The 144,179-nt window shown below is 28.6% G+C and overlaps 14 protein-coding genes, 1 long non-coding RNA gene and 1 other non-coding gene across 22 annotated transcripts in view; 7 read left to right on the top strand and 9 right to left on the bottom strand.

The window, feature by feature from the left end:
- The first annotated feature begins 13,488 nt into the window (after positions 1-13,488).
- Positions 13,489-14,467, top strand: LOC101220551 (pEARLI1-like lipid transfer protein 3). The gene has a single exon (XM_031881797.1). The coding sequence runs from the start codon at positions 13,505-13,507 to the stop codon at positions 14,246-14,248; it is 744 nt and encodes a 247-aa protein (XP_031737657.1). The 5' UTR covers positions 13,489-13,504; the 3' UTR covers positions 14,249-14,467.
- A 3,729-nt stretch (positions 14,468-18,196) lies between these two features.
- On the top strand, positions 18,197-18,278 carry TRNAS-GCU. Its single transcript has one exon. It is a non-coding gene; the product is annotated as a tRNA-Ser (tRNA).
- A 284-nt stretch (positions 18,279-18,562) lies between these two features.
- On the bottom strand, positions 18,563-19,705 carry LOC101220939 (36.4 kDa proline-rich protein). Its single transcript, XM_004150989.3, has one exon. It carries the CDS (start codon positions 19,635-19,637, stop codon positions 18,849-18,851), a length of 789 nt encoding a protein of 262 aa, XP_004151037.2. The 5' UTR covers positions 19,638-19,705; the 3' UTR covers positions 18,563-18,848.
- A 15,144-nt stretch (positions 19,706-34,849) lies between these two features.
- On the bottom strand, positions 34,850-35,656 carry LOC101217924 (14 kDa proline-rich protein DC2.15). The gene has a single exon (XM_004147151.3). The coding sequence runs from the start codon at positions 35,554-35,556 to the stop codon at positions 35,146-35,148; it is 411 nt and encodes a 136-aa protein (XP_004147199.1). The 5' UTR covers positions 35,557-35,656; the 3' UTR covers positions 34,850-35,145.
- A 6,162-nt stretch (positions 35,657-41,818) lies between these two features.
- LOC101217678 (NADH dehydrogenase [ubiquinone] 1 beta subcomplex subunit 8, mitochondrial) lies at positions 41,819-45,845 on the bottom strand. The gene is made up of 4 exons (XM_004147150.3): positions 45,601-45,845; positions 45,416-45,502; positions 45,246-45,341; positions 41,819-42,160 (listed from the first exon to the last, which is right to left on the bottom strand). The coding sequence occupies exons 1-4, from the start codon at positions 45,736-45,738 to the stop codon at positions 42,098-42,100; spliced, it is 384 nt and encodes a 127-aa protein (XP_004147198.1). The 5' UTR covers positions 45,739-45,845; the 3' UTR covers positions 41,819-42,097.
- A 5,198-nt stretch (positions 45,846-51,043) lies between these two features.
- Positions 51,044-57,432, top strand: LOC101209789 ((-)-germacrene D synthase). Its single transcript, XM_004147202.3, has 7 exons — positions 51,044-51,228; positions 52,983-53,259; positions 54,140-54,515; positions 55,425-55,643; positions 55,818-55,956; positions 56,402-56,650; positions 56,966-57,432. Exons 1-7 carry the CDS (start codon positions 51,127-51,129, stop codon positions 57,263-57,265), a joined length of 1,662 nt encoding a protein of 553 aa, XP_004147250.2. The 5' UTR covers positions 51,044-51,126; the 3' UTR covers positions 57,266-57,432.
- Positions 57,433-58,373: 941 nt separating this feature from the next.
- LOC101218160 lies at positions 58,374-61,595 on the top strand. Its single transcript, XM_004147152.3, has 4 exons — positions 58,374-58,558; positions 58,807-59,613; positions 60,530-60,719; positions 61,068-61,595. Exons 2-4 carry the CDS (start codon positions 58,871-58,873, stop codon positions 61,284-61,286), a joined length of 1,152 nt encoding a protein of 383 aa, XP_004147200.1. The 5' UTR covers positions 58,374-58,558; positions 58,807-58,870; the 3' UTR covers positions 61,287-61,595.
- A 459-nt stretch (positions 61,596-62,054) lies between these two features.
- Positions 62,055-67,175, top strand: LOC101218396. The gene is made up of 5 exons (XM_004147153.3): positions 62,055-62,392; positions 63,554-63,631; positions 63,717-63,801; positions 64,433-64,521; positions 66,744-67,175. Exons 1-5 carry the CDS (start codon positions 62,108-62,110, stop codon positions 66,879-66,881), a joined length of 675 nt encoding a protein of 224 aa, XP_004147201.1. The 5' UTR covers positions 62,055-62,107; the 3' UTR covers positions 66,882-67,175.
- A 3,218-nt stretch (positions 67,176-70,393) lies between these two features.
- LOC105434783 lies at positions 70,394-71,670 on the bottom strand. The gene is made up of 2 exons (XM_011652105.2): positions 71,356-71,670; positions 70,394-70,751 (listed from the first exon to the last, which is right to left on the bottom strand). The coding sequence occupies exons 1-2, from the start codon at positions 71,593-71,595 to the stop codon at positions 70,599-70,601; spliced, it is 393 nt and encodes a 130-aa protein (XP_011650407.1). The 5' UTR covers positions 71,596-71,670; the 3' UTR covers positions 70,394-70,598.
- A 23,652-nt stretch (positions 71,671-95,322) lies between these two features.
- On the top strand, positions 95,323-98,461 carry LOC101218630 (scarecrow-like protein 22). Its single transcript, XM_004147154.3, has one exon. The coding sequence runs from the start codon at positions 95,868-95,870 to the stop codon at positions 98,190-98,192; it is 2,325 nt and encodes a 774-aa protein (XP_004147202.1). The 5' UTR covers positions 95,323-95,867; the 3' UTR covers positions 98,193-98,461.
- Positions 98,462-103,870: 5,409 nt separating this feature from the next.
- Positions 103,871-106,268, top strand: LOC105434782. The gene is made up of 3 exons (XR_968848.2): positions 103,871-104,143; positions 104,258-104,339; positions 106,050-106,268. It is a non-coding gene; the product is annotated as an uncharacterized LOC105434782 (long non-coding RNA).
- Positions 106,269-106,439: 171 nt separating this feature from the next.
- Positions 106,440-108,211, bottom strand: LOC101219346 (small heat shock protein, chloroplastic). Of its 2 annotated transcripts, none has more exons than XM_031881944.1 (2): positions 107,875-108,211; positions 106,440-107,047 (listed from the first exon to the last, which is right to left on the bottom strand). In XM_031881944.1, exons 1-2 carry the CDS (start codon positions 108,095-108,097, stop codon positions 106,629-106,631), a joined length of 642 nt encoding a protein of 213 aa, XP_031737804.1. In that variant the 5' UTR covers positions 108,098-108,211; the 3' UTR covers positions 106,440-106,628. The 2 variants fall into 2 exon arrangements, with proteins under 2 accessions (XP_031737804.1, XP_011650405.2); XM_011652103.2 differs by having other exon boundaries at positions 107,878-108,205.
- Positions 108,212-109,843: 1,632 nt separating this feature from the next.
- On the bottom strand, positions 109,844-111,515 carry LOC101219106 (small heat shock protein, chloroplastic). 2 transcript variants are annotated; one of them, XM_011652104.2, is made up of 2 exons: positions 111,153-111,515; positions 109,844-110,503 (listed from the first exon to the last, which is right to left on the bottom strand). In XM_011652104.2, exons 1-2 carry the CDS (start codon positions 111,373-111,375, stop codon positions 110,085-110,087), a joined length of 642 nt encoding a protein of 213 aa, XP_011650406.2. In that variant the 5' UTR covers positions 111,376-111,515; the 3' UTR covers positions 109,844-110,084. The 2 variants fall into 2 exon arrangements, with proteins under 2 accessions (XP_011650406.2, XP_004147203.3); XM_004147155.3 differs by having other exon boundaries at positions 111,156-111,515.
- A 2,095-nt stretch (positions 111,516-113,610) lies between these two features.
- Positions 113,611-118,162, bottom strand: LOC101210038 (phosphatidylinositol/phosphatidylcholine transfer protein SFH11). 2 transcript variants are annotated; one of them, XM_011652102.2, is made up of 11 exons: positions 117,758-118,162; positions 117,294-117,393; positions 116,888-117,154; positions 116,446-116,523; positions 116,238-116,339; positions 116,076-116,125; positions 115,783-115,891; positions 114,543-114,623; positions 114,366-114,410; positions 114,230-114,271; positions 113,611-113,817 (listed from the first exon to the last, which is right to left on the bottom strand). In XM_011652102.2, exons 1-11 carry the CDS (start codon positions 118,072-118,074, stop codon positions 113,773-113,775), a joined length of 1,236 nt encoding a protein of 411 aa, XP_011650404.1. In that variant the 5' UTR covers positions 118,075-118,162; the 3' UTR covers positions 113,611-113,772. The 2 variants fall into 2 exon arrangements, with proteins under 2 accessions (XP_011650404.1, XP_031737863.1); XM_031882003.1 differs by having other exon boundaries at positions 114,366-114,407.
- Positions 118,163-123,443: 5,281 nt separating this feature from the next.
- LOC101219587 (probable aspartyl protease At4g16563) lies at positions 123,444-125,425 on the bottom strand. The gene has a single exon (XM_004147157.3). The coding sequence runs from the start codon at positions 125,218-125,220 to the stop codon at positions 123,778-123,780; it is 1,443 nt and encodes a 480-aa protein (XP_004147205.1). The 5' UTR covers positions 125,221-125,425; the 3' UTR covers positions 123,444-123,777.
- A 12,086-nt stretch (positions 125,426-137,511) lies between these two features.
- The window catches only part of LOC101219828 (chaperone protein dnaJ 13), a 7,569-nt gene continuing 901 nt past the window's right edge, over positions 137,512-144,179 (bottom strand). Inside the window, exons 2-14 of one of the 4 annotated variants that reach the window (XR_004215624.1) lie at positions 143,764-144,050; positions 143,209-143,406; positions 142,996-143,110; positions 142,766-142,852; positions 142,503-142,591; positions 141,843-141,927; positions 141,513-141,566; positions 140,559-140,639; positions 140,154-140,231; positions 139,452-139,691; positions 138,723-138,830; positions 138,495-138,616; positions 137,512-137,945 (exon numbers count right to left, since the gene is read on the bottom strand). Coding sequence is in view for 1 of the 4 variants with exons in the window: in XM_011652099.2 (XP_011650401.1) it covers positions 138,566-138,616; positions 138,723-138,830; positions 139,452-139,691; positions 140,154-140,231; positions 140,559-140,639; positions 141,513-141,566; positions 141,843-141,927; positions 142,503-142,591; positions 142,766-142,852; positions 142,996-143,110; positions 143,209-143,406; positions 143,764-144,050 (1,473 nt within the window). In the remaining 3 variants the exon portion in view is untranslated. The other 3 variants (XR_004215623.1, XR_004215621.1, XM_011652099.2) reach the window with 3 other exon arrangements.

Genomic DNA, 144,179 nt, shown 5'->3' with positions numbered 1-144,179 from the left:
ACAATACATGAAACAATTTAATAAAGACTTAGTAAAGGGAAACATGGAAGTTTTTTGTTTTCCCAAATAATTAAAAAGTAGGACTAGCCAAGCCAAGTACTTTATTTATAAGCCAAAATAATATTAATGTTTTTAAATATGCAAACCTCCAATAGATCACTTGTTGGAAAACTTCAATTGCTAAGTATAATGGAAAACTTCAATGGCTAGTAGAACAAATCTCTCCCATACTATATATCGAGTAATCCCCAGGTACATAACAAAGCAATCTCTATCATACTACACTTTGAGAACTCTTAAGCTGCATAGAAGATCAAATATCTATCATATACGTGGAAACACATTCACGTAACACACAGAAAATCACCTTTGGTACAAACATCTAAGGGTTCCTTCAAAAGAAAACTCACCAAAAGATTAAACGTTTATGATAAATCATAAAACATCATTAATCAAACCAAACTTTCTCATTAATATCTTAATTTATATTTGGAAATTGTAGTCTCCTAAAACATTTTCTCACAACCGATAAAATCTTTATTAAAATACAAAAGATTTTATTTATTTACCTTTTACACTTATTCAGGCAGAATTTATTATATGATGAACACTGTTGGCGGTCATTTTCTCTCTTCACAAAAACGTAAAGGTAAAGTTCATTTTTCATTTCTTCATTCTTTATTCCTGCCGAATTTGTTTCCCCAATTTCTTTTAAGTTTCTTCCATTTCAAGAGCAGCATCAATCTTCAACAATGCCAATGCAGTGACAGATATTCGAGAGAATAGAAAGAAAGCAAAAGGGAAATTAAACATTTCTGGATGCCATGTATAATGGCATCGGAAAAAAATTAAGATTAAAAAATAAATTACACCTTTTTCGACGTCATGTACAATGGCATTGTAAAAAATTTAAACTATTTTAAAAAAGTTAAACTTTTCCCGACACTATCGCCTTTTGTAGCGTTGGAAAAAGTTTAGGGTTTAGGACGTTAGAAAAAGTTTAAATTTTTTTTTATTACATTATCTTATACCGACGTCATCTTGTGTCACGTCAGGATTGCCAACCTTTGCCAACGGAGCTTCTACGACGTCGAGAGAAGCTTTTTCTTCCGACGTCTTTTATCTCGACGTCCGTAGTGTGGGTTGGAAATAAACATATTTTCTTGTAGTGAAAGAATCACAATATAGGTGCGGTAAAACCTCAACAGACATGACAAAGTTAACAGACACACCAATAACGCCCTTATCATGTGATTAATGTATCATGTGTCATAATATATCAATCATCAATATCATTCATCAACTTCAATGCATTATGCATCTTAGCTACATCAATGCGTAAAAGAAAATGCATGCAAACTCTTAAAATTTAATTCGAATGTCCAGTAGTAGAGATTAGCCAAACAAAATACTCTCTAGCTGACAGTAAAAATTATTCAACTAAATCAATTTTAAAAAATTGAGGTTCAAATCAATTTAACCTTGATGAAAAAATTGATCATTTAAATTTTCAAGAAAATCAATTCTAATAATAACTTAATTTAGAGCCTCAATTAATTAACCTTTTGATGAGTATTAAAATTCCACAATAAAAATATCCAAAAACACTCACCTAAATCATCAATCTTAATTAAAATTGGTGAATCAGTGGTAAAATGTGTCAAAAATAAACCAATTCTTTACGTGTATAAACTGTCAAGTATATATTTACTTGACGCATAAAAATTATCAAACAAAAAACTTTCTTATTCTTGACACTGGATTACTTGACGCGTAAAAAGCTTCAAATAATCTTATATACTTGACATTTTTTACCTGTCAAGTATAATTGTACTTGACGCATAAAAGCTATCAAGTAAATCTCACTTATTCTTGACACTGGATTACTTGACACATTGAAAAGCGTCAAGGAAAGAGATACATGAAAGTTTTTAAGTGTCAACTATTGCCAGTTTTGTAGTAGTGAATTATCTTAATTAATAATTCTATTGCAACTCCAAACCTTAAGATAATGGATAGTTGTAAATTTAGCAATTAGATTCAAAATAGTTAAGTATATAGCAACATTTTAAAAAATTTACAAATATAGCAAAATTTGTCGACTTCTATCAATGATATAAGTCTATCACCGATAGATCATGTTGTAAATATTGGTCTATCACTGATAGACCATAATGAGTCTATCAGCGATACAAGTCTATCAACGATAGTTTTGCTATATTTGCAATTTTTTTAAATGTTGTTATATCCTTAATTATTATTTCTCAAATAGATATCTATTACAATTACCTTTAAGATAATTCCCAAATAACTTAAGATAATTAATAAATAATTAATAAAAACTCAATGATTTGAGATGTTACATTTCTTTTTTTAATAACTATATTCCAATATATAATTATCAATCTTCCTTTTAAATAAATTATATTCCTTCTCTTTTCTTATTTACCCAATCATATCAACTTCTCTTAATCAATATTTATCTTTCCCAAAATAATTAATTATCTTCCACAATAATTAATTTTTCATAGATAAAATTATATTTACTAATTTCCATAATAATTATATATATAACCGAGTATACATATAATTATTAAATATCTAACAAAATTTTCACTCTTCAATTTAATTAAACAAACACTCCAGTTATTTAATTAAATTCAATCTCAACAACACCAAAAATCCAATTCTACTAATTAATTAAATATTCAACCAAAAAATATTTAATTAATTATAATTTCATAAAACTATCGATTCTAGATCAAATATTGCAAATTCAAATCTAATAGTTCCAACATAATTAAATTCAAAATTACCTTAATTTTTGGAGTGTTACAAATCTTTCCTTTAAGAAAATTTCGTTTTTGAAAGTTCTAATCTTCGAACAGCTCGGGATACTAGGCTCTCATATCATAATTGTAGCCACCTAATTTTATCCTACATCTTTTAATATTTTCTTTTTAAAAGGAATATGGATAATGACTAAATATTTTTTTTATAATCATTTTTCTATTCATCTAAACATATCCACTTATTTTAGGAAAAAAAAGAAAGTATTTATTTTTAAATAAAATATTTTTTTAAAACTTATTTCTACTCATTTTAATGGAAAAATTAATTAATTAAATCTTTTAAACTTATTTATCCTCATTTTAGAAAAAAAAATTAATTTGTCTTAAATAAAATATTTTTTAACTTATTTATATTTATTTTAGGAAAAAGAAATCATTTTATTTTTTTACGAAATCTCATAGTATCTCATTTCTATTATTTAAGGAAAAAAATTAATTAATTCACAATATCCAATTTTAATTTTATTTTTTAATATTTTTTTTAATTTATGGTACACCCCGGACCTATAAATAGGATCTTTGTCATCTGAAAAAGAGAGAAAATTTCTTAAAAGAAAAATTCTTTAGAAAAAAGTATGTTAGAGAAAAAAATTCTTTAAAGAAAATTTCGTGAGGAAAGAAAATTTGAGAGAAAAAAATTCTTTAGAGAGAGTTTGTAGAGAAAATAAAATTAATAAAAAATCAAAAAATTCTTTAGAGTAAATTTGTAGAAAGAAATTTTTTTAGAGGAGAGTCTCTACAAAAAAATTATTGGAAGAAAATTTCGGCAAAAGGTAGGTTCTTCATTTTATCAATTACCTTATTGTCCTTATCTCGTTTTTTTCCTTCTCTTTATCTTCAACAACTTAAATAATATGTTGAAATAAATTTAGTTGCAGGTTGCATTTAGTAGGGAATTACTTCCAATGATCACAACTCATACAACAAGTAATTTCTTTGAAATTTAAATCCTTATTTTTCTTTTCTTCCCTTCTTCTAAAAGATAGAGAAAGAAAATAAAATGTATAAGCAATTTTTTATTATTTTCTTGCTATTTTTTTTTTCTTTTATCATTTTTTTAAAAGAAAATATTTAGCCTTTTCTTCTCTAAAAAAAATTAGGAAAAAGGAAAGAGACAGGAAAAATGTTTTTATTTAACGTTCTTATCGTTATTTTTTAAAATTTCAACTCTTTAACCCTTACTTTTTTATTATTTAACTTATTATTATTATTGTACCAACTTTTATATTATTGTTTTCTTTCTTTTTTTTAACTTATTATTACAATTATTATATTTATTATTATTATTAAAAATATTTCATTTCGTTGTTTTCGTTTTTTTCTTATTCATTCATTCATTTTTTTCATTCTCCTTATTACTTCTTTCCTTATTTTCCCCTATGTTATTATATATATATTTTTACTTATTTACTTATTTGCATTAGAATCATAATAGTTATTTCTCATATGTACTTAAATTTATGTATGCATGTTTTTTCTTAGGTTGTACATTAAATTTACTTTAACAATATTACAATATTATTTTGCATGAGTTAAATAATGTTTTTTTCTCTTTACTTCAATATTTTCTAGAAGAAAAAAATCTAAAGATCTTTACATTTCTAGAAGAAACAAATAAATTTACTTTAACTTCTTTACATTTTATTCTTAAAAAGAAAAAAACGATCACAATGGAATTAAAAATACTTGGGAGTATATTATTTCTAAATTCTCAAAATGAGGAAATCAATTTTTTGGGAGTCCAAAATCGATATCCAATATTTTTCTAAAAAATAAAATCTTATCTTATTTGCTTAATTTGTTGTGTGCTATTTGATTCTATACTATTTTCTATTTGACCTAATTTTGAAATCTTTCTTAAATTTTCTTTTTAACCATTTAGAATTTTTTGTATAAAACTATTTTTTAAAATGTCTTTTTTAAGTTTAAAATATAAATATATATATCATAAGGTTTCCTAATCAACCATTTTTTTAATAACTCACATATTTGCTAAAACAAATCCTACGATGGAATCTAAATCTTTCTGGGAGCCCGTTATTTCTAGATTATTTAGGTGAGGGATCAATATCTTAGGGAGTCTGAAATTTGATTCTAAGAAAAAAATGATATTAATCAATGTTCTTTTTTTAAAAAAAAAAATTATTCGAAGACTAGTCTATGATAGATTTTGAGAAATTGTAATAATTTTCTCATTTTCTTAAGATGAGAAATTTTCTTCAATATATAGTATTATTCCACTATTTTCATGACATCGTTGCTTCAAATATTGGTGTAACAAGGGGTAAAATAAAACATTAATTTTAAAATAAATTAAAAAATATTTTCAATTCAAGATATGAAATTTGGTCACGTTTTTCTAAATGGTGTTGTGGATGCTAATACCTTCTCTGGTAATTAGCATCTCACAACACCCATTTAATAAAATCAGACTCACAAATTTTCTAGATTCTGTCGTACGATTTTATTTAAAGAAAACAGTTAAGTTATTAGAACAAATTGATTTAAAAAACTTTATGAAATGATAGATTAAATTTTGAAGATTTTGAAAAGCATAAAAAAAATTTACAAGATTAAAGACAAATTTGCTAGATGGTTAAAAAAAGAATTTTTATTTTAAAACATAAAAAAAATATTTGAAAGGATTAATATTAAATATTCTAAATACAAAGAATTGCATTTAAGTGTATATAAAAATAATTATTATGATAGTAACGTGAATAAGTAAAAAAATTAAACATAATATCAATAAATAAAATAAGGAGAAAAAAAGGAAAAGAAGAAGAAAAGTATAAAGAAAGAAAGAATGAGAAAGGAAAGAAAAAGAAAAGAAAAGAAAATAGGAGAGGGTGGCTGCCGCGGATAAAAAAATAAAAAACATTAATGATAAAAATAATAAGAATGATAATAATTATTATTATTATAATTAATAATAATAATGACAATAATAAGTAAAAAGGCAAAAACAATAATAGTAAAAAATAATTATAAAAAAAAGAAATAGCAATAATAAAAACAAAAATGATAATAGTAATAACAATAATAATGAAAAAAATTCATCTATTTTTCATTGTTTCTCTCTATATTTTAGAGAAAAGAAAATCAAGGTCATGGATTTAAAAAAAAAATAATGAAATAACGATAAATAAAAAAAAACAAATGTTTTTCTTATATCTTTGTTTTTTCCCTAATTTTTTGAGAGAAGAAAAAGGCCAAAGAAATTTTTTTAAAAATTGATAAAAAGAAAAAAGTGACGAGAAAATTAACAAAATTTTCCTTATACATCTTTTCTTTCTCTTTATCTTTTAAAAAAAGAGAAGAAAAGAAAAATAAGAATTTGAATCCCAAAGAAGATTACTTGTTGTATGAGGTTCAGATCATTGGAAGTAAATTCGAATGCAACCTCCAACTAATTTTATTTCAACATGGGACTTGATCGATTTGTTAAAGAGCGAAAAAAAAAAAGTAAAGACACATAATGAAATGAATATAAAATTCACCTTTTGCATAAATTTTCTTCAAATTCGCGGAGATTCTCTAAAGAATTTTTTTCTAAGAAAGTCTAGTTCCCCTATTTTCAAATGACAAAGGTCCCTATTTATAGACGGTGTACCAATAATTAGAAAAAATAATAAGAATAAAATTAAAATTGGATATAACATGAATAAAATAAATTTTCATTTTCTTAAAATAAATAAAGTAAATTAAATGAGACATTTTGAGATTTTGTGAAAAATTAATAAATCAAATGGATATTAAAAGATAATTGTTTAAAATTGATTTTCTTTTTGTCCTAAAATGATATAAATAAGTCGAAAGTGATATTAGAAGATTTTATTTAAAACAAATAAATTTTTTTTTTACTAAAATAGTACAAATAAGATAAATGTGATATCAAAAGATTTTTTATAAATAAATTAATTTATTATTTTTAAATGATAAATATGCTCATTAAACTAAGATATTTTAGATAAAGTATTGGCGTCAAGGACCATTGATAAGACAAGTGTCTAATGACAAAGGATAAATAAGCTGGAGGTCAGGGATAAAATAAACGTCATCTCAATCATACAGTGTTTAGGGCTAGGGATAAAACAAGCACCTCATGACAAAAGAATAAATAAGTTGGAGCCCAAGGATAAAACAAGCGTCATCGTAGCAACATGGTGTCAAGGGCCAGAGATAAAACAAGTGTCTCATGACAGAAGAATAAATAAACTGGAGGCTAGGGATAGAACAAGCATCATCACAAGAACACGGTTTCAAGGGTCAATGATAAAACCAGTGTCTCATGACAAAAGAATAAATAAGCTGGAGGTCAGGGATAAACAAGCGCCATCACAGATAAAATCAAATTGGTAAATGTCATTCATGAAAGCTTGTACGCATGTATATGCTTACTGAAACATGCTTATTTTAATAGTTTTCTTTTTTCAAATATATTCTAGATTCTTTTTAAAAGAAGAAAACAAGTTAGAGTATACAAAATAAGTGGTTTACGTTTCCACAAAAACTGACAATTAGGCATCATGAACTTAAGTTGTAATCTAGCTGCTAATTTGCTTTGAAAATCTTCATAGAGATTATTTACCAAATAAAACACCATCTCTAGTCTTTGAGACCAATGGTAATAAGTAGGTCGATAAAAAACAGTGATCACGCAACTTAGATCTTGATCTTAAAGTCTTTCCTCAAACTTTAAACTCTTCATAAGTGATGAACTTTAAACGCTCTTATAGTCTCTAAAGCGAGGGAATTTTCTTCGAAATTGGCTCTCTCCTACAAATAACGATGACAAACGTCTTGTATTTTGCATAGTCTTACTCAAATGGATGACACTTGGACTTCGATAGATAAAGCCAGTTTCACCTTATGTATTAAAATAAAGGAAGACCGCCCCCAAATGGTGTTTGATAAAAATAGAAAAACTCCTAATAATCCATTTTTCTACTAACATCGTTGAGAATCATATATCTTGCAACATAATCACTTAAAGATTTTGGCTCACTTGCTCAACAATTCCCTTGTTTTCTATTTCAACATCTCGGGACACAACATATTTTAATTCATCTCCTCATAGTTAAGAGATGAAAAAACGAAATCAAACCTTCGTGTTGATTTCATTTCTAAAGTCTTCATTAATATCATTTTTTTTCATGATGACCAAAAAGAACATTTTGGAAAAAAAAAAAATGAAAGCCAACAATCCATTTTTATTGCGGCAAAAAAGAATACATATGGTTATGAAGATATCATCCAATTCAAAAAAAGATTTAAAGGTGCCCCTATTACAAAGGTCTTGTCTTGATCTTGAGGGTAGCCAATGAAAAATAACCTTCCATTTGATCTCTAGCAATCTTAGGCAGTTCTTTATTTCCAACTATGATGCTTCAAATTTTGCAAGCAGGGAGAAACCAACTCATCATAACGACCCGATGATACTTGGAGTAGTTAGGATCATCTACTTTTTCTGCTTGTTCTGATCGTTTGCATTCTGGCAGTTGAATAAGTCGTTTCTCTATCAATTGCACCAGCATGTCTGCAACATCTGAGTCAAGAAATTAATAAACATTTTCCTGTCTTTCTCTAAAATTTGGGCGTTGTTTTTCGTCGCCATCATATTTTATTTCCACTTTTGTTTCCTTTATTTTAGAGAAAGATTACAACAGAATCGCATGAACAACAATAGACTCTTTTGTGACACTATCCACGATCTTTTTAGCATCGTTGATTTCATTCTTGTCATTCCTTATTTTTGGAACTCATAAACCATTTGCTCCTCTATTGCCAATACTTAGTTCCATATCATAGGCATGAGTCATCAACTCTTCAAACATGCGAGGTTTTATTTCCTGCAGAATATAAAGAAGTTCCCAATGCATGTCCTGGGTGACATTTCCACTGCGGACAGTTCAGTGAGTTAATCTTTTCAATCAAGAATTAGAGCTCTCCATCAGTTGATGTAGTTGATGACTGGCTCTCTCTTTCATTGTCTTGTGTTTGTAAGCTCCATCATGCTTAAGATGCGTCTGGTGCTGTAGAAGCGGTTTAGGAACTCCTTTTCCAACTATTCTCAACTGTCAATGACTTTTGGCTCCAGATCAGTATACCACTCGAAAACATTTTTCTTCCAACTTCAAACAAACTGTCTGACTAGTTGGTCTCCTCTTGATCTTGCATTCTCGCATGTTTCAACAAAGGGAGCAATGTGTTGCTTCGAGTTGCCATTTCCAACGAACTGCTGGAATTTTAGAGGTTAGTACCCAAGCGACATTCTCAAGTTATCAATTCTTTTGGTATACAGCTTAGAGTACATGATAGAAGTATGGGATGAGCCTCCATATTGAGCTCTGATGGAGTTCGTGACCATATCTTGTAATTGTTGAGCTGAGAGAGAAGCAACAATAGCTAATTGTTATTGTAGTTGATTTTCTTACACCACATTCTTCCTTTTGTCACCAGCTTTGACAATAGGAGTTTGACTCGATTTGGCAGTTTCACGAGTCTACATCTACTCTCTTAATATTGTAATTTCGTGATCTCGTTCATCAACAACCTCCATCAAGAGATTAATTTTTCTCTCTATTTTTGTCATGGCAGCCTCGACTGTTACATCGACCATCATGACAAACATCACATCAGAGTGTGCTTCTCTCTTTGACTTACTAAAGGCAGAATCAGAGTTATCATACAGAGGATTTTTCTTGATGAAAATCTCATCCTTAGAAGGCTCCATTAATTGCTTAAGGATGTTATGCGCGATGACAGAACCTTGATCCTGCTCTTGGATTATCCCTTAGAGCAACTGCAGGTGACAAGTCTCGTGTAGGCGTCGCTTGCAAAAGAAGATTTAGATGCAACTTTCTTTGGTGCCATTGGTTTGCTTGTAGATTTAGATGAAAAGATAGAGATGAGAGATAGAGATGTCCCACTAAACGTGCCAATTTGTTCGCATGAGATTTTCGAAGAAATTTGATTCGTGGAGTTGAACTTGAGTTGATGTTGTAGTTGTGTTAATTTGATGTGATGTGGTTCGATCTCTAAAATTTGATCATTTGATTCTCTCTTGATTTGATGCTTACGGTTGATTTGAGAAAATGGAGCACGTGATGTTCTTGAAGTTGAGTCTTGAAAGAAAGTTTGTATTTTCAAAGGAGCGCTTCAAGGAGCTTCAATCTTCGAGGGGTGGTCGGCTTTAGGAGTTAGGGAGTCTTTTAGCTCTTAGGAGAATTCTCTCTAAACCTTTTGGAGTAAAAAATTTTCCACTCTTATAAATAAAGAGAACTCCTCTATTTATAAAGTTCTCTAATGAACTTTATAGGTTTGAGCCTGGCTGGTCTATAGACCTTTCTTTTTTGTTCAATTAAACTTAGTCCAAGTAAATAATACTTAATTGGACCAAAATAATTAAGTTGATCCAATGGTGATAATGAAAACATGTGGCATCATTAGAATTGGTCAATTTATGTTTTCGATTTTAATTTTGGACACATGCATGCCAATTTTTTTAATTAGTCCCAAATTTTATTACTTATATTTTTCATCACTAATTTAGTAAATCACATTACAATTTGTGATTGGTCTCAAGATTTCTTATTCAACACATCTTTCAAGTGCTTTTGGTCTTCAAAAGATGATTTGATTTTCAAGGATGCAGAGATAAATTTGTTTTCTAAATCGTCTCTAGAATTTTTGAGTTCAAGAGGAAATCATCAGATATCATAAGAGAAAAAAGAGTTGATCATAAGATTAATTAAATTCTTACTCTTACCTATAATTTCTCTTTTGTTACCTTTCTATTTTCTAGAAAAAGGAATTAATCAAGCAAAAAGAAGAAAATTATCCAATTATATGAATGAAACAATCCGATCAAAGACAAGGATTAGATTGATATCAATAGCTGTTAAAGTTGATGAAATAACCCATTAAAGAGAAATGAAAATAAACAATAATTTTACAAAAACAAACAAAAAATAAATAAAAGAAAATAAAAGAAGTTAAAGTGTTAAGAAAGTCCCGTGACAATGCATAAGGCTTTTTCTTTAGTAGAACACTAATCATTCATTATTGAGCTACACCAAGGCCTAGCACTTGGTAGGGACTCAAAACATGTGAAGCTTACCTACAACTAAATGGGACCCTTTTTCTATTTCTTTCTTCATGTTTAAGCTTCTAAACCCTAATTTAAAGATTCTAATTGGAATCTTCTATCAAATGGGTATTCCTTTTTTTAAGAAAACTTAACTCAAGTATTGATCTTACGAGTACTTAGAAACCCCCATTCATAGATAGATCGATCTTTAGTGACTTAATTATTTGATACATAAAGTTGTAAACCAAAGGACTAGGGTTGTTTGTTTTTTTTTTCCCTAAAATATATTTAATTAACAACAAAAGCAGTGTCCTCAATTGAATGATTGATTATGGTGTTTCTTATTACATATACTTAGTTCGTTCCATGAGACGTTATACATAAGTCTGTTTGGTACCTCATGGCTTCTTGTTTGTTTAGTGATTTTAGAAGCGTTTAATTTAGTAGGTTTTTCTTGTGTTTAATTTTTTTTAGAAATTTTACCAACTTTATATTTTCAAATTTTGGAAACACATAACTCTAGTTGTTTTTGTTTTAGCTTCTAAATGGTTTAAAATATAGATGCTGTCTTTTTTATTTTTGCATTGAGGTTTACACCATTTTATTTTTGTACTGTTGTCCAATTTTTTTCATGTAATTTTGATAAAATCTTATATTTACTCTTTTTAAAAATAATGTTTACTTAAATTAATTAAATGATAATAATAATAATTTTTAGGTACCTTTTCAAATATAGAGCCAAATAAATCAAATTATTTATAAAATATAACAAAAATTTAAACTTATCCTTCATAGAATCTAATAAACAATAGAATTTAAAATTTTGTTATATTTTGTAAATATATTTTTTTAAAATTTATTTAAAAACATTTTCTATTTTTTATAGAAAAAATAATATATAAGTATGTCTTCAAAATTTAGAGGAAAAATGTTAATAAAACAACGTGCATTTAAAAAAACCAACAAAAATACAAGTAGTAGGACTATAAATTTAAGTTTTCTTAAGTACAATCAATTGAATTGCTGACTAAAATTTGAAAAATAAATTATATATATTAGAGGTCTTCTCACAAATAGAACAAACCATCAAAATATTTACACTGTATAGAACAATTTTGAAATGGAAAAAGCTCACAGGCCTACGATAGAAAATTTCAAAAATAGATTAATTGCCATCCAGCACGCATAATATATTTGGGAAACTATAATTTAGAATTTGATCGTTTAGATTTGGGAAAGATCAAATCAAAATGTGATTTTTTTTAATAATCTTTTTATACATGATCGTTTAAATTTAGGTTGTCAAATCTCAACGATTTTTTTCCAGATTTTTATATTTGGTACACGATCGTTTAAATTTTTTTCAACTTTCTTTTGTACGTTTAAATTTAGCTATTTTTTGTTTAGATTTGGTACACGATCGTTTAGATTTGATTATATTTGATTGTTTAATTTGTACAGTCAAATTTAAACGATTTTTAAAGATTCTTTGTACATGATAGTTTAAATTTGGCTATTTTTGTACACGTTCGTTTAGATTTGGTCGTTTAAATTTAGAAATCCAAATCTAAACGATTTTTTTAAAGATTCATTTAAATTTTGATACTATCGTTGATTTGCCTATCCAATATCCCAACTATTTTTTTTGTGATCTTTTATATTTTTCACATGATCTAAACAACTAAATAACATTTTGAAAAAAATATAAAAATATTTTTTATATTTGGTACACGATCTCGAACCAAATAACGGTTCGAAGAAAAAAATAAAAGAAAAATTGCAGAAGAAGAGAAAAAGACGATGGAATGAAGAAAAAAATTGCAGAAAATGAGAAGAAAGACGATGATCAGGAAGAAGAAAAAGAATCATAATTGAAAAATCGTTATAAATCAATAAGGATAAATATGAAATTCTAAAAAAATAATGAGCGTTAATGAATTGACTATAAAAATTTTGCCACTTGGTTCTATGGATGAACATTAACCTAATTGAAATATCTTATAAAAAAATCAATTTACATTTCTCTCATTAAAAATGTGAGATAATAAGAAATTAAATTAAAAAAAAAAAGTACTCAAGAAAAGTCAAACAAAATAGTACTCTACCAAAAAGTCAAACAAGAAACAATAACTAAACAAACTTTTTTTCCTAATTTTTCTACGGAAGAGGAAAAAATACAGTAAAAGATTACAAAATAATGTTACTAAATTAACCATTTAATGAAAATTTTAAAATTAATGATTTGGAAAAGTAAAATAAACTTCACATAGAGAATAATATTGTGTAAATTATACATAAATTTATCACTTGATTGATTGATATGAATTTAACTTTGACATATCTTTTAACCCAATTCAGAATTAGCCTCATTTATAGCAAATGTCCAAAAGAAAGTTTTAGGTTGTAAGCATGATCGATCTGCCAGCCTAAAAGTCCAAATGGCAATCACACATGGGTGCATGGCTTTTATTTTAAGCAATTATTGTCCTATTTACCCAATAGCTCAATACCCATTTCTTAAACCCTATAAAAACCTTCCAATTCCCCACATTTTTTCTCCATGCATTCTCAACTCATAGAAGCCCTCCAGGTAAACAAGGGGATATCACATCTCTACGGTTTCAAATTAAACATGGCTTCTCCCAAAACCACAACCTCAATTGCTTTGTTCTTCTGCCTTAACCTTCTCTTCTTTTCCCTTGTCACTGCTTGTGGCTCGTGTTCTCACCCTGTCACAAGGCCAAAACCAAGCCCGAGTTTTGGGGGTCATCCTGGTCATGGTGGAAGCCCTGGTTCCGGCAGTAGTCCTGGCTCCGGTGGAAGCCCCGGTTCCGGTGGTAGTCCTGGAGCAGGTGGAAGCCCAGGTTCCGGTGGTAGTCCTGGCTCCGGTGGAAGCCCAGGTTCCGGAGGTAGTCCTGGCTCTGGTGGAAGCCCAGGTTCCGGTGGTAGTCCTGGCTCTGGTGGAACTCCTGGTTCCGGTGGTAGTCCTGGCTCTGGTGGAACTCCTAGTCCCGGTTCAGGTGGCAATAATCCAGGCACAGGTGGAGGTACTTGTCCAAGAGATGCTCTCAAGATAGGTATATGTGCTAGAGTGCTTTCCCTAGTAAACGCAACTATTGGTTCACCACCTGTTACTCCATGTTGCACTCTGATTCAAGGGCTAGCTGATCTTGAAGCTGCTATTTGTCTTTGCACTGCAATAAGAGCAAGTATTCTAGGCCTTAATATAAACCTCCCAATTAATCTCAGCTTGCTACTTAACGTTTGTAGCAGAAACAGTCCTCGTGAATTCGAATGTCCCTAAAGTTGCTCTTAATTAGAAATCTCAAAAGGGAAAAATGAAAGCTGTTTTCATTATGCATGTCTTTGGTTTGCTTGTTTTGAAATTATAATTAAAAGTCGTAGTGTATGTGTTTTGCATGCCTTTTCCTTTGTATTAATAATGTATGTCTGATCCCTACATGAGATTTTGAGTCTTCGTATCTTATAATTATTAATCAAATATATTGGGCTCTTGAAAATATTCTCCTGTGCAAGTTTCATGGAAGATCAAATATCATATCTTTTTTTCATTCGTCATTGGTACTTACCAAATAGTTAACTCAAACAAGACACTTAAATTTTTTATTTTGATCATAATTTAACTCGATGCAAAAGCTAGTAAGACAACGTGACATAAAGTTGGTGGATGAATGATAAAATTAAAACAAAATTATTGTACATATCACACATTCCAGAATGAAGGAACTATATGATCTCATTTACTCAAAATTCGTTTGCTAATCATTTTTTTTTTTTTTTTAATTTCTTGAAAAGGAAGCCTTTAATATATCAAATTGTTTGCTACCTACAACTCTACCTATACCGTTGTTTAATTAATTGTTTTTAATTAACAACAAGAAGCCTATAAACACTACTTTGAGGTACAACTTTCTTCTTTTTGTTTTTTTTTTCGCAATATATTTTATGACTTATTCTCTTCTTCTTTACTTTAATTTTAAAAGTTGAATAACAATTCAAATGCGTTGTTTCAAGATAAAGAGGAAAACTATGGTTAAAAAATTGTGAAAAAAAATAAGTCGTACAATAATATTTTTAAAAGTAAAAAATTTCACTGGTTACTGAATAGAGAATCAGATTATTATGTGTGGATTATATTCTAGGGTTTGTTAGACAACTTTTTGGAAGATATATATGTTTTTCTTTTTCTTTTAGTTCAATCAATGGGACCATGGTAATTGTTATAAGAGTAATAGACAATGATTATTAAAAACTGTTCATCCCGTGAGTATGAGTTGGTGATTCAGAAATATTGCAAATTCACATGAAAGTAAAATCAAAAGGATCAGTTGGTTGAAATTCGCATCCATCTTGTCTTTATCCTTTTAAAAATGGTTATTGTAGCAAAATCTAACTATATTAGAAGATGGAGTTAGGTGACGATCTTGCAATGTAGGGGAGAACAAATGGCAAAATCTTTGACAAGCCATAAATAGCTAGCTATCATTTATATTCGTACCTAACAACAAAAAAAACAAAACAAAAGAAAAACATACTGATATTGTTCTCTCATTCAAATCCTTCCTTGATTTTTTTAAGCAACTATAGAAGTGAGGATCAAATCACAAATCTTATAACATGACGAGATTTCATATCTAAAAGTAGTTAACAATTATATATGTGAGAAACAAATAAAGATAAAAAAAAAAGAGAGAGAGAAGGTTAGAGCTTGGCACTTGGTAAAATTACTTGTATACATATGGTATAGCCACATTTACTAAAACTGTAAGAAAAATTAGTGTATATTGTAGTGAAATTCTATTGATAAATCAATTGTAATGAACTTGAATTACAAATGCAATTAAATTTATTTTGATTGTGTTTACTTAAAATTATGAATTTTGTCAAATTCAATGTCAAGCAGTAACGATATTGGAAACGATAACAATAAAGATGTAAAAAAATGATCGTTTTCACCTGTATAGCATAACAATAATGATAGATGTTACAGTTAATGATAATGATACTATGTAATTATCAGTGCAATAAGGTTGAGTACTCTCAATTAATCATCAACAATGTTGTATTATTTCATTACAGGTTAGAAAGTGAGCCCTACCTGTCACAACAAATGCAGAAAGCACAAATAAACAACACAACAAATAATCAAATAAGACTCACTTTTTAAATTTTATCAATTTTACGTTTTCACTAGGTAAATGTGACATTAAAATAGAAAGAATAAAATATATCAATTAAATACTATTTTGTTACGTACTTTGACACTTGTTTAATTTTAGTTTATGTAATTTTGGATTCCTTTCTTGAAAAAACATTAAATCTAATCTTAAAAAAATTTCTTGCAATTTTACTAAATAAATAATAATAAAACTTTTATGCAAGCAAAATACAGTACGTATATTATTTTTTCAATTATTTAAAATCATCCTAAAAACACGTCTAGAAATCACTATTAAAATTAATTTAACAATTTTAGATACAAATTTTATATCGTCAAATTTAGCTTTAAATAAGTAATAATATGATTAAAAATTATTTTTAAACGATAAAAGTGATTTTAACGGTTTTGGTAATACATTATTTGATGGGTAAGAGCTAATGAGGTAGACAGTTTTGGCTAAAAATAAAGGACAAACTCAAACACTTTTGGAAGTAGTAATGTTGAGAGAGGTTGAAGGCCCTAAGTAGAGCATGGACTAATCATGCAGCACATGACGATACAAAGAAAGATAATTGAAAGATAATACAACTTTTGACAGCCCGTGTGTTAGCTTCACTCACTTGCATCTTTTCTAGGATAAAATTCTTAAGATCGATATCATTATTAAACATATAGTTGTTCTAAGTTAAATACATTGATCAACTTTAAAGTTATTGTAGTTAACAACTTTTAATTTTGTAAAGATTTTCTTAATTATATGTTTCATTATCCTCAAAGTCCTTCCTATTCAAATGTAATCGTTGTTCATACTAATGTACCTGTAGTAAAAGGTAATGTCATGGGACTATTCTATGGGCTATTTGGCTTGAATGATTCATTCAAATACCAAGCGAAGGACGGCCAATCTAACCTTTAAGATAACATCATCACTTTAATTCATTGCTAATTGGTGTGCACCAATTTGAAATTATGATGTTTTTCTATATTAATTGTTGGAAAATAAATCATCTACTCCTGCCACAAAATTTAAAATAAAGCAATAAATTTTAAAAATATAAGAATTTATAAAAACGGTTACGACTAACATATTCTTGATAGAGAAAAAATATCATATTATATAGATTCATGATATTTTATAACTGTCGTCAATATAGAAAAGATTACAGTTATTTGTTATCATAAAATATTAAATAATGACATTTACTTTTCGTCATGAAAACATTTATTGTGACCGTTTTTTAAAACTGTCATCAATGGTCTTTCTACGACATGCGATTATATGACTACAAATAACTATCACGGATTTTATTTACTACAAAAATAGATGTCATCGTAGACCATTTTTCTTGTAGAAAAAATATAAAGACTAAATTAGATACGTTTTAAGATTTAACTGGATAAATGTTGTTGTAAGTTCAAAAAGTTGTAAGTTGAAAGTACATAAAAAATATATATTAATTGGAATAGACACAGCTTCAACTAAACTTAGAATTCTAATTTTATTAAATGAAAGAGAAAAACTCTAATTACTATTCCATGATTTGATATCACACTTTAGGGTACAAAACTAGAAAATGGCAGAAGATAAGCCTTTACCAAAGTATAAGTCTGGACTTTGTATTTTATTGCAGAACTTGAAATTTTGGTTTATGTAACATTCTCTTTCTCTTCCTTTTATACTCATATATATATATATATATACCATTTTTTAATATATATTTTTAGGTTTAAGTTTATTTGTCACGAACATATTATGTGTTATTTTAGCCAATAATATTGTTAGAGAAAATAAATGTCCATATATATATATATAGCTAAACCTCTCCAACATACTTATCCAAATGATTTATATGAGAACTTTAATTGTTAAAATAGGAATAGATTTGAATATAAAAGATAAAAAAAAGTGAGTACAAACTCCAATTTTGATTGAACTATTCTTATGATATTATTAATGACTTTAGTTAAAAGGAACTAATTAGTTTTTGGGAAATCAATGCTTCAAACCCCACAATAATTTTGTACATGAGATTGTATATTTTTATTGTGCTTTTTGTACACATATAACACGTCGCTTTGGCCGAGTGGTTAAGGCGTGTGCCTGCTAAGTACATGGGGTTTCCCCGCGAGAGTTCGAATCTCTCAGGCGACGAAATTTTTATGTTAATATACTCCTTTATTAGGATAGAAACACAATAGAAATTCTAAGATAACAATTTTGCTCTCCTTTTTTGTCTTTTATATATCAAATACCTTTTTTTAACAGATATATCAAATACCTTTTTTTAACAGATATATCAAATACTTGCTTATTAGTTATTATATAAAAGAAGATCAAATGAAGTAAAGTTGAAAGTGAAAAAAAAATAAATTTCTCTAGTGTTACATGCTTGTTAGCCAGAAAAACATAGGGGAGAGAGAGAGAAGATTCATGTGTTAAACTAAAAAAAGTTGCAACTTCAAGAGAGTGAGAATCAGAAAATATTCTAAATCATTACATCATTAGTAAATGATAGATAATATTAGAGATATACCTAAAAATAAAAATAACTAAAGTGAGTTTTCTTAGCAAGAAAAAAAAAAAAAAAGCATATCCAAGACAACAAAGATAAAACCAAATGATGAATACTACAAAAAGACCCCAGAGATGTTAACATAAAACCCCATCAAAAAGACAATTAAGACCTAGAAACAAGAAGTAAAAATGATGATGGATATATCCCTAAAGTGGAGGACAAACAAAGCCAGGAGGAGGATTCTTGCCACAGGTAATAAGAGCTTGTAGTGCCAAAGGAATGAATATATTGAGATTCAAAAGCTTAATCCTCAAAGTTGTACACAAACATACTGCTGCTTCAAGTTCCAATAGCCCTCCAAGCACTGGACAACATGCATTCTCAACTGGATTCCCTAGACCAATATGCACCAACCCTCCAAGAACATCCACACATAAACCTAATTTCAATGCATCTATTGGGCACGTCGGTTGAACCGGCGGCGCTGGTGGAGGGTATTGCCCTGAGCCTGGTCCACCACCACCTCCACCGCCACCGCCGCCACCTCCACCTCCACCTCCACCACCCCCACTAGGAGGAGGGCTAGTGTAAGGAGGGTAGGTTGTAGATGGTGGTGAAGGGGTTATCACTGGAGGGGTTATCACTGGTGGGGTTATCACTGGTGGGGAGATAACTGGTGGGGGAATTACAATTGGTGGGTGGGGATGATGTCCACCGCCACCTCCGCCACCTCCACCACCACCTCCACGGCTGCCACCACCTCCGCCACCACCTCCTCCACGACTGCCACCGCCACCACCGCCTCCGCCTCCTCCACCGCCGTGGTGAGGAGGGTGGGGTTTTGGATGGGGAATTTTAGGGTGGGAAGGGCGGTGATAAGGGGGCTGAGGAGGGTGGGGCTGAGTACAAGGAGTGCAAGCATAAATTGGGGGCAAAGATAAGGCCATGAAGATTGAGAGAATGAAAAACATGGCTGAAGCTTTGGAACCCATCATTAGGGTTCTTCAAAAAAAAAATTACTAGAGATGAATTAGAGGTGAGGATGTGTTGGGATTATATATATGTATATATAGCCGAGAGTGTAACAAAGAGAAGCCCGTGAATGGCTTCTAAAGACTATAAGAGTTGTTAAAGTGTTGCTCTGTATATTTTTGTTTGTCGTTTCATCGATGTTTTTTAAAAATGAAAATAAAATTATGTTTCGTAAATAATGTTTCTTACTTCTTGTCTATTTATTTTAATTTTTATTGGGTCAAAATTACGTCAGTGATTAACTCAAAAATTTTAACTTACTAATTAGACAGAAAACAACGTTGCCAAAGTTTGGCTCTAATAAACTTAATATTTTTAAGCTTCTTGAACCATGAAATCTAAATAGGTTCAGGTGAAATGTTTCTTCTTTCTCTCCTATTAAAAATATTACAATATTTATGGTTCGTGGCAAAAAAAAAAACTAAAAAATAAAATTAAACTGAAATATTTTATCCATTTTCGTCATTTTTTACCATATTTTTAACATTAAAAGTTAATCGTCAAATAATATATTTATATATTTTATGTTATAATAATTGTTTTTAGTTATAATGAATTGTAGTTGTACGAGAAAAATGATAAAGTAATGTCTTTGTTTATTAGATGAGAACAAGAAACTAGTTTCTGTTTGTTTTTAATATTTGGAATTGGATATATCTTTTAGAACATTTCCTAAGAACCAAATATGAGAAATATTAGGAAGATAATTACCAAAAATGAATGTTACTCAAACAAACATCGCAATCAAACCAAAAAAATGACATTAGCAAAAATCTCTCAAATTGTTTGTTTCCCAAAGAAAAATTATCACATTCCTATCATAACATTCCATGTGTGTTACAAGTTTCAATACTTTTTTAGATTTGTAGAAAGTTAACAAAATGTGTCTACAAAATATCACTTGATATGTCCTAATAATGATACGAAAAATATCAAGAGATAAATTTTAAAACCATAAAAATAAGTTACTCATATATTTCACTAATGCGAACTCTACTAAGCATGTGTAAGGATGAGAATAGTAGTAAGTTGTGTAACCAATTGAAAATTTGTTCTATTGCACCTTAAAAATTGTAGAAATAAAAGCTCATTAAAAATTTTAATTTGATATATAAACACTCCATACATTATTAAATAAGTTTAGGTTGTTTGCTATAATTTTATTTATTCTATATCTTTTGTTATTGTTAACATTTATCAACTACAATAATTTAAAACATTTCATAGTAGTATTAATAAATGAAAAATTACATCCGACAACAAAAACATTTAGAAAAAAACAGCTCATAACACCTTTTAAATTTGATATTTTTACAATTTAGAAAATGTATCATAAATATTTTTGCAAGCGCTCTTTAATAAAACCACCCAAATAATAGGTTAAAAGTTTATTTTCAAATTTTTAAAAAATAAAACATAATAGTTACAAAATATAGCAAATATTACCGTTAATTAACTTACGATAATAGTGATAAATTAAGACAGATTACTATTTGTATCATATCATAGTCTGTTACAAATATATTATCGTGATATTTGGCTATACTTTTAAATATCTTAAATGATTTTAAGAAGTTTTGTCATTTAAATTATTTTTCTTTATATATAAATTATTGGTTAAGTGTCAACTTAGTTAAAGAGGTTCGTATACCGATCTATCCCTTTAGTTTTTTTTTTTTTTTTAAAAATATCATTATTACTAATTTGAAAGAAACTATGCTCAAATTTACATATAATTTTATAAAGAATTTCTTGATGAATATAATTCATTTAAAATAACGTACACTAATCCGTCGACATTTTTATAAAATCGATAACTTCATATTTTCATCAGTATCCAAACTTTTTGATTTCCAAAGACACGTAAAAGAAGATGAATATCTTTTTGAGCCAAATCTCCACCCAGTTCTCAAAAGCACAATCTAGGTTTTCTTTTTCCTTTTTTGTTTAAATACTATTTAATATTTCATAACTTTTTGCTAAACTCAATCCATGTAATTTTACATTTCCAAATTCCAATCCACATCTTCATACTTTCATCAATGTTTTCTCATTTCCATGCATTCATCTAACACACAACGTGAATTAAAATTTCAAAACTTTCAGAACATATTTAAAGGAAAAAGGCAATTCTTTTCACAAATTAAACGTCCATCGTTATGAACATTTTATCAATATCTTGAATAAATTAAGACCTCAATAGTCTCATCTGGATGAACTCTACTTTGAAAATGTGGAGGAGAATTGAATGAATATTTTAAAACTACTCAAAGCTTTGTTTTTTCTTTTTCTTACTTTTGTAAATGAGGGAAAATTAAAAGAGAAAAAGATGAAGATTTTTGGAACTTTGGTAGTGATTTGAGAATTCCAAAGACATGTCCGTGAGTTGAGGTCAGAAGAATCCGTGAACCATTTTGATTTCAGAAAAATTGTACAGGATTCTCACATCTTTCTATGCATTGTCTTTCCCCTCCACTTGTTCATTCTACACATTCCCTAATTTCACACTATATATTTCTATTCTAAATTCATACATTATATATATATATTGTATATATACACTCTCACATAGTAGTACAATTCAGGACGATTTTATCAATTATTGACTGTTTTACACACAAGCAACCACGTGTTAGGTAACAACACCCAATTTGTCATGTTTCATATGTATTCTTTAGACTAGGGTTACAATTTCTAATCGTTGTCGGTATAGTTTAGGAGTGCACATCGGTCGGTTGGAGTTGGTTTTTCAATCAAATTGTCATTTAACCGACTATGACCAATTTAATAACTGTTTCAAACCGACTCTAATCATGAAATAATACACAAACAAATTGTTGGTGAGTCAATCGATCAGTAGTATAAACTTTTTAAAAAAATTTAATTGTTGTTGGTTTGGATTTTTTTTCAAACCACACCAACCAGGACCCTTGGTATCTTCAATCCACCATTTTTCTTTAATAGAAGTAGAAAATAAAATATATTTTAGATAATATAAATTAGAGGAATAAGTTTTGACATTGTTTGTAGAAAGAAAAAAAAATTGTAGTCACTAATAGTCAATACTCTTAGATGATCTTTTAGATAATAGTTTTCAAAACTTTTGAGATTTAATTACTTTTTCAAATTTTAGTTTTAATAGGTTCTTTTTGGAAACTTGATGACTATATTATAGAAATTAAGCTCAAATGTTAAAAACTAAAAATGTTCGATTGAAAATATAAATAAAAAGTGGGAGCACATGGGTTAAAACAAAAGCAAATGAATTTTATTGGGTTGTATTTTAACATTTAATCAATATAATATATAATTTAATTAGTAATTTTTTACTATCGGAAAAAAAATTATCAAAAATAGCAAATTTGATAAAATATTTACAACATATAACAAAACTTTCAAGATTCGATCAATAATAAATATTAATAGCATTAAGATAAAAGTATATCAATTTCTATCCCGGATAGAATTTAAAATTTTTCTATTATTTGTAAATATTTTAATTTATTTTACTATTTTTAAAAATATTCTAAAAGATTATATAATAAAAGATAATAGTTTAATTTAAAATTAATAAATTAACATGCGAAATATAGGTTGGTAGGTAAGATATGATTATCATTTCAAATTTATAATTTTTTAAAATAAAATTCATAAAATGTACTATATTATGATAATTTAACCTTTTTACCCTTTTTATATTTGTTATAGATAAGTCATGTCACATTAAAAAAAGATTTTGTTGTTTCAAAAAAGAAAATTGGTACTATTATGCATGTTAAAGATAAGTCATGCATTGTGTATACTCTACTTTTTTTATTTTAACATTTTTTATTAAAAATTGTTTTAAATAACATAACTACTTAAATAAATATAAAATTAGTAAAATTTTATTTTCTATCCGTCATCCTATAAAAGTAAAATACTATATTTATATATATTTAGTAAATTTGCTATATTTATAATTTTTTTTATTTATGTAAAATCAAACGAGGAAGATACCCATCAAACATAATTATTACCGTCTTCGTTAGTGATTTAAAAGAAGTGGGAATGGGATTAGGAATCTAAAACCCAAAACAAAATTTAATTTAGTTTAAATTTAAAACATATTTTCTAAAGCAATTCTTTGGTTAATATACATTAAAAAATAGTTATTATAGAATAATGAACTAAAATATTTACAAACGGTCTATTTATAAAATTTTGTTATGTTTTGTCATTTACGATAACTTTTCCATTGATCATTTCTAGTAATAATAGTTGACCAACTCACATCTTAATATATATATATATGTAAGCTTTTCAAAAGTATGTAAAGAAAACCAATTAAATTCAGCATACGATAGAGAGTAAGTCTCAAAATCATTCTTTGTTTAGATTAAAAATATGGTTTTAGTTAATATACTTTGAACTTAATTAGTTCACCTACCTTGTTTATCATTTTATTTTAAATTTGCTGACAATTAACAATTTTACTATAAAATTTTCAATCATATTCACACATTGTATTTCCATCATGTATAAAAGTTATTATTTTTAGATAATCAATTTTCATAGAAATTAACTTTGTTAGAAATTTTTTAAGAATTTTTAAAAGTACAACACGTTAGAATTAAGTGTTTAAACGAAATACAATGATCAAGTTTGAACAATTTTTAAATAATAGAAACAAAGTGATATTTTGATCCTTTTATTCTAAAATTAAATACTTATTTAATTTGTTGGATATATAACTATTTTAGTTTTTTAAAATTTATTTATTTTCAATCGATTTCTTTAACTAATTATTTTCTAACTACTCAACAAATATTTGTTCGAATATCTAAAGAGACTGTTTGGACGGAGGAAATTAGGATAGGAATAAGATTGCGAAAAATTAAAGATGCCTATGTTTAGTTATGCATAAATGTGTGTGGAAATAAATTCTTTTACTATTTTATTTGCAAAGTTAATCGTAAAAATTCTCTAAATTTTTAATATATTAATTGATAAACAATAATTCAATTTTCTAAAAAAATTAATTATTTAAACCATCCAATAATAGTATCAATTAAATTATTAATTACTAGTGTTTGTAAAGTAAGTAATTGGATAGAATAAATTATATTAATGTATATAATTATGATGTATTAATCAATAAAATAATAATAAATTCTAATTAACAATGATAATCTAATTAAAATTATTAATAAATAAATTCATATTATATTAATCATAATCATCATTAACTAGCTACAAATATACTTAATTAACTAATAGTTTTTATTGCATTTTGGTTCTTTACCATTTAATTTTTTTTAAAAAAACTTAGTTTAAAAGTTAAAACAATTTAATTGATTTAGGAAAATTGTTATGGGTAGAAAAAAGAATTAACGAAACTATCCATAAAATATAGCAAAAAAATTTAAATGAGTTATAGAGAATTTGTGAATAGATTTTGTTACATTTTGTAAACCGTTTGAGAAATTTGCTATTTTTTAAAATATTTGTTGATTTAAATAAATATTTTAAGAGTTTTTTTTATTTGTATATACAGGTGACTCATTCTCATCCATATAATGTTTAATGGCTCGCCCTTTAGCACAATCAAATCTAATCTTCTGTTTATACAAAAGCACATTATTGCTTTCTTTACAGTATCGTGTTACGGATTATCATATCTATGATCATACCCATAATGTGATGTCATGTCTATTGCAATTGTCATCTCTCACACTTTGCTACGCTTTCCTCATGAATATTGTAGTTGGAGTACTTAGAAAGAAAAAAATGAAGCTTGAGTTAGACATAGTCACCACATTAGAACTACAATAGACATGATCATTCCATATATGTGACATTGTATAAAAAGCGGTCGCGTACTTTTACACAAACAGATTGTTAGGTTTCATATGTTTTATGAAGGACGAGTCATTAATCATTTATAAGAGTGAGTTATCACTAAAAAAACGTTATGTTTTGTTGCTCAATGGAGACCTATATCTAGATCTACACTTGTTTTATCCCCCATCGTTTAATTTGCAAGGCTTTCCTTTAGTCCAGCTAATCTTTTATATGAACTCCATTTATTGTGGCGATCAATTTTCTTTCATGTAGGTGGGTGCTTGATTGTGTCAACTTAGTTGAGATGATTGAGTGCACCTAATGGTATGCTATTTACGGGTGAGTTGTTCGGAAAAAAATCTTACAAGTCTTGCAATTCTGTTGGCTGAGAAGAGAGGAATGGTGAAGAAAAAGTACAGTTTGTGAGACAGAGAGAGATGAGTTTAGGGTTGGCAATGGCCAGAGAAAGCACATTTTTCAATGTGAACATGTGATGAACTTCCATTTTCTTCTTCTTTCGATCTCAATTTCTCTCTCACTATGTTCCACCAATAACATCAACCATGCATAAGGAATCTTCATTTTACAATAATGTCTGCATCAATGCTTCCAAACTTAAGTACTTCAAACAATTATTCTCATTTTTTTTATGTTTTGTAAATTTAGGCTTATTTCATTATATTTTCTTTATTACTCTTTTTTGCTTAAACAAATATTTAGGATCTTTAATATCTACTTAGTTTTTAGGTTTTTAAAAAATATTTTGTCTTTTAAAAAACCAAAAATCAAAATAAATTTTGATGACTTTTTTTGTTCTATAGATATATGCATGTAAAAGATCAAATCAGACCTACTTTTACAATAACTTTCCATCTATGTACAAATTAAAGTTATAAAATTATAACTTTATTTTTTAAAATTAAAACAAATCGGTATTGGTTAAAATACTATCAGTATTATATGTTATAGGAACAAAAGCTCAAATTAATAAAAATAAGCATATCAATGAAGTAAAAAAAAATAGCTAACTTCATTTGGGAGTAAAACTAACCATTAATCTAAACTCAATGTTGTTTTCTTAAGACTTTTTTTTTCTTTATATGATATTCATTGTATAATGAACAATCATCTTCTAAAATATGGTAACATGTGAATGAACATTCAACCACATGACTTGACAAATACTATAGTTTGTAAATAATGGAACAATAATTGCATATAGAAGAAATGAAAAAATTGGGTGATAATAATTCTTTACTTGTTGGTAAGTTTTTAATCGATAAGAAAATCACATATTTTAGCAAGAACCTGATTCATATAATTAGACTGTTATTTTTAATGTGTCTTCCATTAAGATTGTGTTGGCCAAAAAACACAATCTCGTAAAGAGTGTGTAATTTTCTAAATTAAAATAATAATAACTTTACTCATATTTTCTACCTTTGAATTTTGTAGCTAACCAATAAGTTTTCTATTAATAGATCATGTGCTTTTCTATGTAATTTTTCTACTTCTATAATATGTTATTATAGAAAATTTATCGTTTTTAAATAAATTCTTTCACTTTGTTCATCTTGTGCTATATTATAATTTTTAGAAAAATCATTATACAATAGACCATGTAAATCATTGTACTGTATAGCTTTTAAAGCCTACTATTAAAACTTTAGCAAGAAGCTAAGCCAATTTAAATATAGTTTAACTTGGTAAAGCCTACACAATTAACCAATAAGTCAATATTAGAAATTTGCACACCCTATAGGTTCAACTAAAAGGGTAAAATTAAATTCTTTTTAATTAATCTCATTGTTGAAAACAAAAATGTCAAATCACACTTTAAGTCTTTTTTTAAAAAAAAAAAAAGAGTGAAATTATTTAAGTTGAACCCAATACTTTAATACGTGACATAGAAATATATGTGTTTGTATACTTAAATCTTTACAATTATTGATCTTTTAAAAATAAAATTGAACTAAAGAAAAAGAAGTCAAATGTGAAAACTTCTATAAGTCAAGAAAATCCGTCACATTCCTACAATTCTGCCACCAAAGTTTCAAAAAAAAAAAAATGCATATATTTTTAGAATAAAAGAAAATCATTATAGCGTTGAAGAGACCTTTTTAAATATAGAAAAAAAAAAACTATAATAATTTTTAAAATATATTTGTAATTTTAAGATTGACATTAGCAGTTAATTTTATTGTTGCCTATCAATATAACTTATAGAAGCATATCCGTGATTATTAATACCTATCATTAATAAAATATAAAATTTTGCTATATTTTGTAAAATTTATACTATTTAACCATTTTCCTAATACAGATTGCTATTCCCAAATTTCAACCATTGACTTTTTTTCTTCAATAAATTCTTTTTAGTTCATCCATGAGTTGATCTTAAATTTAAACATCTCACAATTCTCAACTATTGGCAGTAGTTGAACTATGCATATACTCAAATAAATGCAAATAAATCATTCACAAGATCATAAAAATGTAATAAAAATAAAATAATAAATTTTATATGATAAGAAAAAAAATTAAATTACACAAATTATCCCTAAGTGAGATTTTATTTCAAATGTGTTCTTACACTTTGAAATTTTCATTTCTACCAACTTGGAGACTTGTTCAAGAAAAAACACGAACAATTCTATGCCCCTAGAGAAAAGAGCTCAATAGACAAGAAATAGAAAAAAAAAAAAAAAGATGTATAAACTAGAGAAAATTCTTCCAATTAAAAGATAAGAGATGCAACCATAATAGCATCCCTAAGTGATAGTGTGTTATATATCTTCAACATATATACCACTCTTTTGTTGCGCTTGTTCCAAATGGCACCATGATATTGCACCCAATAATATTGCTCCAAAGGAACTATATGAACAAGTAATTCTATATTTAGAAAAGAAGAAAGAAAAAGAAAAACTAGCTATATTGATTTACTAATTAAGTCAAACAAATTATATAATTAATTAAGCAAATTCTAATAAGTCAATCAAGTTAGATAGTAGTATTTTTTTTAAAGGTATTGTAATAAATGGAGTTGAGAGATTTGAATCTAAAACCTCTTGTCCACAGATACATATATGTGTTAATTGAGTTGAGCTCATGTTGGCGTTATATAATAATATCATTCCAAGAGCTTTTGGTCGAAAAGTATGATGATGAGGGTGCTAAAACGGTGATATGTTTTTGTACATCCCTTCTTTCTCTAGTATATCTAGCTTGTTAAAAAATACTAATAAGTCAGGTAAGTTATATAATTAATTAAGAAAAAAATATTTTAAATGATAAAACTGTTAGAAATATTTATAAATATATAGCAAAGTTTTATTTTTTATCAATAATAATAAGATGCAATAGATCCAAATAAACATTCATTATTTATCACTAAAGTGATAGATGTTTATTTGAATCTATCATAATTTATCACATATCAAATAAAAATTTTCAATATTTGTAAATAAGTTAACTCATTTTGCTATATTTAAAAGCATTCCTGATGTCGGTGAAACTAAAACTATTCAACTATTTTTGTAATTCCGCGTTGATTTTTGTTTTCAATATTATATTTTAATATGATAATTTGTTTCAAACCATCCAAAAAATTTGAATTCCTAAGTAAGATTTCAAGTTGTAGCTACATTACAAAACACACGAGTCTTATCATTTCACTTTCATCATTTTTTTCAATTCTTTTCACTTTTGATTTTTGGACTTTCTTTTTACATATCCACTTGCAAGGGAATGAGCCAAATTTAGAAATTAAGTGGGATCTCTTTATGCAATTTCAAATATTATACAATATTGTACTTGACCTAATTGCTAGCCACACATAAAAAAAAAAATTAAAAACAAAAAAAATCAAGCCACATAAAAATTTTATTTTATTATTATTATAAATTACAAACACAAAAAACTATGAAAAAAATTTCAGCCACTAATGCTTCCCAATGATGAAAAGACGACAGAAGAATACATAGTAACGAGGTAGTGTATTGTATTGGCAAATCCAGAAATTTTATATAGGGGAACATTGGACACTATATAATAAACATACTAAAAAATATTAAAATAATATCTCAATGTTTTACTAATGCTCCAAAATCATTCACTACAATTGTAGCAATAAAGAAAGACCGACAAATTTTACATGATTTTTAGTAATATGTGAATTCAAAATTTGAATAAAAAATACATTTTTCATGAAATATTGTTGAGAAAGTGAAAGTTTGTATCACTGACTTTGTTGTTTTTCTTTTTAAAAATTGTTAGATAACGAACCAGGTATAGGAAATAAGTTAAGCTTTTATCTTAAATGAGTTTTTTTCTTCTTTTTAAAAATCCAGTTAGTATGAAATTTGTCATTTTATTTTAGTATAAGTTGTCGTATTTATTTTAGTATATAAAAAGAGTTGAATTTGTATAAATAGCATAATATAAATTTGGTATAAATAAAAAAATTACCTAAAAGGAAAAAGTGGAAATATGAGAATGTTAAGATTTTTGTTTTTTTTGAAAGCTAAGATATTCACGTTTAATGAGTTATGCAAAACAAAATATTTTAAAACAAGAGAGGGTGTAATTAATATAAAATTTCTTAAACTATAACAAATATTTTTGTTTAATTTTTAAATACATAATAAAATAAAGGACTACTACGTTATTTATTATTATTGTGTAGAAAGAAGAATATTATATCAATTAAAAAAATTAACATAAAAAAACATATTTGCAGTTACCTATTTTCAGTACAAAAAAAATCAAGTCAATAATAAAAATATCATAAAAATATTAACAATCCACCAGCCTTCATCTTCTAGCACATGATCTCTAAGCCTCTACATTCTATCTTCAAGCTCAATATACAGTCATTCTTCGCAAACTCACGTAACAAAAAATTTGTTCCTTCATCTTTAAGATGAACAAACTCCAACATCCTCATTTTCAAGCATAAATTTTATCATAAAGTCACTAAAACTTCATTCGTAAACTTACATCTTCAAACTAAAATTACTAAAATTTCATCTTCAAGCTACTAAATCTCCAAAACTAAAAGAAGATGAGTTTTAGAAAATGTAGTGAAAAAAAACTCACATTTTATAGTAACAAAAATGATATTACAAAACTACTAAAATTTCAAAAGTTTTGAAACCAATCTAATTATAATCAAAGGTAAAATCATAAATTTTGGGTGGTTTTGTTTAAAAATAAATAAATAAAGACATTTCATATTCTACATTATTATTACATTTAATGATAATTAATAATTAAAAAAATCATTTTTATTAATTAACAATATTTCATTTGATTTAATAAATGACAAAATATCCATCAAATTAAGTTTAAAAATGATTATAAAGAAAGGGTAAAATAGAAAGAAAGAAAATTATTGATGTTTGAAATAAAAACTATTTTGTAAAAGTAATCGTGGTAGAGAAGATTTGAACTTACAATTGAAGGAAAGTATGGAAAAGTAGAAAAAATAGTAAAATCAGTATTAACCATGTCTATTATATTCTTTTAATAGTAGCAATATTCTTAAACTATTTTTGTTATTTTTAAAAATAATAAAACGAATTAAAATATTTACAAATTATAACAAAATTTTAAATTTTATCACTGATAGACTTGTCTATCAATGTTTATTATTGATAGAATATGAAATTTTGCTATATATTATAAATATTTTGTCAATTTTGCTATTTTTGATATTTTTTTAAAAATGATATGATGGGTGAATTGGGTGCACCCGAACATCTTCACTAAGTAGACACCCCGTTAACACCCTTATCACTTTCCCTTCATTCAAATTAAATAAAAGAAAAGATAACAGGAAGCCAGAAGAGTGCAAGACTAGAAATCTAAGCCCAAAAATTATGCAAAAAGCATCGATGTTTAAAGCAATAGAACTAACACTATAACTAATAAAAAGCTTCAATCTACTAGTCCAAAAACCAGTGAGCGGTTGAATGTCATCCCAAATTTCATAAACAGTATGCTCCACATCTTTGAAAATCATGTTATTCCTTTAAATCCATATTGTCCATAGAGTCACAGCAATGGAGTTGAAGGTAATGACCCCTTTTTTTATCTTTTGTATTGATGTTACACATATCTTTTGCAGAGGTAGGCAATATTGCATTTTATTATGTTGATGATCCTTCTCCATATGTCTTATGATGTGGGATAGGTAATGGAAAGATGATTCAGATCTTCAGTGTGACTTTTGCAAAGAACACCAAGATAGGTTCAAATTCCAGCATGGTAGCCTTTTTTTTGGACTTATCAGCTGTGTTAATACATTCATGTATAAGCGACCAAATGAAAAACTTACATTTTTTGGGATACCAAATTTTCAAAGATTCTTGAATAAACGATGATTTGTGGAGATAGAGGCACTCATATCATCATAAATAAGCAAGCTTTTGATGGAGTATATCAAAGTAGTAATATAGTGGGCTTACATAATGACTCATTCTTACTGTAATCTTTAAAATAACTTTCGTATTCTCAAAGACGTTCACCTTATGTAAAAAAATTCAATGATATTTTGCCACAAAGTGTAAATATAGTTTGTTTTTGTTATTAAAAAAACTACTTAAATGTAATATGTAGTTAGAAATTTATCTAGAGTCGTAGGTGCAAACTAAACAGAAAAAATAACTTGAAACCCTAAAGATAAAAATAATATTTATGAAACTTAATAAGCCATATAAAAAACAATACTCACAATCTAAACAAATTGAAGGATATTTTTCTCTTTGAAAATAAAATAATTTCTCATAAGATTTTTCACCTCGTAGATATTTTTAATTTATATTTTTAATTTATTTTGAATGCTTTGGTGTTGTATTACTTTGTGTTTTGCCAGCTTACGACATAGACTGATGAACATTTGCAATAAATTTGAAAGAAACTTCTTGTCCCCCACACAATCATGTGTAAGTACACTTACCTAAATGCATTAAATTGGTCTTTTCCTATAGATAGATATAAGATAACATTCTCTTCTTTAATCCAATTTCCTTGACTATATATAATTATCGAGTTTTATTACCAATAATATTGCTCTTTCAAGGATATGCGAGGTTAAAGGTTTGAGGTGCATCAAAGGTAGGTTTAGTGTTGACCTTCCTCTTTTTTTTGAAAGAAAAAAACGAGATGGATCACCCGTAGACCTTCCTCTTTAGTGATTGAATATACTGAATTCTTTTAAGTTCGTTCATAACTTTAGCCATTTATTTGAATCGACTATTGTTACTAAAGACAATTTTTCTCCTCACCTATTTGGTGATTGTTTTGAGATTATCCTTTTGTTGTATGACCTACAATAGAGTCGTGCACACATGCCCTAATATTGAAGGACATTTAGATTTTTTGGTCGTGCACACATGGCCCTAATATCGAAGGACATTTAGATTTTTTGGTCTTTTTTTGTGGAGATTAGTTGGTCAAAGAGTTTTCTTTTTGTGCAATGCTAAGTATGTTTATTTTTCGTGCTTAATATATTTATTTTTTAAAAAAACAATTCTAAGTATGCCTTTTTCTACTCTTCTTGTGGCAAATTTTTATAATTAAAATACCAATTTTAAAGTACTCATTTTACTTAAAGCAAATGTAATTAGCTTTCAAAAGGTTACATTTTGCCCCTCTAGAATAAGTGAAATTCAAAGGTAATTAAGTGTGGGCTAATTTAAGTCTTAATAGTTTGAGAAAAACTATTAGGCATGGAGGAGATGTTGTCATTAATTGCATGGAGAGTAAATATCAAGGATTATATTGAGAAATTGACCCACGCGTATTGCTTGCAAAATAGGAACCATATCTCGTTTCCAAACAAAAAAAAAAATCTAGAAGTGATATTGAAAGCTAAGTTACATAATTAACTTGACTTTTGCTAAATTCGTTATTATGATCCTTCGTAACTTCTAAAGTTTGAACATTTTAATCTGAAAGCATTTAAATTTTGTTGTGCTTTAGTAGTGAATATTAATATTATATTATGATGATTCTCCTATTGTTTCTCAAATTTTTGTGAACATCAACATTTTAAATCTAAACTAGGTTAATTTTATATCTGGATATAATTTTCTTTACGATAATTATGTATAGATATGATTTTAGAAGCTAAAATGAATCGGTTGACATTTAATAGGCACCAAGAAAAATTTCTTCACAATATATTTTCATTTTTATGTCTTTTATTTATTTATTATTTTGAGTAAAATCTTCATTGTAGTTTATCAATATTGTTTGTTGCCCGAAAGTGTAATTAATTAGCTGACAAAGACAAATGAGCATATTTGCAATAAATTTGGGAAATTGACCATTTTGTTCCCATGCAGTCGTTTGAATTAGGTTCACTAATAATTCTATATTTTCTATTGTTAAAAGAAAAGAAAAAATAGACTATAGTTATACTTATAACTTTTGACATTTTGGTACGTTCAAATGTTGGATACCGACATGATACGTAAATTATCAATCATTTAAATATAATTTAAATAAAAACATTCTTAATAGGATAGATGTCTAGTTCAAAATTAGTAAAATACATTATGTACTTGTGTTCTCTTTTAACAAATTACAAAGTGTAGGTCAATAAATGCACCTTAATTAAGTTGAGCATCCTTAACACCCTCTTCGTTCATTGATATACAAATAAGTATAGTAAAGATATGTTGGTTTATTAATACATCAATATTTTAGAACATTAGTGTAAATATATATTAATTTTTCACATCCGTGTTTTATTTAGTGTAAGTGTCCAAGTTGATAATGAGGGCATTAACGATGTGTGGACACATATTTATGTGCACTTGTTGATACTTCTGCCTTGTCCATTTTGTTAAAATTTAAAAAATAAAAATTGAGTATTGCATTAGAAGCCTAATCTTGCTTTTATTTACTATATATTTATTATTATTCTTTGTTCATATAATAAATGTAGTCATGATTGTGAAAAACTAAACCTTGCACTTGAGTAGTAAAAGAGCAAGTATGGTTGCACTATTCTTATGTTAACTTTGTTTGTTATTTTTTCTTGCAAAATTGTCATATTTTCTAACTTATGCTGGTGTTCCTGACAAGTTATATATATATTTTTAGGAAAGAACATAATTACTAATTTAAATGATTTTATTATTCGATTTATTAAATATCTATCGTTATCCCATAGAATTGAAACTTTGAAATTGATACCAAAGGTAATGTTTTAATTATTTTGCTCAACACTAAATCTAAACTACCATATGTCTGAAAAGAATTGATGTCATTTCAAACATTTGCTGAATCATCAAACCTTTAATTAAATCAAAAGAAAAGAGGAAACAAAAAAAAAAAAGGATAAGACAATTTTTTTTGTTTTTATTCCAAAAAACTACGTGTATCTATATATTTTTATATTACACAAACACAATAACATTTCTATAGTGAAAAGCCTATAGAAGATGATGGTGGGATAATTCTTAGAAGATTTCCAAACCCATCAGTACAACAGAAACGACATTTCATAGTGACCAAACATAGCCTTCAAACACACAATATAACATAACCCAAATTGGAAAATATCAAGAACAAAACATAGGTGAAAATTATGAAAAGGATAGTTAAGTAAGATTGTTGTGGCAAGAGAGTGACATCTTAAGCAGGGCATTTGAAGCCATTTGGAACCTTCTTTCCACAATAGTTCAAGAGCAAGCTGAGGGAAACTGAGAGGTCAATTTTGAGCCCTAAGGCCTTTGCTTTAACCGCGGTACAAAGACAAAGAGCAGCTTCAAGATCAACTAAGTCCTGGATTAGTGTGCAACATGGGGTTTTCGGTGGTGCGCCGATCACGACGTGCACTAGACCATCGAGCAAGTCAGCGCAAACGCCGAGCTTGAGAGTGTCCTTTGGGCACTTTGGCTGTGGTGTTGGCTGCTTCGAGGGAACGCCCTTGGGGTGCTTCTGTGGCGGCGGCGGGCAAGGGACGTAGGTGGAGGTGACCATAGTGAAGAAGAGGAGGTTGAGAAGAAGGAGAAGGGAAGTGGTTGATGAAATTTTGGAAGCCATTTGGAGAGGAATAATGATATTGAAGGGAGTTTTTTTATGGTTTGTAATGGCTACCAATGGGTGAATAATAATGAGAGAATTTAGGGCTTTTATAGAAGGAGTTTGAGATTTTTTCAATTGGGATTTTATGGTGAAGGAGTAAACTTGAGAGGGATCACATTGGATTAGGAGAAAGACAAGACTCGGCAACTCAATATCGTAGCACAAGATCATGAAGATATGAGACTTTTTTCATTTTTCATTTTCTTTTTTGGCATTTTCCTAATCTATTGGTTGTCAATTTTCCCATTAATTTGTCTCTCTCAAAAAGAATATTTATTTAAATCCGTTCATACTTCCTAATTTCTTGATATGCAAATTGAGTTTAATTTTTTTTTTTAAGGATAATTGATAACCAAATGTTTTGTAGTGTAAGTTTTATGTTAGTTGAGTTATGTTTAGTTTGAACATACTTTTTTAAGGATTTAGTTACAACCTTACAACCTAGAAAAATAAAATACAAAATTTTTAGTAGTTATCATTCATTCAAACTTTAAAGTTATATATATTGTAGATGTATAGGTTAGAAAATTGGTCATATAAAAAAAATATATTAAAAGACATAAACTATAGAGGGAGTCAACACAAAGATTATTTACAAGCAAAGAGTGAACATTTTTTTTTTGTAAAGGATATGTTGGATTAGGGGATTAGGGGTGCACCTGAACATACTCATTAGGTCGAAACACCTTTTTCGCACTCTTATCATTTTTCCACAAAAAATATCATTAAGCACAAAGGTAATACATCAAGAGTGAATAGTTTTATTATTAGAGAGAAATATTGAATTTCATAGTATGTAAGGTGCCTCTACATTTAAAATGTTTATGTATAAACCACTCAACCTCTAAATAGAGGATTAAAATTGTAAACACGAAAATAACTTAAGTTTCAAAGTGGTAGATTATTACATGTAAACTATTACATGTCTAAGACAAGATACCAATGTTGGATGATTTGAATACCATATTACAAATAAATTCAGGACGATTCAACACAATAGCTATTTTAACAATTTTTTCTTTTGTGGAGTTGCACTAAAAAAATTTGTAATAAATTAGCACATTCTTTAGCTTTTAATGCTTTTGTTCAAAAGCTCCCATTTGTGGATGGATATGGCTTTTCTCCTCTTGGGTTTTATTTTTAGTTCAAACATGATCTTTGTTCTTTGGTTACTCAATTTCCTCATTAATGAATTTTCTTTCTTAAGAAAATAGTATAGGAACTAAAATCATATATTTTATTATTATCACTTTTTTTTATTGGAAATTAGTTTTAAAATAAATTTCACAAGGAAGAAACTAAAAGTAAAATCTTTACAATACATGTTTTCCAATTATTTTCACATTTTATGTTTTATCAAACATAATAATCGACACAAATTATCAAATTTAAAGAAAAGTTAATATAAATAAATATATATATGAAACACAATAGTTTTTTTTTTTTTTTAATTATGGTTTTAAAATTAAATATAAAACACAATAGTTTTTTTAAAAATTATAAAATATTTTTATAAAAAAATATAGTCATTGACCTCACAAAAGTTTCTTTATAAAATGGATGGATATGAAACACCCAACTTTTTCATTTACTTCATAAACCTTGAAGAGCTTAGAGTTGAGAGAGATGGGTTTTGAATTATTTTGTCTTTGCATTGAAAAATGAAATGACAATTCAAGAGCTACCAAAAGCTTGTGAAAATTTTCATTTAAAAAGAAGAAGTATGAAATTTCCCATATGAAATTTGATAGCTTTTTCTAATGTCAAATTGCAAAAGAATGAAAGATACACCTATCACATTCAATAATTTTTTCAACGTTGTCTGGAATCAGAGATTCATACCTCTAATCAATAACCCTTTCAAAATATATATAATAATTTAACCTATTTTCAAAGTATTAACAATGAAACCATCTCGTAATGGAAGCAATTAATTTTCATTATTCAATATTATCGCACTAACATTAATGGTATTGAGAGTTCTTTTACAAGTAACATTATTATACTTTAAAATAATAGAGTAATAAAAATTTGGAAGATTTAATTATTAATTTTGAGATGAAATGAAAATTATATGAAATTAAAGCCTTCAAAATCATGGTGGCAAAACTTTAATTTCCAAACCATAAATATTCATAATGCTTTTCATTTTTTTCTCTCTTATGTATTTGATAAGTTAAAAAAAATGCATATATACACAGATTTAGAAACCATTCTTTAGTAAAATTTGCGAAACAATATATGTTATCAGACTAATTAATAACAAGGGAATATTATAAAAGAAATAGAAATATTAACAAGCCACTGGTCATGAAATCAAACCTATCATGCAATATTTTGTATAAACGATGACAGATGAAGTATGGTTGAGATAATAAAGGAAATGTACATATATATAAATGAAATTTGATGGAAGAAAAAAAAAAGAAATATCATCATGCATGACACTTCACTTAATCCAAAATACAAATATTTATTTTAAATGAAAAAAAGTTAAAATTATTTATAAATATAACAAAATATGTAGGACACATAACGATATTTTGTTGTATTTATAGATATTTTGGTTCGTTTTGCTATATTTTAAACCATCCAAAAAATATTATCATTTTTATTTTGTTAAAGTTTAAACTTTTGGTATATATCATATTATTTATAAAATGATAGAACACGAGTCCGAGAACTTTTCAAGTAATCACTCAATAACAAAGCTATTACTTCGACTAGAATTTGGAAATGCAGGAGTGAAAACTTTAGGTTGGAGGGAGGTTGTCCAAATTATTTATAAAATGATTTTAGCAAATGAAAGAAGCTCAACATTTAATTTTGTAAGATAAGATTTCTGTATTAAGGATATATTAATTATTATTATATATATGAAATTTGATAAATGTGATAAATTTGAAAATGAAAATAGGGGAAAGGTGGGGAAGGTCTAGTGAATTGAGAGCTAGAGATGCCTCAATCAGAAGGCATGTCATTACTTTGATATATATCTGTTTCTTGTCATATTGTATACTTGGGAAAGGCAAAGACACCAATATTGTATATATAATTTAATGCTATACTTTACCAAATGATATAAAATTTCATACTTCAATACTTTGATGTTGTATATTTTTTCATCATCACATGGGTTGGGACCTCTTTTTTTCATTTACATGAATAATCTTCCACCTTTAGTTTTCTCTAATGCTTCGTGAATTAGAGGAGAAAAAAATATGGTTGAATAATATATGTCACTTTTGTTCCTCGGTTTAGTCCTTTATATGTTTTGAAATGTATTAATTTAGTTGTACTTTTATCCACAGAGGTCTTTACTGAGAACAACGAATTGAAATATTTGTGTCATTACTTCAAAGGTTGGCCCACTCCATCTTTTGACTATCGTCTTTGACTTGTATAGAGTCCAACAACAATTAAATTAGAACAAAATTTTAATTTTCTTGGTTAGATCAATTAAAATATCATTTATCGATGAAGAGATCTCTCTCCCTCTATTCTGGTTATTCATATCTCAATACTTTCTAACGAAATGTAAATTCTTCATAGAATCTGGATGCACACTAAGTTCGATCTCAACAAGGCTAAAAGATATTCATATTTTATTTTTTCTCAGTAAATCTCATCCTAAAATTGGTACTATCTTTGTAAGGAAAAGAAATTTTGGAGTGCATTTTGGATAGAGTTTCATTGAGATATACAAGGTATGTCTATAGATTAAATTGCCTAAAAGGCATGGCAGATTTGTTAAGCAATTAGACATGCTTTTGAAAACAAATTATTCTAGCTAAAATATTGAATTCAAATTTAAATAATGGTTCAAAATTTGTTTAGTACCTAATAGATTTAGTATAAAAACTATAATTAAAAATAGTTGTGGTTGGTTATTTTTCATTTTTCAAGTAGATGCAAGTTGAGAATAAGGGATTTTAAACCACTAATTAATTTTATGGTTCTTAGCACGTACACATATCAATTGATCTAAGTTGTGTTTCTCAATAATAGTTAATAGTAACTACCTAATTCATCATTCATATTAGTATTAATACAATGTGATATTCATATATATTTTAATCTAACATGAAATACTCAAAATACACTCATTGATCTTAAAAACACCTTTAAAAAAGTGATGATCTTTGATGACAGTTGGTATATATATATATTTAAGAAAACAAATTGATAGACACCCAGAGAAAGAGCTGTGTTACACATCCAAAAGCCAAAACTCCACTAAATTAATAAAATTGAAATTAATAGTATTCAATCTATTAATTTAATGGGTTTTTTCTTTTTCCTTCTTTTTTTGACTCTTAATTTGAACTTTTTTCCCCCACTTGTAAGCATGAAAGTCAAGCTATATAGATTTGATCTCTTGAAATTATTTATATCCTTAAAATTTGCAAGACTATTGCAAGTTTTAATTTGCATGTGAATAACAAAACTTAAATTGCAAGCATATTATAAAGTAGACCAATATAATAATGATAAAAATTGTTAGAAATAAATATAATTTTCATTAGATTTAGTATTTTGCTTTGAAAATTTTCTTGGGAATTAAGGGTATACTTTTTTATGGTTTCATTATGTTAATGCACTAAACCCACTATTTTTCATTCATTTTGTACGTAAGATTACGTATATTTGTATGAATTTTATAATTACATTTAAATTTATTGTTCTTGAATGTTAAAAATGATTGGACAGTGTATTATATACGCTATGTTAAACTTTGTTGAATAGGTATATATGTCATTTTACGTCATCATCGTATCAATTTTATTTCACTCTCAACCAAAAAAAAAGAAAGGGTACATTTCATATTATTCAATTACATCAAAGGACCACCTCGACTAATAAACTAAAGTACAATCATATCAAACCAAGGACTTCAGCAAGTATGTATGTATGAAATTGACAAAAAAAAAACAACATTTTGCTATATTTAGATAACTATGAACTTTAAAACTATTAATTCATGGAAGCCATAGGTGGCAAAGAGATTATTGTCTTTAATCATTTGATCAATAATATGTATCATAAATAATGGAGTCATGATTTGAAATAAAATTTAAAAGGTTGGAGTAATTTAATGTTTCTAAAATTATATCATGAATTGTTTTAAGAATTAATCAAAAATGAAAAAAAAAAAAAAAAAAAAAAACTCTAAAAATGGTTTTTTTTTAAAAAATAGTAAACTCAAGAGGAGAAGAGACAAATTAAAGAGGAAAATGGTCAAAAATTGCAGATTGAATTGTTCCCTTAATTTGCTTCTGCCTCATTGTGAGCAGCAAAATGGGACTTTAGGGATTATGAAATTTGAAGCATTTCAATTTGTCAACTAATGAATCAATTTTATGGTAGTGTGTGGTTTTCCAATCTAAATTGGTTTAATATATTAGAAAATCAAATACTAAAAGGGATAATTATTGGAGCTCTCTATGGACATATAGAATGAATATTATCATAAGCCACAGTGGCCCCTTTCCAACTTTTGATTATTTTTCTCTCTCAAAAATATTCAAATTACAAATTTCAATGAATGTATGAATATACATCAATAAATGTTGTATATATACCACTGTATTCTAAAAGTACATGTAATACTGTACAAAGTATGCAAACCTTGAATTTTACATGTGTCATTATATACTAAACATGATTACATAGAGATCAACCATTATATGAATGTTGGTTTTGTGAACTTTAGTTTAGCTGGTGAAAGTTTAATAAAACTTCCATTGGTTATTGTGTTTGAAAGGAAATCATTTTGGAAAAATTATTTAAAAGCTACTCTTTCTAATATAAAACATAAATTTAACAACTCCATTAAACTTCATATTGTGAAAAGAAAAAAAAAATCAGCTGGAACTATTTATCTAAGAAAAATATATAAGAAATGTTTTACTGAATGAAATACTGTTTACGCACAGCATTCAATTTAATTAAAACAGCTTTTTTTTTCTAAATAAGTATTAGTGATTATTTTTAAATCTTGTTAGATTTCAAGGATTTCAAAGTAACGGACTTATTTGAATAATGACAGGCCCTACTAGAAAAAAATTCAAACCTCTAATCTCTTCCATGGAAAGGTTGAAGTATATTCAAATTACTAATAAAGATGGTGTAACTAAATAAAAACCACATAGAAACTAGAAATAGAAGCATTGTTAAACACTAAACAGTAGAGTTAGTTCATTTGTAGAGTGACACTGAATTTCATAGAATTCCCCATCTCATCTTAAAATGATAACTAATTGGAACACTCAATCAATTATTTTAGCACTGATGGCAAAAAGGTCTTCAAAACCTCATTGTAAGAATAAAAATATAGAAGTGATTTACAGCAATGCCAAAGAGAGATTTCAGCACAGGCAACAAAATCCATTATTTTGATGCATAGCAAATTCCAAAGGCAAACGATTCAACAAGGGTTTTTTGTGTCTGAAAAGAAACATTACCAAAATGGTCATTCCACTTGAGGTCTAATATCTATCTAAGCTTCTGGATCTCCACCAAGCTCCACTCTTAGGTTGTCATATGGATACACTTTTGGCGCCTGATTAAAAGAAAGATGAAGTTTATTGTCAATCATCTTGAGAATGGTAAATTCATCCAAGATATAAATCAAGGCACAAAGAATTGAAAGATAAATAATATTGTGAGAATCCGTTGAGGTAACACGATAAAGTAAAGAATGATGGATTCATTTTAAAAAAGAAAGAAAAGAGAAGTCTTATAATGCATCAAAGAAAAGGACCAGGGAAAAATTCAAGCTGTTTTGGAGAAAATTATAGATAGGAAACTTCTGGTCTTCAAGAAGAGTTGAACCATAAACTAAGTTTTTTATTCAGTTTCATTTACATAAGGTACAGTCTTGTCACAGGGAACATAGCAAATAGATCGTTTTATGCAAATATCAATTAGGAGGTAAACATACTGATTGGAAAATATATTGAAGTATAGTTTAATATAAGTACATTCTTGTCACAGGGAACACCACCAATAGATCGGTTTTATTCAAATATCAAAGAAGTAAACGTACTGAATCAAAACTATATTAAAGTATATGACCCCATACTATACAAACACCACAACAAGTGGAAACTATTTTTTGATGAAACACTTGCCTATATATTCATTATACAACACATATATGCATGTACAAACATAGCACTTGGGGGTGGATTTAAACCTCTAATCTCACGGTGAGGGTATATACCTTGATTAGTTGAGTTACCCTCGAGTTTGGAACACTTTCCTATATATCCGTCTTCTCCTTTTTTAAGTGTTTTAAAAGGCTCACTAAGGCGCACGCCTAGGCTCAAGTCGTGCAGATGGGGCTTATTTGTGAAGAAGTGAGGCCTTTTCACTAAAGCCTGGCTTAGGCACGCGCCTTCCTTGAGGCGCGCCTAGGCTCAAGTCGCATTAAGCATGGGCTTTTTTATAACTAATGGGCTGGGTTTTAACAAAAAAAAAATTATTATATAGGCTTTTTAAACTTATTACGTGAAAGTTAAGAACGACTCTTCTTCTCCCGCACGGCTTTTCTTCAACGCACGTCTTCATCTACCTCTTCTGTTCCCTTTCTGCTTCTGCTTCAAAGAATATTTTATACATTTTATAATATTTTATACATTTCAAAGAGTAGTTTTCTGTTGTGTTTTGTTTTTTTGGGTAGAAAACTAATTTTATAATATTTTATACATCAGAGTAAAGTCTCAATTCCACCTTGGTTATATACTAGTATTTTATATATATACACACACATATATATGGAATTTCACACTCCAAAGAAGATGAAGTTCTTTGGTTTGCCTCTTTTGGGAGGATTAATAGCTATAGAATTTTCTATAGATCTTATCATCCTATGCTGGGGCCTCAGTGGTTTGTTCTACCAAACATGAGTAAGAATTGAGCCATATATTTTTACAGTTTTTTTTTCTTTTTGATATCCTATGAAAAATTTAGCTGGAAAAAAAAAAGAGTGGTTAGTCTCCTTCGGGGGGATGACTAGACAGGTAGCAACCCTCCGAAAATGTAGCAAAACCAAAGCAGCTCACCATGAGTCGTTGCTGGTTACAAGACACCCACCAGTTGAAGTCCTTTCATTCTCATCTTGGACTAGTGTTCCCAAAAGGTTCAATCACCCTTTCCCAGCTTTTGGAAGGCTTTCCTTTTTAAGGGGCTGGCTTTTGTTTTGTGGTCCAATGCCATGACAGCCAATCTTTGGAGAATGGTTGAAGAGAAACAAGAGTTCATTTTGTAATCTTTGACCTTTTGCTTGCATCTATCAACCCTTTAGGTGGTTTCTAGGAACATCAATGTTCAAGGAATCGCCTTTGGCAAGTTTGAGCTTATGTTGATTACAAAAGGAAAGAGTAAAATGCTGGGTGTCTTGTTTTACACCAATAACCAGTATACACTAAACAAAACCAAATCCATGAAACTATCGAAGTAAGAAAAAGAATCTCTGAAGAGACATTTTATTACACTCTCCCATAAAGTCCAAAAATGGCGCACAAAACGGCCATCCAGGCACCCAAAACAGCAAGTTTGAAGCTTATTATGCCTCTAATACTATCTAAAATTGAGTTGATAACCATGAAAAAAGAACAAAAGGAAGAATAAGAGTGGTGTCCACCCCTTGTTGCATTAGAGAGATTAGTTTGTCAAAATCAAGCTTGGTTAGCAAAAGTCATTAGGAATGGCTCTGGTTAACCATTTAGAGACATGGGGACTGGGGAGGCCTTTGACTATCAACCTCAAGTATGGAGGAAACTATAAGACCAAAATATAATAAACATACAGGAAACTATCAGCTTAAGCTTTTGAATGATCTAACGATCATTTAACATGGCAATAGACTAAAGGTCTGTTTATGTCATTTTCTCTCCAAGTAATATTAATAGCAACTGATTTGGCCTTTTACAAATTTTCAAGTCGACAAGTGAATGAGAGTGTTAAGGCTATAAATAAAATATTGATAATACTTCTATTCTCTCCAACTTCCCTTTTCTTCGCTGCTGTCTAATTCTTCTAACATACTCCCAATTATCCCTCCTGCTCTCCTGAAACCCAATTGCTTAAACAAAGAAGGGAGAACAACACTTCATTTATGAAAAAAGCTGTGCACATCAGTAAGGGTGCCTCACATCAGTCCAGGGTCTAAAATCCAAGAAATTGTGTGACAAAAAAGCTCCTTGACCTTCTACTCTGGTCAGTAGAATTCCATAATTACAGGCTAGGCATGCTAGACACTAGACAGTTACTGTCAATGGAAAGTCTCCAGAGCCATAATAGGTTAAAATTAATCTAAGAAAACTGTTCAGTCTTGCATCATATTATAAGTTAGCCATCTCAAGAAACATTTATCTAGATCCCCCCATGTTTCCGCCTCTAAATCAAAGAAATCAATGTTAAATACAAAGGATAACTAACACAAATTGGATTCCATGACAAAAGGCAGTTCGCTCTAAATGTTGCACTAAACTGGGCACCATCATATTTCACAAAATCCACGGTAATGAACAAGAGATTTATCCTACAACAGTCACACAAGTATGCAGGTGGGGATATCAAATAACCCAACAAACAACATAGAACAAACAATGCACAAAACATATTCAGTTCAGTGAACTTACAAATGGAATCTTAGACGCTTTATCGTTCCACACAGCCAAAAATCCCAGAGATGCAAAGAATCCCAATCCTCCACATAACCAAGCCAAGGCTTCGTACTGAACAAGAAGAAACCCAAGATAAATACAAAAATTGCAGAAGAAATAAAAAGTACAAAATCCTCAAATCATACCTTCCCAACTGTATCTGCAATGCGATCAATACAGGGCTCGGGAAAAGGAGTTCCATTATCCCAAACCAGTTCATCATTCTCAGGAAGCTAAAAAGGGAAAAACAATCATAAATCCTACAAAATCTGCTTCAAAGGGGTACTGATTTTGAAACGAATTTTCAAAGATAGAAGGTTGAATTGCTTACGGGTTTGTCGGGAACGATATGTTTGCCGACGGGAAGGCCCATGCCGGAGCGAAGTCGAAGAGATGAAGCGATTGAGCGACCAACAACGCCATTTCCACCAAGGATTTTAGAACCCAAATTGGTCAATTTGCCTGCCATTTTCGGTGGTTTTCGCTCTTCAAGATTCCCAAATCTTCGTCTTGTTCCTCTTTTGAGTTCTTTGTTCTTAAGAACAATCGCAGCAATGGGGCAAACACAATGGTTTTTATTAAAATAAAATTAAAACCATAAAATTATTATTAAAAAATATAAATAAATAAACACTTTAAATTAAACTCAATATAAAAGTGTTAGGTTTATTGAATTAATTATAAATGGTAAAATTGTTGAAAATATTAGATAGACACAAATAGATTTATGGTTGATATAATCTAAAATAAAATCTTGTCGAACTTTGTAAATGTATTTTAGTTAACTAGAAAATATTGATATGCATCCCACTTGTAAAGATTATATTGTTGACTTTTTATATTTAAATATTACTAAACAAAATAACATATCAACGAGAGTAACTTTTTTTAGTATAACTAAGTAAGGAGGTTCAAAGTACAAACTTCATGAGTATATACTAATACACTTTGATGACAAATGAACTACATTCAATTTTCACACTTATTATTAGTTCTTGATATATTCAATTTTTTATGAATGTCACTCGAAAAAAATATAAGATCACATATTCACACTAATTATGCACAACAAAATATAGTTAAGCATGTTAGGATGAGTAGAAGTGTATGCCATATTTTTTTTAGTTATGCATGACTTACATCATGAATTGTCACGTAATTTGGTTATTAATTTTCATGAAATTGAAAGTATTACTGTTACTTGTAATCAAGTTTGGTCATACAACATTATTTGCATATTACTAAAGTTCGCTAGTAGTATAAAATATGCAAATTCATTATTTATGAAGCTCATAGGATCTTATTGAAGTTTAAGATATTGTCTAAACTATAAAATATGTGATAGATTATAAGACATGAGGGCTTATACCCAAGTAGTCCGTAATAAGTGGTATAAAAGTCGTGTCCCAGCTGGTTTAGTCTTGTTGATATAATCCTTAAGTCGAACAAAAGTGTAGTGGAACGTCCTAAAAGTAGTCACAATATTATATCCATGGTTGAGCTCTGTTGAATAGGCATTTTATGCTCTAGAGAGGAGTTAGCTTATCAAATTGGATGTCGATTTTAGGGGAGGTTCAGTTGGAACTTTGTTCGAGAGAAGGATCATTGAGAATGCGGCCAAAGTCCCACATTAGAAAAGAAAATTGATCATAAGTACATAGGTGCAACTTTAGACTCATGAAAAATATTTTGAATCAAATGTGAAATGTAGAATGTTTTGATTCTTGTTCTCGTATGACTAAATTAGCCACTATAGAGCCTTAAAAGCTTTTATTGTAGTTGTATGTGGTTCTCTAAAAGTGTATGTAAAGATGGTATTCCTAATGGTAACTAGTCAAATTTCTTTATGGTCTTTAACTAGTTTTTGAAAGTTTAACGAGAAAAACTTTAACAACAATTTAGTAAACAATGTCTTGATCAGAAGTGAATTGTTGATATATGTGTTTACTAAAAGTTGTTTGAAGTTAATTGTGTGATTATATATTTGTATGTTGGTATAATTTATGTGATACAAACATAAATGTTAGTAATGCTATAAAGTTATCACATTTTGAAGTGAAATATTTATGTGAGACTAAATGTGATGCACGTAGTATTATTGAGAATGTTTTTATTTATGTCAACCACACATTGAATACTATTAAAGAAATCTGATATTTTAATGATGCTCTTGTAAGAACATCTTATGATGCTAGTATGAGCTTCAAGGAAAATAAAATGAGATAGTGTTTCTCAATCTGAATATGCAAAGATTATAGAAAGTACTATGTTTTGATAAATTGTACAAATGTGTTATTGTATATGTTGTGAGAAGATTGAGTACCTATATACACATAATTCTGATTAAGATTATTTTATTGCTCTTCGTCATTTATTGAGATATCTTAAGGTTACGATAGATTTTGGTTTGCATTTTAATTATTGTCTACCATACCTAGAGAGGTAATGTATGCAAAACGGGTAACTTAGAATAACGAAGTAAGCCTTACCAGTGGATATGTGTTCTTAATGAAAAAATTATCATTGTATGGAGACATGAGTATGAATGATATAGACGCCTAATGACAGATGTACCATTGTGGGGGCTCTATACCAATATAATTTTATTGAGATTCATACCCTGTTATATGGAGAATAGTGTATCATGGCAATAGAAGACATATTCGCTTAAAATATGGAGTTGTGAAATGATAGTTGAACAAAAGAATTATCTTCTTGAAGTATGTGAGATATGAGGAACTTTGTAAATAATTTCTTCAAATGCCTAACAAGGAGAGTAATTCTAGGATTTTCAACAAGTATGAAACTTAAACCTTTGATGGTCCATAGCCCTTTATTTGAGTGATCTATTGATAAAAGTTTGATAAAAGCCAAAAATGTATTGACTATCGTGAAATTAACTGCATAGTGTTGTGATGTAATTGAAAGTTTGAAGATAGAATTGTAATTAATTATAGGAACGTTGTAATTTTTCATTAAATGGTATTTAATTGTCTTGGAAAAATATATTTATCCAAAAATTGAAGTTTCGAAATGATGTAATTTTGTTTAGACTTTGGTTTCTATCTATCTTAATTCAAGTTGTTATTTAAATTACTTTTATTACATTTATTACATCTTATCATTTGGTATGATGTTGTATTAGTATCTCACATAGTTACGTTACATGATCTTATCTCTTGATTAATCCACAAACAAGTCTCTTATAGTGAATTAATTAAAACATACCTCAAATTTAAAAGTGGGTATCAAATGGTTGCAGTTCAATTTGCATTTTGATTAGTCTTTTAATTAGATGAGAAAAATTCTAATGGCTTCACCGATTATACTAGGATAAATTTCTAATAGAAAATGCCTAATAAGAAATTGAATATGGTTTTTCCGAGATCAATAGAATAATATTTTTTGTTGTCGACCACAAATCACAAGTCTATCTAACTTATTACTTATTCGAGATTAACATACAATTATATGTCATATATTATACATTAATCTTAAAGCATGAAATTGCACAACAATCAAGCATTGGTTGTCAATCAGTAACTAGAAAATGTATTTCATAATAATCAATAACTCAATCGTAAAATTCATAGATAAGAAATCTCAATCCTATTGTCAAAAAAATACTCCAAAAAAAAAAGAACAATGGGTTCCTCCAAAATCCTCAAGAACAAAGATCTTATCTTTTCATAATGGTGAAAAAGATAGAAATCCACGTTACTTTTGTTTTATTATAGAGAATAAATGAAGAATAAATCTAAAATCTAATGTTGTAGATAGATAGAGGGCAGAAAAACAAAACAAAGAACGGTCATACGCCTAAAACGATCACCTGAATCAAAAGATATAACCTAAAAACTAAAACTACAGTTTATATCCGTGTGATGGCTCTACAACGCTATCACACAAATGTAGATTTTCCACCTCTCTTTTAATAGCAATTTCTAATGTCTTCTTTAGGACTCCAAATCAATCTATTTTAACTCCAATTTACCCATAATAATGTTTGATACTACCTCTTTAACTCTTGAAACCTATAAAGTAATCAAATTGAAATGTAAAAATCGTATAACGTATAACGAGTCTAAATAAAGCAGAATTAGATGACACATTTTTCGTACTATTACATTTAAATATAGAAAAATAAAAAAAAGTAGTTTGAGTTGATCTTTATATGGTAGTTAAGATTTCAAAAATTACATTTTAGGTTGTCATGTTTACAAAATATATCTAAATCGTCTATTAACTTATCAGAGTGTTGGATTGTTGATGAGGAATATTAGAGAAAAAGTTACTCCATTTAATAACTTGGCAAAATCATTTAATTAATTGCTAAGTAAGCTCACATTTTAACATTTTAAAAAATGCACTATTACTATTCCTATTATTATTATTATTATTATTATTATTATTATTATTATTATTATTATTATTATTATTATTATTATTATTATTATTATTATTATTATTATAATAATAATAATAATAATAAAAAACATGAGTGTTTATTCTACAGATATTTGAATATTTTGAAAGTTGAGTTCCCGTGATCGAAATGCAAGGCACTTCTAGAAAAAATTGATAAAAAAAGTTATCGACATTTTTATTTTTCATTTTTGATAAGGTCTAAAATCTATTTCAATAAAATTTCTCAACCTCTCTCAATCGAGATAGTAATATAGCAAATGATTGAAATACTTCTCAGTGATAATCTCAATAAAGGGAGACTATATCTCAGTCATTAATTACTATATCACTATTTTGATGGTAATCTTGATTGAGATAGACTGAAAAATTTATTAAAATAGTTTCTTAAAAATTTTGGAAAAAATCTCGGAATAGATCTCCATCAAGATTAATTGAAAAAAATAAAATTATGAGTTTTAAAATATGGTGTTTTTTAAATATAAAATGGAAATAGTGATAGTTTTGTCTATTTCCCAAGAATACAAAAAATAACATAATATATAATACTTGAGTCTATACCTAAAAATGTGTACTAATTTATTGCACTTCTCCCAAAGGTAAAAGCATCTTGTGTCACATAAAGATAAAATCAACTTGGGCCTATAATAATTAAAATGAATAAAATAAATTTAGAAAAAAAAAAAACACTTTTGGACTGGAATTTACATAACACTATAATATGTGTATTTAGTTTTTAAAGTATCTTTAATTAATTATAAAATTTACCTTAAAATATCATTCTTATTCAAATATTTTAAAATTTATTCAATTTTAGTTCCCAAACATTCAATAAATCTTAAATGGAATTCCTACTACTAGTTTGTTTGTGTAGTTCTTCATTTTTTTTATTAATATTTTCACTAAAAATTTAAAAATATATTCACATGGTGTGTTCTTAATTATTTTGATTGTTTAATTAATTTTTTAATAAAAAATTGCACCGAAAAATATAATTGAACATTTGAAAATGCAATGACTAAAATTAAACAAATTTCAAAGTACTTGCATCAAAATGTATTTTAATCTAAAAAATATTTTTGAAAATGTTAAAAGTATGAATTTCTTCCAAAAAATAATTTTCAAATATTACAAAATGAATCAAAATATTTATAAATATAATAAAAATTATTGTTGCGTGTGATGGTTGTACTAAATAAATAAAAGAAAATTAGTGGAATATGACAAGAAAACAAGCTAATTGGATAAGCTTGATAGAACCATTAACAAGTTTTTTATTTTTATTAGTATTTAGTATCTTTCTTGCACAATAAAACTCTATAAATAAATTAGAAGCTTTGTAGAGTTGTTTTCACTTCCAACCAAAGTTTTCTTTGGAGAGAGAAAAAGAAATACTCAACAATTTTCATGTTTACTACTTGTTCCTCAACGAATGAGTAGTGTATCATCCATGAATGGTGATGGTAGAAGATCAGCAAACTTTCCACCAAATATATGGGGAGATTACTTTCTTTCCAGTACTTTTGAAACCATGGTGCTCATCTTTTTCTTTTTCTTCTTTTCTTATAATAACATCTTACATATTTCAACTTTTCGTTCTAAATACTTGGTCCTTTTGGTAACGTTCTCGTTTTCTGTTTTTTGTTTTCTATTATTTTTTGTTCTCTGTTCTTTGTTATCTATTTCATGTTTCTTTTCTTTTTTAGAATAAGAAACATGACTATGTTTGATAACTATTTCTTGTTTTCTGATTTTCTTCCAGATTTATTTTTTATTTTATTCACATCTAATTCAATTAAAAATTAAACAAAAATATATGTCCTCCATTAAATATAAAAAAATAAATACAGATCTAGTGAAAACCTACAACGAAAACTCAATCCGCACAAAGAGGAAGAGGAAAACCCAGATCTGGTGAAGAGGAAGATGTTGTGTAGAGGAAGACGATGAGAGACGAAGAAGAAAACAACGAAGACGATGAAAGGAAGAGGAAGATGATGGTTATCTGGGAAAGACGATTAAGATAAGAGAAATAAAAGGAAAATCACGTGGAGAGTGGTTATTTGGGGAAGAAGATGGAGATAGGAAGAAAAAAGAAATCGGGTAGAGAAGAAAATGGAAAAAGGAAAAGAAAATAGAAAAATAATTGAGAAAAAGGAAAATGAAACCAATAAAAATAATTTGGAAAAAAAATAGAGAAAACCAATAGAAATAATTAAGAAACGGAATGAAAGAAACTATTTTTTCCTAATAATTTTTTATAAAATGGGGAACATTTCTACTATTTTTAGAACAAAAAAACAATGAACGTTACCAAACACATCAGTTTCTTAAAAAAATGAAAACAAAAATAGGAAATAGGGAACGAAAACGTTATCAAACGGGCTAATTCATTGTTTTTTTTTTCTTCTTATGGTTTTTAAGCTTTACTAACCTTTTAATTTGTCTTTAAACTTCTTGTTTTAGTTTCGAAACGTATTAAGAGAATTCGTACTTAACATACTTAATTATTTATCGCTGTTTACTACTATGACTACTTAAAATTTAGAGAATTGCACTGTATAAACTCTCTAATTTTAGTGAGACCGATTGTTTGTATTATGAAAACATTCTCTTGAATAATATTGTTCTTTACCTACCTTGTGGATACTAACACACTCTTAATGAATCAGGCATATATATTTGTATATCAATCTTTCTCTATATTTTGTTTTGTTTTTACCACTTAATTTCATGACAATTTTTTATGTGATTCATTGAGAATATCTATTTAATTGTACTTGACATTTAGATATTTTTGTTTTGATATATCTACTTTTGTATATGTTCGAAATCAAGTTGAGTTATGTGCCCAAATCAAGGTGTTTTGGTAGTGCAGAAATTTTCAGGGGTTGCCTCGAGTTTGGGTAGCAAAAAAATAAAGTTGTTTGTCACTAGGGAATATTTTCTTTTTATTCTACATAAATTAATTAAAATAGGTTATCTCATTAGAAAAAGTTGTTTTGATAGGATATAATAAAATAAAAATCGTGTATATAATAAGAATTTTTGTGAGATAGTATATTCTTCCGTCATCTTGTATAGACTTCTATCAATATCTATCAGTACACTGATAAATACAAATAATCTATCAATGTTTATCATTGATAGAATCTAAAATTTTATCATGTTAACTATTTACAATAATTTTCTTAGGTATTATTGAGAACTTTTTCTAAATATATATAATTAGATGGAGTTCAACATTACTTTTATCTCTTAATCTTTTCTATTATTATTTTTTCTTAGAAAATGGAAGATGAAGTTGAAAAAAAAGTGGAAGAAATGGAGGAAGTAAGAAAAATGTTGATTACTTGTGTTGAGAAGCCTTTGGAACAACTAATCTTCATCGACTTGATCCAACGGTTGGGATTAGCTTATCATTTCGATATCGAGATTAAAGAAGCACTCGATCGTGTTTATATGAATTATAACAATCGCATTACTAGTGAAAGTAATGAAGATATTCACACTGTTTCTCTTAGGTTTCGTTTACTTAGACAACAAAGATACTCTATCTCATGTGGTAAGTTATTGTCACTTATTTATCCTCGATTTTTATTTATATTTATATTCAACTTGAATTCTCTCTATTATCCCCCAAGCTTTAAAGAGTTATTGTTTTATTTTATTGAAAACTTATAAAAATATACAAGTTTAGTAGTAAATGAAATTTGCTCTATGGGCAGAAAAGGAAAAAAAAAAAAAACTTTAGTAACTAGTTTCTAAATTGGTAAATTATTTTATATGACAAAATTGTTTAAAATATTTATAAATATGACAAATATGAGAAATTTATTGCTATATTTGTATCATATTTTGATTTATTTTGATATATTTAAAAACAATAACTTAATTTATTATGTATTTGATAAGGAAAATAATAAATGGGTGTTTTAATTATATTTTGAAAAAAAACCATTTTTTAAATATGTTTTTAGAATAGAAATATAAAAATAAAAGGGAAAATTATTTTCAATGATAAAACTTTTAAAATTATTTACAAATATAGCAAATATCACAATTTATTTGTGATTTGTGGTAGGTCGAGATAAACTAATATTCATGATACAAATAGTAGTCTATCTTGGTCTATCGCGATTTATTAGAGATAGATTATAATATTTTATTATATTTTGTATATATTTTGGTTCATTTTACAAAATAGATCACGAACCAAATGAGACCTTAATTTTATATTATTTTCAAAACTCCCACAGATAACGTTGGATTGAAACATTTTCTTTAGAAATAAAAAATTACGAGAAACATGGTAAACAATATATAATAATGATGCCAAACACTTTTAAAAGAAAAAAAAAAAACTAACTCGAAAACATGACCAAATGACTTGTGTTAAGTTAATGTCAAGTACTAATTGTTCATTATCTCTAATTGAAAAACAGATATCTTCAACAAGTTTACCAACGATGAAGGAAATTTCAAAGAAACACTTACGAAAGACGTAAAAGGAATGTTAAGTTTGTATGAAGCATGTCATATGCGAATGCATGGAGAAGAAATACTCGAGCGAGCATTCGCTTTCACAACCACAAACTTAAGAGCAACCATTAATAATAGTAAGGGAGGCCATGAAGATAAAGAAATAAGCTATGCATTGAAATGGCCTTTCTTTAAAGCCATGCCGAGGCTTGCATCAAGGAATTACATATCTTCTTACGAGGAAGATCCATTGCATAACCCTACTCTGCTTTGCTTTGCGAAGCTTGATTATAATTGCTTGCAAAAGCTTTACCAAAAAGAACTTCATGAAATCTCAAGGTGAGCATCATATATTTCAAAAATCTCATTTAAACTATAAGTTTATGTTTTTTAATATACCACATTAGAACTGTTTTAAGGTTTGGTTGATAATTATTTGATTTTTGAAAAATTATTGAGTTTGTTTTTTTTCCAATTTTTTATTTGTGGTTTTCATATTTTCTATACAAAACTTTGAATACTATTAGCCGATTTCTAAAAGAAAAGAAACGAGTTTTTGAAATAATCTACATTTTTTATTCTTCTTTTAGCTTTCAAATTTTGACTTCCATTTTAAACACTCAAATGTGATGTCTAACTTTTTTTTTCTCAAAAATAAAACTTATAAAATATAGAACAATGATTAGCGTACACTCTACTGCACACCAATTTTTTATTTTTTAAAAAAATTTCAAATTTCCTTTTAGACAAAGTTACACGATAGACAATTATTAAAGTATGTAAATTCAAAATTTTGAGAACTAAAAAAAATAGTTACAAAAACTTGTTTTTGCAATTTTAGAATTGGACTAAAATTTAAGTATTTCTAGAAAATTAAGGTATGAAATTTAAGAGAAAGAACATAAAACTAAAAATAAAATAAGTTCATAATATGTTTTTCAACTAACAATTCTATTTTTTTTTTTTTTTTTGTCTAATTAGGGACGAAATTATAAACAACAAATACTCAACCATTAAATACCATTAAACCCTACATATATACCTCTCCATCATTTTCATTTTTTTATATCAAACCTTTTAGACATGATACAATACTTTGTTTACTAAATTTCTAATTAAAACATAACAAATACATTTTTCATAAAGTTTATCTAACTTTTACATCAATGTTGAACACATACGCACATATGTTATATATACGAAATTTAATTAATCTCTATGTGTTTTTATGTATAAAAATTAATTTAGGTGGTGGAAAGAGTGGAAGTTGATGGAAAAACTAAGCTTTGCAAGAGATCGATGTGTGGAATGTTATATTTGGGCATTGGGAATATACTTTGAGCCCAAATACTCTCTTGGTCGAACAATTATAACCAAAATTGTTGTCCTTACTTCTATTATGGATGATATCTATGATCTGTATGCTACTTTTGAAGAACTCCAACTCTTCATCCATGCAATTGAAAGGTTTGCCTTCGATCCTCTAAATTATCCTTCTAGAATACCTTGAATTTGTTGTCTAATACTACAAAACAAAAGTATAACTAATAATATTGTTCTTCTCTTCTGTTCAGAATGTAACTAACACATTTATCGTCTAGTATTTTGTGTTAGCTTTGATTTTTTTCCTACATTTTTTAGGTGGGATGACACTTGCATTAAGGGGCTTCCAGAATACATGAAAGTATACTATGAAGCTTTATTAGAAACTTTCGAGGGAATTGAACGAGATATTAGCAAATATGACAATCCTTATGCCATATATTATGCAAAAGAAGCCGTATTATTTTTTCCCTTGTCTTACATTTCATTCTTCATCATCATCTCAGAGTAAAATATAATTTTTGTTTGCTTCCATTTAAAATATTCATTTTGGTTATCAAAATAATTAAAAATTATCAATATAGAAACTAAAACGAACATTTTAAATAACAAAAACTACAATGAATAACTATAGAGACATAGAGATAATTTTAACTTTCCACCTAATGTGAAGGATCTCAAGTATTATATATAAATATCGCATGTTTATATTATTGTTAAGCTATGTTCATGTACACACTCTCTTTTCTAATCTGCTTAAAAAAATTGCAATAACACGAACATAATTTAACTAACATAAAGTATTTATATTCTTAATAGTCTTATTCTAGTTCACATACGCTTTATATTGTTTCCTCTTTTTAGTATATTGTTTTTTGTTTAATTATTTGCATATTGTACAGATGAAAAGACAGGCTAGAAACTACTTCTTTGAAGCAAAATGGTATAAAGAAGAGTATACACCAACAATAGAGGAGTACTTAAGGGTTGGAAGAATAACTGCTTGCTACTCGTTGTTTTCTCCCATTTCATTTCTTGGTATGGGAAATGTTGCTTCCATTGAGGCCTTTGAATGGATAGAGAGTGACCCCAAATCCCTTATTGGGGCAGGAGTTATTGGTAGGATCATGAATGATATCGTTTCTCATAAGGTACCAAAATTATATTCATTATTTGAAATAATTGTTCTTAAACTCTAAATTTTCTTTTTTGAATACTTAGGTTAAGTGATCATTTATTAAGTTTGTTAGGGTAGTTGATGTGATTAAGTTTAAAATTTTGATTATTTCTAATTATTATAATTTACTACATATCTAAAAATATCATAACTAGAGTTTAACTTATTTGAATACGTATGTCCACTCGTCGTCAAATTTCAATACCAAAATATCCCAATTTAATTATAAAATATGAAGAGGAGATTTGGACATGTTTTTGTCTCTAATTATTTTGTTTTTGATGTATAGTTTGAACAAGAAAGAGGTCATGTTGCTTCCGCCGTAGAATGTTACATGATGCAATATAACGTATTAGAAAAAGAGGCGATACGAGAATTATTAGAGAAGCAAGTTGCAAATGCTTGGAAGAATATAATTGAAGATTACGTGGAATCTATCGAGGATGTTCCAAACACTATTTTTAAAAGTGTTTTAAATCTTGCTAGACTCTCGGAAACTTTCTATAAAGATGAAGATGGATATACATGTTCAGATGGAGAAACCAAACGTATTGTCATATCTTTAGTTCTCGATCCAATACCAATTTAAATGTAATTTTCAACTATAGATTATTCTATCCTACGAGTTTCTTATCTATATATATGTGACAAAATGTTTTTATGTATTAGATATGATGTAATGAATTTTTAGAAACAAAAACTTTATAATAAGTAGTGCATTTTGTTGGAAGACCTAATTGAGATTTTAAGTTTAAATAATTTGTGTGCAATTACAAGTAATTAAATTGTTGGATAATAAAATTTGAATTGGAGAGCCGTAACATTTTTTATACAGAACTCTATAGTAAAAGAGTGAAGTTAACTATCGTATGAATTTTTATAGATTAAATTTAAAAGATGTAATCTCTTGTCACTTTTATGTCCTTTCATAATTTTATATTATCAATAAAATTATGATGAAAATTTTCCAAAGTATAGAATTTTTAAGCATTTTAACCATACTATTTTTTAAAAATAAAGTTCAGGATTATTTAGTACCGTTTTTGATAAAAAAAAATAATAATAATAAAGAAGAACAATTTTTAAAATTTCCATTATTTTTTATATCATTGTTAAACTTTGGTTATCACCAAAATTTAAAATTTTGATCGATTTTCCATGTTGTCATGTTTTTTTATAGAAAATCTACGAAGAAAAGTATCACAATGTAAATATAATATAAATAACATAAGAATAATTGGTTTTAAAGCCATAAAATATTAATAACTATTTTAAAGAGGAATGGTTATAAATTACCAAAAAAAAAAAAATATTAATTTTCTTTTATGAATAGTACAAAAAAAAATAATCAATTTACAAAATATAATAAAAAAATTGTTAAATGAGATAGAGGTTGATTAAGTTTGCTATATTTTATCAATAATTTTAATATTTTACTATTTTAAAAATATTTAAAATTAAAACTATTTATAAAAAGAAAACTCAAATGAGTAAGAGAGAATGAGATACTTTTACCATATTTTTTAAATAGTTTTAACTTTTTTAAAATATATTTTGTTTGTATAACTTTACATAAAATTTATAAAAAAACTATTTAAAAAAATATTAGGATTGGTGTTTGGCAAATTAAAATAATGCATTTTTTTAAAATTAAAAATCTTTAAAAACCAAATACACCATGTAAAAACTTAGTTTTTTATATTTTTCCTTCATCATTTTCTTTGTATTGAACTCAGCTTTTTTCTTTCTTCCGAAACCCTTCTTCGCATTTAGTGCCCCCTCCCTCCCATTTCCGGCTTAGTGCTTAATCTTCGCCGCCTCCCCCACGTACTCTCAGTTGCTTCCACCTACGCCGTCGCCGGCTTTTCAGATCCACCTCAAGGTTTTTTATATGTTGTTTTATCATTTTTCTTTTATTTTGGTTGGTTGATTTATTCTATTCACTCACGAACAGGAATCGACGATTTCTTTTGTTTCTCTGGTTGATTTCTTCTTCTGCCAATGTTCATAACTAAGATTGCATCACTTGTTAGAAGAAACAAACAAAAAAGAAAAGGAAGTTCACTTGTAGTTTGCTTCATTTTTAAAATGACATCAGTTTGAGTGATTTCAACTTCATTTTGCCTTCAGGTTCTGGTTTGTAAGGGATAGAGTTGTTGTTGTGGCACTTTCAGAGAGGGGTTGTAATTTGACCATGCAAAATTTGCATAATTTAATTTACCGTCTCAGTTCCACTTCTCTTGGAAAAAATACAAATACTTCAAGACTTCTAAAACAAAATGTAGGGTGTAATTTACTTGTTGATTCAGTTTCAACATTGAAGCATGTTCAAGGAGCTTGGTTAACCACTTTGAGAGAGTTCTCTGCGAAATCTGGTGGATTTGGTGGAGGTGATACTAAGAATGAATGGGATAAAAGTGTGAGCGAATCGTTTTCTGGCCCGACATCGGATGATTTAGGCTGGGATTCTGCTTCCTCTTGGTCTACTGGATTGACCAAAGAGCATTTTGATGGGGAGGCTGTAGGCCGCAGGGCTAGTGGAGGAGGTAATTCAGAATCACCCCAGTCTTCATTAGTTTCTGGGTTGCAAGAATTTGAAGACAAAGTAAGGGAACTAGAGGCGGAAAACCGGAAAAGCAAAGTCTATGTGGATAAGTGGGGTGAAAGGATGAGGGAGACGAGCATTCTTTTGAAACAAGTAAAAGAGCCTGGCGCTAGAGGATCTTATCTCAAAGACTCAGAGAAAGCCGAGATGTATCGCTTGCACAAGGAGAACCCTGAGGTATATACCATCGAGAAGCTTGCTAAAGATTACAGGATTATGAGGCAAAGGGTTCATGCCATTCTTTGGCTGAAAGAGCTTGAAGAGGAAGAGGAGAAAAAATTGGGCCACCCGTTGGATGATTCTGTTGAGCTTTTACTCGATAACTTCCCTGAGTATGTTACAAATGCTTAACTTCTCTTGAACAATGGCGCTAATAATATACTTACAATCGTTTTTTATAAAATTTTAAATGGATATCAGCATAGTATCTTTAAAAAGTTATTTATCCCTTTCTATTTTTGTCTTTGCATGGACAATCACCCTTGTAGGTAAAATAAAACCATTGTGTTCTTAGGACTTTTATTCTATAATATCTGGATTTAACATTTCAAGGAAAGAAAACCACGAACATATATGTGATTGGTACCTGAACACCTGTTTGGTTATTTATGTTTACAGTTTCTTAATGTTTACTTTTATTCACATGTAAAATATTTTATGAAGGCACATGTTTCCTTGTTTAACTTTCAGTTGAGCTTTTGAATAAATTATTTCTATTCTCCATAAAACTATAAAAGATAAAACCATCTGTTGATTGAATCAAATACATTAGTGCTGGCTAATATTTCAATTCTCCATGAGGTACACACTTATACTATGTTAATTACTTTGTCTTTGAATTCTAACTTTTAATCGTTTTTTTCCTGAAGCCATTCAAGTGCTTGAATTCAATCTACTTCTTACATTGTAATATCTCACAAGGCCACCACTATTAATATTATGAATCTTCTAAGGTGAAGTTCAATGTTTCAAAGATTTTTTTAGCAGACAATTCACTGTGTAAGATTATTTCATTATATTAGTTAATGCTCTTGTTGTGATTAGCTTCAAAGGTAAAATATCTATATGTAGGCGTGCATAAGATTTTGTAGTTACCGCACAAAAGATTTTTAAGTTGACATGTATAAACTTGTTTAACATTGGCATCGACCTCTTAAGTCTTGTCTCCCTTATAGTTGGTTAATAAATTTATTATCTTGTTCACAATTGCCATCTTATTTTGGTTACCATTGGCATTGTTTCTTGCAGATTCTTTAAATCCCATGACCGAGAATTCCATGTGGCATCCCTTCCGTACAAACCTGATTTCAAGGTTATGCCCGAGGGTTGGGATGGTACAACCAGAGATTTGGATGAAGTCCATTATGAGATTTCCCAAAAAGAAGACGAAATGCTTTATCAAGAATTTGTCGAGAAGTTGAATTTTAACAAAAAGAAAGTAAGTTCTGATGTACTCATGCTACACTATTTGGATATGAAATGGCTGCGTGAGTAATGAAATAGAATCTTTTTGAAGCTGTTTACCAAACAATTCTTACTTCATTTGACTTAGATGATTCTGAAATGTGGAATTGATATTAACCAACAATGGTTTAATAGGCTAAAGACAGGATCGAGCCTTTACATAGTTAATGATGATGATGGATATTTATCACAGGGGAATTGTAGATATGATGTCTCTAATGATATAATGGTTTAGGTGTACAGATACAAACAGTCCCGATTTTCTATTTGCACATAACAATAACATCATCAATATAACAAATATGTTTTCTTCAAAATGCAGGTTGCAGGAGAGGTCTTCCGCCACAAATATAGTAGGCGTCGGGATGCAGATGGATGGAAATTCACAATAGAGAAACTGGGACCTCGAGGAAAACAGGGAAGCGGTGGTGGAAGGAAGTTTGTCAGCTTGCCCAATGGTTCAAGCCGGCCATTGAACGAAATGGAGAAGATGTATGTGAGGCGAGAAACACCTCGCCATCGACGTAAAATCCTTCCATGATAAGCTTCGAGCAGTTACCGGACATCATTTTGATTGTGTATTTCATGATATAAATAGTTTGAAAGAAACTGGATACATCCACCAGGATGATTTCACAATTTTCTTGTTTGGCATCATCTGAAGTAGGATTTTCTCTTTTTGTGACCGACCTGTTTTTGTTTGAACTTTCGTGCATTGATGTTGTAGTTTTCCCTGGTAGTTCAGTATCTGCATAACAGATTCTTTTAATAATGTAGCCCAAGGATAAAAAGGTTGGAGAAAAATATTGATTATATAGTTGGAAGTTAAAACTTTCTTTTTATTGCTTTATTAGAGGCCCTTTGTTCTATTTAAGAACTTTTTAGGATCTAATTTTAAATTTTGAACATTTTTGACGTTTGTTTTTATTTTTATTAAGTTATGCACTTAATGTTAAGAGAAATACAATAGGTTAGGAATTATTGGACATGAATGAAAATTTAAGATATACTTCTAAAGTTCAAAGTTTACATGTGAATCTAAAATTGAAATTTAAAAACTTAATTTTTATCTATGATGGTGAAATGTGTCAATTTTATTTTGGAATTAAACCTCAAAGTTCAAAAGATGGACTATGAACAATACCATAAAACTAATCTCTCTTTGGTCTATTGAATACTTTGTTGAAATTTACGAACCATGAGGTTAATCTTATTATCTATTAAATATATAATTTATTTTTATGTTTAATTTTAATTTAATTAAAAAAATTGTTAATTTTAGAAAGAGAGACAAATATGAAAATTTAAAAGGACCAAATTTGCAATTGAGAAAAGGAAATTGAGGTTCAGCTGAATTAGCAAATGGGAACTGAAAGTGAAGCAATGGCAGAGCAGAACTCCATGGAAGCACAGAACCTCGACCTCAAATGCCTTCCAAATCTTGACTCTCCTCCTTCCTCTGTTCCCTCTGATGGTGCTGATGATGACGACACCGTGGCTCGACTCTCTGCCATTCTCACAACCAACGCTGTCAACGACTTTTCCTTCAAAAGGGTGCCTTCCGATTACTACGATTGGCCCCTCGAAGCGCGACGGGACGTTCTTGATGCTGCCTCTATCGACCATCTCTGCAAGAGCATCGTTCTGGTGCGTTTTTGGAATCGGATTCGTTCTTTATTGCAATTTCAAATGTGTGTTTTTGGTTTTATGATTTTGAGTGCGTATGTTGATTGCATTTGGCCCTTTTCATATCGTATTTTCCTTATTTGGTTTTGAAGTAGTGGGTATTGTGTGGACCGTAGAGTACTTTCTGGAAATGCTTCCGATGGAATTACCATGGTTGTTGAGTGTCTCTCTTACTGAATTGCATTTTTTTTTCTTTTGGAAAGGGATAGGGATTTTGTGGTAGTTAGAAATGTATTGAACAAAGCATGTGTATTTAAGTCCTTAATCGTGGGGTTTTCTTTTTTCTTTTTCTTTTTACATTTTATTTGATAAGACAATGATAATTCATTAGTTTGTGACTTGTGCGTATATATGCTTCCAAAAATTTCTTGCACATTTTATGCTAGATTGCTTGAAACTATCCTTTTTGTAGCAAATTCAGGATCTTGTTGCAATACCATCATGGGATATTTGTTGAAAAGTTAGTAGGAGAATTTTAGATGGGATTGAACTATATTTGTACGATTTTCTTGGTGCTTTCGTATATAGTAGTTTTTAGTTCAGACACTCCAAGATTTTTTATAACTTTTCTTAATCAGTGCTAATTTGAGAGTGAGTTTCCCGAAAGTTTTCTATTTCTTTATGTGTTAATGAATTGTTTTGAGCAACAAATGGAATCATATAATTTATCATTATTTTCACCTTCCATATAGTTCTTGGCTAGGACGTCCAATGATTTTACTTCTAATAAAGTAAATTTGCCCGACAGAACTTGAAAGAGAGAAGAGATGGGAAGAAAAGGCCCTTCTCATATTTTTATTACTTTTGCAAATGTGGTGTTTATACTTGATAATTGATATAAGTTTAGTCAAAAGGGTACATGTTGCTGCTGATTTGTTGACATGCTTGACAATTGTTAGGTGTATGACTGTCAGTTTGAAGGTGATAGACAAATTTCGTTGTCAAATACTGTATACAAAGTCAACCATTTAGAATTCAAAATTTAGTTGAAAAGAACTCAGCATTTATTGTGTGCTACTCTAAAATATTATTTATCATATCTATGATCTCTCCTTCCTTGGCCAGTTTTTGTAGATGCTAAAAAATGACTGGCATTTGGTATACTTCTGTTTTTTCTGTCAGGTAAATACTCAAGCCCCATCCCATATTGTTGATTGCAGTGATCGCAACAATTCAAAATACTATATTGTTGTTGTTCAGGTATTGACTTAATTTCCGTTTTATGTAAACAGTGTGGTCTGAAAGATCTGTATTAGCTTTAAAAGTATAACATTTCTGAATGCAGTATACTGCCAAATTTAATGCTGAAACGATTAGAAGCTTCCTGTATTCACTCAATGATGGCAAGATAGCAAAAAAGAAATTCAACTGTAAGTTTTCTAATATCCCGTTTTAGATTCCTAAATGATATTAAATGTGTTACTGCAAGCCTGTAATCTCACCTTAGCAAGGACAGAGACTCCTTATTCCCAAAATACAAACGTTCAGCATAAAGACTTCTGACACACTAACTCCCCTAAATAGAAAACGCATTGCATACCCTATCTCACATGTGCTTCATTATGTACGCCAGGTGAATTCCCATTTCTACCCCTTCTAAAGTACGTATTGACTATTGGGGGTTTGACAGTTACTATATTCACGTGCATGCTTTGATTTAGTTAACTGAGGAGATTATGGCATTATGCAATCCAAGCACCATTAGTTTGTTCATGCTTTGATCTAGATCTATGAAAGAACAAGGGGAGGCCATGCAAAACCATGATCAAACCAACCAAAAACGGCTACTAAAAGTGAGAATGAGATTATTGAAATACCATAGTTGTTGTTGGCTTTAATAAAAAATGAAAATGAAAAATAAAAGGAAAATCACTATACAAACCATGTTAGAAAAGCAAAGGGGACGCACTGATGTTTCAGATGCCACAGTAGCTGTAAATGTTTTTGTTTCCATTTGTATATTTAACATTAGACAGCTATCATGGTTTCTAATTTACACAGTGAGACTTGCTCCAGAGGAGATATCTGCAAAACTAACTGGATATGAGCATAATGGAGTGACGTGCATTGGCATGAAAACGGATATTCCAGTAAGCACCTCAATATCTGATTTTGACTTAATTTATCAAAAAATTTCTAGCTCGAGTAACCCATATGGCCATCTTTAAGTTTTTAATTTATTTTTCTTACATATGTGCTTTAATGATCCTTTAACCTCTCAAATATCCATCAATTTGCTGGTAATGTTTTTTTTTTTGCAAAAGTGATGATGCCTATTTTCTTTTATATGGTTCTTGTTGTCTATTCTTGTTGGATGTGTTAGAAATAATGGGCTTGGGTCATGTTGAAAGCTCAAAGGTAGTTGAGATTCACTTTGTCCTAATTTTTGTTATTGTGTTGCCTATAAATATTTTTCCCTTTTTACCTTTATTATCATAAGAAAATAATAAGAAATATCATCATCGTAGTTTTTCTCCCTACACTAGGGTTTCCACATAAACTTGTGTTAGTTCGACATCTCTACTTTCAATAAGATGGAAGGCTAACCTATATTAAATTCTACCATATCTTCTGTGTTCTTTAATTTCATCGTGAACATTGTAACAAAGTAGGCATAAAATCAACCATTTATCAGGAGATTGTTGTAACTAACTGAGGTAAGTTATAAAATCTAAAGAATGGGAAAAGGAGAATGATTAAAGTGTCATCAATAAGAGGAAAATGGAGAGGAAACCCAACTTAGATAAAAAATAAAAGAAACTAACAGATGGACTTTGGGCCAACCAAGAGCAGCAGGTTCAACTTCAAACTCCCAAGGTAAACTGTTTTTATTTTTTGGTAATAGGAATATAGCCAAACAAAGTGAGAGATTATTGCTGGAAATATTCCTTTTGACCATGACTTGGTTTATGAAACATCTTCAATGGCAGAGACGCCATCTCCACTGAGACTAGAGTCCAGCTTCCTCATCTTTGGGAATTATCAACTTATAGCTTTCTTACTTCAAGTTTGATTTCCTAAAAAGGTTCAATACTTAATGGTTTGGACCTAGGGGCAATAAAGCAATAAGTACGGCAGTATGCTAAGAATTGTTAGAGAGTAGAAACTAGAAACTATTTGTCATAAATAGAAGGGTCGTGGGGAGGTAGCCTTTGTATAACTGTCTTGAGTGTGCTTAAGAGGTGAGTGTCCAAGTAATTCGAATTACTTAATTAATAGTTTCAAGTTATAATTACTTTATTATCTTTCAATCAATATTTCGGAGTATTATTACATGGTTCATAAATGTCTCCCAATTACCTCACCCATGAGAATGAAGGAGCTGAAGCAAGGTAAGTTGTAGGAATCAGAAATAGGTGAAGTGTTTCCTTTCGGTTGATGCGTCTCGTGGATGTCAACGGATCCTTTAGTCTTCCAAGTTCATTTTTTTTCTTGATGGCTATTCACATAGTATATGTATTTCAAGACACAGAAAAGGCCTCACAATTTGGAGAAACGGTACTAAAATGATTGATTATTCCAAAAGATCTCTCACTACTCTATGGCTATTAAAGAACTCGTGAAAAAGAATCCAACGCCAGTTGTCCTTTAGCCAATACAAGTAAACTGGCATGGAATCCCGGTATGTCTTTTCAACATTCCACTGTCGGCATATATTACAGACTAGGTACAAATCTACCTTTTTCCAGGTAAGGCTTTCATACAACTAATTAAGATAAGAAACAGACCCAGAAATAGCAGATATCAAATAGTTAATAAATCAAATACTTAACATATTTGGGCTCTGTCGTCCAAGCTTCCTGGAAATGGAATTTCCACTAACATTGTTATATCCCTAGATCTTTCTTGATTCTTTGCCATCTGATTTTTGCCCAGCCTCCAGCTACTGTGTTGGACCAGTGTTTCAATTCATTGCTGTCAACATTTTCTGTTGGGCAGTATGTTGTGGTCCACTATTGCTTTTGCATAGACCAATGATACTCTGCCAGTCTGCCTTCACTGAAAAATGTCTCAATCGAAATTAGAACTAAAAGCTGGTTCGTTCGGCAGCATAACCGTGTGGTTGAACACAAAATGGTTCTTAGTTTTTACATTTTCCGAAGCCTTAAGCAAATAATCACATTATGTGTGTAGATTTTTTAGATTATGATGTAATACAAAAGTATATTGGGGCGTTATTGACTAAAAAGTCATGGATCAATCTACGAATATAAATAGAAAAATATACTTTCTGATGCGTCATTGACTATATTTGTATGTTTAATCTCGATCTTGGTCGTGCTTTTATTGACTAGTTACATGCTCCTTTCAGGTGATTTTGGATGAAGCGATTGTGAAACTAAATCCTGATTATTTTTGGTTGGGCGGTGGAGAAACCGACCTGAAGTTGGGAATCAGGACATCGGAATTCATAAACTATGTCAAACCCTTCATTATCAAGTGTAGTTAGAAGGACCCATTTTCACCCTGTTCAAGCTCAACAACAAATCAAACACAACAGACTAATACTACAAGGATCCAGGTTTTCAGTATTTGATGCTATTTAAATTCTTTCTACTTCTGAGTATCAATTGTTTTGTATGCTCCAAATGTGGATGGAACCAAAAACAGAAAGAAAAGAAAAGGAAATTATTCATCATTCCTTAGAAATGGGATTCGGCTGTTTAACTTGTGTTACAATCCAACCTTTAAATGAACATTAATGATTTTGATTAATGGACCACTTTCAATTTTGAGGTGATTATGATGTGTGAGTGATGAAAAGTTAGTAGCAAACATATGCAGAATTTGTTGTTCAAAATGGAACAACATTGGAATTCATGTACGTAGAAGCAAGAACAAGCAGTGGTCATATCAATGCAATTGCCGGTGGCTTTTTGTGAACATTTATGAGCCCTTGGCTGCTTCTTGGCAAAGACTAAGGGTTTTGTTTTTTGAATTTCTCAAACCTTTTTTGAAAGTGAAATTTTATTTTGAATCAATTGTATTGTGTGCAAATTTTCTTTTTTAATTATGGTTTTGAGGTATAGGATTTTGGTATTCAGATTCAATTCTTTTTGTATGGAATACATAAAATAAGGAAGATTTAAACCAATTTGCTTGCTTCTTTTCTCTTGATTAGCAAAAGGGGACTCATATTGAAACTGTTTGTGGAGAGTGAATATTGAATTTTTCTTTCTTGTTTGGATTCATTTCCACGGGTTTTTGATAAATAGGTTGTTTTCAAATATAACAAAACGAACTAACTTATTTATAAATATAGTAAAATGTCATTAATTATGTATTATTGACAGACGGGTGATAGACAACTAATAATATGAGTAATTAACATTGTTGGTAGATAGTGACATTTTATTATACATGTAGATATGTTTAGCAGTTTTATTTTTTAAAATAATTACCCTCGTTTGATTTAAGATTTGGGAACTAAATTTGTTACTATTCATTTTCATAGAGTATTGTTTCTTCAATGGGATTACAAACTAAGTAATGAAAAATTCGCAAGCTTTTATTTTAGATTGGATTGTAAAGGAGGCTTTTTACCATTTGAGTTTAGTTTCAATTTAGCATATATGCTTCTTTTCAAGTTCTAGTATGATATTGAAAATTTTAATTCGACAAAATAGTAGAGTTCATGGATGCACGAAACTTGATTAAGTGACGTTGACATGATTTTCATGTTAAAGTTTAATTCTCCACCTCTGATGTAGTAGTGTTAGGCTTTATTACATTTTTAAAAAAAGAAAAGAGAAACATTATAATTATGTATAATGTAAGAATTCGGAAGAAGTGAGAGGAGAAATGGAAATTAAAATAAGTTAGAGGCCAACTACCTTTGTCTTTTGATTTAAATATTAAAAGAGAGACCAAAAAGAGAAACAAACCACAATTTACACATCCTTATCATTCATCCATTTAAATGTCCCCTTCCTTCTATTACAAAAATCATTTATTACTATAAACACTTTATAAATAATATATTTTACAAAATAAACAAAAAGCACCCCATTAAATATTATGCCCATCAAAATATAGTTGTATTTGTTCTCTCCTCAACTTGCCCATATATATATTATTATTATTTTTGAAAAAATTAAATTTTTTACTAGCTAGGTACATTATCTTACATATTTTTTTTTGTTCTAGTTTTAGTTATAGTGGTAGTGGAAAGTATTGCAAAATTAAAGTAAGTCATGTTTGATACACATTATCGATTCATGTACTGATCTAAAATAAAGACGTACAAGTTGTAGTTGTAGTTGTAGTTCTAGTCTTGCCTTTGTTTTTCTTAATGAAAATAATAACGTTTAAAACTTAGTCAAATGCATGCAACCAAAATGTTAGGTTTTGACCCCACATCATTATAACAAAATTGCATATCATGGAGTGTTCATCTCCCATTATGCATAAAATTACTTGTCATGTTTTGGGTTTTGTAGATCAGTTTGTCATCCACTTGACTTTAGTCATGAAATACCTTTTCAAGAATAAGGTTCAAATTTGATATAATGGTTAGAAAGTTTAGAAACTACATCCAAAAAATAAATTTGGTGTTAATAAATAAGTCCAAAACTAGGTCTAAGAAAACTCGACTTGCATGAGTCAATTGATTTAGGGCATATAAGTTTGATATTTGGATTGACTTTGTACGAAAATATTAAACGTATTATGTACATGTCAAACCATGTATTATATTAAATAAGTCATTTAAGGAAGAGGAGTGTAAAATAACTTGTATTTAGAAATAATTTGCATCAATTTAGCTATATATATTAATCCCATTGAATAATTTTATAAAAAATATCCTAAGCTTTTAAGGTTATATCAAATAAAATCTCCATAATAACTAAAAATTATTACTTGTAACTATTTTTACTTGATTCTTTAAAAATCCAATTTAAAATCATAAAATAAAACTATTTTTCTCCACAAACCCTACTTGAGTAGCTAAAAAATTATAATAAATTTCTTCTTTTTTTTCTAAAATTAAATCAATGGAAATGGGAGATAATGAGAAGGTAAAAATGGCTGATGAAATGGCGATAATAGACTTCCATGTGTATCTCTAATTCTTTTTTAGTAAAATATTGGAGATAAAAGAGTTTGGAACCACAAATTTCATAGTTATTAGTATACTTTAATATGAATGTCAGTTTGAACGAGCTAAGCTTTTGTATTACATTACATTAGTACATGCATTTATAGAAGTCTTGTACATGTAACATACAAAATCTAATTAACTTGATTATCATTTATAAAACTTTTGATTAATCTTAACTAATTATACAATTATTATCTTAAAATTTTGATTTATACAATGTTGAGGAACAATATAAATTTTTACTTCAAACTTTATTAACCAACTGCTTTAATATAAAACAATTAATTCAACTTTAACTTTAAGTAAAACCAAATCTAAACCAGCAACGACGACCAAGCATGCTTATGCGAAAATAGTACTAAAATTGGGTGATTAAATGAAAAGTCCTCGTGTATACCAAGTTATTTATATGAACGTCTATCTAACTAATTTAGTCTCACATTAAATTGTCATAGATATATATCAAATCCTAAACTTCTTGTACAAAATCTAAATCTATGCAAGAAAGTGTAAATGAGTTTCTAGTTGTTGCTCGTACTTTAAACCAAAGGGTCAAAGAATCAAATCTCTCATTTCATCTAGTGTTGAACTCGAAAAGAGTTAAAAAAATTAAACGTTCAATAACTCAAATTTCTCTATTGTCGTCATTTCTTGAAAGGAAGATACGCTTCGAATTATTAGTAGGTCTACGGCTAAAGAACATCTCAATAAAAATAAAGTCCTCTAGCCTATATTATTAAGCTTCAAAAAATGAAATAAAACGCACAAATTCTCACACTTTTGAAAATTCACAATTTTTTACAACTCATACAACTCTTTTCTTCTTCACTCAAATTATATAAATAACAAAAACCCTTGAATACAAAATACAAATTAAAGCCGTTTGCATATATAACTTTTAAAAAAAAATCAAAGATAAATCCTCACATAGTTATTTATACTCTATTTTTTTTCTTTATTCCAATATATAGAAAAATTAAAAAAGAAAAAGACTTTTATTTTTTAAACATATTTAAATATTTGATGGCAAATTTGAGAAATATTACAATATATCTATACATATATCTAGGGTTTTTCATTGTGAATAGGAGGCTTCCTGTGGGGTTGTGCATAATCCATCACTACCATGTCTTCTCCAACTTCATTTTCCTTAGAATTCATCACTTTTTCTTTCATTGGAAACTCCATTACCAATCTGCTTCCATCTCTCTTCATTCCCTGATAAATTAAAATACCAAAGTTAATTCATTAATCACTCACTCACTATATTTCCAAATAATTCCCCTTTTCATGTATTTATCATTCATATGCCTTTGTCTGTATTAATGAAATTATTATTGTCCTGTACCAAAGAACTTAAATGGTGTCTTTATTCATGATTATTATTATCTTGACTCGAGAATTAAATGTTGATGTCGATGAAAATTATGAGATTTTAAAGCTTGTACAAATATAAATAGAAATAATGATAAAAGGATATTAGGTTGGTTTTCTTATAAAATCAAATATATTTGATATCGATAATTACACATTATATTTCGACCAAAAACCATTTGATTGAATTTTTAAATAAGATAAGGTATGCATGTATAGTTTGGTTGACATATTTATTGCATTATTTAGAGGAAAAATATATTTTTATCGCCTCATATATATTTTGATATATTGAGTTTTATCAAGATGTAGATATGTTTAAATGAAAATGTCCAACATATCTAAAAACTCCCCCTCTCATATAGCTAGCTTAGTAATCATGAAGTAAATCACAAGCTCATCTTTAGAAAGCACAAGATGGGAGATGAAGTATATATGTATAGTATACCTTTAACATTTCAATTCCAATAATATTCTCCTTATTATGAAGAATGTTGTCATTGTTGTTTTTGTCGAAACTTCCCTCCTGATCATGATTTATACTCCAAATCCCTTGAGACATCGAATGCAGTTCATTAATCCTGGAAACAAAATTCGAACTCTGGAAGAATCGAAGACGACTAGCGTCACATGCATGCAAAGTAGATGAGAAGAATAAGAGAATGAGAAAGAAATAAGGCATAGCCATGAGAAAGGAAAAAGAGAGAAAAGGTGAAAGAGAAGAGGGTTTTGTTTGGAATAATGAGAGATGGAATTAGGGTTATAGGGAAGTATATGTAATGGAAGAGGGAAGTGATAGAAAAAGAGAGAGAGCATTAAATGAGGATGGAAAAATGTTTGTTATTGAGAACATGGAGTTGTTTGGGCTATCAACCTTCAAAACTAACTCTCAAATATATGGTGGGCTCTTCTTTGTCTCCTCAATATCTAACTTTTTCTTTAAACAAAGGAACTTACAGAGAGAGAGAGAGAGAGGAGAGAGCTATGCTAATTTTTTAGTTAAACCTATGAATGGAAGTTTATGAAATTTCACAAAGGATATAATTTAGTTGCATGTTAATTTTCTTTGTTCACACTTTTTAGTTACACACGCGGATACTCAATTTGTCAGTTTATCCAAAGCTGATACGTTAAAAAGTAAGTTTAATGTATTAATACTTTAAAATTTATAGATAGTTCAACAAGTGAAAATCAATATTGTTTGATAAGTAAACGACATTACAGGAGGAGTTCGAATGTAGGACATATTCAAGTTAAATCACCATTCAACCTATCTCTTAAGGAAAACGCATAATACAAACTCTATTATCCAACAACTATTAAATCGGTCCAAAAACACCCGTCGACTATTATGAAGTCGAGTTTTTTAAAAGAGTGTAATAGCATTAAATTAAAAAAAAAAAAAAAAAGATCCAAATCAAGTGTCTTTGGCTTGCAAGACTTATTAGATCCACTTATATATATATATATATATATATGATATGTTGCTCACATTTAAAACCTCATGGATGCATGTGAGATATTTAGGGGAGCGAAAATTTGGAAGAGAGTGTAAAGATGAATGAGAGATCAAGATGGCATAGCATTTAGTTCATTCAATAAAAAATCACATAATAGAATACAAAATAAAACATAGTTTCTTTTTTTATTATTTTAAAGAAAATAGATACTTCTTGTTGAAAGATCAGTACTTGAGAAACATACAACAATGTGTTAGAAAAAAGCAAACAAGTTAAAGAGCAATAGATTAATATCGAAAGACCAGAAGTACGTTATCTTCCAAAGTTTTCAAACCATCATTAATGACGTTTTTTAATATACGATAGATAGTTTTCCTTTCATTTCAAACAGACCAAAAATATAAACGATTGAAATGTTGAACAATAAGAACTAACATTGAAGAATTGATTAATAGAGAGCAAAGATCGATGATCGATCTTTCTAAAAAGAAACGATATTTTGGGTAAGTTTTGTGCACATCTCCCACAAGACTGGAAATATAAACCTGAAAGGGCTTTTTAAAAAGAAAATAAAAAGATGGTCTATAGTTTGTTTGCTTCTATAAAAAAAAATGGTCCATATAGTTGTTTATTTTACTGGAACATAATTAAAAACACTTTGATCTAATTAAGCCTTAACCTTCTATTATAATTTATAATAAATTTAATTCAAACAATTTTACTACCCTAATATTCAAAATAGCATTTATATAAGGAGTATTTTTTAAAATAGTAAAATAAATTAAAATATTTACAAATTATAGCAAAAAAAAATTTTAATTCTATCATAGTCAATGACAAGAATATCACTATCAAATATTTGTTAAATATTTGTTAGTGATGGAATCTAAAATTTGACTGTAACTTATAAATGTTTTATCAACTTAGCTAATTTTTTAAAATTCTAATTTGAAACTTTGTTTGACTTTGAGAAGGCTCTCTTAATTCTTATAGTGTAACAATAGATTGAGACACTTCTCTCAATAAAGGCATCAATAATAATTAACTTTTCTACACTTCCTCTTCAGACTTCTATTGTCAAACACTAATCATAGTTCATATATATATATATATATATACCCTTGGTTTGGAAAAAAAAGAAAGATATACATATATACATATATATTTGTTTTTTTTTCAAATACTTCTAAATTGATAAATTATAAAATTAAAAAAAAAAACATTTTAAAAAATCGTAAAATATTGAAACTATTCAAAAATATAATGAAATTAGACAAAATGGATGATAGTGAATCATTGAGAATATGAACGTAATAGCATGCATAAACAGTTTCTGTTATTTGAAATTAATAATGAAGACATATCTCATATGGTCAAATTTTATATTCCTCAGCTTCTACATGTTATTTGAAATAAGATAGTTTTTCTTTTTCTAGAAAGGAAGAATGTAAATATGTGTGTGTGTGACTATGTGAGCCAACGTACCCACCACACATATTTCTTCCCATTTAATTGCAATTCACACATTTTTGTTCTCTTAATTAAATGATTGACAATTGACATAATAGCATCCCTTGTGCATTTACTTATTAAATTTTAAATTTTATCTTCTTAACTCGTACTATTCGTTAAAACGATCGTAGTTCAACATATATCCGAATGTGTTAGAGAAATATAGGGTTCGATCAATTCCTCCTCGTATATTATTTATTTGTTTGTTTTTTTACTTAATTCTTTAGTGTAATTAGATAGAGAAATTCAAACTACATAACTCAGTATGGTTACTAATAAATTTTTGTGTTGATTGAGTTATATTCGTTTTAACAATATTTATCTTTTTTAAAAGTTGAAATCTTATGTACGGTATGACACAAATATATGACTAGTTTCAAAATGAATTTAATTCGGTAAACAAATAATTGAGTATTTATATGATTATTATGTAATTATTAAGTATAAATATTATAGAATGATTAAAGTAAAAAAGTTTAGAAAATAATGACTTAAATGATTAATGAAAACCAAAACATGAACAAAGAACTTGCCACACCTTTAATAATAAATTGATATCTATCTACTCCATACAAATGGTTGCGTTGATTATATGTATATAATCAATTGTAGTATATCATAAGAAAAAAAACAATAATAATGAAATATGTTGTATATATATTTGTTCAAAAGCTCAAAAATTTATTGAGCTTTTTGGAAGATAGTTTGAGAGGGAAAATAATAATGGGAGGAAGAGAAAGAAAAAAGGAAATAGGAGAGTTGAACAAAGAAGCATGGCCTAATAGTAACTTTGTACCCACAAATTAGGGACATGAAACCCTCCAACTCTTTCCAGCCCCCCATTGACCCTGTTTGCCACGTGGCATTATTTCCATGTGCCTTCGGCCTATCCCGTCTTGCCACGTAGGATTTCGTGTTGGCTTTTGTGGGCTATTAGGGTTTCTTCTTGTCTATGTTTGTCTTCTGGTTCTTTTCGTGAGTCAATTTGGTTACAACATAGTTGTTCCCACAAGATGTATGCACCAATGAGAGCATTTTTTTTTCTTTCATACTACGATATAGTGTGTATATATATATATATATATAAATCAAGTCGAAGTTGGTGGCCATGTGACATCCTAATCGAAATGGTTATGAATTTAAAACTTCCTATACTCTATATACTACGACCTATATGTCACGCTAATATATATAACTTCTAAAACCATGAGAATAGAGCATAGAGAGAAAAATAAATTTTCATAATAAAAATATTAGAATGATTACAACGAGTAGCGTTTTATAGAGTTAATACTTAAAGGTATAGAAACATTTTTAAATAATTACAAATATAGCAAAATCTAACGACTATAGACTCTAGCTTATACACCCTGAAAGTTAAATCTAAATTTTGTTGTAGTATTTGAAATTTCTCTTTGGATTGTATTACATCGGTAAATACTTTGACTATGATTGTAACAATCCCTAAATATAATTCTATTGATAAACGGTTGTTTGAACCACAAGTTGAGTTGGATGAAATGAGCTATTATAACACACTCGGTGTTTGGGTCTCCTATATTATTATAGTTGACTTTAGTTCACAATTAACTATGTACGTACTATGAATATTATATTTGGAAAAGCGTGCTCTTTTAACTATAGTGAAAACTATTAACCCTTTCTAAAAACTTGGTTTCCAATTCAATATTTAGATACAAGAAAATTTTGTATGTGATAATTAACTCCAACTCTACACATATTGTCATGAGATTTCATATTAAACATTAAATATCTTTGTTTGTTTGTTTCACAGACCTTTCAGATTTTTTGAAATTTAGAATATTATTATTTAGAGAATATTAAATCCCAGGTGGCATGAAACCTGTGAGGTTATTGTACTTGAAAATGAATAAAGTCAAATTAATAAAAATTATTATTAATTTTATTAATTATTAAACATTTTTAAAAATAACAAAATAAATTAAAATATTTACGAGCTATAACAAAATTTTGAATTCTATTATAAATAGTCTTCTATTATTGTAGCATATCAACCACAACTATTGATAAAATTTACTATAAGTTGTAAGTATTTTATGAAATTTGTTATTTTTGAAAATTATTTGACTCAGTAAATTTCAAATAAATACATTTATCATTGATATTTTCTTATTCATTTTATTGTCAGGTATTAATACTTAGTTATTAAATAAAATAATTTAAATAATATTTAATATAAATATATTGATTTATTAATATTTCAGTTTTTAAATAATTAAATTTGTTTATCTAATTTTGGATTTTAGTATACAAACTGGTAAATCATACCCATCCATTTAACTTTTACAGACAATAATTATCATATAGATACAAATACAAACATTAATTATTAATTATTCCAGATATTTAATATATGGAAGCAATATCCATTTAGAAAAATTAAGCCCAATCCACAATTTATTAATAATTTTGGAATAGTTTTGAAATGTCCTATAACATATATTTTCAAAAGAAAATAAAGGAAAAAAACAATTCAAATTCCTCAAATTAGGCATCAAACCAAAAATGTATTACCTTTCCACAATACATAGGAATGATGTGGTTTTAATTTATCTCTCTGTATATGTTAATAATATATAGTATTCAAATAAATTAAAGTGTACCAATGCACCAAAATGATAGTTTGGATTTGGGTACACAATCGCGTGTACCAAATTAATAGTTTAGATTTGGTACAAGATCGTGTACCAATGGGCAATTTTTGTATTTTCTATTGTGCATCTGTAAGCGTTTTAAATTGTTAGGTGTAAATATTTTATCAATTGGTTATATTTTTTAAAAGATCCCTATTTTTAATATATCTTGGTAACAAACTTATTGTTGTGAACAAATTGTAGTTTTTTTCTAGAAAAATGATGTGATCTAATTCTATTTCTTGATAATCTAATTAATGTTTTTAAAATTATTATGGTAGGAAAACATGACCCATCGTGGTTAAGTATACTTCTTCTCTGAATGGCAAAGTGTAGTGCTTCAGTGTAGTACTTCGATGGAGCTAAGGGTTGTAGTAAGAAAAACCTGAAAAACAAAAGCACATTAATAAACTAGATAAGTCTAGAATCTCGCTCTCTTTAAAATTTTTCAAGCTCTGCTCAGAGTGTGAAAGCATATATCATGTGCCTTGTCATCCCTAAGATAAAAATAGAATCTAATTCGTTGGTAGGAACTGCACTAGAACCAACCAGTAATATACCAACACTTGACGATAGATACTTGTTTGCTCGAAAAACTAAAAGAAAACAAAATGATAAAAATGAGAGCTTGAAATTTTTGGTGGTGTGTCAAATGAGAAGATAATGTGAGTATATACAGTGGATGAGGGAGGCTACCAATGGTAAGAAAATTAATGATAGTAAAAAAACAAATCCAACAATCGGGTATTTATGACTGTCAAAATGAACGATCCAACAGTTTGAAAACGAAATTAAATCAACCATTCAACGGTTCAAATGAATTAAACCTCAGTTTGAAAAAATTCAAAATAAATTTTTAGCCAAAATATTATTTTCTCCTTCCAAAACTTGGGCACCATTTGTGCCATTATAAATTTTTTAGAAAATTGTCTATAATTTAAATGACAATTTTTAGAAAATATTTACAAATATATAAAAAGAAAAATTGCTTTCTATCACACACCCATATTCCTAATAATGGTATGTTGAGAGCAATGGGCCATTTTATCTGGGCTTTGGCATGTTCAATTTTGCAGGCTTGGGCCTTATATTACAGGCCCAATAACCCACAAGAATTACAACCTTCAAGTCTACTTGAATATTGGTTTTTTATTATTTATTATTTTTATTTTATGTTTGTGGTATTTGTTCAAACTTTCAAAGGAGTTAATCAATGATGGCAACTTTTTTTCCATTTTCTAATCATTTGTTGTTTTTCCTTTTTGAAACTTGAATCATTTTGTTTTGAATTATCTACCATTTTCCTTTTGTTTAATAATCCTTGATGTTTTTCAAAAAGTTTTTAACTTTTGATTTATCAATGTGTGTTAATCAAGTTTATCAAATAACACATGTTGAAATTGAATTACAAAAAATTATGATAAGATTATCTATCCCATTTCATATTATAATAAGTTTTCATTACTATTTTTTCTTCTACTTATTTCATGAGTTTCCATGATGATAAGATTCTACTAAGCGAGTTAAATTATCCTTATTTTAAATAGATATTGAGTTGATTAATTAATTTAATTTATTACTAAAAGTTTAATTTCATAAAATTGAAAGTCTTCGGAAAGTTTTGTTTCAACTTATATCGATTTAAGAAAAAATCATTTTTTTTCTATTTTACTATGATGCATAATTGTACGAGTATGATTTTTTTTTCAAACATACAAATATGACGTTGATTTGATTTAGTTTGTTGAATTCATTTCCCTTCTCAAAAGGAAAAAAAAACCATTATCTATAGATATAATTATTTCTAAATTTGTATTTACATAAGAAGGAATATGAAAAGAATTTTTCTCAAAAAAAAAAACATATATTATAGTGTCCTTTCCAAGTTGGATAATGCCATAGAAAAACTTTGATGAAAGAAATTGACAAGAAAAGAAAAAGTACTTGAAGATGTATAAATATATATACATCCAAAGATGAAAAGTAAAATTATAAGGGAGAAAAGAAATGTTTGGATTGCAATAATGGAAGCTTAATTTAGGCAGACCATTGTTGTCAATTAAAAGCATAATTGGGTGTAAAAAATAGTTGTGTTGTCTAAATATTTGAGATTCATACACTCATAGGGATTTTTAGGTAACAAGTTTTGTCCCATACTCAACCATACATCACCCTTACCCTCCAACAAACCCTAAATCTACCTTCCTTGTATTTATATTGGTTGATAATTTTTTAAAAGTCGAAATATAAAATTATAGTAAAATCGTTTTTATATATAAATTTTGAAGTTGATCTAAAAAAAGTGATAATGGGTAACTAAAGCGTTGATTTTAGACAATTTCATTGGACATGTGAAAATGTCGACCAATCAAATTTCAAATTGAAATTTTAACAGATGAGAATGTAAATTTTACATACTCCAATAATATAATATTTAGTATGATGGATGAGTGTGTTTGAAATTGTTTTATTGAGGAATTGGATAAAAAGAAAATTGAAAGTGATAACGGGAGTGGATGGCTCAAATATGGAATGGGGAATGGGTTTTTTGTTTTCTTCTTTTCTTTTTTTATTTTTGCAAAAATTGTGATTGTTGAGATGAAAATGAAATAGTTAAATTGGTGATGTGTATTTGCAGCCTAGATTTGGAACATCATTTCTTATACTTGTCATGTCTCATTCATTCCTGCCCTACCACTCATCCAAAATCACATTCCTATACACCTATACCTTACTACCTCTTCATCCTTCTCATTTTTCCCTTTCAAAATCTTACCCTTTTCACTCTCTCTCCACCACTTTTCATCCCTTTAATTAACTTTCCTTTCCTTCTTCTTACGTTTCAATATTTTGTATCTTTTTACTGCATAAATATGAGGCTCTTCTATGTCACAACCCTAACTCTCTTTCACGTCTTTTAATTAACATACATATGTATTGTTTAAAGATTACTGTGTTTATTTCTTCACCCTAAGCCATTTCATGAGGGCAGTAAATTTCAAATCCAATCATAGTTTATTTATTAAAGAGAGAGAAAACACACATACACACACACAAACAATATAACATTTGATCCCATAAAAATAATATTAAAAAAAAATCTTATCTTTAAAATAAACAGGAAAAAATTCATAAAATAAAATGAAGAGCCACATGGTGATGCAATTGCCATTCACTTCTTTTCATATATTTCAACCTTGAGAGAGAGAGGGGAAAGGATAAAGCTTCTGACTTTAAAGCCTTAATTAATAATTAAACAAAAATCAATAAACTTTCTCTAATTTGTCCTTTTTTTTTTATTTTTCTTCTTAATTATAATAATAATAATAATAAATAAAATAAAATAAAGGCAACATAAAACTGATTAGACCATAATTTAATTACATATAAAAAGAAAAGGTTTTTGAGTATTTGGAGGGAGATTTGTTTAGAAAAAAGGGAAAACGCGTCATTAAACACTTTATTGATTAATAATCAATTTAACAATCATCTTTGTGGAAATGGGTAAAAACTTTTATGTTTTACACTTCCTAAAGCTTAAGTTGTAATTTTTTGGTTTGTGTGTCACCTCCATTTTTAAATACTCTATTTCTTTTTCTTTTACCCTAACTAATATTGAAGAATCGAACCAAAAAATTTTAAATCAATTGAACTGTATTAACTTTTAAGGTAGGAAAATTTGAATCACAAACTTTGAAATTACTTAATAGAATACTTTTGTATTGTAAAATAAAGACATCTTGTCTTCTAATAATTCAGTTGTAAATTGCTAAAGTATACTCGTAATGTTATATTAAAAATATATGAAAGGAGAACTCTAGACTAATGTTTAATATGTTTGATGTGTGAATTTGTAGTTTATAAAAGTCAAAATATGTACTCATGGAATATAATATTTTACAGAATATATATAAAAAAATATTATAATCTATTTACAATAGATTGTAAATATTTTCATATGAAGTTGTGTGATTCAAAATAATTTTTTTTGTTTTTTTTATAAATAAAAAATAATTAGAAACGAGAAATGTGTATTTTGAATAAGACAGGTTGAAATATTGCTGGAAATGTGAATATGACACCTAAAGTTTAATATATATGTACTTATTGAAACTATACGAAAAAAGTTACTGTCGTTTTTACTATTTATTTTATATCTAAAGATATCGTTAAATTATTTTCATAACTAATTTTTACATAGCAACATTATGCATTAACTTACATTGATAATATTACACATGTCAATCTTTTAACTTTCACACATTATTTATCGTGTCAATAATTATTCATGTAGGGTGATATTTTAGAAATAAACATTCAAACCACAATAATAAAAAAATGAAAACTTTCAAAATCTTGAGGCATACTTGAAATCCTACGTTTATATTTTATTTTTTGAGCTCTTATGGGTAGATGTAGATAAAGAAAGAAGATTCAATTGGATATAAAATAATTGAAATGGTTTTTGTTTTCTTGTTTATTCTCTCTGTTAATGATAAAAAAATTCTTATGTCTGTGTCTATATGATCAAGAGTAATTCGCTACCTCTATAATGTATCAAAGAAAAACATCATAAGTGAAAATTTTTATATATTTAAGAATTTGAAAAAGCAGTAATTTAGAATAGATTCTTATTTTTCTACCATGTAAAATCCATGAAAGTGTATGTTGAGATACAAGTTTTATATCAATTGAACTAAGTTCGTATAGGCTAAGTAAATATGATTTTTTTTTTTTACAATATACATATGGAGATAGAATTAAAGGTTAACGGGTATTCTATTTTATTAATTGTTACTATTTATGGAACACTTTTCAACCATCTAGAGACAAATTAAATACTCATTTATAATTAAAATTAATGATAATAATAAGTTATGTTTAAAGAATGAGACATCTTGTAATTCTTATTTATAATTTTTGTGTTGAAGGAAAAGCTTTTCCAATTGTGGAGAAGAAACCCAGAAGAAAGTTGAAGGAAAATCTTAATTAGTAGGGAAGAATATCTTTTGATTTTTTTTTTCCATTTTAATAATATTCAAACATGAAATCAACACACAAAGACTATAGTGCATATATGATGTCAAAATTCTAAGGTCATTTCAACTTTTAAACAAATATGTTTATTTATTCAACATACAATAAAATAAAATAAGAAGAAAAAGTAATCACAACACACCAAGCATTAAACATGTGTGAAAAAAATTGTAATATAAAAAAGTGTTAAAGTTTAGACTATTTTCCCATTTTTATGATTATGCTTAATGGAAGTTTAATTTTAATGTATTTAACAAGTCTCTTAATTTTGTAATTTTCTTTTAGTTTTTATGAACTTTTAAGATTTGCATCAAATCACACCCAACGATAGACCCAAAATTGAATCTTAGTCTTTTAAATATTCATGTTTATTTAAAATTTTATTATATAGAATATGAAATAACTATAATTATAAAAGTGAAAGGACTATACTTTATTTGATAAATAATTGGGAATACTAATAGAAAAATAACCTAAAGTGTAGATTTGATATTTAAGTTTTCATAGCTTTGACAGTTTTGGATAGAGCTGTCTTGAATTTTGTAGGGATGAAAAGAGAAAAAAGGTGAGAAGAAACTTAATGGGATGATGTATATATAACATAACTTTTTTCTTTTATTATAAGATACATATATATTTGTTAGCTTATAATATTACTTTTGTCCTTATACACGTAGATTTGAAGTGGAGTGGAGTGTGGTGTAGCACTTAGATGAAGACAAACTCAAATTGTAGTTCATATAAGTTTAAACTAAGAAGGTATTTCTTTCATTGTTTTGTCATTTAAAAAGATGTGTTGTTATAAGTCATGAATTGACTCTCACAATGCCTTGAGAAAGTTGGAAGTTTTCAATACTTTCATGATTAATAGAAGTTGAAAAACTTTGTCTTTTCATCCTTTTTCTCCTTGTCATTACCCAAAAGAGACCAAGTAAAAAAGTTTTTGATGTCTAGTTTGGGTGGTTTATATTTTAACTTGAAAAAGAAAAACAACATTAGTGGATCAAACAGAAGACACGAGGTTAAACACGATGTCACAGATAATATGTACAACAAGAGGGTCGTCACAAAAACAAATAGAAAAATACTGACACGAAGATTGATAATCCAACATTAATGTGCTTGGTGAAACGAAACTTCAATAAATATAAAGAGTTTTAAACATGTACAACGAAGGTACTTATCTGACGGACTCCAACTTAGGCTCCCCTCACTTCTATAGTCAATGGTTTTCCAAGTTTTATATAAGATCCCTTAATACAATATGCATAAGCTCCCTCCAAGAGTAAGATCGTCTTTTACATTCACTATATATACTTAGGCTCCCTTAAATACAATATCAATATCGAATTCCTCTCGAGTTCTATAATGGCTATTGAACCAAAAGTCTCAAGGACATACACATAAATTTTCAATACTCAATACATGAAGGTTGAAGCATGAATAGACAAATTGTAAGCTCTCTCAAATCTTTCAATGCACACACTTTACTAATGATTAAGCGACTAACCCTAAAATTAAATTTGAAGAGCACCATATAAATATGTTAGCCTCGAAAATATATTTTGGAGAGAATGATTTTATTATTTGTAGGAAAATAAGTAAAGCATATAATACAAAAGAGAATAAATGATCAACAAAATTTGCAAATCACGCAATTATATACGGAAAGAATGTTTTACTGAAGTTCTACGTTGGTAACAATACTTGTGTTTGACGTACTGTCATATTCAAGATTTTGCTAAAGATGAAAAATTGTTACGTAACAATTTTGCATAAAAGTATTAGAAATGAATTAATAATATTTGTAAAAAAAAAAAAAGAAAGATTGGTAATTATAAGTTTTGAGGGGAAGAAAAAATGAATGGAATTTATATATATTTAGAGAAAAAGAAAATGGGTGGCGTATGGTCCAATGCCATGTGGTGAAGGTGAAGTTATAGAATGGAAAGTTTGTAGGGTTAAAAGAGGTTAAGACTTCGAGACGAACATCTAATTTTATCATCTCTCTCTCTCTTTAACTCACATCAAAACAATTCAACAAAATAACAATAACAATACTAATAATAATAACACCAAAGTTACCAATTCTCTCTCTTAGCCTTGCCTTTGGCTGCCCTATGCCCTACAAATTACTTTGCTACACAACTAAAAATATATATAAACATAGATAGATGGACAAAATATACTATGCTTTATTAATATCATATAATATATTGGCTACCTTTGTTGAGTAGAGTGAGATTGATTTTGTTACACAATAATGTCAATCGAGTTAAAAGGACCAATAATTAAATATGTTGAATAATATAATCCGTTGTGAATCGAAAAGTGTTGTGTTTGATTATTTGTAGCGTCATATATATAACATATTCAAGGCATTCTAACGTTATCTTCTTGTTTTTAGATTATTTTCTTTTACAATATAAGAGTGTTAAATATTAGTAGTTTTTCTTTCTTTTTTTTAATGTTAATTTATGGAGCAGTTTTATACCTACCAAAATATTTACAAAATATAGCAAAATTTTAAATTTATCACATATATTGTTAATAGTCATTCAGTTTTAGAATTGAATTTTTTGTTATATTTTATAAATATGTTTAACAGTTTTGTCATTTACAAAAATTTTCAATTGTTTCATAGTTAATGATCATTTCTCCACCAAAATCAATGCTCTAATTTATCTCTCACACATCCATGCATATGCACTCATTTTTATAGTTTTCTTATTGTTCATTATCAGTAATAATAGCAATAAAAAAAATTACATCATATGACAAAAAAAGAAATTAGAAAAAAAACAGTTTATAGAACTTTTTTTTTTACGTATTACAAATATGACAAGTAATTAGAGATATTAGAGAACTATCCGATTTTAAAATTATTATTTTTGCAATTTAGAAAATATAGTGACATCAACTTTATTATCATAATTTTATTTTTGTTGTTATTTTTTATTTTTTCAAACATTCCCATAAATAAAATATAAAACATTTAAAAATCCATATTTTTTTTTTGGGCGGTCAGTCTCAATCTTTCAAACACTCTTCAGATAGAACTATGGAGGGAGATATTTTCTACTTTTCAATATCTTCTTAAATTTTCATAAAAGTTTATTTTCTCCTCCTTTTTTATTAATGACAAATTTTCTAAATTTCAAGAGGTTATGTGCATTACTATACACATCTTTCTAAAGCATGTAATATCAAATCATTTTTACAGACTACGTAACTCTATATTTTGTCTACTTTTCGTGTGTTCTTAATTTCTATCATCTTCCTATTAACTTAATATCTATCAAATTAGTCTATGTTTATCTAGTAATTAAAGCATGTGTCACATTTTGATTCTTTTTTGTATTGACTAAATTTTTTATGTTTATCATTTCCAATTAATAGATATTCTCCCATGTACTAAGTTGTACTAAGTAAAAATCTCTTAACAACGAGATACCAAAATAAAAATTGGGGGTAAAAAACAAAAGCTTTCGATGCATTTGGTTGGATGTTTTAAGTATTTAGTTTTAAAATTAAGTAGCTTTAGAAACACTCTCAAAATTATTATTTTTATCTAGTATTTATTTATCTAACTAATTCAAAACATGCAATGCCCTTAGCACATATATAATTATTATCATGTAACGCTACGAATTGAGGAGGGAGACGTGAATGAACCGATATCATATTTGAATGAGAGATCCGATTAAAAAAACTTAAAATAATTAAAAGTTACTATTTATACCAACAAAGTATACCTTCATTTTCGGTGGCCTTAATCATGTAAACTCAAAAGTTTAGCATGCTTAGCTTGAAACAATTCTATGTTGGGTAATCTCTTTAAAAAATTTATAGAATGCAATTGAGTGAGGACAAAGCATGTTGAAATGACTCTTGTTGATTTGTGGGAGATAACGAATTTCACTCTAATAAACCTTTAAAATAAGTAAGGATGATGTTGGCAGGTCGTAGGAGATACAACAAAATATCGAACTGAATCCTAGTCATGAAACGTTATGAAACATGGCTAGATTAAAAACATAATTAAAGTTGTGTTACTATTATTCTCAGATTTCAATAAGAAAAATAGGTTCCTATGATACCCACAATAAAGAATGAAATCTCATCAAATCCAACAGAATTATTGATTGTACCTAAATAAGTTTACTATATTTGACACAAGCATTTGGTCCCATGTGTGTTCAAATTTCACAACAACAAAAAAAATATATATATAGATATATTGCTTTTAATTTAATTAAGAGAGATTTAATTTTGTGTTTACTAAAAATTTGGTAACATATTTTTATCATTAGGGCCTACAAACAACCTAATTCTAATCAATTGTCCATATTATTCATAATAGCCGCCCATGATTTTTTAATGTAAGTTAATAACTTAAATCAAAATAAATAAACACAGTCATAAAATTTTCTATCCAATTTAGGCATATGGTTGATGGGATGGTTCATCTAATTAAAACTATTATTAAAACAATAGTATACACATGCAGATCATTAATTAACTTAACTATTACAAAATCATTCATTGTGTTTGGCTTATCATTTATTACTATGATTATATATAGTTAATTAACATTTAACTTTTGTTTTTCAATCTACCAACAAATTTATCATTCTTCTTGACATTTAAAGATTATATTGAAAATGATATTTTTTATTCAATCATTGAATTCCAAACTTTTTTAATAGAGTTAAAACTTTGAAATTTAATCAAATAATTGATGAGCTTTTTCAAAATAATTAATGTATCGATAATGATTTTCTTCAACAAATAATGTATTTGTTTACCCTTTATTTTTACCATTATATAACTATTATCCGATCAATTTTTTTTACGAAGAAAAGATGTTATGAATTATGATGATAATATTCCATTACCATCATTATTGCTATCATTTCCAATAAATATTCAATGCAACAAAAAAATACCACAAAATATACATAAAATTTCAAAATTTATTTGAAGATTTCTTATGTGAATTTAGGTTCATACTCTACACTAAATATTATCAATATATCATTTTTTTTTCATTATCACTTATAATACTAACATAAAGTATATTATAATTAGTTATATGTAATTTAGTATATTGATAATAAATGTAACCGAAGGTAGTACAATACTAAAGGTACAAATTATGTTTCTATAATGATCTTTATATATTATATATGTGTGTTATTGTGTTATGTAAGCTCTTTAAACAACTATTTATTTTCAATCTCTACTTTCGTTAGAAAAAAAAATTAAAATGAGTAGATTTATTAGAAGTTTTTGTCTAACATATTTTTTTAAAAAAATTGTATAATGTATTATATATACAAGTATTTATTGGAACAATAAATTTTAAGATTAGTGTTTATTGAAAAAGAAATAAGGTTGAATGAAATAAAAAACAGTAAAAATTAAATTTAGAATTTATGAAAAATACATTGATTAAAAATTTACATTTAAAAATACAAATACTAAAATAAAACCAACGATAAAAATATATAATAATCTAAGGAAAATTGTTAAAAATTGAATGTGTAACAAAATATTTATACTTCATCTATACTGCTCGAAGTTTATAAGGGGGAGATGAATGATTTGATATCACATCTAATGAAGGAAATCCTAAGGACATAAAAATAAGGTTAAGAAAGATTTAAAGAATTATGAGTTAATATTTATACTAACAAGGTGTATCTTCCTTTTCGATGGCTAAATCATATGAACTCTAGAGTTAAGCGTACTTAGCTTAGAGTGACCTTATGGAAAAATTTTCAAGATGTATGTGAGTATGATGTTGGTCGGTCGTAGAATTTTGTCTTTTAGTGATTTTGTCGGGTAAATAATTAGTTAACTTTTTTATATTTTTGAAAAAACTCGCTAATTTAAATAGTATATTTTGAACTTTATTTATATCATCTATTTGTTATGATATTTTACGTATTATTCATTATCTCATGGACCAAAAACAAAAACCACTTCTTTCAACACATCCACATCAATTCTAAAAGTGGATGACTTTCTTTAAAAGCAAAGAATTTTCCTCCATATTTTCCATCATTTTCTAAACCTATGAAATTATTATTGTATCAAAATAGTTTCAAATTTATTCTTTAATATTTGGTTAAAATATTCTTTTTAGTACATAGAGTTGAGTATATCTTCACACATTAGAAAGTTTTTTTTATATATATATACATTTCATACCACAAAATTTTGGGTTCAAAGGATTATTTAAGTTTCTAGAGGCAGCCTACCAACTTTTTTTTTATTAATTAACGTAAAATAATTAAATTAAATTTCACCCAATTTTGGTTATTATTAAAATTAATTTAAAAAATCCATGTTATAAATTTTTAAATAACAGCATTGTTTAAGTTAAAATTTCGGAGCCCAACCCTAATAATCGTTTGTTTTGTGATAAATTCAATTTTTTTCTAGAGTTTCATGAAAGTAAGTAAAAGAAAAACTATCTAAAAGAAAAATTACTCAATACTTAGTACTATGGATTGATGTTGGCATATTTTCTCTAAATATATCAACATTCATATAAAGGTTCTATTTAGTATTTTGTATCTCAAAGAAAACAAGAACATCCACAAAGGTTTCCAGCCACATGTAAACTTTGCAGACGATTCACTCTTTAAATGGATTTTAATTATTTGATTCTTGTTTTTCTTGTTTTAAAAAGAAAAAAAAAATCTTTTGGATATAAAATAGGTAGAAATTGGATTAGAATATTTGAAAATTAAAACACTAAAGCAAGGAATTTAAAAGTTTAGAGAAAAGAGAAAAAGAAAATCAAATAAGTTGATCTAAACCATAATGAAAAATGAAAATACTATAAGATCATGGTCTTCATCATTTATATTTTAATTCTTTAACCTTTTAAAAATAATTTTATTCTATCCATTCCATTTTTCATTTTCTTCCTTTTATTTTTATTATAAATTTTTGAGGAGTTGTTTGAAGAGTTTGGAAAGTGTGAGTAATCGAAGACAAACGAAACTAAAATTACAAAGCTTGAAAACAATTTTTAAAAAATGGTTAAATTGAAAACTGTTGGAATAGAATGAAATTTATATTATAAATCGGGTGCTTAATCCAAATGCATGCACGATTAAGAAATTCAATTTTTAATGAAGAATAAAAAATGCCACTAAAAATATTAGGGACGTCGGGCGCTACATCGCTAGATCTATCGCAGTATTCGAGTAGCTAAAGTTTCAATGTCGAGTCCTACGTAAGTTTTTAATCATTACATTGCAATCACATTTCATTACCTCGAAAATTTTCCTAGCATTCCACTAGATTCTCTATTATAGATTTTCTAAAAACAAAAATATTTATTTAATATTATATAAGGTTGGCCTATATATTAAAGTCGAATAGATAGAATTAAAAAAATGACGTTTTTATCTATTTTAGTTTCTAAATTTTGTTTAATTCTATTCTAGTTCTTAAATGTGTTAAATGACCATTCCAATCCCAAAATATTTTTTTAAAATTTATTTTGGTTCTCAAACTTCTAAGATATTTAGTCAAACCCATTAATTTTAAAAAGTGTCAATTTGAACTCTTAATATAGACGATAGTGTAATGCTACGAAACATTTATCAATCTAATATATGTCATCAGTACATTCCATTCAAATACTTAATATCTTAATACGCATATAAATAATGTATCAATTTATTTAAAAAAAATTAACCATAAACAATTATGTTTCTTAAGATTTGGTACTCAAATAGTTTTAGTTTAGATTTTTTTTTAATATAAAGCTTTATTAACAAAGAAAAAATAAATAAACCACTCGTTGTTATATAAAAAGTAGGAACGTCTTAATAAGCAAACTAGATCAACATCCTTAAGAAATTAAATTAGCTATAGATATAAATGATCCAGAAGCAAATAAAAAAATGTTACTTGCATATAGGTAACACCAAGATTTATAATATTGTTTCTAAATTGTAGAGATAAAATTTTAGGTACTAAGATAAATTAAACCTAAAAGAAAAGAAAAAGAAATGGAATTGGACCATCAAAATACATTAGAACAAAATTTATAAAAACAATAAGAAGAAGAAGAAAAAGAAAAAAGAAGAGGGACTGAATCGTCAGCTACACTTTTTACCACTTTTTAATAATTACTTTCTTTTCCAACCCCTTGTACGGTAATTAAAAATACAAATATTATATATATATATATATTAAGAAAAAGAAAAGAAAAGAAAAAAAAGAAAAAACATTGAACTGACCCACAAAGGGGAAAAAGAGAGAGATTCACTTTCATATATCATCCCATCATACATCACCTACATATATATAGCCTTCCTCTTGCCCCCACTTTTAACAAAACACTCAAATTTTCAAATCTTTTAATATCATTTTCTCTCGTATTTCAACTTTTGTTCGTTTTAGTCTTTGTATGTTTAGTATTTCTACGTTGAAATCTTTGTATTTTTTTCGTTCATATACTCTTTTTAACAAGGGGTTGGTTTTGTCATTTGTTCTATTTTGATGTTTTCTTTACTATTTTTTTTTTCTATTTTGTTCATATACAAAATGATGTATTAGCTAGGAATGGGAGTAGTGTTAGTTATGATGAATCAAAGTGATAAGATGACATAATTGGAAGTTGGAAGTGAAGTTTGGAAATGAGAATTAAAGAAGGTTTGGTTGGTGTTTTATGACGTAAAGAAAGAAAGAAAGAAAGAAAGAGAGGAAGCAATGGGGGCAATGGGAGTGGGGGCCAATGATATACATAATGGTGTGGAGATTTATGAAATAATGAAGTGTGACCCTAAACCCCTTATTGCAATTTCCTTATCAATCGCATTCAATACCCTCCAACTTCCCATCTCAAGTCCTTTTCTTTTCTTTCTTTACTTCTCTCTTTTTCTCTCTCTTTCATTTTTCATCATCTTCATCCATTCTTAATAACTCTTCTTTCTTTATTTTACGAACCAAAAAACATTTCAATCATCTTTTTATATATATTCTTCCTTCTTTTACTCTTACTTTAAATATTATCCAAATTATTATTTTATGACCTCATCTATCAAACTTATTTTCCAAATAGTTAAAAGAAAATATAAACAACTTTTGAATTCAAAATTAATTTTATGACTTGTATTAACATTTCCGTACAATTACAGTTCATTTTAAATGGTGTTGTTTTCAAACTCTTAAAGAAAATTGTATTCAATTTTATGTATCTATATCACTTTATAATTTTCTTCCTATTAATATGTAATAAATTTTTAAGTTTATGTGAGCTAAATCATTCAAGCAAATGTGTGTAGATATACTTTAAACCTCAATTTTACAAAATTGATAACTAAAGTAAATACAAAAACAATTCTCAAACAAAATTTTGATTCAAAGTATTTATTGATTTATTTATAGAATTTTTTTAATTGTTAAGTTATAAGTTTTGTTTTAGGATTTTCCAAAAAGAAAAAGAAAAATATGTCAATTAATATATTTACAAAATTTCTTGTTTAAATTGATATAATTATTAATTTAATGTTTGAATTGATAAACTCCTATTTTTAGGAATATAAATTGATATTTTTTATTTTTTTTATTATCATTGTTCTTCTCTTGACAATTATATACATTTCGACACAAATGGATATAGATGAGTGTTCATTCTAAAACTAGCGATAATTTCAATGTTTCAAAGTTTGGATCAACTAGTCTAAGTCGAACTCAGACTAATTAACATCTTGTAATCTTGAGCATTAGAAACATACTTAACAATATTGTCATTACCTATAACCAAATTTATATGCATACATTTTTATACTAATTTAAGCATCATAGCGTAGTAAGCTCGACATCACATTGATGAGAGGAACTCTTGGACAAGTCAACTCAAAATATCTTAATATGAAACTATAAAGGAAAAAATGAAATTCATGTTACTTAATAAATAATTTAAAAGATGAAAAGAAAATAACATATTAATAAAAATAAAAACAATTCTTTTAAATCCCATGATTTAAAAAAGAGGTTTTTGAAAATCTAACACAAACCAGTAAAATATTTATACTGTATACAACAATTTCGAAAACGAAAAAAATTACTGGTCCACAATGAAAAATACAAAAAATTGTTCAGTCATTAGACAATTAATCGACCACTCGAGTGCATATTATATTTGGTATACAATCGTTTAGATTTGACTATGTCATCGTTTACCTAAATCTAAACGATTTTTTTCAAGATTGTTTGGTAAACAATCGTCTACCAATATCTCAACTACTTTTTCAATATTTTTTATATTTTGGTACATGATCTTAAATCAAAAATAAAATACAAGATTTACGGTTTATTAAAAACAAAAATCATGATTTCAAACAAATATATAAAAAAACTGTATACGAAGATAGAAAGAACAGACAAACCTAAAATATTTATTTGTTATATTTATGAAAGTTAATAATTTTTTTTATTAGTGACATTGCCTACGTGTGAATTACATATTAAAACCAATAAATAAAGAAAAACAATATAATAAGATATTCCTTTTGTCTTTCTTATTGGACATTATTGCCATTATTGAAAAAAAGATATATTTCATAAATTCTCACATTATTAGAAAACATGTTTAAAATTTAAATTCAACTTGTGAAGTAATATAACTTAATTTTGAGATTATGTCAATGGAGAAATTACTAAATTTTAATTAGAAAACTAATAGTTCAAATTTGAAATTTATGAAAAATACAATCTTCTAAAAATATTTATTAAGTAATTTTTTTGGAAAGGAAATTTAAGGTAATTAAGACTACTAATCATTATCATTTTATTTAATTTTTCACTAGTTGATAAAGTTTAGTCATTAATTGTTGTTTAGTTTAGTAGACTTTTTATTTTGTGTATTTAAATAGAATAATTTTTAGTTGGTTTTTTAAAAAGCATGTTTCGAAAAGGGTTTTTCTTTTTAAATAATAATAATAAGAAAAACAAAGTATATATTTACATTTAGAAAAAAAAAATCACTGAGATAAAAATTCATTACCAATAAAAAAAAATGTATACATTTTGTCCATTGGGTTATTTTCTAAAAGGATTTCTTTTGTTACAATTTTGATAAGGAATTTTACTTTTAAAAAATCAACATTTAAAAATTTGTTTTCTTTTTTCAAATTTAGTTAAAAACTAAATCATACCATTTAAGAAAGATGCAAATCATCGTGTGAAATAAGTTAAATTAAATTATCATAATTTCTTAGAAATGAAAATTTACTATATTAAACTAAATCGAGTTGAATTTAGTGGTATTGACTTGACCTCTATTCGAAATGTATTAAATAAAACAGTTTTTTGAAACGTTTATTTGTGAAAAAATACATTGGTGTAGTCATACTGCATTTATGTAGCCAGACTGCATTTTTTGAAACGTTTATTGTGGAAAAATACATTGGTGTAGCCAGACTGTATTTATGTATCATGCAACCCTTACTACACCCATTTAAAATTTGTCAGGTAACAAATTTTAAAAAATAATTTAGAATGATATTTTTTTTTTAGAAAAATGGATAGTTTGTAGAATCATTACTCTTATTTATTTAGTTATCAAATTTGGTAAGATTTTGAGAACATTTTTTAAAAACAATAAAAAAAAAAGGATATAAAGCAAAAAACAAAATATTTTATTGAACGTTTGATAAAAAATGACAAAAAAGCATTATCGGTCCATGAGGTTTAAAGTTAGTATCTATTTAGTTTCTTAAGTTTTAAATAAAAATATTTTAGTTCCCCTTGTTTGAGAATTAGTTCTAAATGATCATTTGTTAACTAAACCGACGAGACAATTAAATTATGCTAGCTTAAATTTAATATTAAAAAATTGTACTTTAATCTTATCTATGCTGAAAGTTTCTTAATAAATGTAAAAATTTTAAATAAATGAGAATAAAATACATTTTTTTTCACTAAAAAGAACATTAGTCTTTTTCTTTTATTTATTAGTTTGTTTAATTCAAATCAATGGAGTTGAAAACCATCATATGTTTTTAATTTAATGAGTTATAAATGTAAACAAATAAAAACTTGAATGAAAATAGTTCAATTTTTCAAATAATAATGAAGTTGAAAATTCAAAAGATGAAATTTTAAAAAAGAAGATGAAGAAGAAGAAAATATCCTTAATCAAGTTTTGGTTCATTGGCATTTATATAAATTTCAATCCCTAATTAAGCTTTTAAATATTCTACCTTTTAGCTCTCTCTCTTTATTGATTATTACTACATTTTACAATCCAATATTTCAAGCATTGAGATTGAGACCCCAAATTTTAACTTCTTTTAGTTGAAAACAATGTGATATACTATTTTATTTCAGCTTTTCACTATTCTTAAATGTTGGTGAAATGACCAATAATAAATAAAGTAATGTTGAAAAAAAATGCATTCCATCCGATTTGTAAAGATAATAATTAAGTATACGAATCTTAGATATATGTAAAATTATCGGTTACAGACATTATTTTTTAATTACTCTTATTGGTGATAAAGACTTAACCATGATATGGTTTATCACTAATTAAGGCTTTGACATGACATTCTATCTTGAAGTTGAGAAGTTGGAATCCTTCAATCTTCAATTGTTATGCTTTAAAAAGATAAATTAAGACCGTGATTACCATTTATTATCTTTTTTTTTTTTGTTAAAATCATAAAATCATTCGATGAAATCAATTTTTACAAATGTTTTTTTTAAGAAAAAACAAATCACACTGTAAAAGGATAAAAATGAAACATTTTAAAGTTTAGAAATATAATTAAAACATCTTTCAATCTTCTTTCATCCTATCGTTACAATTTAACCCTAAACCAATGTGGAGAAAAAAAAATCTTTAATGAATGTAATATGCCTTATCTATTACACCTGAAATGACATTTTTCAACTTTTTTTTTTTTCTTGTTTAACTATTGGAAAAACAAAATATAAAATTATTAACTAATTTTGAAATAGTAATTAACATCTTATCATCTTTTTAAGCAAACAAAAAAACAAAATTACATTGACTACTTTCTCACCACCTCATCACAAACGAGAAGAGTGATACTATCGCAAAAGATCTCTTACCACAACAACAACTACGAGAGGATGTGCAACAACATGAGCAAATTTGTTATACTACTTAGGGATGAAGAAAAAACATTAACAAGATTCTCACACAAAATAAAATCTTCAACGAGGACTCCAATTTCACTTAATGGCGACTCCTTTCTCAGCCGAAGATTTATCATATCCAAATCATGAGATTTCATCTCTAACAATCGAATAACATGAACATATATTTATCTTATTATTTTTTAGATAATATGTAAAGTGAGAAATCAAACCTTTAGCTTTTCAATATATCAAAAATGAAAACTTGACATAAGCTGTAATGTTCTTGTTTTAAACTATGTGTTGGACCTAATAATAATCATATATTGGAATGAGAAAGAAGAGAAATAAAAAGAAAGGATTTTGGTTTATAAGTTGTAACATTGAAAAGAGAAAAAAAGGAAATCACAAAGGCCCCTCTTTTGCATCTTCTCTTCTCATCTCTCTGTTTTCACTTTGGTTGGTTTTGGGCTTTCAAGAAATTAGAACAGTATGGCCACTACAAGGCAGAAGTGACAGAGAAAACCCAAAGCAAGAAAAGAAAAATTAACAAAAAGGGCCAAAAACAAAACCAATTTTAACCCAAAAAAATTGAAAATAGAAAAAGAAAAGAAGCAAGAAGAAGAAAGAGAAGAAAAGTAATGGTAGTAAGAGAGAGAAAAACAAGAGAGAGAGAGAGTGGAGGAGAAGGGGGCGTACACTTTATTGCCTTTTTTATGATGTACGCATCCATGGCAGAACAGAGAAGGCCACAGACCACTGCTACAACACAAGCCTAGAAGAACAAACAAAAACAACTCACACACTTGATAAGAAGTAGAAGAAGAAGAAGATAGTATCAAGAAAAACAGAGGAAGAAAGCAAAAGGGTAGCTGAAAATGGAGTAAAAGAAATAGAGATTATGGAAATGGAAAGTAGAAGGAAGAGGAAGTTGAGGTGGAAGAAGAAGAAAGGAGGGGAAAGAAGGAATTTGAAGAACAATCTGTGAAAAATGGGATTTTGGGATTTGATGGCATGCAAAGAAAAATGGTGGGTTTCAAATTAAACCCTGAAATTTTGATTTCTTCTACTTACTTGAAGAAACCCTTTGGAATATTGTTTTTGTTGTTCTTCATTTTCTGGTTTTTGTTCCTCTGGGTATGAGGGGTATTTCCTTTCATTTTCAGGGGAAGGGGGAGTTGGAATTTTCAGCTGCTTTTTCTTCTTCTTCTCCGATTTGCTCTGGTTTTGCAGAAAAGTGGGTTAAGAAAGGGGAAGAACAACAAGAACAAGAACTAGACGAAGAACAAGAAGGGTTTTCTTATTTTGCTTTACCCAACAACGAACCCACTTCCGTTCTTCATATGAGAAGCCCCAGTCCTCCCACATCGGCTTCCACTCTCTCTTCTTCCTTTGGCGGCGGTGGCGGTGGCGGTTGTGTTCCTTCGCTTCCTCCTGAGACTCCTGCTGTTGAACCGGTCGCTGGAGCTGGTGTTGGTAACGTCATTTTTCCAGGTGGATTGGAGCGATGTGGGGTTGGATTAGAAGATTTGGAGAGTATGTGGTCGGAAACAGCCGGCCCAGAACCGTCGTTTCTCCGATGGTTCGCCGGAGATGTTGAAGATCCCAGTTTAGGGAGTAAAAGTGTTTTGGCTAATGGGAATATACCCTTTGATTTGGATGGCAATGCCGGTATCGGAATCGTCGATCAGGGTTCCGAATTTGACACCGGTTCTGGTAATGTTCTTGCCAACATTAATCCTAATTTATCGTTTCCTCTTGCTGCTTGTGCTGGGTTTTCTGATGTTAATGGTAACAATAAGTCTTTTAATAGAACCACTTGTGGAGGGGTTGTTAATTACAAGAGTTCTAGTTTGGGTTCGAACAATCGCCATGGAAATTTCAATGTTCAGAACCCTATCTTTACTGGGTCTCTTGAAAATCTTGTTGTTCCCGTTTCTGGTATGATTTATCCTCAACAACTTCAGCCATTTGAGAGCCCTGATGAGAAACCTCAGAATTTAAATACTCAGGTTTTGTTGAACCAACATCAGCAGCCTCAGAACCCTAGCTTTTTTGTGCCATTGACGTTTGGTCAACAGGAACAGCAGCTCCAGCCTCAACTGAAGAGGCGTAATTCAAGTGGAGGACTTGACCCCAACCCGAATGGGCAGATCCTGAAAGTCCCGTTTATGGATCCAGGGAATGAGATTTTTCTGAGGAATCATCAGTTGCAGGTGTTGCAACAGCAGCAGCAGCAGCAGCTTGGTTATCCTCCGGGTTTGCAGTTTCTTCCTCAGCAGAAGGCAATGTCGCCCAAGCCAAAAGTTGTAGGGCTTGGCGACGAAATGTCGTATCACAATCCCCCACAGCAACAGCATCAGCATGCTTTGCTCGACCAGCTCTACAAGGCAGCAGAGCTGGTAGGGACTGGGAATTTCTCACACGCGCAAGGGATATTGGCGCGGCTCAATCACCAGCTCTCACCTGTTGGAAAGCCCCTTCAAAGGGCTGCTTTCTACTTCAAGGAGGCTCTTCAATTGCTCCTCCTTATGAATAACCCAGTTAATCCTCCTCCTCCTCGCTGCCCGACACCGTTTGATGTGATCTTCAAGATGGGTGCTTACAAAGTGTTTTCGGAAATTTCCCCACTCATTCAGTTTGTGAATTTCACCTGCAACCAGGCACTGCTTGAGGCGCTCGATGACATTGATCGAATTCACATTGTAGATTTTGATATTGGTTTTGGAGCTCAGTGGGCTTCTTTTATGCAGGAACTGTCCTTGAGGAACCGAGGTGCACCTTCGCTCAAAATCACTGCTTTTGCCTCTCCCTCAACTCACCATCCAATTGAACTTGGGCTTATGCGCGAAAATCTCACTCAATTTGCTAATGACATTGGAATAAGTTTTGAGTTTGAAGTGGTTAACTTTGATTCTTTGAACCAGAACTCGTTTTCTTTGCCATTTCCACGGTCAAGCGAAAATGAGGCCGTTGCAGTAAACTTCCCTCTATGGTGTTCATCGAATCAACCAGCAATGCTTCCGTCTCTCCTCCGCTTCATCAAGCAACTCTCACCGAAAATTGTGGTTTCACTAGACCGAGGGTGTGATCGAAGTGACCTCCCCTTTCCTCAGCATATGCTTCAGGCACTTCAGTCCTACATTAACCTCCTGGAATCTCTGGATGCTATCAATATGAATTCAGATGCTGTGAACAAGATCGAAAGGTTTCTTTTGCAACCCAGAATTGAAAGTACGGTTCTGGGACGACTTCGAGCACCTGAAAGAATGCCCCCTTGGAAGACACTCTTTGCCTCTGCTGGGTTTACGCCTGTAACCTTTAGCAACTTCACCGAAACTCAAGCAGAATGTGTAGCAAAGAGAACTTCTGTGAGGGGATTTCACGTTGAGAAACGCCAAGCTTCCCTAGTTTTATGCTGGCAGCGTCGGGAGCTCATATCTGCTTCAGCATGGAGATGTTGAAAAAGGGGAAGATTGGGTTCTTAGCGACTCTTATTATGCAGAGGTTCCAATTTATCTACTCAGTATAATTAATCATCAATAATATTGAACTGTTTTGTGGTATCTCTTAAGCAGCTTAACTTTCATTACCGGTCATTCTTGCAACATTTTCTGCACTTGATTCATTTAAGTCCAGACAAACTAGCTTCCTTAGTGTAACTAAAAATCTAACTACAAGCATGTTAGTATATTATTTCTTTTGCAAAAAATTGTCATTGTTGCTCTGGTCTTCATCTTCTCTTTGACTATGTCTCATGTTTTTTTTATATGAAATGCACATCTTTCTTGTTATATTGGTTGTTTTGCTTGTTTGAACCTAATACCTGAGTTTGAGAGAGAACATGCAGTTTATTGAGATAGAACAGTAGTGGTGACAATGTTCGTACTAGAAGCTCTGTGTTTCTGATCCAGTTTGAACAAACCCAAAATGCTTTGAAAATGACATTGGTGGGTGTTCGGGCATGTCCGGGCTGGACTGTATTAATTCCTAGGTAGATGGCCACTATGATGGTTAAGTTCAGCCAAAAAGAAATATACCTTGATTTAGATATTCTAGCTTTGGCTTTAGCTTTCTAAGTACACTACCAAGCTGGAAATCTCCTAACATAGTGATATCTTATTATGTTTGTTTCTCTCTTTTGGGATAACTTAGGAGGCAACTTTAACTTGTGCTAATCTCGTGACCTGGTTTCACTAATCTTTGAAAGAGGTTGGCTAGTTCCCATGTCGAGTTGGGGTGTATCTCCATAAATCTCAAACTCTTTTATCATGCTTTTTTTTTGTTTTTAGCTTGAACTTAGAATGTAAATTGCCCTTCGAACTCAAAATATGCACAAAGTCTTTCTTTGTTTTAGTTCTCACTCCGATGTCATCTCTACAAAAAGAGATCGAATGCAAGTTTTTATTGACTAAGCTTCTTGCATCATCCCTTAAGGATATTTTCTTGGATGATGCATATCTTGTACCTTAGATTTTGCAAAATATTGTTAGTATGTTGTAACCCATCACTCTTTTCGATGACATAATAGATTGACATTCATAGACAGTTGCAACTGTTTTTTCAATGCAGTTGTGGGAATCTTAGACAAAACTTGAACATGAATATTTTGCTGCTGTTTAGATCCAAACCTCCATCTTGTTTAGTTTAAACTTTTATCTTAATAGTTTAGTTTGAGGGAGACCCAAAAAGCTGATATAAACTATATCTTTTTGTTTGATTGAAGGAAGTGGTTGTTTGATTATGTTAGTGATTCATTTCACATTGATAATTAAAGTATTGTACTTCCATCACCTCTTAGTTATAAAAATATATATATTTTTTTCCAGGCTTATAAATTACAATTATTCTCTCAAAATGCTTGTCTCTTTGCATATTGAATATGAAATTTCTTTGTATGGTTATGGGAACAGGTACTAATCAAGCCACATGGGTCATGTTTGGTTGAAGCCTCCCTCTTCAATTTTTTTTTTATATAAAAGAGTATGTAATTTTGGAGGCTTCCAAACATGGCCTAATTTTTCTATGACTTTCTCCCTTTACTTAATTCTTAAAGTTTGAGAGGCAGTAGATAGCAATGAATTCTTTTCTTTTAAAAAAAAAAATCCTTCATATAGGCTCAATATTTTATATACAGCATCAATAAAGAAACAAACAACTTTATTATTGAAGGGAACATGCCATGTTTGGGCAGTCACAAAGATTAATTACATTTTTATTTGCTTTCTTCCATTTTCATGAGATATGATATTAGAAACATGGTTACTTAAATAGTCACACTTTTATTTAGATTTCTGGTGAGTAGGATTCAATATGAAAATCATCCTATAATGTAATTAAGCACAATTTCTGGATAGATTTTTCAATTTTTATACTTTTAATTATCAAATCTTAAATTTAGTTCACTTCGATATTTAAGAAAAACCTTCTTTCTTTTCTCTTTCGTTATTTATAAGCATTTATAGTAAAAATTGTGATAAGGTATTCATCAGAAAAAGTATATGAACAAAGTACAATAGACAACAAAATGATATTTTAACATTAATTTATTTGGAGATTTGTTTTTTGTTTAGTCAATTATAACAAAGTTGTGATACAATAATTCTCGGTGGATGTTGTGTAGAAGTATGCTATGATGAAAATTATTGGAATTTGGATATAATTTTGATAGACAAAAGGAATGGTGGTGATTTGTTTTGATTATTTATTTGTTTTTATATAATTTTGTAAATTGTTTATATATATATATATATATACACATATATATGTATGTATATGTATATGTATATATTTGTTTGTTTTTTTGATGTTGTGTAATGTAAAGTACTACATAGATGTGCACAATTGAGTTGCTTTCATGAACCATCTATGATTGAATTTCTTTGGGTAAGGAATGTGACACACAGTTATATATATATATATATATTATGAAAATGGCAAAACTTTCTCTTTTTTTTATAAACGTGTTCTCTTTTTGGGCTTTTATTATTCACCAATGATATTAACTTTTTTTTTTCTATTATATTTTTAGAGGAGCAGAAGCAAACCAAAATCTTAAAATTATTGAGTTGAAGAGAGTACAAAATATGAACTCAATTTCAACAATAATAAACTCAAATATATTGTTGACAGAATTTACAACATTGGTTTTATGTTTACAGTTTTGGTTGTCATTTCGAATTCTAATATTTTGTAATTCACATCTCCATTTGTATGGAAAGAATTGAATTAGTAGAGTTGACAGTTATGGAAAGGGAATAGAAAGAGGAAAGAAGAAGAAGAAGAAGAAGAAGTCAGAAATGGTAATTATAAAGTATGAATAGAGATGATGTTGAGGAGAAGGGATGGGATGGGAAGGGATGCGATGGGGAAAGCCATTTATTTTGGTATTTGGTGGGTTTGTGGTCCACTGGGCCAACCCTTTTGTGAGCACAAACTCTTGGCTTATTTGCATTAAAAAAGTGTAACCCAAAACTAAACAAAAATTTTTTAAATTTTTTTGAAACTTTTGCCCCTTATCTACTTTGGCCAATAAGGTCATTTCAAGGCAACTTAGGAGAATACAGCCAAAATTGGAGTGCCAAAAAAAGAAAAAAAAAAAAAAGTTAAAAGGCATTGCTACTTATCGTCTAATCATTTTTACTTATCTTAAAAGGTATATTAGAAAGTCTCACCATCCTTATTTGTATTAAAGACTTGTTAAAAATTATTTTTTTAACAAATTTAATATTGATGTATATAACTATGTTGATTATATTAAAAAAAAAAACTTAGTAAAAGAATTCTATTTCGATGGTAATTGATACACACTCATTGTCTCGAACGTTGAGGTCGATAATACACAACTTTTATGTCACTCATTAGGTGAATTTTGAAGGAAGATGACCCCAAAATAAAAACAATAATGAAGTTGAAGCATCAAAATGGCCAAACATTAGTTAAACAAATTGGTAGAACAGTTTGAAGATTCATCATTAAAAGAAAGAGCATTATTATTGTCCAACTACTACTAAATTATTTATTCAATTCATGGTTAGAATTTTGTTTCCCATAATTAGTATTTGAAATGTTGGGAGACTTCCATATAATGTTGCCTTTGTTTTTCCATTTTTATTCTTCGATATTAACTATTTTCTAATTAACTTTAACATTTATTACTCAATTTTTGCATATTATTATTTATTATTTATTATGTTTTGGATGGAAAATAGCGACTTAGTTTTCAAACAAAAGATAATAAACAAAGAAAATAGTCACCAAATAAGACCTTAGCTATTGAGACAAATTTTGAAATAAAGGTAATTGACCGTTTGATCATATATATTCCGTCAACAAATGTAATTAGAATGTAACGATCTTGATAAACACAAGGTTTGATAAGCTATTTTGGTGATATAATATCTATATCTATGGACTAACGGTGTGCCTTTGAAAGATATTTTTACGTATTAATACGAAGCGAAATCATTGTACTTAATTGTAAATATATGTTAAATTCAGTGACGCACAAATATTAGTATATAGTAATTAAGCAATTACGTTGTTTTCCTTTAGTGTGAAACTCTCTTTTACCTATAGTACTTTTTTCCACCTTCGTATAAATACATTTCACTCGATGTACTGAGAGAATCTCTTCTCAAGTAATGTTGTCTTAGTCTTATAGGCTTCCCCTGAGACCAAACCACATTTCTCTCGAGTTAAGCAAGTTCAAAAGCGATCTCTATCACATAACTACTTCGATACCATCAACAATTCTAATTCTAAACATTATTCAACCACTATTCACAACAATTCATACTCCCAACTATTTGTAATATTACCCAATCTCACATTCACTTTGAAGCAAACTATATATATATATATATATATCTCTTTTATTTTGTATACTAAACTACAATAATTAAATCTAATGCTTTTATGTTAGGTGGGTGCAACATTCCCACTAATCATGAGCTAATTTTCATTAATTTATATAAATAAGTTAATCAAAGTACCCATACTTCTTTTTTTACATTGACAAATACTAATTATTATAAACTCAAACATAAGATATGGCAAAAAATAATTAATATATTTGAGCCATGAGAAGGGAAGAGATTGATAAGAACATGAACCCACGATGCCATTACTTAAAACATACAAATTTTTGTCTTATTTTCTTTCTTTCTTTTAAAAAAATTAAACCCATTATCTCTCTTTAAACTTTGTTTTAATTATTATTAAGTCGTTAAATAATGGTTAGTAAGATGGACGTTTTATTAATAAAAAAAAATCATCAATAAGTTTTAAGAATGGACTGAGTATTGATGTTGAAAATGTTTGGTTGTTGAGAAAAATTCTTCGTAATTTAAATTAAGAAAGAGTTAATAAAACCCAAATTGGAATATACTAAGAAAAAAGAAACCATCACATTTGTGAAACAAAAATATTTTACAACAAATGGAAAAGAAGAAGAGGTATTGTGTTGAATGATTCACCTCACTTCAGCAATATTTCTGTTAGTATCACTTAATTATATCTTTAGTGTTGTATTTAAAATATTTTGAATTAGGTCATATCCTAAAACTAAATAAATAACCAAGCAGTACACAAAATTAATATTTATATTCTTTCATTAACAAATTTTAACACCTAAAAATATCACAACATAAACTTTCAATTTTGTGTCTAATTCTACTGTCAATTTTACGATAGAAAAAAAAGTCAACAACTTCTTAGACACTTAGTTTAAAATTAACTTTTCAAAAGTTAATTTCAAAATCATTTTTGCTATGATGTTTTACTATAGTATTTTTTTAATTATGCTATTCATTATTTTACTTTCACACTATCTTTTTTTAATTACTTACTACAAAAATAGCATACGCTTTGAAATACAAACTAACTTAAACTAAAATAGCAAGCACTTCGAAAATTAGCGTGTTACTGTAACTCATTGACTATAATAACCAACTGAACGATAATCCGAGACGTATTCTTTAGCTACAAAAACTTGAAATTCAAGTTTGAATATAATAAGAAAAGGAGAGATTAGAATGATGTGAAAGAAAAGGTTAATTGAAAAGGCATTTAATTAAAATAGTCAAAGAAGGGAAACCTAATTAGATTAGATTAAAGATTAGGCCAATAAAATAAAGCAAAGAAAACGGTGTATTTAATAAGCTTTTCCCCTAAGAACTTAAGTTAGGAATTCTTTAGAAACATCCATGGCTGCCTAATTAGAGAGAGAAAATTTAGAAAGAGAAACCCCAAAAAACTTTGAAAAAAAAAAAAAAGGAAAAAACAAAGTTAGGAATATCTTTTTCACCAAACAGAAACCTCCATGGCTGCCTAAACACAAAGACAAAGAAGACAAATAGAAGCCAAAATGATGAAGCAATCTTTGTTATTTTCTGAGAATCTAACACCCCCTAAGGTAACATTTCTTAATTCGATTATTATTTAGAGTTTGAAAATGCATGTTTTATATGCTACAATATAGAAAAGATATATACAATAATGTTTTTTCTTTTCAATTTTTGTTATATAGTTTGAAGTGATTGTTATAAATGCAAATATGAGTTGCAATGGTTGTCGCCAAAGAGTTTCTCAAATTGTCTCTAAAATGTCAGGTTAGTATATTTCTTTGTTTTTATTTACTTATTCCTCTTCTTTCATCCCTTTCCTTACTTTGATTCTTTCATTCTTTCTTCAAACCTTTCCTTCAAACCTTTCCTTATTCGTAAGTTAATGTGATAGTTACAATTACTCTTAAACTTTCTTCATATCTTAAAACTCTTTGTATCAATTTTAAGCTATAGAAAAGTTAAGGATATAATTAAGAGTATCAATTTTAAGCTACAGAAAAGTTAAAGATATAATTAGTTACCTACTATACTTTAAAAGTCTATTTTTGCAATTTTTTTCATAATTTATATGTTATTTTTATTTTTCCCTTTTTAACAAGATCTGAGTTCTAATTAAATAATTGAGGCCATATGCATTTTTTTAAGGTTAAAAAAGAGTATAATCATCATTCGTCATTTACTCATTTTATATGTATAATTAAGCATAATTATAATGTAATACGATATATTTTTGGCACATCCATTTGTTTAGTGGTTTTTGTTAAGATTTGATTTTAATTAAAAATAAATAAATGAATAAATTGAAAGATTCAAATTTCACAAGAGCATATTTTAATCAGGTATTAATCTTAAATTATTGGTTTTGTTATAGGTTACACTAATTCGGTTAGATTTTGTATTATTTGACATGGTCACATTTATATTTCAGTAAGTACTTGGATTGAAAAAAAATATTTTTTAAATATAGTAAAATATTTAAAAATATATATTAAAATAACACGACTTGAATACATTATCTGTTATAATTGAAATAAATACAAATTTAGATAATAAATCGAAGTTTATCAAAAGAGTTACTTTTATCATATTCAAATAAATAGTTAGTTTTATGATAAAAAATATCTTATTATATTTTTAAATATTTTTAAATGTTTCATTCTTTGTTTTCTTTTTCTTTTTTTCTTCGAAGTTTTTATGAATAGTGTTTCTTTAATAAGAATAGTTTTCCTTTAAAAGATATCAAAGTATTGTATAAAATTTAAGAATAGAGTTAAAAAATTTAATTAGCGATATATAGATGAAAGGAATCAACCTTTTTAACTCTTTGTTATACAATATTTTTAATTAAACTATATCACACATATAATAAGTATAAACTTCACCTTATTCTATATGATCGTTTTTAATTAGAACTCACAAATATTTTGTTACAAGAAAATTGTGGAAAGATAAAGTTGATGCATACATTAGATATGTATATGACAGCGGAAATAAATAATATCGCATACAACATGGGAGAACGGAGAATCAAATTAGTTTGAAATACCACATATGAAACATATAGAAAATTTGACAACATTTCTTTTGGTACTGAGGGTTGAGAGATTTGAACTTGCAAAAACTATGATAATACAATCTCAACTTCCATAAAGTTATGCTTACTTTAATAAAGTAAATGACTACATTTCTATAAGGTATAAGACATTTTTAATAAAACTTGAAGAGAAACCTGTATAGGTCTAACGTCTTAAACTCATTTTGAGACTAAAGTCATGTCGTGTGTACAATGAAAAGGCCACAAAAATCTCGAAAAATGAACGTGATCTATAGTTAGATGATGACGTGGATGTCAAAGAGTAGAGGCAGATAATAGACAATATCTCACGTTAAGACTTAAGCTATCCTAAGCTATTCATGATAGATAATTTACTATATTAGGCTTTCTAAACAATTTTTGTTTTTGTTAATATGCAGAATTAGCGGAGTTGACTATAGATGTGACAAAAAAACAAGTGATTGTTAAAGGAAATGTCAAATGCCAAAGCAAGAATCAAGAAAATACTATTCATTCCCAAATGAACAACTGCGATTCTTTAAAATCCCCCTCCCCCCACTTTTCAAATAGTTGCTTTTAAATTTATTCTTTTCAAATATATATACTATTCTATATATACAGCTTTTATTTGTGTATCACTAGTTGAGCTTGTAGAATTTCAAAGTCATAATAATTTTACAACTTACCTCCCCATAAGCCTTATTTGAATGTGCCTTCGCATCCTAACTCCACGGTTGCTCCTCACCCTCAAGCAGAGTCTTTATGATTCTAGGAGACAATATAGCTCAAGGTTTGAATTAGACGGAAAGTTTGTTCAGATGCAAATCATATTAACAAAAACAACTTTGAAATCCATACATCTTACTCACCATCTCAAGAACAAGAGACTTTTGTACTTACAACCCAAAGCACATAACAAACAAACACCAAACAAGAAAGGCTGTACATTCAAGTGTAAGAAAAACAAAGTAAGGGCATCATTTTCATTTTCCAAACAACTACTCAACAGTAACATGCCTCACATCCTTCCTTTCTTCTTCCTTCACCTTTGGCACTGCCACTTTCAGCACCCCATTCTTCATCTCTGCTTTGATTGAATTCAGCTCGTACAGATTCGCAGGCAAGTCCAGTCGGCTCGAGAATCGTCTAAGGTCTTCTTCATCTTCGGATTCTTTCTCTGCCTCTCCTTTGATGATCAGTGTGTTCTGCTCCACACTCACCTTCACATCATCTTTGCCCAGTCCTGGCATGTCCATACGAAGATATAGACAGTTGTCGTCTTCCTTCACGTCCCACCCCCTCCTTGATCCTGCTCCTACTCCTCGTGATGCTGCCAGAAACGGATCCTCCATGAACTGGTCCATCAGATTCAGCACCTGGCTTAGGCTCCTAGTCTGAGAGAATGGATCGAACACATCTGTAAATTGACAAACAAACACTGTTCAGCGCAAGCATCCGGCATTAACAAACAACAATCAAAATTTCCCTCTAAACCACAACGAACTAATGACTACAACGGCGTGATTTCCAGATCAGATCAAGGATCCTCAATGAACCAGATAACAAGACTTGGAATGTGATCCAATTGACGAATGAACTAGATTCCTCAAAGAGATCATTCATCAAGCATATATTCCTAAACAAAATCCTCACAAAATCATGACGAGTTCCAAAGATTTTATGCCAAAGACTCGTAAACAGAGTGATCAAAACAACAAACACGCAAGTTCACTCTCAACTTAGACAGTTCCATAGCTACAAGATCGAAAAGACCGATCAGCTCAACATCCACCAACAACAGCTAACACAAATTTTCACTTATCTCCAATCAATTACAAAAAATCATGCCGAGATTCGCCGAACAGAATCGTCAAAGCTCATAGACAATATCATCGCAACATTCCACAAAAACTAACAATAAGACATATTATTAACGTAATTAGAATAATTATTATTCTGATACTATTTCCTATTTCCCTTTGGTTGTATATAGGTTTGTACTCTACTAAATTATAAAAGAAATAGAGATTTATTCCATATAAATCAACACATACAAACTCAAACATTCATTTCCACCAGAGGATCCAAGAGCCATTTCCACAAACCGAAACGAAATAACTCAAAAAAAAAAAAAAAAAAAAATCAAACACAAAAACTAATTGAAAGTTGCAGAACAATTCAGAAACATGAGAATCAACGAAGAAACCACGAGAACAAAAGTGAAGCATGGACGAAGATAACAACTACCTCCGAAACCAGAATAAGGATCCCGAGAACGAGAGAGGGAGCGGTCAGAGCGGCGGTCCACTTCAACAGAACGATCATCATGGTCGTAGTTGGTCATCTGAGCATTGGTGTTGAAGGAACGAGGAACAGAGGAAGGGAGAATAGAGGCGGAGCGAACAGGATTGATGAGTTTAGGTGCGGAGAAAGCGGTAAGCGCTCGGAGAGCAATGGAAGAAGCCATTGATGGAGAGATATGGAAAAGTTGAAGCTGGAATAGGTGAGGGAGTGAATCGGTGAGTGTAAGAATTGGGGTTTAAGAGAGAAACGTAGAGGTTTTATAGAAGAAGTAGAAGCGTGGGGAAGGGCGAAGAAGATTCTAGTAATAGTGATTCTTTCTACAACGTTGCCACCTTTTTCCACGACATTTATTTTATTTATTTCTCTCCAACAAATTTGTAATAATCCAACATTTAAAATATTAACGTGAACGAAAAAGGTCAGATTTTAAATTCTACGAAACCAAATTCTCATCATTAGAGATTTAAATTCACAAAAACTATTTAAACAAATAAATATAATTTTTATAAATAATTTTTTAATAATACACTAAATTAACAACAATCCATGCATGTTAGAACTAATTCTTTAGTTATTTTTCTTTTGCAAATTGGATCAATAATAGAAACTATAAAAAGAACATGTTCTACCTTTTATATGCCAGTCTAATTATCTTTTAGAAATGTTATTTAATAAATTTCAGTTTAATTATCTTTTAAAAAAGTTATTTAATAAATTTAACTTTAGAAATGCCTAACTTATTCTAAACATTTATATTTAACTTTTATGTATAAACATTTAGATATTAAAACACTTATATTTAACTTTTATGTCTAAATATCTAGATATTAAAACTGTCTAAACATTTAAATATTAAAAATATCTATATTTAATTTTTATGTCTAAACATTTAGATACTAAAACACTTTTATTTAACTTTTATGTCTAAACATTTAGATATTAAAACGATTACATGAAATTCATGTCTAGACATTTAAATATTAAAATATATTTTACTTTCATGTCTAAACATTTAGATATTAAAACGTTGTTTAGAAATTAAAACGTTTTAGAAATTTCATATCTAAACATTTAGATAGAATATCTTTACTTTACTGTTTTCGAATATAATCAAATATAAAACAATGTTAAATGAATTCAAAATATAAAACAATTTTTATTTATATATTAGATTATTTAGACTATATATTTACTTTAGTGTTTTCGAATATAATCGAATACATGTTAAATGAATCTAAATATAAAACAATTTTTATTTATATACTATAAATTATTTTAGACTATATATTCTAACATATAACAATATGCTCAAAATTATAGACATAACTTTGATTCCAAACACTTACAGAGACGTCCAAGTTTATTTAAAATGTAGACCCAAATTTGATATATACATAACATTCAAATTTATTTAAAATAATAGCACATAACGTTCAAGTTCATTTAAAATAATAGCACAGTTAAGTATTTAACTTCATGTTTGAATGGCATTGGAAGATTAAAAGTTTCCAACATCACTAATAATTTATTTTCAATAATAAAATATGATTGAGATACAATTTTGCAATCATATTTTATTAATGAAAAATTAAATACAAATTTTAGAATAAGTCGATGCCCAGTTAGTCCAACGCGCCCCAACTCCCCTCTAAAACCTCACACGCAATCTTCAACCTTAATCTTTTCCTTTCCTTGATCAAATGCCTACCTAAACAAGTTCACCCAATAATTTAATGTAATCTGAAAAATTTATAACCCAAATAATTCACAAATGTAATAGAATTTAAATGTACCTAAAAGATTAAAATGCCCACATATAGCGTATAAAGCAGCTTTAAACCTCCTATTCATGGTTGCCACTACTACACAAGACAAACTCCTTTCAACCCATTTTAGTTAAGTCTTTCAATGGCTTAAAAGAGTACTAAGAATGCATTGGTTCAATTCAAAGAAAGTTTACTCATACATTTCATTTCAGAAGACCTTCTCAACTCTTCAAACAACTTTCAGGACATTATCAAAACAACTCTGAAATCCTCATATCTTATTCACATGCAGACACAACAACCACCCAAAGCATCAAAGTAGTTAAACCTAGAGGAGAAAGAAGAAGCTCTTCATAATTTTCTAGTTTCGAGGGGCCAAACTACTCACTCAACAGTAACATGCCTCACATCCTTCCTTTCTTCTTCCTTCACTTTTGGCACTGCCACTTTCAGCACCCCATTCTTCATCTCTGCTTTTATTGAATTCAGTTCGTACAGATTCGCAGGCAAGTCCAGTCTGCTCGAGAATCGTCTACGATCTTCTTCGTCTTCAGATTCTTTCGCTCCCTCTCCTTTGATGATCAGTGTGTTCTGCTCCACACTCACCCTCACATCATCTTTGCTCAGTCCTGGCATGTCCATTCGGAGATATAGAGCGTTGTCGTCTTCTTTCACGTCCCAGCCCCTCCTTGAACCTGCTCCTACTCCTCGTGATGCTGCCAGAAACGGGTCCTCCATGAATTGATCCATCAGATTCAGCACCTGGCTTAGGCTCCTAGTCGGAGAAAACGGATCGAACACATCTGTAAATTGACAGACAAGGAGTGTTCAGAACAAGCATCCAGAATTAACAAACAACGATCGAGATTTCCCCCTAAACCATAACGAATTAATCACTACGATGGCGTGGTTTCCAGATCAGAACAAGACTTAGAATGTGATCCAATTTACTAGTGAGCTAGGTAACTCACGGAAATCTTTCATTAAGCACTTCCGAAACAAGATCCTCACAAAATCATGAAGAATTCCAAAGATTTTATGCCAGAGACCCGTAAACAGAGTAATCAAAACAACAAACACGCAAGTTCACACACTCGAACCCTCTTAACTTAGAGTACCATAGCTACAAGGTCGAGAAGACCGATCGGCTCAACATCCACCAACAACAACTAACAAAAGTTTTCACTTACCTCCAATTAACTACAAAAATCATGCCGAGATTAGCCTAACAGAATCGTCATAGCTCAAGAACTAACGATGAAACATATAAACTCAAACATTCATTTCCACCGGAAGATCCAAAAGCCATTTCCACAAACCAAAACGAAATTACTCAAAAAAAAAAAAAAATCAAACACAAAAGCGATTTGAAAACTGGAGAACAAATCAGAAACATGAGAATCAACAAAGAAAACACGAGATAAAAACTAAAGCACGGACAAAGATAACAACTACCTCCGAAACCAGGATAACGATCACGAGAACGAGAGAGGGAGCGGTCAGAGCGTGAGTCCACATCAACAGAGCGGTCGTCATCGTCGTAGTTGGTCATCTGAGCATTGGTGTTGAAAGAACGAAGAACAGAGGAGGGGAGAACAGAGGCGGAGCGAACAGGATTGAAAAGCTTAGTAGCAGAGGAAGCAGCAAGCCTTCGGAGAGCGATGGAAGAAGCCATAGGTGGAGATTATTGGAGAGCTTAAAGTAAAGAGAAGTGAGAGTGGTATTCAGTGAATGCAAGAAATTGGGGTTTAAGAATGAAGAGAGTAGGGGTTTTAAAGAAGAAGTAGAAGCGTGGGGAAGGGGCAAGAAGGTTCTGGACTCCGGTAGTGGAAGTTCTCTTCTAGTTCAATGCCGAGATTTCTAGAACCCTACCGCTTACTTTTCCTCACATTTTATTTTAATTTCAAATTCGTAATAATCTTAACTCAAATTTTATTATTACACACTCAAACTTTGCATTAATTCTTACAATTAGTTTACTCAATTTAAAATAATTATAACAAATTATGATAAAAATTAAATTTCAATTTTCAAATAGTCAATCTAATTTATACGATTATGTAATTTTAAAAATTCAATTTTAGAATTTAGATAAATTTTACGATTCAATTTTTTATTCAAGAAGTTTAAAGATATTATGATAGATTTATTATTTATATAATATTATATTCAATTTAGAGCTTATTTTTTATATTTTCATTAATCTTTTTTAGGAAATATTAGAAATGTCTTTTCACATGACTAATTGAATTAAAAAAAAGATGTGAAAATTTCTATTTAATTTTAAGTTGGAATATTTATGTTTAAATATAACAAAATTTTTAGTAATAGTTTCTAAAAATTGATTGATATAAAGAATGACAATTTACTATGTTCGTAAATAAATTGATCCATTTTGCATTAAAACAACTAAAATAAAAGGTGTCTATTTGAATTTCTTTATGACAATGTCAATTTACTAGCAACATGATAATAACGAACTAAAATGATATTTTAACGGCCATAAGTTTAAATAATAATGAAATGAAAGTTCTTTAAAAAAATATATATATAAAGAAATGAAAGTTCTTTAAAAATATATATATAAAGAAAAGAAACAAAGAAATGCAAGATGAAAAAAATCACATAGAAAAAAAATTGAAAGATTACGTCACATAAAATGAAAAGTGTAATTGCACTAAGTAATACTTATAAGATTAATAATTAAGTGTATAAGAATATCTTTTAAATAAAATTGAATATAGCAAAGTTATCGATGAGAGACTTATGATAAGATCTAACACCAATAGATTCATATTAACGATATAGTTTATCATTGATAGATTTTGAAATTTGGATCTAAATTCTACTGTATTCACTCATTATGCTCTATTGTGCTATATTTATTAATATTTTATGTTTGATTGTTATATTACCAATGTCTCTGTGACATTAAAATTGTAGTCATGAAGTTAAATAAATTTTTTGATCGATCTTCTTGTTGATTCATAGAAAGAAACTTTTTTAAATGAAAGTTAAATAAGCCGAGTTGATAATTTTAAGTAAAATAATTATCGTAATTGTACTTACTAAGGGGTCATTTGGGGCGATGACTATAATAATCACCACTAGCTAAATTAAATAATATTTTAACATTCACAATTAGCTATCGTAAACATTATTTCAAAACCCTCATTTGTTACCGTTTTTACTATTTGATATTCATCATTTATTATTATTATTTGCTACACTCTTTACTACTCCCTTCTCAACTAAAAATAATTTACAATAGAAACACATACTATATATAATGTCTAATTAAAATGTTTTTTCTTTCATTTTTTATATTAGCTACAAATAATTTTGTAACATTTCAGGTCGAGGATTTGGATCAAGATTTGAAATTTAAGGTTTGGCAATCAATGATCTTTGCACTCTTTTGCATCCCTTACGACGTGAAAAACGTTATTCTTGCTTGTCTTGAAGGCTTTTAGAGTGAAAATTAACTTTGTCCTCACAAACAAATTATGCAGGTTTTCTTTTAGCATGTTCTGTCATCACTCACATGTATCTTAGACACTACATAACACATTATGAATTTTTTTGGTATAGCCAGAGGCTAAATGACTTAAACCACAAACCCTATGGTTTCTAACACGTTTGTATGTTAATTGAGCTATGCTCAATTTCGCAACACATTATAAAATTTTCTCAATCAAAATAATATACATTTTAGTGGTTACAAAATAATACATCGATTAGTTAACTTGTGCACATTAGAAGTTCTAAAAAACCGTCATGCAAAACAAAAGGTTGAAGTTTAGTTATGAACGAGTACATAGTGTTTTTTTTTTTTTTTTTTTTTTTGTTCTTTAGTCTTTTTTCTACGTTACTTTTTTAAAAACAAATAAAAAATATAAGTTAAGGCAAGTTTTGTAAGTCTTCGAACTTCAAATCGTGAGATTGATAACGTAAGCTTTATGTAAGTTCAGTGATACTCATTTTAGCGGTAATTGTTCCTAACATTACATTCTCAACCTTTTATATATAATTGAAAATCAATTGAGATGCATTTTGTTTGGACTTTTACTTTTCAACTTCTCAAGTCTTTTATACGGCCCGATGCATCTTTCAAAATCTGTAAAAAAAAGAAAGAAAAAACAATACATAAAAAAACTAAACATCTCATCTAATAACAATATTGATATTAATTATACATCACTAACATATAGAATATAATGTAGTAGTTGATTATGACAAATTATAACGTTATTTAAAGACTTTCAATTGAAGTAGCTTAATCTAACAAAGTTTTACAAATGGTTATAAAACTTGAGAAGTGTTTCAAAAGAAAAAGAAAATTGCAAAAACCAAAGCAATCCAGTCTGTTAGCTTCGGTTTGATTTTTAAAATATATTGATTTAGTTTGAATTTGGGTTGACCTCATAACTATGTAAAAATCGAATCGATTATTACTCATACTACGATTTTTATTTCTTAAACGTCGAGAAAAGTTGAATTTAGAAACAATGATGGATAAGAAAACTCACCACTTTCGTACTTTCAAGTGCTATTTCTAATAGCTCAATTTTCTGCAATATCAAATATATTTAGAATTTTTTTTGGTTCGAATAAAATTTAAAGAAGAAATATATAGTTTATAAAAAGAAAAACCATAAAGCTCACTTTCTTTGTCTCTTCTAATGCTTCTTCCAATGCTTGAATTTTCTGCTAATCAAACAAAACTCATCAACATTTATGTTATAATAATTCTAAAAAATTAAGAGTAGGTGAATTTAACCTTTATTTTTCTTTCTTGTTTTAAAAATAGAGAAGTTGATCTATGAAGGTGAAGTTGCTTACTGTATTCTCTAACAAATCATTTTTGGGAGCGAAATCACTTTCCTTTTCATTATCATAAGTTTCATCTGCTGAAGAGATAACCTGTTTAAAAATAAACATATAAGTCCTTAAATTTTGAGTTTCGTTTCAATATATAATTTATGCATTTCAAAATGTTTCAATTTTATTCTTAAGTTTTGAGATTATTTACGAACCTTAATTTTCATTATATACTCATTTTTAATCTTTGACGTTTATCTCTAATAACTTATTTTAAATAATTATAAAGTGGAATTTAAGTTTCAATTTAAAATTTAATGAAGTTTAATGTAATAGTGAAACATAATTAACTTTAATTATTTTAAATCAATTAATAGACATTAGCGTTAACAATGAAAAATGATTTATTTAGTGGCAAAGTTACAAATCGTAAACAATTAACCTAGGGACCAAAAATTGAAACATAACTCAAATTTCAAAAGTAGTATCACAATATTTCGAAGGTTAGAGACTAAATTAAGAACAAACTCAAAATTTGATGACTACGGGCAGCGGCGGATCCATAAATTTTATATAAGGAGGCATCATACACTATATAATAAACACACTAAAAAATATTTTAAAATATCTCGATGTACTGATACTCTAATAATATTCACTACATTTGTAATTATAAAGAAAGACCGACAATTTCCATACGATTTTTTTGTAATGTAAATATGTAGATTTAAAAACTGCATAAAAAAAGAAAAAAAAATAATGTTTTTTGATGGAATATTGTTTAGAGTGAAAGTTTGGATCACAACTTTGTTGCATTTTTTTTTTCTAAATATTTGTTAGATAACAAAGAGTGGCTGGAAGTTTTTTTTCTTTTTCCTCCTTTTTATCTTTTAGGAAATCAGTTTATAGTTTTAAAACAATCGTAATAAGGCCAGAATCAAAGTCTTAATCAAGTAGTTTTGCGGTAGGGCACAACCACTACACACCATAACCAAAAAATAGTAATAATGAATAATTATTTAATATATATTGTAATCTGATACTTTAAAATTAATATTAAAATACAAAAATCGATAATGTGATCGGGGGACACATGCCCCTAACTCCTTAATAAATCCACTCCTAAATACGTGTTCATTTGGATCAAAGATTATCGAAGAACAATAATAACTCAAAATTTTTGGTCTAAAAGTTTCGTTAAAAATTCAAACATGAAAACGAAAAGTAAAACAAATAATTAGAAAGGGTTAAAAAGAAAGACCTGAAGCAATGCAAGAGTGTCAGGATCATTCCAAGGACCTTTATCACTATGAAGGCAACCTCCATATTCAGAACATACACAATTTCCACCAAGAAATGTTGGTAAATTACTGCCAATGTTTTCACTTTTATTTTCTCAATCAATCTAATCCACATCTCTATAATCTCAATTACTCAAATATTCAAAGAAAAATATGAACAGTACTACAAGGATGGACGATAAAAGTTAAAAATAAAAGTAGAAAACGTTACGACAATACCTCTTTCTTCATTAAAAGAACAAAAGAATGTTACCTTGGATCTATGATTTCGCGTAGCTCGTGAACAAAACTATGTCCCAAAACCTATTATTAGTTACAAAACAACGTAGATTAAGATAAGATTATTAGAGAAATAAATATAAAATTTAATGTAATTAATTTAGATAAAATGAGGGAGAAGAAATTTAATTCAAACATGAATTTTAGCTAACGTGCGAGGTTCAAGAAATGCTCTAAGTGCTTTCCATAATATTTTAAATCCTGACCCAGCATTGATTATAAACAGTTGATTTAGTGTCTGCAATAATTCAAATCAAAATTAAGTACGATAATTAACCATAACTAAATATATCTTATTAAATTAACATACAATATATGTTTTCTTAATTAAATAATAATCTCACCTCTGGATAGTAACTACTGTCGATCTTTTGAATTTCTGTAAATAGATATCTTGCAGGTTTAGAGAAGTTAGCCATTCCCTGAGGAAAGAAAAAGAAAAAACTCAAGGTTCAAATCTCATATATCCCATATGCTATACTAAAAGAATCAAAATATGATAATATAACTTTTATAAACCACACACATATGTCAAAAATAGTTTCAATCACACGACTCTATTCCGTATTTAAATACAAAAATCAAACACCATCTTCGATTAATTTTTACTAAAATCAAGTCACACGTACGACTCATTTCTAACACACATATGTATCGTCACTATCACATCTAAAACTCTCCCATGGCAAAGAAAAATAAAGCAGAAACGTAAATCAAAAACATATTGATCGAAACGATGGCTCTAAATCAAATAAGGGTATTTAAAAGAAGAAAGGAAGTGCTTACCACACCACCAACATCGAAAATGCTTGTAGTAGAAGCAATATGCTTCTTGGAATGAATAGAGCACGAAGGATATCTAATACTCGAAGTCTTCTCTTGTTCAGAAACATGATACTTTATAAATCTCTCAAGTGTTGTTATTTGCAACAATTTGTTGAGATCAACCATTCCAATCCTTTCTATGTATAATGGTCTTCCATATCTATCTACTCCATGGAATCCATGTGGGTAGCATTTCTTTACTTCTTCTTTCTCTTCAAATTTAAAATCCTATCATCCATTAACAAATTTTTTTTTATAAAAGTCGTCAAACTCATAACTCAACGTCTAACATGAAAAATTACGTCAATAAGAACTTAGCAAGGATATATATGAAAATAAAAGTACGTAATTTAAAAAGAGAAAATACCTTTGAAATTGTATCGGTTTTAAAATCCTCTCTCCATTTGATGAATTTCAAAAACGCATCTTTTGCTGCTTCAATATCAAAATTTCTCATCCGAAGAAATCTAAAATAACACAATCCAAAAAGGGAATTAGAAAAAAGAAACATATTAAATATTAACCTAATTACCTAGAATCTATGTCAAACAAAATTTGAATTTTTGAATTTAGATAGCACGTGAATTCGTGACAATCATTTATCTAAAATTTAATATCTTACATGTTTTCTTACCCTTTAGATATTGTAAGATCAAACAGTTAGTCTCGTGAAATTAGTCGAAAGGTGCATAAATTGGTTTGGACATTTTCAAATGTAGCATCAAAGGCTAGAATTCATGAATATTTTACTTTATAATATATAACAACTTTTTGAAATAGTTTGCTCGAACATTGAGTTATACTTGGGGGAAAAACTATACAAAAACTCACCTTAGAAGTGTATGATAATCATTGAATTTGGTTGGCAATTTACCATCAAGAAAAAGCATTTCCCTTAATTGATCAACAGCTTCTTCCTCCTTTGGATCATGTTTCCCTTCCATTGCCATCTTTAAGCTTTCTTTTGACGGTCTCTGAAACCTTAGCGATTGAAGCAGCTTCAAGCCGAGGCCTCTACCACCCTTTGGAGCGTTCTCAATAGGAGAGTACACATTCTTCCTCTTCAAACTCGACGGGAGATTGTTGTCTCTAACACCGCTGTCGTTCGACACAAATATATCTTTTACCTCTTTTTTAAAAAAATGCATTTCGAATTGAGTAATGTAGTGCTCTAAGAATGTGAATATAAAAAGAGAAAATCGAGATTTAAGGAATTTTCAAAAGGCCTCAAATGGAATGGATATTTTTTAGAAGAATAGAAATGGGTTTAAATATTGAGAAAAAAAGTGGCTCCATGAAGACGATGAAATGCTTGACTTGTGATACATTTTTGGAATATTTTGAGCACCAAGCAATAGAACCAAATCAAATTCATTTCCCATGTTTGAGGCCCAATGGGCTTTCTTCTTCCTTCTAGGCCCGATAGTGAGCACCTCTTTCTCTCCCTTTTCTCTTTTTTTTTTCTTTTTTTTTTACATATTTAAACCACAAATTTGTTAGTTTCACTTTTCACTCGTGAAAAGTACACGGAAATATCAGTTGAGTTAAGCAGTAATTTTTCCAAAAATGGAGAACTTATCTTAAAAATTCAAATTAAATATATTAACATCTATTATTGGATAGAAAATTTAAAGTTTTGACAACATTATTAAACACTTTAAAAATTTATAGGAACTTATTGAATAAAGTCTTCTACGTAAATAAATAAAAACTTATTTCTAAAATTTTAATTTACCGTAAAAATAAAGAAAGTATATGATAATGTCATTTTTATTAAATATGTTGGTTTTAAATATTATATATTTATTTGATAAAAACAAATGAAGGTTTTTAGTCTCTAAACTTTATCAATTATGTCTAACAAAACATATAACGATTGACGTGCACATTTTTGTCTTATATGACTTATAGTAAATACAATGACGATTAATAGGAATATTTTGAGCCAAATCGAATATAACTAAATTGGCATATGGTATGTGTTAGGGATGGAGAGTGATGTAGTTTAAATGGTTTTAGTATTGAAAAAACATGAGCATTTTCAAATAACATGTAAGAGAAAAAAAAACAAAAATAATATTATATATTTTATTTAATGTATTTTTATTTTAAATTAAATTAAAGTATTTGGAAATGTTATTTCAGTAATTCTCATTTCAATTTCAAACATTCATTCACAAACAATATCAAAATAATAAATATCTAACTAAATATAGCTAAGTTGTCCAAGATCGTCTTAAAATGTATGTGATTTGAATTTTCTTATCACAAACTATTCTAAAAAGAACGTCAAATAATAAAAATAAAACTTTGGTTGTGGCTTATTTAAATTCTAATTGATCTTTAAAGTGAGATGACAATAGTTGCGCTGACAATGGTTGATATTTGAGTTGAACTTCAAAGTTGGTCATCTTTACGTGCTAATTATTAGAGCATGTCATCAACGTGATTATGGTCAACGAGCAGTTAGAGTCATTAGAAATATTGGAGGAAGATAAAGAAATAGGATAAAATTAATCCGTAAATGTGAGCACTAGTAAAATTTGTGAAATTGAGTTATTATTAAACTTTGACTAATGAAATTGGTGAATTAAACCAACTTGAGTTAAGTTGGTTTATTAAACAACCTATGAACCGCTCGAACATATATTAAATTGGTTATAATAGTTTATTTTGAGTTAATGAGTAGGTAAAACGAACTATAATAAAAAATAGTAAACACCATAATAAATTTAAAATTTTATATAATATTTAATAATAAGTTATTTTTTAATAAAAAAATATAATATTTGACAAAATATTTACCTTCTATCAAAAAATAATTAATTTTATTTTTCAGTAGTTGGATGGAATGTAAATAGTTTAATTACTTTTCTATTTGTGAAAAAGCTCTTATAATAACAAAATAATGTACTACAATTAAAAAATCAAACAATAAATAAACTATATTTTAAAATCGGTTTCATATAAAATGAAGCATGATGAATTTTGGTATTTTAATGAATTGTTTTTAAAGGGTAAATAATTTGTTTATTATTACTATTATTAATGAAAAACCAACATTGAAAATAAAATAAAATTTGAAAAAGTGGAGTTATTGAACACATTGATGGTAATGATATGGTCACATCGGTAGATTAGGTGTCATGCATGCATTAGCTTCCACACAATCCAAAGTGTATATGAAGTCAACTTTCTCTCAATGTCATAACAAAACTCTTTTAATTGTGTCACATCTTAATCACTCCTCTTATTATATATTTTATATATTTCTCATTCAATGCATTCTCATTCTCTTAATTATCAAACTCTTTATTCCTAGCTTAAACTAAGTACAATCCAATTAACATATAGTTAGAGATTTGATATTTGTTTAGATATAGGTTACACTCTAAAGCTCACTTATGAACTATTGTGGTAGTTGTAATTACTCTTTCAAATTTATATAATTGTTTACAATTTCTATACAATTATTGTAAGTTTAACTTTAAGCATCGTTATGCAGTACGTTTGGCACTATATTATGATGAAAATCTCTTTCTCACACAAGTATCTTTAGACGAGACCAAATAGAAGTGAGTTGAAGGTCAAGTTAATTACATGGACAAAAACCAAGTAATAGTAAAGATCAAAGGAGACGTTGAAGAAGTCCAATCCACCCCAAAAGGTTCAACATTGGATTTTAGCAGCTACATTAAACGTAGGCTTAAAATTTTAATTTTAGGTTGCGACATTACTAGTGTGTCTTAAAGAAACCGAGTACTTGACTTTAGAGCTTAGACTTCGAAGAAATTAAAATATATAAAGCCAAAAATTTTAAAAGATTAATCTTTAACTTTTAAGTCAATACATTTATTTATTTTTGTCTAGTAAATAAATCGATATGATATATGATAGACAATCGGAATGAATGGTAACTTTGTCATACCATACCCATAAATAATAATAACAATAACAAGAGACTATTATAGAACTAACAATTTATGTTTAAGTTGTTTATGAAATGCAAGAAACTAAATCCATAACAAATGCAATTTTTATATCCGTGAATAATCGGATTAGCTTACGTGTACCTCGATTAATTTGACAACACAATTCATCTCATCTTACAATATTTAGGTGTCAAAAAAACTCGTAGATGAACTGAATCATAACATCTTAATTAGTTATTGAGATTGTATCACTCTCTTTTGCATACTCAAATTTTTTTATAAAGATCAACATTGAATTAAATCTCTTAAAAAAATTAATCATTTAATTATTTAGCACTGAACATTACATGTGCATAAACAATCCATTTGGTCTAATAGCTAAGTTCAAAGTTTATAAAATCAATAATGATGAATGATTTGAGTTTTTTAATCGGTGAGAATTTGAACCTTCAACTACTAAAAATCTTTATTCATTTTAATTAGTAGATATAATTACTACGCACAAGTTGTTTAGTAACTTAAAACTAATTTTTTTCTGGATTTTAGTTTAATAACAACCAAAAAAAAGTTTTCATGTAAAAACACTACCTCAATATATTTTGACTATATATAAAAGAATATGTACTCATGAAGATTTTTCTTAAAAGGAAAATTATGAAAAGAAAAATATAATTGCATGAATTAATTTTAAGATTTATTAAAATGTAATAAATTAAAATGGGATAATTCAAGTGTAATACTCTAAAAAAAATTGTTAAAAAGACAAAATTGAAAATTAAACAATTACATAGGATAGGATATTTTGTATAATTTATTCAAATTTTCATTTTAAAAATGAATTTTGTTTGCTAGACAAAGGAAATATTTAAGAATATTAACCAAATTCCTACACTAAGTAGCCATCAAATCTAGCTTTAGAGATTTTCTTGGGAAACTTCATATTTGGGAATGAGGTTTTATTTTTTTAATAAAACATAAATAATGAATCCCAACATTTAGGTAATAGAAACTTATTTAAATATATTGATATATTATAAAGTTAATTTTTTATCTATGTTTTGTAATCTATAATCCACTTATAAAAAGTTACATTTATCGTTTTAGAAAAAATAATAATATTCACAAAAAATATTTTTTTCTTATTTAATGGAAACCATATAAAAACAGAAATTACATACAATTTAAAAAAAACAGTTCATAACATCTTTTTCTTTTGTATATTATAAATATGATAAATATGAAAAATAATTAGATATATCAAAAGACTGACTGTTTTTGAATTTGTCATCTTTTTAATTTAGAAAATGTAATGACATGAATTATTTTTGCTATTTTTGCAAACGTCCCTCGACATATTTATCAGTTAAATAATGTTAAACGAATATCGATTTAATTATACTAAAATGTAATTCTCCCTAAATCTAAAATGATATTTATTTTTTTAATATTTTAGTAAATATTAGAGATGCATAAAAAAGATTTGAGATATGGGAAAGGAATATTTTATATATCAATTCTAGAAATATATATATAAATATAAGAAACAAAAATGAAATTAAAGGTGAAAAGACAATATATGTACAAAAGTTTAAAATTCAAAATTTAGGGGAAAGTCCTTCCACCCACTTGGGGCTTTTACCTAAAATAAAGCAAGAAAGTGTTGATTTCCCTAAAATATGAAACATTAATGGCATGAAAAAGGTGGTATGGTTTGGGAGACAAAGGACAAGCTCAACAAACAACACATCCACTTCCTCTAAGTAACATTTTTACTCTTTCCCATTATTATTCCCATATATTCTTACATGAATTCTTTTCTTTTCTTTTCTTTTTTAATTTTACAAAGGCCATTCTCTCTATATATTAAATTAATTAATTTATCAATTTAAAACAAAAAAACCATTCTAAATAAACACAATTCTTTATCAAATGAAGGGTTGGTGAGGTGAAGTTGGATAGGATTTTGCGTTTCTAAGTTTCAATACGTCTCCTCCTCCTCCTCCTCCTCCTCCGAGTCATATACAGCTGTACCCCAACCACTCGCCCCTCCGAGTTCCACTCACTTTACTGACACCTTTTTTCTACTCTTACGTAATTACACTTTTTTCTTTTCTTTCCTTTTCTCTTCTACGTCTAAACTAATTCTCTTTTTTCACTCTTCCCATTTTCACATCTTTTTTTTTTCACTTCTTCCATTTTACTCTATCTCATAATCTCACTTCACACTCTACAAATAAATAAATACCCGAATTTTAAATAAATTAATTGAAGATTAAGGCTTGTGTAATTCATACATCTGTTTAAATTTTTTTAGGCTACAATTTCAACTTTCACTGCATATTTAAAAGCATGTTTTGCAAAAGTAAATATTAAATTCAAATATTTATAAATACTTGTGTTAATAAATATGGATAGTATTACTATAAAAAAAAATTTTGCTATATTTATAAATTTTTTTATGAAAAAAAAATTTCTCTAAATTTAGGAGGAGAACAATTTGAAATTTTCATCATAGAAAAGGATGTTTTTGGATGATTCTGTATTTCAATGGACTTTAATTTTCCAATAAAAGTTTTACAAGTAAATTTGATTTATGATTTGTTTTTTAACATCCTTAATTTATTGCCCCTATTTTATTCTTAACTTGATAAAAGCAACCACTTCATTCCTTGCTTCATGCAATAAAATTTGAGCTATACATTTTTTTTTTTTGAACACTTTTAATATACAAATTTCAAGTAAAAATAAGATTAAAGCAAGAAGTGAAGTGCCCAAGGAATTTACAACAAAAAATAGAATAAAATAAATAAATAAACCCTTGAAACCTAAAATTACCTTATTTACCCTCATACCCTTCACCGTTGACAATACTCACAATGTCAAAGATCAACTCTCACTTCCTCAACCGGGTTCACACTTTCACTTACTCCGGTTCAAATTGTCCCATAGAGTGGAGCATTGCCGCCGAGCGAATCCAACCCGGTTCTTTTCCAAATCATAAACCACCTCAAAACCTTGTTGTTGGTAGTTCCCAAGCGTCGCACCAGGCCCACCTGCCAGCTCAGCCTCATCTCCACCGTTCATCAACATCAAACATCCAACTTTTCTCTTCCTCCCCACCACCCCATCTCCACCGTCCAAAAACTCGTAGAAATAGTTCTTCCTAGGAAGCACCACATTGGATTTTTCCCCAACAAAATGTAGCACGACACGTGGCACCCCAACTGAGTTCTCGTAGTAATAGCAAGGGCTCAACCCGGTATTTTCTTCAATCCGTCTCGCCCGGTTTGCAACCTTTCCGGTACGGTTTTCGAACTCGGCCACCACCGATTCATACAAACCTGCCGGGAGCATAGTAAAAGTAGTGCCGGAATCCACCACAACGCCGCCACTCCCACCCTCATCCACTTTTGTCAGAAACTCCGGCGCTGGAATCCTTATATTCCCAACTGATATTCCGGCCAACCCAACAGAGTAAAAGTAAGGATGTTTTGGATTCTCAAGCAAGGAAGTGTAAATGAACTCCGTCTCCCCGGTGTAGTACCGCCCGAGAATCAGTGGACTCGGGCGGCGAACTCGGTCTGCCGCAAACGAGTGAGAAACCAAACAATAAGAAAACCGGTTCCCGAGTTGAGGGGAGAAAGTAGCGAGTTGACTGGGCATTGACAACACCCCCCGGCCGAATCCGGCAACCCCAACCGGCTCGCCAAGCGTCGTGTGGGCACATCCAAAAGTAAAATTCCGAACATTAATAGGCGGAGATGGCGCCGGCGTTGGCAAGCTGAGGCTATCTCTATAAAGCCGAGCAACCAAACTCCCATCGCCATAAGCATAATAAAACGGAGGACAGGAAAAAGAGGAGCACTCAGAAATTTCAATGGATTCAAGTGGACATCGAGAAATTGCACAGAGGTGGGAAGCGGAGAGGGAGCCACCGTGAGCGGCGGAGCAGGCGGCGGCGCTGCAGGAAACTGATTTGTTATTTGCGATTTTGGGCAAAGGGGATTGAATTTTTGGTTTACCTTCACAAAGAATACACTCAAACGGGGAACAAGGGAACCAAACGAGGTCGCTGCCAGTGTCCATATAGAGGGAAATTTTGTGAGACTCAGAGCCGAGGTTGAAGGAGAGAGTGTAATCGCCGCCAGGGGAGAGGGGCAGAGAGAGGTGGTTATGGCGGTGGCGGTGGAATCGGGCGGAGGAGCGGGTGGCAGTGGATTTGAGAAGATTGTGGGTGTTGTTGAAATCGGAGATTGAGGATGATAAGGAATGGGAGAGAGGCAGAAGGAAAATTTGTGAGGAGAAAACAGGGGAGGAGAGGAGAAAACAAAGGAGGAAGATGAAAACAGGGGAAACCGCCATTAATGGAGTACTTTAGATAGAGAAATTGGGGTTTTTGAAATGAATTTAGAGATAGAAACTGGGGAATTTAAAGAAATGGGGATTGAGAATAGAAGAAGAAGAAGAAGGTTCTGGTTAGAATACGAGAAAGATGGGGTTTTTGTATGGGTTTCAAAAGTGGTGACCATTACAACTACACCCTCTTTCTTCTTTCTTCTTTCTTCTTTCCTTATCTTCTTAAATTATAAGCTTAGTTTTCCTTAAAAAAATTTAAAAGTTTGGTTCATATTTTAAAAGCTTATTTGTTTAATAAATCTTTTTAGTTCTTTGTAGGTTTAAATTATAAAATATATTCCCAAACTATGAGTTTGTTTCCATTGGTTTTTCAAACTAATCTCTGTGAAGTTTTATCAATACGTTCATGGACGTAAAAACATTATTTGTTTATATGAACAAATTTAAATACACATATAAAAAAATGAAAATACGCCACATCTATAAATCATACTTGTGCATAATTTGTTTGATTTCAAAGTTTTGTTCTTTTGTTTATGCTTATTTTTCTAACCATGATTCTAATACCATTTTTTTTCATCTAAAATAATTTAACTACCATATTTGTTTGAAATAAAACTTTAAATTTTCGAATTAGAGATATAATTAAAATTATCCTCACAATTTATGTTTTTTTTTTCTCTTTTGTAATTTGATCTTGTTCATATGTTAACTTCGAAATATATGTTTGATAATTTATGGTTGTTAATCCAATTTGTTTGATATTTACAGTAGAAAACACTTAAATGCAACTAAAATAAACGACTCGTTTCAAAATTATTAAATTATGAGTTCTACATGTAATATAAGTATTACAAATGAAAATTTAATGTCAATATGATGAAAATTTAATAGATATTAATACCATCAAAAACCGCTATGGTTTGATTTTCTACCCAATAAATTTTTTTATAAAAGAAATGGTTGATCAAATGTGAATATATATATATATATTAAAGCAACGGTCTAAAAGATAACAAAATATTGAAACTATTTTTAAAATATAACCAAATTTATCCAACATTTTACCATTTATTTTAATATTTTATTATATATGTTTTTTGTGTTATACATATAATTATCCTATATTTTAAATTCAAGTTTCTAAAATCAAATATCAAACTAATCTTTATAATTAGGTTAGTTTAGATAGAATTTTTTTTATGTAAATTGAGAAAATAAAAACAACAATAATACCAATTATATGGATTATTTTTTAAAATAGAAAAATACTACAATTATGAATAAAATATAGCAAAATCAATCTACTACAAAGTTTTTTTTTCTTCTATATTTTGTAAATAATTTTATTTATCCATTTATTTATTTTTTCATCAATGACAATTTTCCATTATTTTAAAAACACAATGTAAATATTTTTTAAAAAATTATAAAAAAATATTAAATACAACTCTTTTTTAAAGTTAATCCTAAACTAATAGGAATAGCTAATTTTAAAATTGACTGAAAAATAGAAAAATAAATTTAGACATTAGAAAATAAGGTAATAAATCATAAAATACATTTATAAGGAAAAAAAGGAGTAAAAAAGAGTGTTATAATTTGAGAGGAGAAAATGGAGAAAATGCCATTTGGTTTATTAAAATATTTATTTATGCATGTATTTATTAATTTATTTATTTTGTAATTTATTATGACAGTTGATTTATTGATTGTAGAACAGAACCCAAATTTGTCTGTTTGCTACTTATTTTTCTCAAATTGTTATTATTGTTTAGTTATAAAGAGCATCAATTTTGAATATTGAATATACATATTTATTTAATTCTTAGGGTTTAATATTAATTTTGATAAGATCAAATAATAACATGTTATTTCATAATCTTTCTCTTGATTAATTTCGTATTTTGATTTTTTTACCATTTAGTTTCTTTATAAAAAAAAAGCAGTAGCTATGTACTTGAACAAGGAAACTAAATATTATATAATATAAAAGGGTAAGATATAAACAACCAAACTATATGGAGAGAATAAAACTATAATTTAACCTTTCTTCTTTATCTTAATTAAATTGGGTAATAGGTAAAGAAACACTTCCAAAATACATATAAGATAGAATACGATAATATACGTCAATTTCTAAACAATTAAGATATCAACGTTTGAAGATGTGTTCTTCTTCTTTTTAAAGATATAAGATATAGGTAAATTAAACGTAACTCCTTTCAATCCACTAAAAATCATAAAATGTCAAATTATTTTTGTTCATTTAGTTTCGAACGAAGAAATGTGCATTATAAATAGGTTGTTTAGTTTAAAATAGATATACGTTGGATCGTGTATATGAGAGAAGTATATAAAGTATTTATGAAATCCTTACGTGTATATAAAGAAATAATTAGCTAAAACGGTAATTATTGTCAATCTAAACCTAACTCATTCAATATGATGCAAGTTGCCACTAAACTCAATGTTCTTGTCATGCACATATTGTCATCAACAAAAATGAGAATATGTCCAAATTACATAATAAATGAGTTGGCAAAAATTAGATTTGTCAATATATTTCATTGTATCGATAGGAACAAATCGTCAACATATCAAAAAATTCCTACAATAAATAGTGAAACTAAAAAAGAACAAAATAAAGAGACCATCAGTAATAAGAGTATAACTCAAGTAATTAACTAATGGAGACATGAATGCTATCCTTTTTTAAACTTCTAATGTTTGAAATCTTTGCTATCTTAAATGTATTAATTTAAAATAAGAAAGAAAGAAAAAGTGGGGGAAACATCAATTTCACAAATAAAAGTTAAAAGGGTTTGGTTTTGAAAAGAGGGCTTTTTTCAAAAAAAAAAAAAAAAATTGTTTTATTAAACCCTATGTTATCTTGTGAACTATGAATGGACTTTCCCTAGATAAGATTTGCTATTAAATTTCCAGCTGTTTGCTTTGATTCTCTCTTATTGCACTAAAAACAATTTGAGTATATATTTCAACAATAAATGAATCACCAAATGGAATCATTTCAAACCCTTTTTTACAATAACCAAAGTGGAAAGTTTCCCAAATGCTTATTGCAAATTTTTTACTTCTATCCTAAGTAAAAATCCACTTTATCAAATAGTTAAAGATTTTATTAGATAAATCCGTCTTAGATATGATTGGTTTACTTATGTAAGGCAATTTTAGTTACCTTCAAACTTTAAAAACAAAAATGCATTTTTAAATTATAACGAATGAATTGAGGCTTGGAATGGAATGTACTCAGTTAAGAATATGTAATATAGTTTCTTCATTATCAATATTGGTTGATCATATATACCAATGCCAATTTATCAACAATATTTTTGAGTACTCTCCTAAAAAAAACTTCTCAATATATTCAACGGTGAGGTAGCATTTTTCTGAGGGAGGTAGAGTTGTGTCTTTTAAAGCGATGATAGGTTGTAAATTGTTTATTGTTGATATTCAGATCTAGAATTAACTTGATCTCTTGGTTGGTTGGATTGAGGAAGAGGTAGTGAATGTTTGAGTTTTAGGGAAAGGTATTGGATTAGTTGAGAGAATGTTGTCGATATGTGGTCGAAGAGGACGTGAGTTAAATTAAGAGCACATGTCTAAATTAGTTGATTTATTCTTATATGTTAACCTATACATATAATTCCTTTCAAATTAAAGTGATTCAATAAATATGAAATTAAAGTAAAAGGGGTAGTTCAATCAAACCCCTATAGTTCCACACCATTATATATCCATCCACTTAGTATTTGAACATCATTGTATCAAATTTCATTCTATCATGTTTTGAAACACCCCAAGCCCATAATTCAAAATTCGAATTTGACACCTAATTGTTGTAGGTAATAATTTTCTTAAGTCTTTATTAATTATACCTTCATATCTTTACAGTCAATCTCGGGTGAATGTGTGATTTTGATTCATTCATGCCTATGAAATATTACAAGTATTTAAAAAGGATTTTTGATTTATAAGAAGGTAAAGAAAGTTGGTGGTATGGAAAGAAAGGAAGAATCTTAATTTGTCTACAAACAAATAAAATGGGTCCATAAGAAAAGAATAAAATGAGAAATTTAAAATTTAAGGAGGGAAAAATCCAAAGGATGCATATTATGGAGCATGAATGGTCCATTTATTTATACCCACCCATTCCATTATTATTGTTTTCCCTTTGATTTTATGCATTCCTAACTATTTTCTAAAACTACATTTATATTCATGATTTTGATTGAAGATTTTTTTTTCTTCTTCTTCTTCTCTCTCTCTCTCTTAAATTACTAATTTTAATATCTAGAGGGTGAGATGATTCTATCAATGTCTTTCCAAAATATATATATATATATATACTTTTAATATATTATTGATTACACATTTTGCAATGTTTGATATGAACGACATTACATGACATCTAAGTCACATCATTACTCTACTTGAATAGAATATCTTACTCGCTCAAATATGGCAGCAAATTTTTGTTTCAAGACTATGCCTATCTTAACTCAGATATCGCAAACCATCTATTGTACTCAATAACTAAATCTTACTACATGTTTCCTTACACTTTATTTAGTTCCTTCCTTCATTTCTCTCACTAAAAGGACTTGATCTCATAAATAGATATTCAAATAATGAGATTTTAAGATTACAGTGTTCAAAATGACTTTCTTAAAGATATAGAGACGAAAATAAACCTAAAGTTGAATGTATAGAAATTAAAAATGACGTTATAAAAATAAGTTAAATAAAGTTCAGAATAAAATAATATTTAAATCCAATTTTATTATTCACCAAAATATATGCTATTTTCTTTTCTTATTTATCATGATAATTTTATTTTAAGTCATTTTGATAACACCACTAGAGTCTTAGTTTCAAATTGTAGACAATAGAAGGCCTATGTAACTTTTGAAAAACTAATGTAAAATGACACCATCGTTGAAAATATAGTAAAATTTTCGATTTTATCTATAATAAAAACAAATGGATTTAAAATTTCACTATATTTTATAAGCATTTTGATTCACTTTGCTATTCGAAAGTTTTTGAATTTGGACAAATTAAATTTATCCAACTCCTTTTGCTTCCTACCTACCAAAAGTATTATTTTAAAGAACGTTACAAAATTTCTCAATAGAAAAAAAAAAAAAAAAGTTACCCTTTATTTTTTTCATCAATGTCCTATAAGGAAAATATAAAATTATATCTTTGTCCAATAAGAAGTTTTATATCTATTTTGTATCTAATTTTTCAAGAGGGGTGTTTTTAGACTTTCAATTTTATCTTAAATAGACTTTTAAACTTGTGTCTAAATTATAACTTCAAATTTATAAAATTTGAATTGATTTTTAAGATGTAAGTTTATTAAATTATATATCTAATAAGACTATAAACTTGAAACTCTATCTCTAAATAAATTCATTAATATTGTTAGGGGATGATTTTGAACTACAAAGCATAAATTGACGTAAAATAAGAAAAGAAGTAAACAAAGTAAAGAATATAGCATGACTTGAGTCAAATATATCACCCTCGAATGAATTCGATAAATAATTGATGGGACATGCTCGAAGCATCAACCTAGACCAAAAAAATGTTCAACATCAATCAAGGTTGTCAAGGTCGTTGACCCTAGTCAAATGTGAAATAAGGCACCCTCTTAGTCTAATATAACTTATATAATTATCCTAAAACTATCTCGAAATCCTATCGAAACAACCAAAGTTAGTTGATCATCTCTATAAAAACACATTATATTAAAGCTTCATATGGGTATAACTTGAATTATACTCTTAAACTCTTTAGCATTCACACTCTGACTTAAACATCAAAGAAAATATGTGATAAAGTACTATATCGGTGTGTAAGATTTTATTTTTTTTTACAAATCCAGTTTCTTCTCTCTAAGATTTCTTTATCGTTTAATTTTATTATATTATAACAACATAAAAAGTAGGCGTAACACATTATAAAGTATTTTTATTCTTCTAAAAACTGATTGATTTTCTTTTAATAAAAGTGCAAATATGAGTTTAGGTAAGACACTCTGAGGTTTTATTTTAATACAAAAGAAAGAAAGTGAATTAAACCTAATCTTATTTTAGAGTTGCTAGCTGCCAATCAGTATTCATTAGAATTATGTCTCTCTTTTTTCTTCACTCTTATTTTAAAGTTTATTTTTTTTAAAAAAAATAAATCACTATTTTGAATACTATTTAATTATTCACATTTTTAATTTTTGAAAATTAAGTTGATAAATGGTACATCTACCCATAATTTTATATGTTTTCGTTAAAAAAAAGAAGAGAATAGTTTGTGATAAATTTCAAAAATTAAATTCAACCTCCATCACTTTACTTCAATTTTTGTTGTTACTCTCTCTAATGATTTTAAAAACACATTTTTATTAAATTTAAAATCTTAATCCTAATTTTATTTATTAAAAGAAAGCTTCTTCATATGCTGACGAGGCAAGTTGGGCCCATGGGCTAATGGGCCCTTGTGAAAGGTGGCCCACCGGCGGCTACCAAACTCAGAAGAAAGCTCCGACCTACCGATCTAATTGTGATTTTTTCTCAATAAAATTATATATATATAATAAAAACTATATTACTGCCCCCAACAACTAAAGCAAATTACTAATTACCATTTTAATTTACAATTTACCAATATATAACAAAATATTAAATTATTTTTAAAAAAATAGTTTATTGAAGTAAATATTGTATTTTTATAAACTATGAACTTATTATTTTTGTTGGCCTTTTTGGTTGAAACCAAACCTGTGCCAAATTTGGAACACTACACTGCTCACGGTCGAAAACAAATCACTGAAGTGAACCCACACTGTCTATGGTCGACTCCAACCAAAATTTATCCATGTTGGCTAAATTCTCAAGATGATAAACCCAACATTTCTCTCACTAGATTTGCACAAAATCTCACTCTCTCTCTAGGTGTGTTATTCCCCTACCTATTTCATTTTTAACTTTTTTCCTTTTACAATTTTGAGACCTAAAAGAAGAAGATGGAGATAATTGCAAAAATGTTATTAATGCAAAAATTACAGCTTTGTCCTCAACTACAGTGGACTCTGATAGTGCTTGAGGAGTACTATTTGTATATTTTGGATAGGCATAGATAAATTGTTATTTGTGTCTATTTAAAATAGATATCTCGGATAGACACGAGTAGCAAAGATAAAGAGTGATAAAATTCTACGTATATCTATCTCAGATAATTAAACACAAATACCAGTCTATCTATGTTTATCTCAAAAATATTTTACTAAAATTTATTTGTTGTTGGATTTTAAAATGTGGAGTACAATATAAATATTTTATTAAATTGTTATATATATATTTTTAAAAAAATCCTGCTTAAAATCAGTTTCATATTAATTTAATTCTATTTCATGATTAAATATCAAAAGCAATCAATTTAAAAAATAATTTAATATTAATAAACAACCATTTTGAATAATTAAAAGGATGTACTTAATTTGTTAGCATTGTAAGAGAGAGAAGCTAAAAAGGAGGAATTTATCATATATATATATATATACACACACACATGTAAATTAGTACTTTATGTGAACAAAAGAAAAGATTTTTTTTTCCTCTTGACCTTGATTTTGATCAAAAATTATATTTCATAAAATTTATTTTCATTTTGAGTATAGTGTCGGGTCTTCTACATTTTAATGTTTAAATTAGCATATTTAGGTGTGGCTAACTTAGTCAAACACAAAAGAAAACTGTCATATCGAACTTTTACTTTTGAGATACTCACCCTCCGTTTTAAAGTGGTTAAATAGGTGATTTATAAATCTACTATTTAATACACATCTACAGTTCCATGTAACAATAGTGGTGTCCAAATATACTAGGACGTTTCTGGTGAGACTACTGAATGTCAGTTTGGACCTGGTTAGGTTGGTCAACCCATATTCCAATACTTTGTGTGTCGTCTTGAGCAATCTTAAAAAAGAAAAAGGAATTATTACGGAACAAAAACATATAAATATAATAAGAAAAAAAGGGTATTAGGATGAGAGAAGGGAATGTGTGGGGCTTCCCTACTTCTTACTCGTTTTATTATGTCATTTACCTATTTCTCCAAAAGCCAACAGCTGTGTGTGCTTCATTGCCTACTCTCAATATTTATTGATTTTTGGTCACACAAAATTCTAATTTTGTATTTAATTATTTATTTATGGATCTCTTTAATAATATAAAATTCACTGTTCATCAAATTAAACAACATGTCCTTGACCTAATCATACTCTAATTCAAAACCAAAATATTTCATTTTCATTTATATGAAAGAAACACAATAATAGTAATATGCATAATATTTCTTCTTCTTCTTTCTTTTGTTAGGAACCAAATGAATAAAATAAATAAATTGAGTTAGAGAAAAAGAAATAGGTATTATAATTGAAACCTAAATAAATATTAAAAAGAAAAAATGGATGTCCCCATTTTCCTACCTACACCATTCAAGAATATTATTATTATTATTTTGGCTTTTTGGCTTTTTCCTCACCACCAACCCTAAGTCATTTTCTTGCATGGGAAATGCCAACTAACTTTATGAATAATTCTAAAAATATATAGGACAAAATTATATTGTATCAATTAAAATTCTAATCTAATAATTGTATCATTGGGTCAAAATTTTATAAATAAATAAATTTAGACGTTGGTTAGAAGGTTAGAAAATCAAATAAATATAATGAAAGTAACTCCAAGTTTCAATCACTTTTTCTTGACTCATCTTGTCATTATCATTAATTGAATTTGGTTGATTTTATTGTAAAATAGTGTTGAAAAGAAAATAATAATTAAAAGTTGGGAGAGTGTGACTTTGTTTGGTGAGAACTAAAAAGAAAACATGAGAAAAAGGTATTTGTGAAGGAGATAGGGAGAAGAAGGTCTTTGGTTGGATGAGATTTTTGAACACTACCAATTATTTGTAGTCAATAGTGGGGAATATTAAATATTTTATGCATTGAATTGTTGTTTACATCATTGCTATATATATATATAGAAGTTTAAAAGTGATATATAGATAGATATAAATATTCAGGTGGGTAAGAACTAACCATGGGTCTCCCCATCTATTCCTACCAAATTCATTCTCATTCTTATCTTCTTCTTCTTTTTTTTTTTTTTTGAGATATTGTCTCTCTAAGTTTTTTTAACTAACAAAGTCAATTCCAACAAACAATACAACTGTGAACCTCATCGTTCAAGATTTCAAGATTTGAATGAAGAAGAAAATGTTATCTAAAAATATATTTTTTAGATGAAAGAGTGATGTATGAGTAGATTTGTTTTTCTTTTGAGAATATGACAGAAAATAATAGTATTAAGATACGTACAAAAATGTTTTTGAATAGGATTCATGTCAGATAAGTCCATAAGAAAAAGAAATGATTTTCACATCTATACCAAAAAAGAAAAAAATCAAAAGTTAAAAATAATGAACATGTACTATGTGAATAAGATTTATCTTGTAAATTATATCATCATGATGTACGTCTCATGTTAAATATAAGTACTACATAAACATCTCTTTAATTTTTTTTTATAAGAATCTAATATCTCAATCGTATAATTTTTGGATTTCAATACCAAACTTGCTAAAATATTTGAATCTTTTCAAACGTTTAAACCAACTCAACATATAATTTTAATAAAATTCATTTTTAAGAACTTTAATAGAGTAGGAATGAGATAATAAATATGGTTAAATCGAAGATTTAATACATGTTTGTATTGACTTTTTAATTGTTTGAAAAAGAATATCGTCAATTTAAACGTAAATTGATTTGATGTATAGATAAGAAAGGCATAAAAACCGTACTTTATTTTCTAAGGATATTTAGCGTGGAATATAAAAAGTCATGTTTGGTGAGGAGAGAAAAGAAAAGCCAAGAAAGAACACCAAACTCTCTCTTACTTCTCCAAGAAATTGCTAATTCAATAAAATAAATCTATGAAAGCTTTTGAAGCTTTACACCTAAGCTATCATTATCTTTGTAACACTTCATTTTATGATGACAACCTACCAAACAAAAAGAAAAAGATAATGTCAACTATATGTTTAATAATAATAGTAATTAACTCAAAACTTTAGTACTTCTACTACATCTTCAAATTAAAGGTTTAGTTCTTGAACAAATCAACCTATATCATACAAAACTCTCCATGTTTTGTGAAGAGAAAAATAACTTATTTTGTTAGTTTAATTAAATTATAAAATAATTACCCTGAATAAGGAAATGTTATGAATAATAATTATGTATATATATAGCAAAGTCTATCAAGTGATAGATTAATATTTACAACATGGACTACTAGTGATAGACTATGCTGATATTTTGAATCTAATTATTATATTTGCAACTATCTCTAAATTATAAATTTAGTTAACAAGTTTTTAGGTTTTTATGTTGTTGAGTACCGACCTTTATAAGTTATATGATAGAAATCCAAAACTTAAGATGATAGAATCTTAAACTTAGTTTCACGTTTAATAGGTTCTTGAAATTTTAACTGTGTGTCTAATTGGTTCTTGATTTATTTAAAATATGCAAACATTCTACCAAAACCGTTGAAAGTTTAGGTTCCCTCTCGACGTAGAATTCAATATTATATCTAATTGATTAATGGATTTTCTTTTTTGTATATCTTAATATCATAAACGATCTCTTGACACATAATTTAAAATGTACTCTTTCTTAAATTCATAAATCTATTGGGTGCGAAATTAAAATTTCAAGAACTAAACACACAAAGTCGTTATGACTTTTTACTATAATAAGGAGTTGTGAAGTTTAAACTGCAGACCTCTTGATAGCTCACACATAATATTGTATCAATTGGATCGTGTTTGTATTAGGTTTGATAGAAGAACTAAATGAGTGATGATTTTAACTTCATTACCTTGATTGAACTATGAAAATAAAAGAAAAAATAAATAATACTCGAGTGTATCTCAGACATCACGCATCTTTATACATTCCTTCTCACCACTTGCATAAAAAAAATAATAAAACAGTTCAAAAACAAGAGAAAAAACCAAATTTGTCATGTGACAAATTATTATTAAAAAATTTGATGGAATGCATGAAATAGAAGATGCTCGAGATGCACGTAATTATTTTGAAAAATCTTTATCTAAATTTTATGGTTGTAGTTGAGACTATGCATTATAATAGGAAAGATCTTAAAGAGGTTCAAAGGCCAATTTGAAGAACTCAAAATTGTAAACAATACTTTTCGAACGAATTTAAAAGTTATTTGAATAATTGTACTTGAATAGATCAATAAGCAATTTTATTTTTAGAATCCAAAGAAAAAGACAAAAAAAAAATTAAAAAAAATTACAAGGCTAAAGATACAATTTAGGATACAATTATTTATTTATTTTATGTGTTTTGAATCTCTAAAGATACAATTTAAAAGGTTAAGAAGCATGTGAAATTTGAACAATAAGGATATAAAGAGTCCATCATCATCTTCTCATATTATCCAAATTTGAGCTAAATAAAATTGAAAATGTTTATTGTAAAGGTAAACATATAACCAAATTTTTTATTCAATATCTTTAAGGATACTTGATTACATTTTTTAGATTGATTTAATCTTAAAGATCATCAAAAACTAAAAAGAGTACTAGTAATCAAGGAAAATCTTTTGATGAATCTCTTGTAGAAACTCATGTGTCCCGAAAAGCTTCACTGAGTTTCTAAGTCGAAAAGTAATGGCAACTTTCCTGCTACATCAATCTCTGCACGGTCTACTTCTAACCTCTATGAAAAAATCTTATACTCCATTTATCTATATTTGTCTATCAATGATAAAGAATCTAAAATTTTGCTATATTTTGAATCACTTTGCTATAATTGAAAATGCTTAAAAATTACATTCTTCTAATCTAATTATATATATTAATTTGGTCCATTTTCACCTTAGGATATAATTATTTGAAGAATGTCAAGTAATGTGTTGCTCATTTTTCCCTTCAAACTAATGTAATGTATTATTTAATAACCAACCATGTAGAACATAAAATAATGAATTAATAAAAGACTCCACACGACTAAACATAACATAATAGATAATAACGTTTATTTTCTCTCCAAAATTGACCATTTGATTTCTCATCCCACGTTTTTGTAATCCAAAAGCTACTCAATATCACCTACTTTATTCAAAACATAGAAACCAATTTGACGGTTTGATTTCTCTAATAAACCCACATCTATTGAACCAAGAAACCATGAAAACTCTAAAATACATCATTAAATTTAAGTACAAAAGTGAACTCTACTTGTGAAACAGAAAATCCAGTATGATTAGAGATATCTTTTGCTAAGCCATATATTGGTTGAAACAGACACATCTTCATTTAGAACAAGATTGGAAATCTTCTATGCTCTAATCAATTTTGAAATCTTGGTAACAGGTTTCCTGAAGATAAATCTGTCAAGAATCCACTAAAGCACCTCGCCCTATACTAGATGAATAAGGATTCCATAGTGGTTTTCTAGCAACTTAGCTAAGAATTATAAGTTCTGCTCTCTCACAGATTTTGTTACTTTCACATGCTTAAGCATTTCAAATGCTAAATTCCCCAGAATCTACGTCCTCTTGGTGATCAACAACATAGCAATTAGCAACCTAGTAGAGCTGACTGTGCTAACATAAGACATTACGAAAAGCCAAATCAATACAAGTATGAAGTCTAAATACATTTTCGTAACTGTCATAATTGGATTTATCAAACAAAATAATGTGTATATATATATATACATACATGCACAAACATATATAAGGGTAGATGGAGTTGATTAGTAACGCTATGGTCAAGGAGATATGTGTAGAACATGTTTTAATTGGGTTTTGGACTAGTGTAAGATTGTTTAATTTGGTGGAAATGAAACAAGATCCTAAGAATACCCCTCCTCAAGTGTGATCCATAGAATTAATTTTCATATCCAAATTTCTATTCTTCGAGAAACACTCTTAAAATATGATTCACAGTCCACTTCATCCCCCCTTTAGAATTTCATGGAACAATAAACAAGATATCCTACATTCACAAAAATGGATTTTATTTCACCATGGGAAGAAATTGTCAATGTAAGGGGGAAAAGAATTCTTGCTTTGAAACCTTTAAAATACAAAATTATTATAAAACGAATGTGACCATTTTAAGGGATAATTATATCGACCAAGATGAATTACCTCAAGCAGATGAAGCATGAAAATTTGCTAGAGGTAACCAGGTATGTGAATTGTTAATGTTGGCATAAGATTCACTGAAATGGCTTTGGTATTAGCAACTCCTCATAATCATCCACAACCACCTACATAGAAAAACCTTGCTTAATACCTTCCAACCTTAAAAGCAACTAAAATAACTAAACCTACAAAAGTGTTCGTTTGAGAACTCGTGATTGTTGGTATAGTTACCTCATATGTCTGGCCACCAAAGGTATACTCAACATACAATTGTTTTGGTTCTCCAGGGCATGGATCGCAAAAGCCCATGATACCCGACTTCTTTACCCCTTCATGGAGCTGCATCAAATAGATAGAATGGCATGATGAAATAACCAGTTCCAGGTGCATCTACTCACTTATGACGTATGTTTTGTGTATGCACCTAGCTAAAGTCAACGAGTCTGATCCCATGGAAGGAAGTTTCTAAACTACTTACCCCTTTCCAGCATTCAGCCACGACATAATAATACAGTGAGTACTGACATTTAACTTTTCAGGCAGTTTGGTTTTTTATTTGACTTAATTCAACTCAATAGAAAATCAAGAAGTTGAATTTGTTTGGATCATGAGTTTGTGGCATGGGAATAGATTCTAGTTCTAGTGAAGATTCCACATTCGAAAAATCAAGAGACCTCATGAGTCAATCTTAATAACATAAATGGGTACTCCCTCTTATTGTCAATTGGTTTTGAGACGAAATCCCATGTTATCTAATATGATTTCCTTGTGCACGAGCAAAATGGCACAAATAACCCATCAGACAAGACCGCATGGTTTTTTATTTCCACTGACACTCAAGCTCATGCAACCCCATAATAGTCTAAAGCCAATCGTAAGTGCCCATGTCGTTTTCCAAATGACATTGGTATTGTTCATATCTAGAAAAACACAGGAAATGAAGAAGGCATAAGAAAATACCTTTAGCTGCCCAGAATCATTAACCAAAAAGTTTAGTGGTAAAGTCACATCTACAATGCTTAGAGACAACTCGTCATTTGGTTCCTTTAATTCGTCCTTTTTCTTCAAATCCTTCTGATTTCCATAAATTGCTTTAGTAATAACGAGTCCACTAATTTCAGATTGCCTGTTTCTTTTCCTATTGGCAACATTCTGCAGTAGCTGTTGAGCTTTCTCAGCACCGGCTCTTGCTTCTAGTACCTGCATTTACAAACAACATATTAAAGCCTCAATTCCTGCATCAAAAAATTGAAATACAGAAATCGCCAATAAAAAATTTTAAATACTTAAAGATAGAACGCACTTCCAAGTAGGCTATGTGATTCAAAGGAAAGAAGTGAATGGGGGAGGGGGTACTCTGTATACTGTGGAAAGTTGCCTAAAAGAATCTAAAGCCGCAGAAATTAACATTTCAACGTCCAAGAACTAAGCCTATCATCTTCTACACTCACCCATAGCAAACAATGGTAGCAATAAAGACGATAGTAATATTTAGAGTTTCATGTAGGCAACCTAACCTCTTAAATTCATCTTTTTCACTGAAGTACACAGAAATATGCATACACACACACACACCAATCTATGGAATCTTACAGAGATAAAAACAAAGCAGATTGGCTACATGTATTCAAAAGCTTCATAAATTGTACAAGAAATAAATACCTGAGCGGAAGTTTTTTGCATGTTCTCTAAAGCCTTTTGTTTTTCCCTTCTTTGATAATAAGGTTTTACCAAAAATTTCTGCAATCATAGCACAGAAGATTTAAGTTAAGAGAAACATCGAAGGACTATTAGTAGAAAAGGAGAGAAACAACTACAATGGTTTTCACCTCCACTTACTTCTTAGTACAAATCTCAAGAGATAAAATGAAACACTAGTTAGTCAGGGAACTAATAGAAAAATCTAAAGCCTACAAGCAATCTCAAAGCTAAAATGCGTTTGAATAACTACAGTTCAATATTTTTTATGGTGTGCCTGATTTTGTTCTCTTTTCCTAATTCCAACATGGCACAAATGACAAACCAATTCATTAGCTTAGTTTGGTGAAACGTTTGGTAGTAGAAAACCTTGAGCAGAAAGTATGCCGAAGTGGGAAAAATGAATGCTCCAGCTGCAAATATGGGGTTCAAATGCCTGGAAATCAGAATCTGCATAAATAGCAAATCGGAAAAAGAATAAGACATAATAAACCAAGATATAAACTAAGAAAAGATTATTAAAAAAACAAAAGACAAAAAAATTGAATCTGCAAAAAAAAGGTGCATCATTAAAATAGTCTAAGTGCCAATATATAGTATATCGTGTGCCTGAACAGTGAACAAGAAACACATTAAATCGTTGGAACATCACTACCATTTAAATTTTAAAGAGAAGTAAATAAACAGACCCCAAACCCTAGACTTGCAAAATTCAAACTTCACAATTTCATCAAGAATTCCGAAAGATCCTAATTTCCATCACATATTACAATTGAATATCCACAATTGATATGCGGTAGTTGCAGAAGCTACAAAATATGTGGCTTGGATGTCTACTTGTCAATACAGATGGATTTATAAGGTCCTTGAGGAGTTAGGGGCCTGTTTGGTTTCTTACTGATCCAATTTCTATTTTTTTCAACATAATAAAATGAATCCAGTGCCTCGATCTGTGGGTTTATTCTTTAAAATAATTTTTAATTGTTTTTGGATTCCATAATCCAGAAATTACAGGTTTTCTCTTTATAATAAATACTGGGCCCCAAGCAAAGACCAACAGAGAGGAATTTGTTGTTGAATGTCCATTTGTTTCTTTCAAACCAAAGGATCCAAAGGAAAGTTCTAATAGGTCCTTCAAAGTGTTCGCATTTTACTCATATGAAATGCAAGTTTATGGTTCATCCATCATAGCTAAACAGTTAACTAGTAAGCAAGTTTCATTATTACTTCCACGATGCTGTTAAAGAAAATAGATTAGAAAGTTGGAACACAGACACAAGCATACAAAAATTAAAAGAAGAGAAAATTAGAGATCAAACTAACTGGAATGATCAATTTTTGGCCTCCACGATGCAACTCAAACTTCCAAAAGATGCCCTGGAAAAGTGAAAACACAAATAAACAATGAAGCAAGTAAAACCAAAAACAGGAATCAATTATACAGGTTGAGAAACATGTTTCCATCAAAGAATAAATCCTCAAGGAATAGAATAAAAGAAAGAAAGACACTGAGCATTCACGAATCATTAGAAGCCCAAACTTTCATCCAGAAGATTAAATAATTCTTCAGCGCTCATTAGGAAACAGGCATGCAAGCTCAAGAAATGGTGCACAGTAATCAATTTATTTTTCCACACATGAAGCTCCGACTACCTGAATGCCAATTGAATACAACATCCGAACTGTACTGAATTTGGATAATTTCCTCCCACCACCAAGTTCAAGCTCAAGCATGGTGCTGCAATTTTAACAACTAAAGTCAGCAAAATAGAAATGCCAAGAAGCACACTCCGAGCTAAAGGTTAATGTGGAGCACAAGCACAGTTATTTCTAGTTCGGCCATCATCCTATATCACACATTCCATAAACAAAAAAAAGAGTGAAAAACGAATGAATGGTCACGGAGCATACAAATCAATTCCAGTGGCATAAATCAAGGAGAGTAATTACAAAACCTATGCAAAGGGAAAACCATCTCGAAATAATGCATTTAAATGCGTCCGAAAAAGAAAGAAAAAATTCTTTAAGGTTTCTAGAGTTACCAAGAAAGGTTCCTCTAGTCTTTCCCATCGAATTTCCTGATGAGTAACTAAATTAGCATTTTCCATAAATTTCAGTGCTCTTGTTTAAGTTGTGCCCACAAATACTTGTTTCATAAGTTCCTTGATCAACAATGGCCAACTCCAAGATAAATTAAACGCAGCATGTTCTAACAATTACTATGTTATTAACAACTTAAAGGGAAAGAAAACAGGTAACATCAGGAAAAATGTAAACATTGGACAAATTGACAACAATCTTTCAAGCAGCTACCTTCCAACTCTCCCAGCAATTCGGCCATGAGACTTTGAAGAGAAGCGATGAGTATAATGAGCAGATGCCCCAAATGAACTTGTACTAAACTGCAAGCGCAACACATGAGTAGTGCTAAGGAAAAACGGCAGTCAACAAAACATGAATTATGAAATCTTAAAGGGGAAACAAAATATACTATTGAGAGAACATATGAATTTAGCAACTTGTACTAGGGCATGATCAAAACCAAGGAACATTTGACAGGCACAGAAAGAGAATACCTTCACCTCTCCTGCAACAGACCTTTTCTCTTCTTTCTTCTGCCACCCAACTGCAACAGATGACTCTGGGCCTAAAATAAGTTGTATCTAAAAAAAGGGAAGGCAATATTCAGGAAGCAAGGCAAGCAGCACATCCAGTGTTAAGAAACTACAAGTCTAGATGATAAGCTATTCCATGCCTTCAGGTACCATTTGTGCACATATTCACAATCGGGGGATCAGGAGCTTACATTTCCATTTGCTGTTTCAGAAAGTTGGCGAGTCCAAGAATTGGACAGATTCAATGATCCATCTTTCAATGACATTGAAATACCCATTGATGCTGTTGAGTGCAATGTAAGATGACTGAACAAATAGAATAGAAAGAGAGTGAGAGGTAGATGTGGTGTTAGAGAGTAAATTTTCCTAAAGTCATCAAAGATTCAGGGGAAGAAATATCTCACCGAGATGCTTGCATCCCAATAAGTGATCTTAAACCAGTTGAAGCCATAAATTCTACAGAAGAAACTGAAGAAAATTGATGACGAAACATTGCAGAAGCAGCCCCACCACCAACATTCCCAGTCACTGCCAAATTTCCTCCTACTCCAACGGTATTACTTTTTGAAATTTGAGACTGGACTTCACTTGTCATGGCCATTCTATGGTATACAAATAAATGAGTAGATGAATAACACAATAGCAACAAGACTGGACAAACTTCAATAATATATACTGGATCTCATACCACAAGAGTCTATCGCCGATAGATTTTGCTATATTTGTAATTTTTTTTAAATGTTGCTATACACTTAATTACTATCTTTAAAATTGCTAACTATTGTAATTACCCTTAAATTTTGTGAAATTCAAAAATAACTTAGAGGTGACACAGAAACTATTTCAAACTACTTATGGCAGCCTCGTGAAATCATGTAATGTTGTACCTAATGCACTGTAATGATGATTTGCTTAAACTGAAATGGACGGTGGGGAACAGAACAGAAAGATTTCATTACCCTCTCATGATGCCGTCGCCCTCCAAAAAATGTGGCAAAGACATATTAGCCAGTATGGTACCAGAAGGTCTGAAATGTGCTGAAATTTTTTCTTGTTCCTTCCTTTTTCGTAATCTTTCAAGTTCCTCCTTTATCTCATCTGCTTTATTCAACTTTGGACCTAGTTCCAGACCAGAGGTTAATCCTTCCATGCCATAGATGTCATATATCTGTCTTTTATTCTCATCTGTTAAGATTTCGTATGCTTCGCAGATTCGTTGAAAGTTCTCTGTAGCAATATCTTTCATCTAGAGAACCAAACACAAAAAAAAAAATGAAAAAAGTCTCACAAGGACAGTAACAACAGGATCAAAACTAGTAGATACTCAAAATTTCATCAAGACGCATTTCGTGTTATTTATTATAAATTACCCCCC

Source organism: Cucumis sativus, chromosome 3 (genome assembly GCF_000004075.3).
Source record: "Cucumis sativus cultivar 9930 chromosome 3, Cucumber_9930_V3, whole genome shotgun sequence".
NCBI classification, from domain to species: Eukaryota; Viridiplantae; Streptophyta; class Magnoliopsida; order Cucurbitales; family Cucurbitaceae; genus Cucumis; species Cucumis sativus.
The sequence above is the reverse complement of the archived record's forward strand: the minus strand, read 5'-3'. Positions and strand labels throughout refer to the sequence as shown.

What these genes read in the sequence shown, in the direction of transcription:
- LOC101220551 (XM_031881797.1), top strand. Translation starts at nt 13,505, where the DNA reads ATGCATTCTCAACTCATAGAAGCCCTCCAGGTAAACAAGGGGATATCA.
- LOC101220939 (XM_004150989.3), bottom strand. Translation starts at nt 19,637, where the DNA reads ATGATGGGTTCCAAAGCTTCAGCCATGTTTTTCATTCTCTCAATCTTC.
- LOC101217924 (XM_004147151.3), bottom strand. Translation starts at nt 35,556, where the DNA reads ATGGCTTCCAAAATTTCATCAACCACTTCCCTTCTCCTTCTTCTCAAC.
- LOC101217678 (XM_004147150.3), bottom strand. Translation starts at nt 45,738, where the DNA reads ATGGCAGGCAAATTGACCAATTTGGGTTCTAAAATCCTTGGTGGAAAT. An exon ending in ATATCGTTCCCGACAAACCC is followed by an intron (nt 45,503 to 45,600) that starts GTAAGCAATTCA and finishes TTCCCTTTTTAG; the next exon opens with CTTCCTGAGAATGATGAACT. An exon ending in TTGCAGATACAGTTGGGAAG is followed by an intron (nt 45,342 to 45,415) that starts GTATGATTTGAG and finishes CTTCTTGTTCAG; the next exon opens with TACGAAGCCTTGGCTTGGTT.
- LOC101209789 (XM_004147202.3), top strand. Translation starts at nt 51,127, where the DNA reads ATGAGTAGTGTATCATCCATGAATGGTGATGGTAGAAGATCAGCAAAC. An exon ending in AAGATACTCTATCTCATGTG is followed by an intron (nt 53,260 to 54,139) that starts GTAAGTTATTGT and finishes ATTGAAAAACAG; the next exon opens with ATATCTTCAACAAGTTTACC. An exon ending in ATGATATCGTTTCTCATAAG is followed by an intron (nt 56,651 to 56,965) that starts GTACCAAAATTA and finishes TTTGATGTATAG; the next exon opens with TTTGAACAAGAAAGAGGTCA.
- LOC101218160 (XM_004147152.3), top strand. Translation starts at nt 58,871, where the DNA reads ATGCAAAATTTGCATAATTTAATTTACCGTCTCAGTTCCACTTCTCTT. An exon ending in TTACTCGATAACTTCCCTGA is followed by an intron (nt 59,614 to 60,529) that starts GTATGTTACAAA and finishes TGTTTCTTGCAG; the next exon opens with ATTCTTTAAATCCCATGACC. An exon ending in TGAATTTTAACAAAAAGAAA is followed by an intron (nt 60,720 to 61,067) that starts GTAAGTTCTGAT and finishes TTCAAAATGCAG; the next exon opens with GTTGCAGGAGAGGTCTTCCG.
- LOC101218396 (XM_004147153.3), top strand. Translation starts at nt 62,108, where the DNA reads ATGGGAACTGAAAGTGAAGCAATGGCAGAGCAGAACTCCATGGAAGCA. An exon ending in TCTGCAAGAGCATCGTTCTG is followed by an intron (nt 62,393 to 63,553) that starts GTGCGTTTTTGG and finishes TTTTTCTGTCAG; the next exon opens with GTAAATACTCAAGCCCCATC. An exon ending in GCATGAAAACGGATATTCCA is followed by an intron (nt 64,522 to 66,743) that starts GTAAGCACCTCA and finishes TGCTCCTTTCAG; the next exon opens with GTGATTTTGGATGAAGCGAT.
- LOC105434783 (XM_011652105.2), bottom strand. Translation starts at nt 71,595, where the DNA reads ATGGCTATGCCTTATTTCTTTCTCATTCTCTTATTCTTCTCATCTACT. An exon ending in TTGGAATTGAAATGTTAAAG is followed by an intron (nt 70,752 to 71,355) that starts GTATACTATACA and finishes TTAATTTATCAG; the next exon opens with GGAATGAAGAGAGATGGAAG.
- LOC101218630 (XM_004147154.3), top strand. Translation starts at nt 95,868, where the DNA reads ATGAGGGGTATTTCCTTTCATTTTCAGGGGAAGGGGGAGTTGGAATTT.
- LOC101219346 (XM_031881944.1), bottom strand. Translation starts at nt 108,097, where the DNA reads ATGGCTTCTTCCATTGCTCTCCGAGCGCTTACCGCTTTCTCCGCACCT. An exon ending in TTATTCTGGTTTCGGAGGTA is followed by an intron (nt 107,048 to 107,874) that starts GTTGTTATCTTC and finishes GTCAATTTACAG; the next exon opens with ATGTGTTCGATCCATTCTCT.
- LOC101219106 (XM_011652104.2), bottom strand. Translation starts at nt 111,375, where the DNA reads ATGGCTTCTTCCATCGCTCTCCGAAGGCTTGCTGCTTCCTCTGCTACT. An exon ending in TTATCCTGGTTTCGGAGGTA is followed by an intron (nt 110,504 to 111,152) that starts GTTGTTATCTTT and finishes GTCAATTTACAG; the next exon opens with ATGTGTTCGATCCGTTTTCT.
- LOC101210038 (XM_011652102.2), bottom strand. Translation starts at nt 118,074, where the DNA reads ATGCATTTTTTTAAAAAAGAGGTAAAAGATATATTTGTGTCGAACGAC. An exon ending in ACAGTAGTTACTATCCAGAG is followed by an intron (nt 116,340 to 116,445) that starts GTGAGATTATTA and finishes GAATTATTGCAG; the next exon opens with ACACTAAATCAACTGTTTAT. An exon ending in GCACGTTAGCTAAAATTCAT is followed by an intron (nt 116,126 to 116,237) that starts GTTTGAATTAAA and finishes AACTAATAATAG; the next exon opens with GTTTTGGGACATAGTTTTGT.
- LOC101219587 (XM_004147157.3), bottom strand. Translation starts at nt 125,220, where the DNA reads ATGGCGGTTTCCCCTGTTTTCATCTTCCTCCTTTGTTTTCTCCTCTCC.